The sequence below is a fragment of the Oreochromis aureus genome, linkage group 4 (genome assembly GCF_013358895.1).
Source record: "Oreochromis aureus strain Israel breed Guangdong linkage group 4, ZZ_aureus, whole genome shotgun sequence".
Lineage (NCBI taxonomy): Eukaryota > Metazoa > Chordata > Actinopteri > Cichliformes > Cichlidae > Oreochromis > Oreochromis aureus.
In genome coordinates this window covers 26627637-26768605 of record NC_052945.1, presented here as the reverse complement: position 1 = coordinate 26768605, position 140969 = coordinate 26627637, and the positions used below count along the sequence as shown (strand labels likewise).

The following is a 140969-nucleotide window of genomic DNA, read 5'->3' as shown; positions in this document are numbered from 1 at the left end:
AAATGACCCTTTTCTTCCTGCTGTCACCAAGTGCTTGGTTTTATGGAGTTATTAGGATTTTCTCTCTCTTGCTTAACAATATAAAGCACCTTGAAGCGAATTCTGTCATGATTTTACACCATATAGATAAAAACTGAATTGAATGAATGGTCTTACAATACTGTCCTTTTTGTCCAAGACATAAGGGGACAACTGACCCCTATAATATAGTGAAGGAAAGGGCGTCTCTCCCTATGATCAACCAACAAAACATCCTCCATAAGTAACCCAAGTTAAACCCATTGAATTTATTAGTTATGAAAGAAATATTGGAAATATTTTATTACACAATAATTTAGAAAAGAACACAACTCTCCTCTCTGTTAAAAGAAAAACAAAATCCAGCACACACTGACTCTCTTGTGACCTTTTTCACATTCAGCAGATCAATGACGACATCACAATAACTCCAGATTTATGACGAGCAGCCTTTCCAGACAGTCTGTTCAGTATTCAGGGTTTGGATCCTTTGTACTGCATTATGAGCTGGAAAACAATTATGCACTTCTGTGTGCAACTTCTTCAGTGAGATAAGAAAATGAACCATAGTTCAGAAAACATGATGAGAATCAAACAGGTTTTATGATGTAAAATACTTTCATGGTAGCTGGATCTAATTTTTAAGTAAAGCAGAATGTTAGCTGTTGTTTGTAGATGTTGATTTAGACTTTAGTGTCAGATTTGGCTCACTGATGGAAGAATCTAATCTGCCTTTTTTTGTAAATAATATCTTCAAAGAATTGTAACTTAATGTTTGGCTGTTTGGTTTTATGTCTTGGAGCTGAGTTGTTCTAATGCAGCCAGTATTTCATAGACAGAGTAGCGAGGGTAACAGGTTGTTGTGACTTGAAAACTAAAGCCTTATAGTGTGCTCCCACCTGTAATGCACCACGGCCCTGAGTCTCATGATATAAACAGATAGCAGTGAGTAGCACTCGGTCAGTTCTCTTTCTCTCTGCCCTATCTCTGTGCACAGGCCCGCTCTACATCAGCGATGGTCTTTGGTGCGTCAGAGGACAGAATCAGAGGTCCTCCTTCTCTCTGATCACCACGTCATCCTCAATCCGGACACCCAGGCCTCGGAAGTGCTTCGGCACTTGGTCGTTGTCTTCACAGATGTATAGCCCTGGAGCAAGACACAACGTGAGCCGTAATGGTAACAGGACAGAGCATTTACATGCACGTGCAGCCGTGTGGATTTTAAACCTGGCTCTATGGTGATGGCCATTCCTGGCTGAAGAGGTTGTGAGCGAGATAGTTCAGGAGTGTCGTGGACATCCATGCCCAGGTAATGGCCAACATGGTGGGGGCAGTACCGCCTTGCAGCCTGGAATTTAAATAAATAAATAAAGTCAAAGCTCACATAAACCTTAACAAAGCACAACCACATTAAAGAGCACTTAAAACACCAAAATAAAAGATGAATGGAAGTCCAGCATGGAGCATATTCCCTGTAATACTGAAAGGGAAATCTGACTTCATAAGAATATAACGTCACCATTCCTTTTGAAGCCTAAATTATACTCTGTTGCAGATACGGACAGTCGGAGACCCGACAACAGAGTAGTTATTCCTCTTATACTTCTTTGACGACTACTTGAAGTCCGCTGCATGTGTAAAAATTCTGAGGAAAAGTAAGATTTGTCTGGACTCCTCCTCTAGGGACCATGAGACTGTGCAGATGAGCCTCATTAAATGTAAAGTACACAAACAATCTACCAACCAATCTGAGCACCCACTGTTTTTCCAATTATTACCTTTAGCGCCTCAGCGTCGCTGGTACTGGCCTCGAGGATGCCAAGCCGCTTAAGCTGTCGTCCCAGCAGAGCCAGCATGGTGCTGTAGATGTGATCAAGACTGACGCCTGGAGAGCAGAGAGATAAACAGGAGCGCTGGACCTCCAGGACGGATTCATAGAGCTCAGTCTGTGCAGGACTGAATCTAGTGTTGTACAAAAAAAAAAAAAAAAAAAAAAACCAGTTTATTTCTGTGACTGGAACTGATCAACCTTCAAAAACACAGACTACAGTTTCTTTAATTTAAGGGACCTAAATTCTAGAAATCAGATAAAATGATGTTTATGGTTGAATACCATGTTCACCAAACCAGGATTGGAGGTGATGTGAACCACCTTTATAAACAGATGCATTCTGGAAACAAATAACTGGACCAAATAGATGACTAAATAAACCTGAGTGTAAAATGAAGTTTGACAAATTTACACTGTTCTACACTGAATCATGTGCTACGATGCACAAATGGCAACGTCACTCTATGTTACACCCTCCTTAGCGATGTCATGACAACAGATGGTAAAGAACTTCTGCAACAACACAAGGCGTAAAGGTTCAAACCTACAATCAGCGATTGTAGTTGTGTAGTTTAGTTTCCAAAAGCTAGATCACCCCCCTGCATTTATAGACAGCAAAAATGGCATTTTTCAGTGAGAGGAATGTGACAGACTTTTCATTTTACTCTTTGATAGAGTATCAAGGAAAGATCTTTGTCTATTCATAATGTAATGTAGTGCTTACACATGAGCTCATTAAGGAAACTATCACTTCTATAAACAGTTGGTGCCAAATATTTTAACTGTCCGTGTAATCAGCTTGCTTACTTTCCATTTATTGGCCACGTTCGAGTGATATCACTGACATAACCAAAGTATTCGCAACCACCATCCAGCAACACCATTTCACCATCCTGATGGAGGAGACAAAGAGGAGGGAGCAAAACATAATGAGTCATATATGCTACTTAAATACATGTAAACTAATTATTCTCAGGAATATCAGTGTCCTCTGACGTGTTCATGGAGTAATTACCTTGATTATTTGGTTGTTATTTATGTAGTGCAGAGTGTTAGCTCGATTTCCTCCAGCAATCACAGGAGGGTGCAAGAAAATTAGCACCATGGATCCGATTCTCAAAATCAAACTGGAAAAAAAGGTTATGTTAAATAGGCATATGTACTTGAGAAATGACTATAAACTCAGTTATTATACAACAGTGTGCAAAAGACTCGAGCCTTCTTCTATATTTTGCAAGAAAAAAGGGTAAATAAGTGCAGCAATGTATAAAAAAAATGTGTAAACATACACAGAGATACTGTATGTAAGGCACAAACAGTGTTTATACAATTCTAATAAGTTTGAAAATGTGATATTTCCCTCCACTTGGGACGAGACCCTGCCCCAAGTGGAGGAGTTTAAGTATCTTGGGGTCTTGTTCACAAGTGATGGGAGAAGGGAGCGGGAGATCGACAGATGGATTGGTGCAGCGGCTGCAGCGATGCGGACGCTGTACCGGTCTGTTGTGGTGAAGAGGGAGCTGAGTGTAAACGTGAAGCTCTCAATTTACAGGTCGATCTACGCCCCTACCCTCACCTATGGTCACGAGCTGTGGGTAGTGACCGAAAGAACGAGATCGCGAATACAAGCGGTGGAAATGGGCTTCCTCCGAAAGGTGGTTGGCCTCTCCCTTAGAGATAGGGTGAGAAGTTCGGCCATTCAGGAGGGGCTCAGAGTAGAGCCGCTGCTCCTCCACATCGAAAGGAGCCAGTTGAGGTGGTTCGGGCATCTGACAAGGATACCTCCTGGGCGAGGATTTCCAGGCATGTCCCACCGGGAGGAGGCCCCGGGGCAGACCCAGGACACGCTGGAGAGATTATATCTCTCGGCTGGCCTGGGAACGCCTTGGTGTTCCCCCGGATAAGCTGGAGGAGGTGGCTGGGGAGAGGGAGGTCTGGGCTTCTCTGCTTGGGCTGCTGCCCCCGTGACCCAGCCCCGGATAAGCGGAAGAAAATGGATGGATGGATGGGTGGATGGATATTTCCCCCTTTATTTTTCAACACAGTCTGATCTCTCTTAGGCAGCTTTGTTGTCATTTCTTTAAGCCGTCTTGAGGAATAGATCTCCAGGCTTCTTCCAAAGCTCTTCTTTGGATGTCGGCTGCATTTTGTTCTGTTCTCTGTCAACATGATCCCACACAGCTTCAATGATGTTGAGGTCCGGGCTATTTGGAGGCCTATCAGACTTCTTAATTTTCAAAGATTCAACCAAAAGAAATGGGATTAAATGTGTTTTGGGTCAGGCTGCTAATAGTAAATATAAAGAAATTAGGGGTGGCTCAAGACTTTTGCACAGCACAGTACGTAACAAGTAAAGTAGACACTGTAAGACTTAAACAGCATTTTCAGTTTAAGGTACAACTCTCTGAGTTCCATACCTGCTCTTTTAAAGCAGATTCATGAAATTAGGAGGTAAATTTGGAAAATTTCAATGCTGCTTCTCCAACTGTAAAAATCAATAAACTTACTGTTCTAATAATTACATCATGAGCCTAATCAATGAAAGACACAAAGATAATGACTGCTCGTACACGTAAAGGCAGTGAAGAAATAAAGGTCATCACAGAAGTCACCTTAGCAAACAGAACAGCTTCATCCACATCTCCTTGAGACAGAGCCATTGTCCTCCTAAAAGCCTGAAAGATAACAATATGAGCTGCTGCAAGTACGCTTTATAAATCTAACATTCACTTGGAGTCTTCAAGAGCTTCACAGGAACCAATTTAAACATCAACCTGTGCCGTGATTCGACCCGCTTCTTGCATGAGAGCCACTTCGGCTGAGCTTTTGAGGGCCCTGAGAGAGTGTATGAGAGGTCTGAGAGTGCGCGGTGTCGGCCCCGCCTCCAGAACGGGACACACGTGAGCCTGGTGGAGCCGAGGGTGAGCCGGCTGAGAAGTATCGTACCACAGCATAGTGCCTGGAAGAGGATCAGAGAAGACAGAAATGCTAAGAGTGAATTTGAATTCACAATCTGTGAAGTGATAAAAGAACTAAATAGAAAAAAAGAAAAATATTTTAATACCTGAATGAAAAGTTTAGGGACTGAAATAGGAAAGCATTTATTCAACAACTGTGCTACTTGTCCACTTAAGTTTTTCCACCCAAGGCTTCCAGCAGCTGGATCTTTGTTGCACTGCATTTTATTTACCTCACACTTCCTGTCTTTCTCTACTACCGTCCTGTCAATAAGAACGTCTTCACATCAGTCAATAAAAAAAACTTAAAATACTGGCGGTGCTGCCCCTCAGCCTCCCAGTAGATGCACCTGCAGTTTAAATTTGAAGAGCCTAGGTGATTTTCACAAAACTTGAGCTCTGATCTTGACCTTGAGGTCAAAGTCAAATACTCATCCCAGATTTTGAGTAGATGCACCTATGGTATCAATTTGAAAATCCTACTTTCTCACTCTTGAGTTATCATATCCATGCTGCCCACCAGGCTGCTCGGTGGGGTGATGATAATACCCCATTAGCATTTTACAGCTGAGGGATAAAAGAATCGACACAGATCCGCAGGTGCAGAAACAAAAAATGTGAACACAGAACAATTATTAACGGTCGCAGACTGCAGAACTCTAGAATCCTTATTTATTGCATCTAGTGAAGTCTTGAATACACCTGCTCTTCATTTATGAAGACGAAGAGCAACCCACCTCAGCAGCAATAACCTGAAGTAATCATTTACTGTGTGACTTTATCAGTTTCTTACATCATTGTGGAGGGATTTTGGTCCACTCTTTACAACATTGCTTCACCTCATTGAGGTTTGTGGGCATTCGTTTATGCACAGCTCTCTTAAGCTTCCACCAAAGCATTTTAGTTGTGCTACAGTCTGGACTTGAGGCGAGTCTAGGCCTGTCAGGTGAGGTCTGACTGACACCCTGAATTTTCTTTTTCATCCATTTGCTATTAAGGATCATAGTCCTAATGCATGGCTTAATTTGTGCCAAGCTTCAGCTGCTGGACAGAGGGGAAATGACATCTTAAGGGCACTGCATGCCTGCATCAGTGAGAGCACTATCTGAGCAAAGCAACATCACTAACAAATGTGATTCGTTCATTCGATGCTTCTGGGTCTTTTGCAGATTTTCTGACCTTGTGGTTAATTTGTTAAGACCGACACTCCTGGGCAAAAGTTTTGCTTCCAAAACACTGCGCGCGCATCTATCCATCCATCCATCCATCCATCCATCCATCCATCGATAGATCGATAGATCGATAGATCGATAGATCAATATGATAATAAGGTCTGTGAAAGACCCTGAAGCAGTGTCATTTTGTTTCTTTATTCAAGCAACATACGTAATTCAGACTGACCAACCAAATCCATTGGACCTCCTTTTGCTTTGTCAGAGAAAGATATCGCAGTTAGTGATCTGGAAGGAATAAACCATAACACATTGTTTTTTGCAGGATTGCAAAGAGTAATCCCCCCTGCCCACTCCCATGCACCCACCTTTCAGGCTCTTGAGTACAGCACCAAGTTCTTCTATGCTATGAACTCTCTCTATGCCGGTCAAAGCAGCTGCTCCGTCCTTCCCAGACCGCGGTCCGTCCCACAGTTCTCTCCCCGGGTCTCTGCGAGGGACGAACAAAATAGCTTGGTCTGGTCGACCCTTCCCGTGAAGAACCAAGGCACTGTCAGGTTCGAGGAAACCACTGAGGTAGAGGAAATCCTGAGGAAAATATGTTTTGAGATGAATTAGTAAAAACTTGCTAAAATTACAAGAAGTACTCAGTAGACCAAAATAAAATTTCACCCAGGAAAAGGAAGAAGAGGAAAATCCAATTTTTTCTCCTTTCTGAAGAATTCTGAACTGAATGCACCTTGGAACCAAGTGCTCACCTGGTTCTGATGGAAGGGATAAGGGATGTCATTGGTCATGTATCTAGTTGGGTGAGACAAAATGATGGCCACATGGGTGCTGGAGGAAGCAGAAGGTCCGAGTCTTTCAGCCTGAGCCTCGATAAGCGAGGCCAGTCGGTGTCTCATGGAGCTCATATTCTGTCTGGCTCAAACCTGGGGTTACCTCACCTGAGGAGAAGCATGCTTTCCTTAAAAAAATAAATGAAGAAATGACATTTTACAAGATCAGCTGTCCACTGTAAACAATACTCACCATGTTTGATGAGGTGCGGATGAGTGAAAGGACTGGGCTGGCCAAGGTAACGAGGTGGAACCGTCTTTGGCTTCAACCCACCAGGTTTCACAGAAATGTTTCTGCACAGGCACCAAATACATCCTACAGACAGAAACACACACAGACTGTAAACACATGCTGCAAACAGGTGCTGTGGTCAATTCAGTTTGACTAAATCTATTATCTCCCACCTACTTACCTTTTGCTCATGTTACTAGGTAACAACAGGACGTCATGGGACAACTGACTATTAAAATTGGTGAGTGATTTAGGCCCTGTGACATTAGCAGATTTTTTTAAGTGTAAAACTAGAGCAAATGTAATATTATGTGTCTGATTTCAGCCAATATGTAAAACTTTTTTCATACAAAACCATTTTTAAAAAAAGGGGGGGTCATTTAGCAATCTTGTCCCAGGGTAAAATGGGCCTCACTGATGTCTATCCAGATGGGATTATAGCCTCAATGCTAGTTTCAAGTCCTACTGAACATTAAATTCAATTAGTAAAATAAACCACTGAGTGGGGTTTCACAGTCTAATCCACCCATCACTCATCACATCCATCTTAAAAACACCGGGGTGTGTGTGTGAAAATGATCAGCTCCAGGCTTCGCAAACCAATAAGTTTCGTCACAGCGGCTTTATCAGCATAGAACAGCGTCTCACATCAAAAACATTTCAGTGTAGCGACTGGTAAATCACTGCCCACTGGTGGTGAAGGTTTGAAGTTATATTTTTTTAAAGAGCGAATACAAAACATACCTTTATATAAACAACTAAAAAGCACGGCGCCGCTGGACAATGTTAAATTATTATGACTATATTAGATATTTATTATCTGAGCATCAACATGTGCTGTATTTTACAGGTTGAAGCAATGGTGAAGTTAGTGTAGACTATATGTACAGTGCTGTGAAAAAAGCATTTCCCTTATGTCTTCGTTTTTTGCATATTCGGTACACATCATCAACAAACACAGTTTTTCTTAGAAAAATATAACCTGAGTAAATACAAAATTCAGTTTTAAGTGAATATTTCATTTAATAAGGAGAAAAAAACCTACCTGTCCCAATGTGAAAAAGTATTTTGTTAAATCATGAACTGTGATTAACCACATTTTTGAAAAGCTGAGTGCAATTTCAATTTAACTAGTTTTTTTTTTTTTTTTTAAATTCAATCTTCATTTAAGGACCACATTTTGTATCTTCTCAGGACATCTTTGCATATTCATTAGCTGAACCACATAAATGTGACGCATATGGAATAAATAAATAAAGAAATCAGGAAGAAGAAAAAAAAATCATGGCATTGTAACTACATGTCAGTTTAGTTCAGTGGATGTAAGCTACAGTTTTGAGCCAAACGAAGAAGCACAGGGGTGGCTGTGTCCATAAGAACTTTTTGCTGATCCACCTACTATTCACTGAAGGGTCACTAGAAACGGTCTCAGTGGAAGGCTGAGGGACGCCAAATTACACAAGAACTGGACCAAAAATCAGTGACAACTGGTCTGATGGAGTTTTGAATCCAAATGTGACATTTCTGGCTCAAACTGTCATCAGTACGTACAGGGGAAGTCAAGAGAGAGGTACAACAGTGAGTGTCTGTACCACTGTTAAGCCAGTGGTGTTGGGGATCTTGTAGGGCTGCACAATTAATCGTTAGAAAATCGCGATCTTAATTCATACTTATGTGCAATCTCATTTCCAAATGACAACGATTTAAAAAAAAAAAAAAAAAAAAAAAAGGTGACGATTGTACCGCATTTTGATCCGGGACATAATCTGCATGAAAACAAGCGCTCACTCTTCCTGCTCAACAAATGACAAGAGCCTTATACCACACCAGCTGGCAGGGAAAAAACAACGGAGAGCACGTGAGAGATGACGAAGCTGTAAAGGCCAAGAAAGTGACAGGAGAAAATCCGTCCCGGTCAACCACATCAATAACGGGAACTTTATACAGCGCTTCCCCATAACCGTCGAACTCTCGCAGGCACAAAGAAATTACGGAGGCTATCACTTATCACCTGGCTAAAGATATGGCTCCCATCAACACTGTGCAAAACGAGGGATTTAGGAAAATGATCAACACCCTAGACAAACGCTACACAGTGCCGTCCTGCAACTATTTTTCAAATGTTGCACTACCTGCTCTATACACGCAGTGTCGGAAAAACAGAATTATTACCAGTCAGAAAACTAGAGATTTTGTTAACAGGGTTTTTTTGTTTGTTTGTTTTTTAAATAATCAACTATTAGAGTGTATAGGCAGGAAACAAGACCAGCACCAGCTGCCTCTCACAGCCTGGACCTCTCCCCAGGGCCCCAGTTTGTGGTTTGGTGGGATGCCACACATGGAGTGGGGACAAGGCGAGAAGCCGCAGAGGTAAACAGTGCAGCACCTTGAAGGGTGTGAATTTGAACTGCAGTTCTATGGTTCAAGAGCAAGAACTGCAGAGACATGCAAGAAGTCACATCTACTGCAACAGTAGGCACATTAAAATCATAACCTGTTTTTAAGTATACCTTTCATATAAAAGTGACAAGAGCATTACCTACATTTTTATGGTACTTTACGAGATGTTAGCACCTCACTAAACTTGAAATTCCCATAATGACTTCTCACTTATTGGATCAAATACTTCCAAAGATTTCACTGCGCCTCGCATGAATGTCTTTGCACTAACAGATCCAACTTCACATACGAGGTGAAACACGTCCAGCTGCTCTGCCTGCGACACGCTTTGTTGTAATCATATTTGAAAAGTGAGCTGCACCAAGTGCGGCGCAGCGTCGCAGTGTAGCCAAACAATGGGGACAGAGAACCAGAATGGGCTCTGATAGTACGACCGAAAAGCTAAAAGGAAAAAGGCCTCTGAACAAAGGGCACCAAAGAAGACATTTCAAAGTCTGTGGCTTGCTTACTGTTTCGTTTAAACCCGGCAGCAGTGAGAAAATTAACAAAGCTGTAACTTCTGCGGGACAAGGACGCTCTGCCCAACTTATTCAAGTCAAACAATAGCTAGCTTGTATATGACAATAGTTTAGTAAAACCCAGTATGCTTAGCGCTAAAAACACAATAATCATACCTCAAAGGGTATTTCTCTCTCAGAGTCACTGGTTATCGACTGATACTCAGAAAGACTTGTTTCATTGAAGTTTTTGTCTTTGCTAACCAGATGCAGGGCTCAGTTGAGCCGGTCTGGTGGGTTTATCTGCCTAGCTACTAGCTAGCTGCTCGGCTACCCTCACTTTCTCTTAGAGCTGCCTCGGAAAAACCCTCTCTTTCTGTAGTTTTCATCGGGATATGTAAGAAGCCCGGTGCTTAATGTGTCGGCACTTTAATTCTTCAAATTACTCAATTCAAAACTACCTCTACAACTTGAAGCAAACTGGGCTGACTCGCCTCTTCCATTGTTTGGAGGTGGACCCTAATAGTTGCTGCTAGCTAGCCTGTTGAGGCTAACGCATCAAAACACAAGTGCTGGAAAAGTTGTTCCTGCCGCCACAACTATTACCATGTTCCCCAATTAGCGGCCAAAACCTCTCGGATTAAGACTTTAAAAAATAAACAAACAAATAAACTCCCCAAGACAACAACATGTTGCTGTTTGCAAGCAGCAACTTTGAGCATGTCAGTCAAGGCAACTAGTGCAACTCTGCAGGGACTCCGAAAACTGACCGGCTATTTACACACACCTCACAGTGAAGCTGGTTTATATTTTATTCAGCCTTAATAATGCATGCCAAATATTTACCATTTCCATCACTGGCAGACACCGAGAGAGCAGGAGAGGACAGCTTGGGCCTCTTGGCTGAAGGCGGGCCGGACTCCAGAACATTATCGGCCATATTTTTTTGGAAGAATTAAAAATAAAATGCTTTAGATCCACGGAGGGCAAATGCAATCCCCCCACCCCCTTTATTTGCGTCTCCCAGTCCTTTTAAGAAACCTTTCTGATCGTTCCCCCACCGCTCGGGGGGGACGGTAGGGGAGAGAGGCACAGCAGTGTTGAGTTCTTTCAGTCCTCCCCTCTCGTTTTATTCCTCTCTGCAGATATCAGTCCCCCTCCCCAGTCGGAGATTTTGTTTCTTCACAGATTTGAGCAGCAGCAGGAGGAGGCGGCGGCGGCGACGGAGGAGGTGGGAAGGTGGAGTCGGCAAAAAAGGCAAGCGTGCGGCCCTCTGACAACCTCATGTAGCCTCTTCTGCGACACAAAAACCGTCCCAAGATCTGTCCTCCGGGCTGTACTCAGTCCTGCCCGGCATAGTCGGCGGAGAAAATCTCCGTTTCAAATCCGAATCGCTCCAAGCCGGGTGAGGGGGGTGGAGAGCAATTTGTCAGGGCACAAAAAAGACAACTGTGATCCAGCAAACAGAAGCCAGGAGTTGTTGTTTTTTTTCCTCCTTTCTTTCCGTCTCCTGTGTTAACTCCAGGAGCCAAGCTCTCTCATGCAACAGATTTCTCTCCTCCTCTCTGATCGGACCTCTCTCAGTGCTACTGATTTCCCTCAGAAGTAAAACAAGGCAGTGGACACGGTTAAAGCTGCACTACAAACAGCCTTTACAGCTTTAAAGTAGCTGAAGAAATTAGTCAGCTGCACAGAGAGACGACACGCCAGGTTTACGGTTTCTTGGGTAAAAATAAAAGTCTATCACGGCTGTATATGTCTCACTGCATATAACCCAATGCAAGCATTCGTTGTGTTCTGCATGTACATGCCGACTTGTTTGTGCACTTAAGTGTTTGACCATGCAAAAGGCACTGTAGTCAGAAAGAACAGGACTCGTATTGCACGTAGTGGTTGTTGCAACCCGCTTGCGCGAGATGTCTTGCAGTCAGCACGGCTGCAAACAGAAGATCTTCAAAACCAAAAAAAGAAGAAAAAAAAAATCACAGTTCTTGTGCAATCTCCCCACACATGCACACTTTATCTCTCCGTACACTTCCCGAGGACGATCACGGCGCAAATTGCCAATCAGCGGGCAGTCAGATTGATCTAATCAGTTTTTTTCCTCTCTTGCAGAGGACGGTCTGTTGGGTTACTTGTGCTCCACAAGAGGTTCCTCCCCTGGTTTTTTAAAAACACTTGAGAAAAAAAAACCCTCAGATTAAATCACAAATATCGCCGCTTTTAAGGATGTCTTGGCCACGCGTGGAGGAGGAAAAAGAAAGAAAAGCTCTGAAGCAAAAGCAGAAGATCAACGGCGACTGGAGAAAAATTGATCAAAATCTGACGGCTATTTCGGAAGCGGAAAGCTTCAGATCGGCACAATAATGTTGACACCCCTCCTCCTTGAAATATTTTGGGCTGACAAAATCCTCTCATTGACTCTTTGTGATGGTGAATGCCCCCTCCGCGTTGATCCTGGCAATTTTTCCCCCCTTCTCTTTAAACCCGTCTTTCTTTCCACCTCTCTCTTCTGCCCGGCAGCAATTTATTTATATAATTGTCTATGCGGGCTCTCTCCTCCTCCGCGACGGACACATTATGATTTTTCATGTTGATGTTTTCCTCCTCTTTTTTTTTGGCAGGTTTTTCCCCTCGTTATGAGACACAGTCCTCTTCCGCCTCTCCTCCCCGTCTCCGCTCCGCAAACACCCCCTTCCTTGGATTTTTCGGAGTATTTCCTTCTCATGCATACATATACACATATATATGTCACCGACTCGGTTTTCCCTCCACTGACGTCTTATCGGTTTTCGTGATGCTTTCTCTCCCCGGATAGCACGGACAGGATTCGGGCACTCTTTCGTCCCCCGGCGGTTCCCGGAGCGGCTGTCGTGGGTCGCGGAGTCGCTCCTTCTCTCGGTTATCTCCTCCTGTTTCTGACGGTCTGTCCGCACAAACAAAATGGCGGCTTGTTGTTTCTACTCCTCTGATACGGGGGGAGGGTTTGAGGTACAGCAACATTAGGCGTGAAAGGGGGGAGGAGGGAGCGCTCGACGACGGGAAGAAGAGGCTGTCTTCGTAAATGTTCGGGAGTGTCCGGAAACCGGTTCTGGGCTCTTTTTTTCTCTCTCTTTTTTTCCTTTTTTCTGAGGATTTTCGCCGATTTCAATCTGCAGGGGACAGTGGTGCTCCACTTTTATCTCAGTCAAATACAGCGGCTTTCACTACAGCGAAAGTGGAGAGCGACTTATTTGACAGTAATATTGAAAAGTACAGTTTTTAAACAGGGGTGCGTCCAGAATTTTTTGGTGGCCATATAGGGGCCACTAAAAATATTGGGGTGGCACACCAAAAACAGAATTTCCAGTTTTATATTTTGTCACATATAGGTTACTCGAAAAACATGGCAACAAAAAGAGAAAATTAATTATATGCCTACTTAATTTCCTGCTATTAAAGTTGTTATCATTGAAAATAGGTACATATAAAAAACAGATAAGATTTAGAATTCCATAATAATCTGTTTTAAGCAGAAATAAATAATGGGGGTGGCCAGTGCATCTGGACATCATCAGAAATGGTCTCAGTAGATGGGTGGCTGTCAAGAAGCTATTCTTAAGTAAAGGAAAACAGAGAAAAAAGGTTGAGGTGTTACACAAGAACTGAACTGAAAATGAGTGACATGTGACAACTGATGAATCCAATTTTGACATTTTTTATTTAAACGTTCATCAGTATGTCTGGAAGAGATGGCTACAGCACGGTGTCGAACTCCGGGCCTCAAGGGCCGGTGTCCTGCAGGTTTTAGATGTGTCCTTGATCCAACACAGTTGATCTGATTTAAATGGTTAAATTACCTCCTCAACATGTCTTGAAGTTCTCCAGAGTACTGGTAATGAACTAATCATTTGATTCAGGTGTGTTGACCCAGGGTAATATCTAAAACCTGCAAGACACCGGCCCTCGAGGCCTGGAGTTCCCTCCCCGGTCTACAGCCATCTGTAAAACACAGTGGAGGCTCTGTCATGGTTTGGGGATGCAGTTCAGCCAGTGGTGTTGGAGATCTTGTTGAAGTTGATGGAATTAGGAACACAGAAAAGTATCATCAGATTCTGATCCATCATGCAACAGGTTTTTTGTTTTTGTTTGGACCTGACAGTGATAGCAAACCAAATCAGTCATGGATTCAACATCATGGAGGCAGTGCGCGATCATCCTAACAAGAGAACAGAACAAAAGGCAGGAACGGGATCCAAAAATACTTTGATTCTATCCCCAAAAGTTGATACTGTTCATCTTGACGTAGCGTTTTCAGTAGGAGAAACGTTTCATCACTCATTCAAGTGATTTCTTGAGTCTCAGCTGACTGCAGGTTTCCCCAGTCTTATAAACAGATAGATCAAAGATACTTTGATTCTAATAAAATGCTGAATTCTTTAAGTGTTTTCTGTTACAGGGACAATACACTGCTCCAAAAAAAAAAAAAAAAAAAAAAATCATGTGATCACACCAGAGTTATCAGTGTGTCCAGTTATCAAACAGAAACCACTGTGGATCCAGTTCACATTCCTTGGTGCAAAATGAAAGTGACAACAGAATAAAAAGGAAATGGTTTGCAGGTGATGGCCACAGACCACTGCTGGTGATGAGAGCAGGTTCAGACTGAGCACATGTGACAAATGTGTGTGTCTGGAGACACCGTGGGAAACCTGCTGCCCCAACATAACTGGATCTGCCAGTGGTGAATACCAGCTGCACAGCCCTGGTCTGTCAACACAATCCCATTAGCAGAATAATAACCCTTTAAATTTTCATGAAATCTTTAACATCACAGCTCTGCATCAATAAATATAAGCATGCTATTTTGCAGAAAAGAGCTAATATTACTTAATAAAGTTTTTAAAAATCTTATAAAATATTCAGTCATGTACAGTTTTGTTACAAATACAGTTTTTTTTCTCTCATTTGGTCGATTTGTGCTGGTTGTATTTCAATTTCTTCAACACAATTTGCATATTTTCATTGGTTTCATAGGTGTAACTGGACAGAATGACCAACTGGCACAGATGCAAACTACCTGCCTTCAATGCATCAAGACCCAGATTAGGCTGGCATTTAAACTACCAATAAACAACCTCCAGTCCTCTGCATTGTAACAACCCATTGCACTCAAAAGACCTTTAACATCAACACAAAAGATAAAGTCATCATCCATTTGGACGAATGGAATAAGATCATTCTCAAAAATTTGATTTCTGGAGGCAGGAGGTTTTTCTCACTGAGGCGACAGTCGCTTCCTTTGGCATATCTAAATCTCATCCTCAGTCATTTAACTCTGCCAGAGTGAATAACTGGGAGACAGATGAGCTGCTAGAAGATGGATCTTCAAAGTCCCCATCATTACAATGTCATGCATCTGGAGACAAGACACTCTCATCAGCATTTTTTCAAATATTATTAACATTAAAACAGAAAAAAAAAAAAAAAACAAAAGGTATATGGAAACATTTATCGCATTGATAAACACCAATCCATATCGAAAGAAAACCTTTTTTGTAACTAAGTATAACAAACAAGATGTTAAAAACTTTTCCTTATTTCTAAAGAAACCAAACATTTATCAGTTATACCAACTGGCTTTAAAAAAAAAATCCAAATCAAGTTCAAAAAAAGGTCTCCAAATATTTTCTGGCTTCCACTATATACAGTCCCAGTCAAAAGTTTAAGACCACTTGAAAAATGGCAAAAAATCATATTTTGCATGGTTGGCTCTTAACAAGGTTCCAAGTAGAGCTTCAACATGCAACAAGAAGAAAAGGGAGTGAGACAAAACATTTTTTTGAGCATGCAAACAGCGCTTAAACTGAAACAGGCTGTCTTACAGCTGCATAAAATGCAGTATTTGTAGTGTGTTATTCCGAGGCGTGAGTTCAGCATCTGTGTTACAGCACAAGCTGATTTCCAATCCTCTGCTGAGATGTCAGCTTCCAAATCTACATTCTATGGATTTAACTCATGTTGTGAACTGATAAGAATCAAATTTTACAAAAAAATAAATAAATTGTGAAACAATGTCTTTTGTTAAAAGCCAAAATAAAACGTGGTCATTTTTAATTCAGCAGGTATTATATGGATTTATAAAAAATTAAATGGAATGCAGTCATTTTTAATGTAACCAGTTTAACTCATATGTTCATTTTAAGTAGGTGTTTTATGTTAATACAAAGTAATGATATTTAAAATATACTACATATTATGCACTAAGCTCCCAGTTTCCCTTTCTCAGTGTCAAATATAATATGAACATTCATGATAGTGTACTGGACTGCATTACGTTTAAAAGGGTTTCTAATATTTTATTCTCCTGATTGACGTTCACTACCAGTTAAAGGTTTGGACACACCTTCTCATTTATTTTCACTTGTGCTACTTACTCCGAGTTTCTATGGAAGCAATAAGGGTGAACTTAGTATTCCAGAGGACTGCACAAAGCCCTGTGATGATAAGGTCTGTAACTGACCCTGAACTAATACTAATACTCTCGGTCTTCATTCAAGCAACATATATATTCAGATTAACCACCAAAAACTCTTGAATTTTCCCTGACTTTGACATTAAATATTTTGTATTAAAAATATACCAGTTAGAGAGTAAGTAGTATAAATATACCAGCCTTCACCTGAAATGCACTGAGATCTTTTAAATTTAAACCTTGAGGCTTGACAGTAGGAACAAAGCATTTCATGAATTTTATCATTCCAAAAGAGCACTTGGCTCTCACAGTGCAGGCTTATTTGAGGTTTCCAGAGTATCTAAAAGTAGAATGGGAGGCAGAGCCTTCAGCTTTCAGGCCCCTCTTCTCTGGAACCAGCTCCCAGTTTGGATTCGGGAGACAGACCCCTTCTCTACTTTTAAGATTAGGCTTAAAACTTTCATTTTTGATAAAGCATTGAATTAGGGCTGGTCTGTCCACAGTCTGGTATTGCTCAAACTTTCTTCCTGTTAAAAATGACCCTTTTCTTCCTGCTGTCACCAAGTGCTTGGTTTTATGGAGTTATTAGGATTTTCTCTCTCTTGCTTAACAATATAAAGCACCTTGAAGCGAATTCTGTCATGATTTTACACCATATAGATAAAAACTGAATTGAATGAATGGTCTTACAATACTGTCCTTTTTGTCCAAGACATAAGGGGACAACTGACCCCTATAATATAGTGAAGGAAAGGCGTCTCTCCCTATGATCAACCAACAAAACATCCTCCATAAGTAACCCAAGTTAAACCCATTGAATTTATTAGTTATGAAAGAAATATTGGAAATATTTTATTACACAATAATTTAGAAAAGAACACAACTCTCCTCTCTGTTAAAAGAAAAACAAAATCCAGCACACACTGACTCTCTTGTGACCTTTTTTCACATTCAGCAGATCAATGACGACATCACAATAACTCCAGATTTATGACGAGCAGCCTTTCCAGACAGTCTGTTCAGTATTCAGGGTTTGGATCCTTTGTACTGCATTATGAGCTGGAAAACAATTATGCACTTCTGTGTGCAACTTCTTCAGTGAGATAAGAAAATGAACCATAGTAGTTCAGAAAACATGATGAGAATCAAACAGGTTTTATGATGTAAAATACTTTCATGGTAGCTGGATCTAATTTTTAAGTAAAGCAGAATGTTAGCTGTTGTTTGTAGATGTTGATTTAGACTTTAGTGTCAGATTTGGCTCACTGATGGAAGAATCTAATCTGCCTTTTTTTTGTAAATAATATCTTCAAAGAATTGTAACTTAATGTTTGGCTGTTTGGTTTTATGTCTTGGAGCTGAGTTGTTCTAATGCAGCCAGTATTTCATAGACAGAGTAGCGAGGGTAACAGGTTGTTGTGACTTGAAAACTAAAGCCTTATAGTGTGCTCCCACCTGTAATGCACCACGGCCCTGAGTCTCATGATATAAACAGATAGCAGTGAGTAGCACTCGGTCAGTTCTCTTTCTCTCTCTGCCCTATCTCTGTGCACAGGCCCGCTCTACATCAGCGATGGTCTTTGGTGCGTCAGAGGACAGAATCAGAGGTCCTCCCTTCTCTCTGATCACCACGTCATCCTCAATCCGGACACCCAGGCCTCGGAAGTGCTTCGGCACTTGGTCGTTGTCTTCACAGATGTATAGCCCTGGAGCAAGACACAACGTGAGCCGTAATGGTAACAGGACAGAGCATTTACATGCACGTGCAGCCGTGTGGATTTTAAACCTGGCTCTATGGTGATGGCCATTCCTGGCTGAAGAGGTTGTGAGCGAGATAGTTCAGGAGTGTCGTGGACATCCATGCCCAGGTAATGGCCAACATGGTGGGGGCAGTACCGCCTTGCAGCCTGGAATTTAAATAAATAAATAAAGTCAAAGCTCACATAAACCTTAACAAAGCACAACCACATTAAAGAGCACTTAAAACACCAAAATAAAAGATGAATGGAAGTCCAGCATGGAGCATATTCCCTGTAATACTGAAAGGGAAATCTGACTTCATAAGAATATAACGTCACCATTCCTTTTGAAGCCTAAATTATACTCTGTTGCAGATACGGACAGTCGGAGACCCGACAACAGAGTAGTTATTCCTCTTATACTTCTTTGACGACTACTTGAAGTCCGCTGCATGTGTAAAAATTCTGAGGAAAAGTAAGATTTGTCTGGACTCCTCCTCTAGGGACCATGAGACTGTGCAGATGAGCCTCATTAAATGTAAAGTACACAAACAATCTACCAACCAATCTGAGCACCCACTGTTTTTCCAATTATTACCTTTAGCGCCTCAGCGTCGCTGGTACTGGCCTCGAGGATGCCAAGCCGCTTAAGCTGTCGTCCCAGCAGAGCCAGCATGGTGCTGTAGATGTGATCAAGACTGACGCCTGGAGAGCAGAGAGATAAACAGGAGCGCTGGACCTCCAGGACGGATTCATAGAGCTCAGTCTGTGCAGGACTGAATCTAGTGTTGTACAAAAAAAACAAAAAAAAAAACCCAGTTTATTTCTGTGACTGGAACTGATCAACCTTCAAAAACACAGACTACAGTTTCTTTAATTTAAGGGACCTAAATTCTAGAAATCAGATAAAATGATGTTTATGGTTGAATACCATGTTCACCAAACCAGGATTGAGGTGATGTGAACCACCTTTATAAACAGATGCATTCTGGAAACAAATAACTGGACCAAATAGATGACTAAATAAACCTGAGTGTAAAATGAAGTTTGACAAATTTACACTGTTCTACACTGAATCATGTGCTACGATGCACAAATGGCAACGTCACTCTATGTTACACCCTCCTTAGCGATGTCATGACAACAGATGGTAAAGAACTTCTGCAACAACACAAGGCGTAAAGGTTCAAACCTACAATCAGCGATTGTAGTTGTGTAGTTTAGTTTCCAAAAGCTAGATCACCCCCTGCATTTATAGACAGCAAAATGGCATTTTTCAGTGAGAGGAATGTGACAGACTTTTCATTTTACTCTTTGATAGAGTATCAAGGAAAGATCTTTGTCTATTCATAATGTAATGTAGTGCTTACACATGAGCTCATTAAGGAAACTATCACTTCTATAAACAGTTGGTGCCAAATATTTTAACTGTCCGTGTAATCAGCTTGCTTACTTTCCATTTATTGGCCACGTTCGAGTGATATCACTGACATAACCAAAGTATTCGCAACCACCATCCAGCAACACCATTTCACCATCCTGATGGAGGAGACAAAGAGGAGGGAGCAAAACATAATGAGTCATATATGCTACTTAAATACATGTAAACTAATTATTCTCAGGAATATCAGTGTCCTCTGACGTGTTCATGGAGTAATTACCTTGATTATTTGGTTGTTATTTATGTAGTGCAGAGTGTTAGCTCGATTTCCTCCAGCAATCACAGGAGGGTACGCAAGAAAATTAGCACCATGGATCCGATTCTCAAAATCAAACTGGAAAAAAAGGTTATGTTAAATAGGCATATGTACTTGAGAAATGACTATAAACTCAGTTATTATACAACAGTGTGCAAAAGACTCGAGCCTTCTTCTATATTTTGCAAGAAAAAGGGTAAATAAGTGCAGCAATGTATAAAAAAAATGTGTAAACATACACAGAGATACTGTATGTAAGGCACAAACAGTGTTTATACAATTCTAATAAGTTTGAAAATGTGATATTTCCCCTCCACTTGGGACGAGACCCTGCCCCAAGTGGAGGAGTTTAAGTATCTTGGGGTCTTGTTCACAAGTGATGGGAGAAGGGAGCGGGAGATCGACAGATGGATTGGTGCAGCGGCTGCAGCGATGCGGACGCTGTACCGGTCTGTTGTGGTGAAGAGGGAGCTGAGTGTAAACGTGAAGCTCTCAATTTACAGGTCGATCTACGCCTACCCTCACCTATGGTCACGAGCTGTGGGTAGTGACCGAAAGAACGAGATCGCGAATACAAGCGGTGGAAATGGGCTTCCTCCGAAAGGTGGTTGGCCTCTCCCTTAGAGATAGGGTGAGAAGTTCGGCCATTCAGGAGGGGCTCAGAGTAGAGCCGCTGCTCCTCCACATCGAAAGGAGCCAGTTGAGGTGGTTCGGCATCTGACAAGGATACCTCCTGGGCGAGGATTTCCAGGCATGTCCCACCGGAGGAGGCCCAGGGCAGACCCAGGACACGCTGGAGAGATTATATCTCTCGGCTGGCCTGGGAACGCCTTGGTGTTCCCGGATAAGCTGGAGGAGGTGGCTGGGGAGAGGGAGGTCTGGGCTTCTCTGCTTGGGCTGCTGCCCCGTGACCCAGCCCGGATAAGCGGAAGAAAATGGATGGATGGATGGGTGGATGGATATTTCCCCTTTATTTTTCAACACAGTCTGATCTCTCTTAGGCAGCTTTGTTGTCATTTCTTTAAGCCGTCTTGAGGAATAGATCTCCAGGCTTCTTCCAAAGCTCTTCTTTGGATGTCGGCTGCATTTTGTTCTGTTCTCTGTCAACATGATCCCACACAGCTTCAATGATGTTGAGGTCCGGGCTATTTGGAGGCCTATCAGACTTCTTAATTTTCAAAGATTCAACCAAAAGAAATGGGATTAAATGTGTTTTGGGTCAGGCTGCTAATAGTAAATATAAAGAAATTAGGGGTGGCTCAAGACTTTTGCACAGCACAGTACGTAACAAGTAAAGTAGACACTGTAAGACTTAAACAGCATTTTCAGTTTAAGGTACAACTCTCTGGAGTTCCATACCTGCTCTTTTAAAGCAGATTCATGAAATTAGGAGGTAAATTTGGAAAATTTCAATGCTGCTTCTCCAACTGTAAAAATCAATAAACTTACCGTTCTAATAATTACATCATGAGCCTAATCAATGAAAGACACAAAGATAATGACTGCTCGTACACACGTAAAGGCAGTGAAGAAATAAAGGTCATCACAGAAGTCACCTTAGCAAACAGAACAGCTTCATCCACATCTCCTTGAGACAGAGCCATTGTCCTCCTAAAAGCCTGAAAGATAACAATATGAGCTGCTGCAAGTACGCTTTATAAATCTAACATTCACTTGGAGTCTTCAAGAGCTTCACAGGAACCAATTTAAACATCAACCTGTGCCGTGATTCGACCCGCTTCTTGCATGAGAGCCACTTGGCTGAGCTTTTGAGGGCCCTGAGAGAGTGTATGAGAGGTCTGAGAGTGCGCGGTGTCGGCCCCGCCTCCAGAACGGGACACACGTGAGCCTGGTGGAGCCGAGGGTGAGCCGGCTGAGAAGTATCGTACCACAGCATAGTGCCTGGAAGAGGATCAGAGAAGACAGAAATGCTAAGAGTGAATTTGAATTCACAATCTGTGAAGTGATAAAAGAACTAAATAGAAAAAAAAAGAAAAATATTTTAATACCTGAATGAAAAGTTTAGGGACTGAAATAGGAAAGCATTTATTCAACAACTGTGCTACTTGTCCACTTAAGTTTTTCCACCCAAGGCTTCCAGCAGCTGGATCTTTGTTGCACTGCATTTTTATTTACCTCACACTTCCTGTCTTTCTCTACTACCGTCCTGTCAATAAGAACGTCTTCACATCAGTCAATAAAAAAAACTTAAAATACTGGCGGGTGCTGCCCCTCAGCCTCCCAGTAGATGCACCTGCAGTTTAAATTTGAAGAGCCTAGGTGATTTTCACAAAACTTGAGCTCTGATCTTGACCTTGAGGTCAAAGTCAAATACTCATCCCAGATTTTGAGTAGATGCACCTATGGTATCAATTTGAAAATCCTACTTTCTCACTCTTGAGTTATCATATCCATGCTGCCCACCAGGCTGCTCGGTGGGGTGATGATAATACCCCATTAGCATTTTACAGCTGAGGGATAAAAGAATCGACACAGATCCGCAGGTGCAGAAACAAAAAAATGTGAACACAGAACAATTATTAACGGGTCGCAGACTGCAGAACTCTAGAATCCTTATTTATTGCATCTAGTGAAGTCTTGAATACACCTGCTCTTCATTTATGAAGACGAAGAGCAACCCACCTCAGCAGCAATAACCTGAAGTAATCATTTACTGTGTGACTTTATCAGTTTCTTACATCATTGTGGAGGGATTTTGGTCCACTCTTTACAACATTGCTTCACCTCATTGAGGTTTGTGGGCATTCGTTTATGCACAGCTCTCTTAAGCTTCCACCAAAGCATTTTAGTTGTGCTACAGTCTGGACTTGAGGCGAGTCTAGGCCTGTCAGGTGAGGTCTGACTGACACCCTGAATTTTCTTTTTCATCCATTTGCTATTAAGGATCATAGTCCTAATGCATGGCTTAATTTGTGCCAAGCTTCAGCTGCTGGACAGAGGGAAATGACATCTTAAGGGCACTGCATGCCTGCATCAGTGAGAGCACTATCTGAGCAAAGCAACATCACTAACAAATGTGATTCGTTCATTCGATGCTTCTGGGTCTTTTGCAGATTTTCTGACCTTGTGGTTAATTTGTTAAGACCGACACTCCTGGGCAAAAGTTTTGCTTCCAAAACACTGCGCGCGCATCTATCCATCCATCCATCCATCCATCCATCGATAGATCGATAGATCGATAGATCAATATGATAATAAGGTCTGTGAAAGACCCTGAAGCAGTGTCATTTTGTTTCTTTATTCAAGCAACATACGTAATTCAGACTGACCAACCAAATCCATTGGACCTCCTTTTGCTTTGTCAGAGAAAGATATCGCAGTTAGTGATCTGGAAGGAATAAACCATAACACATTGTTTTTTGCAGGATTGCAAAGAGTAATCCCCCCTGCCCACTCCCATGCACCCACCTTTCAGGCTCTTGAGTACAGCACCAAGTTCTTCTATGCTATGAACTCTCTCTATGCCGGTCAAAGCAGCTGCTCCGTCCTTCCCAGACCGCGGTCCGTCCCACAGTTCTCTCCCGGGTCTCTGCGAGGGACGAACAAAATAGTTGGTCTGGTCGACCCTTCCCGTGAAGAACCAAGGCACTGTCAGGTTCGAGGAAACCACTGAGGTAGAGGAAATCCTGAGGAAAATATGTTTTGAGATGAATTAGTAAAAACTTGCTAAAATTACAAGAAGTACTCAGTAGACCAAAATAAAATTTCACCCAGGAAAAGGAAGAAGAGGAAAATCCAATTTTTTCTCCTTTCTGAAGAATTCTGAACTGAATGCACCTTGGAACCAAGTGCTCACCTGGTTCTGATGGAAGGGATAAGGGATGTCATTGGTCATGTATCTAGTTGGGTGAGACAAAATGATGGCCACATGGGTGCTGGAGGAAGCAGAAGGTCCGAGTCTTTCAGCCTGAGCCTCGATAAGCGAGGCCAGTCGGTGTCTGCGGAGCTCATATTCTGTCTGGCTCAAACCTGGGGTTACCTCACCTGAGGAGAAGCATGCTTTCCTTAAAAAAATAAATGAAGAAATGACATTTTACAAGATCAGCTGTCCACTGTAAACAATACTCACCATGTTTGATGAGGTGCGGATGAGTGAAAGGACTGGGCTGGCCAAGGTAACGAGGTGGAACCGTCTTTGGCTTCAACCCACCAGGTTTCACAGAAATGTTTCTGCACAGGCACCAAATACATCCTACAGACAGAAACACACACAGACTGTAAACACATGCTGCAAACAGGTGCTGTGGTCAATTCAGTTTGACTAAATCTATTATCTCCCACCTACTTACCTTTTGCTCATGTTACTAGGTAACAACAGGACGTCATGGGACAACTGACTATTAAAATTGGTGAGTGATTTAGGCCCTGTGACATTAGCAGATTTTTTTAAGTGTAAAACTAGAGCAAATGTAATATTATGTGTCTGATTTCAGCCAATATGTAAAACTTTTTTCATACAAAACCATTTTTAAAAAAAGGGGGGGTCATTTAGCAATCTTGTCCCAGGGTAAAATGGGCCTCACTGATGTCTATCCAGATGGGATTATAGCCTCAATGCTAGTTTCAAGTCCTACTGAACATTAAATTCAATTAGTAAAAATAAACCACTGAGTGGGGGTTTCACAGTCTAATCCACCCATCACTCATCACATCCATCTTAAAAACACCGGGGGGTGTGTGTGTGAAAATGATCAGCTCCAGGCTTCGCAAACCAATAAGTTTCGTCACAGCGGCTTTATCAGCATAGAACAGCGTCTCACATCAAAAAACATTTCAGTGTAGCGACTGGTAAATCACTGCCCACTGGTGGTGAAGGTTTGAAGTTCTATTTTTTTAAAGAGCGAATACAAAACATACCTTTATATAAACAACTAAAAAGCACGGCGCCGCTGGACAATGTTAAATTATTATGACTATATTAGATATTTATTATCTGAGCATCAACATGTGCTGTATTTTACAGGTTGAAGCAATGGTGAAGTTAGTGTAGACTATATGTACAGTGCTGTGAAAAAGCATTTCCCTTATGTCTTCGTTTTTTGCATATTCGGTACACATCATCAACAAACACAGTTTTTTCTTAGAAAAATATAACCTGAGTAAATACAAAATTCAGTTTTAAGTGAATATTTCATTTAATAAGGAGAAAAAAAACCTACCTGTCCCAATGTGAAAAAGTATTTTGTTAAATCATGAACTGTGATTAACCACATTTTTGGAAAGCTGAGTGCAATTTCAATTTAACTAGTTTTTTTTTTTTTTAAATTCAATCTTCATTTAAGGACCACATTTTGTATCTTCTCAGGACATCTTTGCATATTCATTAGCTGAACCACATAAATGTGACGCATATGGAATAAATAAATAAAGAAATCAGGAAGAAGAAAAAAAAATCATGGCATTGTAACTACATGTCAGTTTAGTTCAGTGGATGTAAGCTACAGTTTTGAGCCAAACGAAGAAGCACAGGGGTGGCTGTGTCCATAAGAACTTTTTGCTGATCCACCTACTATTCACTGAAGGGTCACTAGAAACGGTCTCAGTGGAAGGCTGAGGGACGCCAAATTACACAAGAACTGGACCAAAAATCAGTGACAACTGGTCTGATGGAGTTTTGAATCCAAATGTGACATTTCTGGCTCAAACTGTCATCAGTACGTACAGGGGAAGTCAAGAGAGAGGTACAACAGTGAGTGTCTGTACCACTGTTAAGCCAGTGGTGTTGGGGATCTTGTAGGGCTGCACAATTAATCGTTAGAAAATCGCGATCTTAATTCATACTTATGTGCAATCTCATTTCCAAATGACAACGATTTAAAAAAAAAAAAAAAAAAAAAAAAAAAAGGTGACGATTGTACCGCATTTTGATCCGGGACATAATCTGCATGAAAACAAGCGCTCACTCTTCCTGCTCAACAAATGACAAGAGCCTTATACCACACCAGCTGGCAGGGAAAAAACAACGGAGAGCACGTGAGAGATGACGAAGCTGTAAAGGCCAAGAAAGTGACAGGAGAAAATCCGTCCCGGTCAACCACATCAATAACGGGAACTTTATACAGCGCTTCCCCATAACCGTCGAACTCTCGCAGGCACAAAGAAATTACGGAGGCTATCACTTATCACCTGGCTAAAGATATGGCTCCCATCAACACTGTGCAAAACGAGGGATTTAGGAAAATGATCAACACCCTAGACAAACGCTACACAGTGCCGTCCTGCAACTATTTTTCAAATGTTGCACTACCTGCTCTATACACGCAGTGTCGAGCTACGGTGGAGACGGAATTACAAGCAGTACAACATTTTGCAGCAACGACAAAATGTGAGACATTTATTGTTTTTATGTTCATTTATTGTTTTTATGTTCAGTCTCAACTGTTACGAAGTTGATGTGCAGTTAATAAGTGCAATAAATATTTATACTGGAAAAGAAAATCGTGAGAGAATCGTGATCTCAATTCTAAGCAAAAAAATCGTGATTCTCATTTTATGCAAAATCGTGCAGCCCTAGGATCTTGTCAAAATTGATGGAATTATGAATGCAGAAAAGTACCATCAGACTTTGATCCACCATGCAATACGCCTTTTAAGTCTGACGTCATTCGTGTTTCAGGGTCCAAACTCCTCTTCAGTTACCAAACTCAAACAAACACTGCCGCAACACTGGGAGCTAAAAAGTGTCAAAATTCTTTAGTTTGTAATTAAGTAAAAAGTGTGGCTGCTCTACCAGGTGTAACAATAAAGTTTAAGATCCAGACATCCACGAAAAACAGGATTTATGAAGTTTAATGGAGTTAGAGGTTAGTGGGCAGTAAGTTTGCTAGTTTCTATCCAAAGATGATATACCATATTCTGACTGAGTTATCCTGAAAAACTAAAAGTACAGCTCAGCAATCAGTTTGGACATAAATGAAGACAGAAAACTAAACAGCAGTAATGTTTGTAAGGTTACTGAAGTTGGGCTAGCTGACAGAGCTATGGTTAAAATGGAAAATATAAACACATTAGCACAGTGAAGCTGGAGGATGAACGGTAACTTTTTTGCCCTCAGTGAAAGTTAATGTGAGGGACACCGATGGGCAAAGACAAATGCAATCATACGGCAGGAAAAAGATGCTGAAAACGGACCAAACTTCAGTCAGCAGAACGCCTATGATGATCCATCCCCAGCACGAGGTTAGTCACTGATATCCTGCTGCATAGTTTGGATTACTCGCTATGAAAAAAAATTCCTGACCCTCAGCTTCATGTACCCATTCAAATCTTCGTTAGCCTCAGAGTGATTCTTTTCTGACCTGTTCAAATATTTGGTGGCTCCCAAACCATAAGCTGGTGTAAAACAACTGAGCTTTACAACGCGCTGCAGACAAATGGCGGTAATAAAAACCCAGAGAGATGATCAGCCAGTGACCACTGACTATTTTAAGGGCTTGTTCAGATTAAAATGAACACAATACAAACACTTTAAAAAGACACCAGCCTTAATGAAAACAGGGTTTATACGTGATCACTTAACAACTGGATACTATGTGGAAAGTGTCTGATTGATTTTTCAGGATGATAATGATCCCAAACACACTGCCAATACAGTAAAAGCATACCTAGAAAAACACACAATAACACTATCAGCCATGGATTGGCCTCCCCAGAGCACAGACCTCAACATTATTGAAGCAGTGTGGGATCATGTTGACAGAGAACATAACAAAACCAACATCCAGAGAAGAGCTTTGAATGTCCTTCAAGAATCCTGGAGAACTAGTCCTGAAGACTAGTTAAAGAAATGAAAAGAAAGCTGCCTAAAAGACATTAGACTTCGTTAGAGAATAAAGGTGGTCGTACCAAATATTGACTTTCAAGCTGGTTAGAATTATTCAAACTCTGTTATTGCCTTATATACTGTCTCTAGACTTTTTTTAAATCCAGTTTCACCCAACGTACATAAACGAGGCATGGTTCAGGACTTTTGCACAGTAATGTCACTGTAGTGATTGTAAAGTTCCTGTCTCTAACCTCCACTCCAGGTCCGTGGCATCAGCTTGACAGCGGTCCTCACCAAGGCGCTCGCTGAGAGCAACATTGTTGCTGCAACTTGAGGACACCGACCAGTCACAGCATGTCGCTCCCCTGCGGAACAAAGTGTGACAGTCAGCGAACTACCGAGCACTCATATTCACAGAGACACTCTGAAGTAACTTATTATCACTTACCAAGGTTAACAGTCTCTCCTCCAGCAGTTATATGTACCCTGAATGACAGCTACGCCTAGCTAGCTCACTATTCTCACATCTGCTAGCCACGCTCGTTTGTAGATCAGGAGAATTACTGCCCTGAGTTTGGTTTCCCAGGTAGAAAAGCGGAACCCTCTCCCTTTACTACTTGTTAAACCGAACCTGCAATGGACTACAAGTGAGCTTTTATTTTACTTATCTGTACACTCAGTAAAATGGAGGCCATCGAGCCAAAAGGAATCAAATAACTAGTTAAACAATTAATTAAATGTAATTCATTAAAATTCTTAACAAATAAATTATTAAATGTTTTAAATGACATTATTGATATTTAAATTAATTATGTATAGATTTATTTAATGTATTATTTCATATTTTAATTAATTATCACATTTTATTATTTACTGAATGATGTATTTATTTGATTCATTGAGGCACTGTATGTCCTCCATAAAATACACCATCAGCTTGTCTGCTTGTCCTGCTGCTTTTAAAATCAAGTCACAAACATTGCTCTCTGATAAAAAATCTAAATACGTCTATAAATAAGTTTTAATAAATGGAATGAATTTTATTTTTAATGTGTTTAACAGTATTTCTGGCAGTGGGATGCATGTAGGTTTGTTTCAGAATAAACTACTAAACTAGAAACCAGCACATCACTGTCACTCTATTATTTAGTATGATTTTAACTTACAACAAGAAAAAAAAAATGCAGAATATTACAGGAGCTTCTTTCTAGCATTTCTACTACATGGTAGAAACAACAAATATATGTATATTTATTAGCAATTTAAACTATGAAATTCAGCGTATATGATTAGAAAATGAAAGTGCCTAAACCGTCAGGCGCGTTACTGCCTGGGAGGCTAGACTCCGGGAAAACTGGTCCAAACCAATGATGAGGTAACACGCTGCCTGTGCATTTTAACCCTGAACGTGACATTTCAGGGAATAACGAGACAAGGTTCAAGGTGGGATGGGATTGTATGATTTTATTGCCTATTTTTGCACTTAATTTTCGTATTTATGTTCCTCTTCTTGTATACAGCGCGTTGTGACTGTTTGCCTGTTAACGTGCTTAATAAATAAACTTTGCTTATTCATTTATTTATTATTATTGTCATGATGCTGATACATCCACGACTAGTAAAAAAAATCATAATGCACTGTTATATTAAAATGATCCAGTACAACTACAGAAAATGCTGTTCACTATGTCAGTAGAAAGAATATTAAATATTTATATATATTTATATTAAATATTATTTTAAATATTTCTATTTACAGATATTTATATAAGAAATAATTGTTAACGTGTTTACTACTTGGGTTCATTAACCCCTCTAATGAAATAATCTCGTACTTCTAGGGTTTACAAAGTTTGGGGAAGCTTAGTTGATTCGCATGCGCTGTGAAGCTGAGCCGTTCCTGTCAGGCCAAACTCAGGGCACACACCACCCTCACCCCCTCGGTCTGTCCGATAACACGCCTGAATGAAAACCCAGGAGCGACGCCACTGTCGGTGAAGGTGTATTATAGTACTAAACTCGACTGCAGGCTTGTTCTGTGTGTGTGTTTTTTCTTAACTGACAGTTAGGCATATCTTCGGCCGGGTGAGTTTGCTTTTATTCCTGAAAATAATGTTTGCATCTACGAACTATTTTGATTAATCACGGCCCGCGGTGCAGCAAGCTAACGACGTTATTATGCGTCAAACGGCCACCGCGTCACAGATGAATTCATATTTCTAGAAACTTCTGACCTACGACCCCTGAAAATACTCGTAGTCGTTGCGTAGTTGGTTCGCTTGTAAAGCTTCAGTAGCGCTTGTTGCTGGTTTTATATTGAACTGTGGAGCTGGTCACTGCGCACGCTCATTCAATCCTTGTGCGTTAGCATACCTAGCTTACGGATGCTGTCATTTGTTTACGTGCGGCTGAACACAACTCCGGACTTTGCTAAGCTGTTGATTGTTTTTCCTCTCTGGTTTCCCCCTGCACGTAGAGCTCCGTCTGGTGGACGTGAAATTGCAGCATGGACCCACGGAAAGTGGCCGAGCTGAAGGGCTTCGTGCAGTTGTGCGAGGGTAATCCCGGGATCCTGCACCTTCCAGAGATGGGCTTCTTCCGGACGTGGCTGCTAAAGTCAGTACAGTAGGAACTTGCCTGTTGCTAAAAACCGTGGGAAGCCATTGTTTAATGCTGGTCTTCCTGGTTTAAGGAGTCACAGAGAATTTTTTTCATAATGCCAAAACAAGTGCTTAGGTGAGATATCAAACATACTGTAGGTTGACCACGTGCCCTGTTCCGCCCACCTAACGGTAAAGAACACGGCCCCCCACCGTAGGGTCCAGAAAGCAAAGCCTCACAACACAATGAATTGTTAAAGTAAAACCCCAGAGGTTATTTTGCTTCCATTGTTATAAATACCTCAACTCTGCAATGCAGAAAACTGCTTTATTATTTTTCTCATCTGAACAGCTGTGGTATTATTATTTGTATATGTTTTAAATGTGCAGTCACTTATTTTTTTGAGTTTGTTTAATAGAAAAAGATATTGTGCTTATGAATATACATCGATGAGTGTGTAATTATATTGTCCAACAAATTGATGTTCTCATAAACCTATTAGTTCTTTTTTTAAAAAAAAGTTTATTGAAGCCACCATGTTGCCCTGCAAACTTGAATACAGTGACTGAGATGTACATCACTGTATGTGGGTAGAGACCGGCAGCATACGTCAGAGGCCGAAGAGAAAAGAAATCGTAAGAGTTCGCGTGCTGTGGAGGTGATATTTAATTTGTGTCTTCGCCTTCACACTCAAGATATGCAGAGTCACACCTAGGTTTTATCAGTCCCCTTCACCAAAGAAGTGAAAACGCACGATGGCATCTTAATAAAACATCATCCTCTTGCTCCTCACCTCAAGCTTCATCTTCTAAATTGAACTCGGAGAAATCTAACAAACAGAAACGTACTTATTTATTCCTGATATTGTCACATTTGGATATTGTCAGCCGATTAGACATGCGACCCTCCTGAGCAGACAATGAACAGGCTAAACAACAACAGTTGGTTATAAGCTAACATTAAGCCAGGTAGTTTTAGGCTCGTGTGTCCTAAAAATCGCACTTTCCATGTGATGAACAAACCTCAGTAACACTGTTATCTGAACAAAATGAGCCTCACTGACCTACTGATTTGTTTCAGACTCTTTCACAAAGTTTTACAGCTGCCTCCAGTGTAAATAGACCTAGAAACACACTGACAGCTGAGGTAAACAGCTGACTGACACCCTGTACTCACTACAGATGAACTGCAGTCAGTAGTTTGTCCTGCAGAAATTCGATGGGATTATGCACTTGGTTAAAAACGAGCTGAAATCACTTGACTGCAGCCTGCAAAACACTGACATCTGGTGGTGAGATTTTCAACACTGCAACTTTAACTAAGGTAGCAGACTCTTGTCTTTACTAGAGTCAGACCAATTGTGTTTTCGTGGGCTATGAATACAGCTCTTGTTTTACTACACTCTTGGGCTCACCAGATTGTTGGGAGTCTGACAGAATTGTGGTGACATGGATCCATTTACACACAACTTCCTGTGAGGATAAAAGAAAGTCTTTAAAGGTTTAGGACAGGTTGAAGAGGGTTTGGTAGGGTAAGAGGCTAGTGAGTACACCTTGCCAGCATCTGTCCTCACAAATATTATCATAGAGGCATGTGGGCCAAAATCTGAAATTAAAATTCACGAAATGAATGTTTGAAGTTGCCAATATATCGTCCGCCGTGGTCGTTTCGCTCACCCTGATGCATCATCACATAGATACAGCCATTTATACTGGCTGTTAAGCTATGAGAAGTCGCTGCAGTATTCTCCTAAACGATAGGTGTCAGGGCTCAGACAATATCACATCATATTGCCTGATAAGAAAGAGAAGAAGTCAAAACCGGAAGACAAGACTTTGTTGAGTGTCTTCTTTTTGGGGGTAAATTCTTTCCACAAACTTAGGTTTTCAAAGAGTTGCAACATCTCCCTCTGTGCATCAGTACATCTCTGAGCCTCTGTGCAGGATTATCATTAAAAACCGGCACGACCATACACTCGTGTCTTCAAACAAGCTGCGACTTCTGCGGCGCAACGAACCAAGTTACAAAACTCAAGAGGTGCATGACCGGCCAACGTACCACAAAGATTGGGTCTCACAACACAGGATGTGATCTCAAAATCATCATCAGAAACCAGCGACACGGCGATTATTAAAGCAGCCTTACTTTGTGCGCTGCTTGTTTTACTCAATTTAAGCTCACTTTTTGCAGTTTTACATGCTGTGGTTCAGTAAAGTGGTACCAAGGAGAGGGAAGTAACTTTAAATCTGATGGTGTATATGATTTGATTACACTAAAATGTTGAGAAATTAACTAAACAATATGTTCAGGTGAAGGTGAAGTAACCCTGTTACAATATCTGTTTTTTTCTCCAACACAATGTCTTGAAATTTAGTGTTTTGTGTTTATTTTATTGTTCTGTTTTGCAGCATGGGTGCAACAATCCCTCCACCACCCAAGACAAGTGACTCATGCCAGGTGATGCTAAAATATTATTTAATTCCCTTTTACTTCATACTAATGTCAGAAATTACACCTCATCGTAACAAAGCGTTCTGACTTGTAGGGTGGCTGTCCCTGTGGCCCTCCACCCACCGCAGCTTCACCTCCTGAGCCTGAGCCTGCGCCTGCTGTGCCGTCTGAGAGCGAGGAGAGTGAAATCGGTACTGTAGCGGAGCTTTGATTTACATGCTGTAAATTTAATAGATTAAATCAAATAATGCACACAATTTATGCAAGATTTTTGTTAATAGAGTACACTTTAACTGCCAGTCCTTTATTTATCAATTAATGTTTTAATTAATTATAAACAGAAAACACTTCTATTTACATCCTATTAAAGCATCTTAACATCATTATTTAGTACGGAAACAGACTCGGACCAGCAATCATCTAAATTCCTTATTCTAATTATTTAAAAACTATAACAATGAGGGAGTTAACACAAGAATCAAATAACAAGACTAAAGAGAAATTACTTGAACAGTTACCATCAGGATACAAACATTAAGTTCACCAAGGAGGATACCAGGGAAAACAGACACAGAGACATAAACATATTAAAAGATATCCAAACTGGGCCTTTATCAAGTCACCAAAAATGCGCCGAAAAGAACCTGAGGCATCAACCAGTGAGGAGCAGCGTGACGGGGAGAATAACGCTGTCATCCACGACTAACATCCACAGCACTTCAGACCCAGCCACACACTCGGACCAAAACCCTAGCTAAACAACTCAGTGCAGGGAGGAGTGTTTGTTATAGACATGAGAGAGACCATTCCACAGACACATGGCACAACACGCCTCTTCTACAGGATGAGACTGGTCTGCCTTGAAAAGGACAAAGGATGCTCTCCTGAGGATTCTAATGTTCACATTTTGGACAGAGAACAGGAGGCAGTCTACATCCAGTTTTGATTTAACCACCATTCACGTTTCCACGCTGACAATCCCGTGAGCTTTTAGAGCTGAAGAGGCTTACTGGATGAGACGTTAAACCCAAAAGAAGTCCAGTTGGCTTCAACTTGAGCCATTTCAGATCAGAATTTTTTTTTTTTTTTTTTCCATTTTTTCCATCCAGGCTGAAGAAGCTAATGCTACTGACAGATGGAGCACAGTGAAGATGTGGCTGAACGCATGTGCAGAAAAATAGCTCGCTGATGCATATAACAATTCTGATGTGGTCACAAAAAAATTGGTGTAACATCCCAACACAGAATGTTTTTACATTATATCCCTTGTTGGTAGCTGAGATGTGGTGTAGTTTTTGCTAGCTGTTTTTAAGCTACACCAATAATTTCATTGAGCTTATTTCAGTTAGTGTGGAGCTGACTAAATGTTCCCCGCCAACAATAATGGTTCAGTCCTGCAGGGATGCTGATGCGAGTAATAGTCTGACCTCCAAGTTATAGAACAAACCGCTCATGTCTTAATTATTTATGTTGTGTTTCTGTGTTTGGTTTCTCAGAAATCGACAGAGAGGGAGTGATCGAGCCAGACACTGATGACCCGCAGGAAATGGGCGAGCTTCAAGACACTGAGGTAAAGTTATGCACATACATTAAATCAAAATTTAAACCTTATCTTAGTTGGAAGCTTAGCTGCTGAATAAGATTCAGAGCCAGAGAAATTACTATATTTTAAATTTTAGAGAGACTTGAGGCATAGATATCCACACTTTCCCACAGGTCACAGAGGAAATGATGGACCAGGCCAATGAGAAGAAGATGGAGGCCATTAACGCTCTAGGAGAAGGTGGGTTGATGGTCTGCTTACAATGAACAGTGGATGCACTTCCTGTATAGATTAGGTACATGGAAGAAGAAATTAAAATGACTCTACGATCTGTAATGTCTCACTTTAAATATATTTTAGGTGATCTGCAGAAAGCTCTGGATCTTTTCACTGAAGCCATCAAGCTGAACCCCTGCCTTGGCATCCTCTATGCCAAGAGAGCAAGGTGAGCGTCCACCGTGTCCTTCAGTTGAAACCACCGCCTCTTCTTCCCTCAGATACTGTCTGTTCTGAATGCCTTTGAGTGTAACTGGTTATTCTCTTCGTTTTAGTGTCTACATCCAGATGCAGAAACCCAACGCAGCCATAAGAGACTGTGACAGAGCCATCAGCATCAATCCAGACTCTGCACAGCCTTACAAGTGGAGGGGGAAAGCTCACAGGTATGAGAGAGCTTCTGCTGAACAGGCAGCATAACCAAACTGTCATTGTAAACTTCCAAAAAAGCATCATTCAGGCCTAAATTACTCCCCTAAATGGGCTTGTTAATATTTAATCATGTGATGGGGTTTGATTGACATTTCTCTTTAAACTGAATGTATTACCCAAACCCGTTACTTTAGTCCTGGGATATATATACTAGACATCACAGACTAAATGTGCACACATTTTCCATTTTTAGTCTCCATGCTTCAGTGGGCTTAGACTGGCAGCCACTGGTTGCTAGGGAAATGTCTGTAGTCCACGACCAGTTGGCAAGTGGTTTCTGGAGGTTGCTGACAGTCACTGAAATTGGTCACAAGGAGACATGGAAGGAAGCGACTTGGCTGCACACGCTACTCGCCCAGCAGTAGTGAAACTATGAAAGATGTAATGCAGTAAAAATGGACTGTTCCCCTTCTAAGCAAAACTTGCACCTTTTTAAAACGTGTTGTTTGCAGTGATAAGACATGCTTTTATTCTGAAGGCGAATATTCTCCATTTCTGGTTCGTGTCACACTTTTTCAGCTTTCACAACCTTTCGGAGAGTAAAATTTTGAAGTTTGCAGACAAGTTGATATCTTCCATGCAAACTACATGTGACAAGGTTTTTTGGTACAGCACCCTCTTTCACCTAGCAACAGCCAGCAGCCCTCAGCAACCACCAATCACCAACCAGATGGAGGAATGTGCGTTTTTTCCTCTTGGCCTGTGTGAATGGCGCCTTAAAAATGCTCCAAATAGCACCAACAACAGACAAAAACACTTCAGTGAGTCAGATTAAGGAAGGTGATGTTAAGCAGATCTCTGTTGTTGGTGCTGTATTCAGTTAGTTCAGTTCGGTTTTATTTATTTTAAAAAACTGGTTGGGGGTGAAGGAAGAGAAAAAAGGAGTGCATAGGGAGATGACGACAAATGAAAGCAGAGAAAATTTAATGTTGCCCAGTAGTGGCTTCTTAACTAAAGGATATTTCAGAGGGTGTCTGTCTCCTGAATGCAAACTGGGGCCTCAAAGCTGAAGGCTCTGCCTCCCATTCTACTTCTAGAAACCACAAGTAAGCCTGCAGTGTGAGAGTGAAGTGCTCTATGAGAGTAACAGGATGATCTGATGAGGACTGATTGATCAGGGTTTTATATGTGAGGAAAAAGATTGTAAATTCAATTGTGGATTTAGCAGCGAGTCAGACAAGAGAAGCTAATGTGGGAGAAATATGATCTCTGTGTCTAGTCTCTGTCGGTGCTATAGGTGCAGCATTTTGGATCAACTGAAGACTTTTCAGCAGCTTTTAGAAATAGCCACATAAGTCCTAAAGTGATTAAATATGTGAGTTGTTAAAGTTCTGAAGAAGGTGGAAGTGGAAACTAGTTGTCCATTGTCAGTAAATTGATGTTTGTCCTGCTGCAGGCTGCTGGGACACTGGGAGGAGGCAGCCAGGGACCTGGCCACAGCCTGTAAACTGGACTATGATGAGGATGCCAGTGCAATGCTGAAGGAGGTCCAGCCAAAGGTAACAGTGAAGAGAAAGATTAAAAAACGCTTTGCCACAGTTTCATTTTTTGGTGGGAACAGTAATGCAGGTAGTTCAATATGTCCTGATCTGTTTACAAGATCTTAATGCAGATGAACTCTTTGTAATTTTCAGGCCAACAAAATCATAGAGCACAGACGCAAATATGAGCGCAAGAGAGAAGAGAAGGAGATCAAAGAGAAGCAAGAGCGGATAAAGAAAGCCAGAGAGGAGCATGCACGGGCTCAGAGGGTGAGTTGCTGGGAGGAATTCCACTGATTTTCCAGGAGTGAAAAACTCCAAAAACTGTATGACACTGATAAATGTGTCTCATTCATTGTTTTGCAACAGGAAGAGGAAGCACGACAGGCCGGAGGAGGATTCTTCCCAGGTAGGAGAGCAAAAGCAACTCATTTTACTGCCGGTTGCCTTATGATGGAGTCCCAGAATTCGTACTCCTGTAAACACTGATTGTTTTATTGATCATCCCGCGTCTACAACATCCAGGGTCAGAACGATGGGTGAAGCTGTGTGTTCATGTCAGGGTTCTGTTATGCATCCATTTATTAGACACATGTAAGTACAAGTATAAGTCTAATCATTGCTCGGCAGGTCCGGGTGGATTCCCAGGCGGATTCCCAGGTGGAGCCGGAGCTGGTCCCGGCATGGCTGGTCTAGGTGAACTCCTGAAGGATCCTGAGCTCCTCAATGCCATGAAGGTGACTAAGTCTGTCCTCCACATCACATCACAGCTGTCCCATGGTTAGGGTTGGTCATTTTAACATGTAACACGGTGCTGAGGAGAGTCTCATAGACAGGATGGCAAATAGAACATTTTGATGGGCACACTTAGACCGGGGAGCTTCAGGAGGGGGCTTGTTGTATTTCCACACAGTAACAAATGATTATTTTAGCCTTTAGGGCAGCATGGAGATGAATTTAGTTGTTGTTCTAATGTTTACTCACTGACAAAACTGTCTGCACAGTGTAGCCAGCGCCTCAATAAAGGCAGACACCTAGAAACTGTATTTCTGCTTGGTTTAGGAACATATCACATCGTTTTGACATTTAAAAATCATTGATGTCACCTTTAACATTGTAGAATCTTTATCAGGCAATATAAAGCACCTTGAGGGAAGTCTGTTTTTTTTTTTGTTTTTTTAAATCAAACTACTCTCTACAGTAAACTGCCAGTGTCAGCAGTTAGATCAGTAAATGTAGTCTAGTGTAGTCTGTAAATATTTATCAATGAAAGAATTGTAATGTTAGTGTCACAGCCAAAAGCTGAAGGTACAATGCACTCACCAGCCACTTTGTTAGGTACAGCTGTATGTCTAGTCAGCCGATCACATGGCAGCAGCCTTTAGGCATGTAGACATGATCGAGACGACAAACTGAAGTTCAGACTGAGCATCAGAATGGTGATTTAAGTGGGTTTCAATACAACATTGTTCTTGGTGACAGACAGGCTGGTGTGTCTGGATTTAAATCCAGATTTAAAGTTCTTGAGCGGAACAGTACATAAATCAGGGGTAGGCAACTCCAGGCCTCGAGGACCCCTGTAGGTTTTAGATGCGTCCTCGATCCAACACAGCTGATTCAAAGTGCTAAATTACCTCCTCAACATGTCTTGAAGTTCTCCAGAGGCCTGGTAATGAACTAATCATTTGATTCAGGTGTGTTGACCCAGGGTGATATCTAAAACCTGCAGGACACCGGCACTTGAGGCCTGGAGTTGCCTACTCCTGACATAAATCATTCAGCCACACATGGCTGTCATGCATTGTTGAATCAATAAGATCACAATACGACCTATGGTAAAAAACGTCCAACAGTTTTTGTTAAGCTGATTTGGAAATGCACTGGGTAAGCAAAGTTGACCCCGTTTTTGTGCAATATCCAACTCCAGGACCCTGAGGTGATGGCCGCCTTCCAGGATGTTGCCCAGAACCCGGCCAACATCGCCAAGTATCAGAACAACCCCAAAATCATGGCTCTCGTCACCAAGCTGAGCTCTAAATTTGGAGCTCCTCCACAGCCATAGACAGGACGGGACCGAAATGGGAGAGAAGAACGAGTGGATATGTGGTGAAACAATCTGGAGAGCAAAGCTTTTCAACAATTATTCACTGTGTGTAGTTCAAACAGGGGAGCAGGTGACGGGTTAACTGGCATGGTGTAGAGGAAGGTTGGCAACTTTTTTTTTTTTAATGTTCTTAATCAGCCTGTTAGCACTTAACAACATGTCAACTAAGCAGCCCGGTGGTTAGGAGTCAGGTCTGATACTTATACACCCCGTCCAGCACTTCTCAGCTGGGAATTCACTTAAGCCACAGGTTGACATTTTCTAACCTGCGTCATGAACAGCCAAACCGGGAGCCTCCTGCATTAAGACGCTAGCTTAGAAACATTTCTACAGCTGTTTAATACTCACTATGATTTAGCTACTGGTTTCTTTCTTTCTGTGGACGGAGCTGAACTCTCACACCACTGCGGGCCCTTCTTGTTATCAGACATATTATTATAAAAAGTATTGAACATGTTTGACCCTGTTGGAAAAATAATTCATAAAAACAAAAGCTCTGTTCCTGCAAATCAGGTTTGATCTGCATTTCTAGTTCTGTTTGCCTTTAAATGTCATGTGTAAAAGAGTTCACTCATTTTTATTTTGACTTCAGTTTTCCTGTGATAATTAAACTGGAAAGAATCAGAAAACTCGACTCATCTTTTCACGTGTCATAATCATTGCCTCGATTTGTTTACAAACACATCAGCTGGTTCCAGAGTTCTTTGTGTGTTTGTGGAAAAGGTTTTGTTGGTTTTTTTGCAGTTTTTTTTCCTCCCAAAACTAAAAGTGATCAATAATATAACAAAACTGAAGCCCATGTCATGATAGGCTTACAAATACAATCAGAATTTTTTTCCCCTTTTTCCTCCTGACTGACCAGCTTAGCATTAGCAGAACCCGTCAGGTGGTCACTTCTAATCGAGTGGATAACACTTTATAACAGTAACAGAAAAATAAATGTGGGTCTTTAAAGGTACTTTGATAAATCAGGCCTGGCGGGAGAGTGGGTCACCGGCTACTTTCAGCCAGAGGATTACCGCTCTAACACACAGCCGGCCGGGCTCTTATCAAAGCAGATCTGACTGAGCGCTGTCCTGTCACAGCAGACGGCTGATTTGTCTTTTGGATCTCATTCATTAACTCAGTCTTTTGCCCACAACCCCTGAAAATGTGCCGCTTGTCCTTTCCACTTTAAAATTCCGACAACACTACTGCCAACACAAGTCACACAAGCTGTATTTGTCACAAGATTCCTGTTTATTTCTGTACTTACAATATAACAAAACAAAATACATGAGCAGAAACAGTTACTATAAGCGGGTCAGAACAAGGATAAAGTGAGGGTGCTGCTTGCAGAAGCCAACAAAGGGGTGAACGATAAACCAGCTAGTGTCCATATCTGTGAAAACATGACAGAGAGGGTGTGCTGTCAGTACAGCTCTTCACTTTTAAAGAATAAACAATTTTCTCTGCGGGTCAACAAAAGATCAAATGCACTGTTAACCAAGGAACCCCTTAAACCCTTGTGATTGGACCACACAGTAAAACTGTATACAATGTAATGCGTGGTACTCACTTCTGAAACTCCCACTCCCTGTTGTCCAGAGGACACACCTGTCTGGTCTTCAGCCAGCGAGAAATACAGTGGAAGTGGAAAGCATGCTGGGAAAGAGAAACAAAAGGATGGTAAAACTACATAAAATAATTTCTCTAGTGAAAAACTGATATTTTACTTCAGGTTAACAATATTTAAGTATCATGTATTTCCATTCCCTTGTATTGTAATTTTATTTCTTTTTAGTCCTTTATTTATCCAGGTAAAAATCTCATTTCCAAGAGAGACCTGGCAATACTGGTAATACTCTAATTCTTTGTACTTCCACACGACAACAATCAAACTTTGAGGCACAACTGGAAAACAAAGAAATAGATAATGTGGGTTTAAAATAACAAAATGACCAGAGGATCAAGTTATCCCAGATTATTTAAAGCCATTTTTAAGGATTTGGGAAACTTTAAAACCTTCCGTTTAAATAGCGTTCATTGCATGTATAGTTCCTGCATATAAACCTGCATGATCAAGCTCTTATAAACACAACAGCCTTGTGCAGGAAATGCTTATTAAAGTTCATTATGATCAATGTTGGGAACATCGCTTCAGAAGTTATACTAATATTAATTTGTGTTTATTTAACATGATTCCTCTCACCTTTATGGATCAACATGCTGATCATTTTTGGTTAATATGAATCAAGAGCATCTACAAATAAAATAAATAATATACTTTATCTGATATTTGGGAAATCATTTAGTAACAACAGCTGAAATTAATAATAATGACGATAATGATATGTCACCTGGAAGATCACCTCTGCCCGATACATATGAATTCCTATATCTGCCCTTCCTGGCAGCAGAGATGATTGTTACAGGAGGTGCTTGTCCAAAAGTCTCACAGTCCTTGCCTGTCATCGTCTTTTTAAGATCACTCCTTAGAAGTCCTAATCTGATTTTGTGAATCTGCATGTTTTCAATATGAATGCAGTACGAATGCCAAAAACGGAGCCTCAACAACTGTCAGTGTTACAGACACCAGGGTCAGACTGTGAAGACTCAGTTCTACTGTGATATGCTGAGGTTTCCCAGGGAGATCATTCAGTAGAAACAACCTCAACTGTGGAGCACAGAGCACACACACTTCCTGTGACTTCCTCCTTTGTTCCCAAAAAATTAATTTCAGACACCCATTTTCATCTTCTTTGCTGTGTGTGATTGGCAACAAAAGCCAATCACACACAGCAAAGAGAGAGAGAAAGCAGAGAAAATCAAGCGGTCAGACCAGGATTTTGCTTCCACACTGCAATCCAAACAAAGAGCAATGGTTTCAAAGGGGAGCTGAGACCATTTTGATCACACTGTACATGTTGGTATAGAAACTTACGTTGCAAACACCCCAGGCTACAGTGCACTCTTCAGAGGTTGCAGAAGCTTGGTTGGCCTGGCACTCTATGCCTAATGGGTGAGGGGGGAAAAGAGAAATGTGTCAACATAAAAAGCACCATATCACCTACAATGATAAGCAAACCTCATTTACTGTCAAAATGTGCACCAAAGAAGAAATCAAAGACCAAAATGTTCAAAGTGAACTCACAGAGATCCATGATGTGGTTCCTACAGATAGCACAGTTATCCACCACAATGTCCCAGGCCCAGAGCGCCACAGCATTCCACTGAGGGGGGAAAAAATAAAATCACACAAATATATGATCTAAGATTCATAATCTGGAGATTAAGTAATTTAAAACATGTCTATATCCCTTTATTTGAACCACACGAGGGCCAGCAGTGCACAAACTGCTGTGACTTGAGGGGCACTTTTTGAGCTTAATGACAAACATGACATAAACATGTGTTTTATTTAAAAAATATATTTTAACTTTGGTTCATTATGAGTGTCAAATGTCTTTTGATTTGAAAAAGAAGAAGCAAAAGCATCTCTTGAGTGTCTGTAAGAGGGCCGTATTTACTTCCCCATCCCAGAAATACGCCTGAGATGTTACTGTAAACTCTATAGAGAGATTTAGGATCTCATTTAAGGCATGGGGCCCTAAATATATCATTTGAGTCTAGCTTATTGAGAAAGGAATAGCATCGAAAACATGTCAAAAGTGTAAACATTATTTTTAAATACAAAGCAAAAATTACGTGTGAAATGTAGCTAAGCTAATTTCGCCGGGGTACCGGTTGAACAGCTGATGTGTTTCTGCCCATTACACCTTTGTTATTAATTCAGAGATATCTGTGTGGGTGTTTATTCTTAGCCCCTTAATGGGAAGTGCAAATTCGTGGGTGTTCGATACTAACAGCAACAAGCCTACTGTCGTAACTGATGCTATGCCACAGTGACTTAGCGCTAAAGTTAGCATGCTAGAGTTAGCATACTAAAGGCAGTGTGCTAACACGGCAGCGGCACTGAACTATGATAGCGTCCATTGGTCACATTAGAAAGCTTCTTAGTAACTCCCCAGTGAGAGACTTTTTACAGCCATACCTTCTTTACTTCAAATCGTTTCTTGCTTGCGCTGTTAGTACCGCTCGGTGTATCCACGTCCATTGCTGCTGCCATCTTGAACGGAAGAGTATGACGTATGAGCCAAATCAGGCGGAAGAAGAGCGGCAGTTTCCGCCGGCGAATTTTAGAAAATTTTAAAGCGTATTATATCGATATTTGACGGCGTAAAGAAGACAGAAGATGGGCATTTTCTTATATTTATTTCAAAAGCTAACAATTTTAACTTTCATGAACACAAAGCGAAAAGCTTCTCTATGATCCAAAATTATTAGGTTCCACCGAGATTTGAACTCGGATCGCTGGATTCAGAGTCCAGAGTGCTAACCATTACACCATGGAACCCCATGACGACACTTGAGCTATAGCTCGATATAAAGGTGGGTATTACAGACACCAGGGTCTGTCATTTCCTTTTCGTTATAGTAAATTGTTAGAGCACAAATATTGCTAACACTACCAACTATTTTGAATTAGAATTGGTCTCCCATCGATGCTATCGTGATTGGATCAATACTTTGTTTCTATTCTAAGTTCAGTTTGTAGCCCACTGAATTTTGGAATTGAAAAACTATAGCTCAGACATGCCGTATGAAAATATCTGAAAGATTTTGTATTTACCGTTACGTCTAGAATATTTAATCCCTATAGCACATTTAAATAACAGATGTTGACCAAAATCGCTTAAAAGACAGGTCTAAAAAAGAGCAATTTTAAAATAATTAAAGAAGCTGAAAGATTTGTTTTGTTGTTGTGTTAACTAATTATTGTGGGAAATTTTTTTAAAATCACAGTGATTTTAGTGGTTATTAAAATGTGTTCAGAATTTGCATATTGATGATTCATTTCATAAATCATGAAACACAGCTCTCCCTTACATGAGCTGCCCTTATAGGCTAAAAATATTGGTATTGCTATAGGGAATACTGGCTTGATATCAGATCAATACCAAAATTTGCAGTACTGCACAGAACTAGCTGTGGTTTTGTTGGCTTTCAGTATGGATACACCCATAGATAAGATTTTTTTAGCCATCTGGTTCCCTTCTATTAACTACACTCAATCCCAATGTGGGATATTGCTGTGCAGTCTCACATAGGGACAATGTGGGATAACATGGCCTCGCTGATTTCACCTACAGACACAGGGCTTGGCCTCTGTAAATTAGTATGTGCACCACTAAATATACATTTCTGTAATATGCATAGCAGTTGGGCTCTTCTAAAAATGCGTTTTTATTCCCTCTCAACAAACCTTGTTAGTGTCGCATTAAAGTATCCCTGCAAGAATGGTGAGAGATTGGCTGAGTGACTGTCAGGTTTCCTCTGACTTTTTAACTTTGATTTTTCGCTTGGATAGAAAAAACTTGCATGGCTCAACATTTTAATTTAGAACCAAAAAAATGTAGCTTTCAAGAAACCCAGCTCCTTAACACTCAGGTTTATTGCAAAAAAAAGAGTAAAAGGAAAATGAGTTACATGTTCTCATTTCAGTATCTTCTTTTTCTTTGTTACTTTTGGTGGCCCAGGTTTTCTTTGAGGCTGCTTCCTGGGCAGTTTGACGACTTTAGCTGTGGTCTGTGCTTTGATTTTTCGGGACTTCAAGGAGTCTGCTTTGGATTTCTTCACTTTTGGATCTGCAGCACTTTTCTTTTCTTGTGGAAAAATGTTTTCTGGACAGGACTTGAAGACGTGGATGCCCTGGACCTTCTGACCTCTGAGCTCAGGAGGGTGACCACAAGTTGCGGTCAGCTCCAAACTAACATTCTCCATCCACCTGAGCCACAGACACAAAGCGACAGAGTCAGTAAAGCTGTCAGTTCATTCTAACTGTAATCCCAGGTAAATCTTACACCGACCTGCGCAGAGGAAGCAGAAAGCAGTCACAACGCAGTGGGTTGTCCTGCAGGTCCACGGTCTCCAGGCCGGTGAGTGAGCTCAGATCAGGAAACTCCTCCAGCTGGTTTCCTCTCACAGTCAAAGTCCGCAGCTCTGAGCCCAGCCCCAGCAGCGCATCCTTGGAGATCTGCACAGTGGTGCAATACAAAGAGTTGAAAAGAAAATTCTGTATCTTGAACAAGCCCTCAGTGCAGTGAATAATCAGCACATATTGTCACATAAACAGTACAGTCAGTACAGTCATGTCTGAACTAGATATTGGAAGCCTGGCGTGTGTTTAAATACTGACAATGCTGAGAAAACATAAACACGTTGCAAACTAACTTGTGATATTAGCTTAAAAGGGTCTCTTGTACCTTTTCCATTCCCATATGATCCATGTAAAGCCTCTTCAGACTTTTGGATAAGGGCTGGAAAGCATTTGGTCCCACCCAATGAACTGAGTTTCCAGAGAGGTTGAGCTCCTGCAGATTAGGGGTCTCAACCAGAGCGTGGGTGGGCACCTCAGTCAGCTGATTTGAATCCAGGTGAAGGGTACTAAGAGAGTCAGAGTCAAGAGCACCCTTGGCAATATAAGTTAAGTTGTTATTGCTCAGATATAACTCAGTAAGTTTAGAGCCCAGTGAGGACAGTAACCCGCTGGTCTCAAGTTTAGAGATGGCATTTTGCTCCAGGTGTAACACAATCAGACTTGGTAAGAGTGACAGAGCTAGAAGAAAGACACAGAACAGCCATGTTTTAGTTCCAGTGTTTCTTGCAGATAGTATCTACTGAGAGGCAGACTTAATGTAACTTATCCACTGACCTGATCCAGGGAACTGTGCCAGCTTGTTCCTCTCCAGGTGGAGGTAGGTGAGCTTGGGCGCTCCAGCAAAGGCCTTGGGGTCCAAGGACATGAGGTCATTATCAGAAAGATACAAATACAAAAGGTTTTTCATCCCCTGGAGGGCACCACCTTCAATTTCATGGATTTTGCAGGACTGCAGGTGAAGAGAAACAAGTTGGCTGCTTCCTGGGAAGCTGTTGGCTGGAAGGTAGTGGAAGTGGTTATCGTGGAGGTCCAGCAGCTGCGTCTTGGCGGGGAAGCCTCGTGGGATTCTAGTATGGCCCCGACCCTCACATGTGGCATGCTGGGTCTCAGTCTAGAGAAAATCAATTTTGAATATGATAGCTGCAAAACGCCTCAGTGGAAATAACAAACAGTCATTGAGGAAGTACTCTGAGGGTTTACTTAATATAATACTGACATATCACAGAGCTCTGAGACACTGATAAACATATGAGTAAAACAGCTGCCTTGTAGCATGCAGCATTAGCCTTCATTTAAAGGCCTTTGAAGCATTATTTGTGGTGTGCCAAACATCTACCACTATGTTACCCATCTACCTACAGTGGATTTTTAGAGCTTTCAACTCAATTTTATTTATATAGCATGGCCACTTGATCCAACCCCTAACTAATTGCTTTATCAACACCCTTTTAGCATAGCTCTCTAGCTTAAACTAGACTGGGTGTCTGCCTCCTGAATTCAAACTGGAAGGTGGTCCCACAGATTAGGGCCCTGAAAGCTGAAGGCTCTGCCTCCCATTCTACTTTTAAATATCCTAGGAATCACAAGTAAGCCCGCAGTCTGAGAGCCAAGTGCTCTACTGGGATTAGTGAAGTAAGTAAGTACAAGTGAGCCAAGTGAGAGTCTGGTAAAACAGCAAATCTATGAGAAACTGGAGTTTTTATTTGTTCTTCCTGCTTTCGTTGTTGAGAGATCAGCAAATGCTGGAGTTGAACTGAAATGTTCATGGAAGTGTCCCAGAAGTGTTTTCTGTCTCCAACTTACATCACATTCACAGTTAGCTGGACACTTGACCTTCTGCTTTGGCTTGGCAGTGGCTGTGACCGTGGGTGGGACTCTTTCTGTACTCTCCTCCTCCTCATCATCCTCCACCGGTGACTTCCCCCTCCTGCAGCGCAGATCCTGAGGAGACACCGCCTGCAGAGGCTCATCTGAGAGGTGAGGAGGTCCAGAGCAGGCTCCCAGCAGCTTCACACCACTAACTCTTGCCCACTGCCTCAGTGGAGACATATAGCAGTTACAGTAGATGGGGTTCCCTTTAGAAAAAGTAAGAAATGCAGGTTGGTCAGCATGTAAAAATGACACATGGTATGCTATCACCCCCCTACATCTTTCTTTCTCGGCCTCGCTATGAGACATGAGAAGTCAGATCACTTACATCTGCTGGTTTGGAAAAAATGAAAGCCTGTTATGTTAAAGTAAAAGTCTGTATCCAATAAAAAATATCAGAACACAGGCTTTACCTGTCAGGTTGAGGCTGGTGAGCTCTCTAGGGCCTGAGAGGGGCTCCAGGTACCGGAGATGGTTGTGGCTGAGGTCAAGGTGTGAGAGGAGGGGGGCTTGAGAGAAGGCCTTGTCTGAGAGGTCCTGAAGGGACATGTGGCTGAGGTACAGGTGTGTAAGCTTTGCCATGGAAACTGAATCTTCCCCGAGGTTGACCATGGGGTTGTGGTTCATGTGCAGCCGTGTGACCTCACGGAGTCTTAACAGGTGAAGGACATGGCAATTTAAAATTGTCACTTAAAAGCTCACAAATCTGACTCATGGTATGTATTGTGGTCAGTAGTTTGACATCTTTCTCAGTGCTGCTGCAGCTGAGGAGTCAATACTAAACACACATTAAAACACACACATCAATACGTCCCATAATAATCGTCCAGGTTGTCCCACCTCGTCATTGTCTGTGTGGGGAAGAACTGCAGCTCATTGTGATCCAGGTCGAGGCGGCTGAGGGTGAAGAGCCCAGCAAACGCCTCAGGTGCCAGGTTGTTCAGAGAGTTGTGGCTAAGACGAAGAAACTTAATGTTCTGCAGCCCCTTGAGGAGGAAGAGGAAGAGGAGGAGGACTGTCGTGGAATCGCATTACCAAACACATCCAAAAAGATTATGAAAGTATTTACCCATAATTTGGAGTACCTGGAAGACCATGTTAGGGATGTAAACCAGCTGGTTGTGGGTGAGGCCCAGTGTGTTGAGGAAGCCGAGCTGTGTGAAGGCTCCAGGCTGGATCTCCTCGATGCGATTGTGGTCCAGACGCAGCTCTTTCAGGGAGGAGAGACCGTCAAAGGACTCCTGCAGCAGTGAAAAGAAGATAACATCATTCTCATAATAAAGACTCGAGAGGAAAAACTGTGGGCCTCTGATCTTACTTGGTAAAGGATTTCAATTTTGTTGTGAGCCAGGTTTAGAGAGACCACTCGGCCAAGAGTCCGAAAGGCGCCCTCTTTAATCTCGATGATGTTGCAGCGCTGCAGGTTGAGATAGGTGAGGTAGGGTGTGTGCATGAATGCCCCCCTTGACAACACCTGCAAGTTGTTATTCCTCAGGTCGAGTTTCACAGTAATCTAAAGGAAACAATGAGTATTGGACACACAATTACATGCCAGGACGGAAACCAGAGTGAGGCAGGTTTATTCAGCTAATAAGTCTGGTTAATAATCACTATTTGGTTCTAAAATCACTCTCTCTTGATTTCACAGAATGTGGTCTGTACTTCATAATTATACGGTTTCACTCTTTCTTTACTGAGGACAATGAGTGATCATTCACAACACAGGCTGGAAAAAAATTACATGCAGTATTTTACAGAAGCTTCTTTAGCAGCAGCAAACTCTCTTTAGATGTTTCTGATGTTTCGCTGAGGAGAAATCTTCCTCCTATAAACCTGTTTGGGTTCATCAATATTTCTGGAATGTCTTAATTGAAAACCCAATTTTAGGTCATGCCAGAGCATCTCAGTCAGGTTAGGGGGAGAGCATTTTAAATTCTTATTGAAACACGTGCACGCTCCATCCTTCAGACTAAAGAGGAGAGGATCCATCCAGCTTGTTATCAACCCTCAGTTTAAAAAGCCTATATGTCTAAGATACTGCAAAACCACTGAATTCCTCACCTCCTCCACAGTCGGGGGGACATCTGTTAGGTTCTTGCCCACACAGGCTGTTGTGAGTGTGGTGCTGTCACAGCTGCAGGCTCTGGGACACTTTTTGGCTTCCACGGGTAAAGACAGTGTTAAAACAAGGAGGACGACTTCAGCAGAGAAGATCTGCATCTGTGCCAGTAACACATGTTAGAAATATTATTACAGAAGTGGCTAACAGCCCCGGGTTGGGAGATAGACACTAGACACACTAGTTCAAGTTATAAAGCTATTCTGCACATTACAGAAGCAAAACAACAGATTTTGGGGTCTTGAAACATGGATTCCTCCTCATTTACTTGGATAAAGGACTCTGTTTTTTCTTTCATGTCTATAAAATATTGTTGAAGGATTGTCATGTTACCTAATGTATCTTTAAGGAGGCAGAAGAGCTCTCCACAGTTAAAATCAGCATAGCTTTTTACTTTGTTTGGTATTTATTTTTGATCAAATGTTCTGATTTCCCAACGTCTCCCACAATTTGTTCCTGGTTCCCAAAACTCAACGGTTTGGCTTTAGCAACACATGGCGCACATCATTTATCTGCCATTTTTAAAATATAGATGTAGCAGGTGATGATCAAAACTGATTGACTACTCAATATATATCTTAAGACTGAATGCTACCATATGAGAAGTCTAAACTCCAAAGCAAATCAGAGTTCAAAACCCAGACTCACTGAAAACAAGCAGCTTGGCTTACCTTTAACCATATGGCTGTGCTATCAGTGTTTCCTTGGTAACAAGAATTACAGATGGATTTAATCTGCCAGTTCGGGCCTTAAGTTGTCCACTGAGGGCTTTACTTCACTCTGAGTGTGTCCAGTACTTACAGCCTGTGGGCCAACAGGCTAACAAACAAGGCTTTGGTAAATTCTTTTGTGGTGACCCCTGATCTCTGTGTCCTCTCTCTGCAAATTAACACACTGGCTTCACATTTTCTGAGGCACAAGAAGCGAGCAGCTTCTATTTGCTGACACATGAGATGAAATGACTCACTGCTGGTTTGGAAAAATCTAGGCTTTTAAATCTGAATGCCAGAGTTTCATCCATAAGCTTCCATTATAACCTTAAAAAAGCCAGCTCCAGCAGACAATAATAATTATTACTACCATTTCAACTTTTCTTTCTCTGTTTTACAGTACTGTAAAATCTGTATCTGCATTACATCTTTGGAGTTTAAGGTTTTTATTTTTATTTTTAAATAAAACTCATTCCAATAAAAGCTTGGATGCTATCTGAAATATACACAAAACTAAGTGTAATGATTTGAAACTCTCATAAATCCTATTTTTATTCACAATCATACACAGAAATGTTTGGACTGCAACATTCGAAGAAGGAAAAAAATAGTTGGGAAAGAGCCATGTTCACAACATCCTTCCTCTTTTAACTGCAGCCAGGCCATTTCAGCACTGAACCTCTTCGCTAGGTTTAGCATTGTCTTGCTGAGATATTCAAGGCCTTTTTCTGAAAAAGACATTATCTGGATGGGAGCACATGTTGCTCTAAAAGCTGACCTTACACCGTTCAACATTAATGGTGCCTTTGAAATGTGCAGATTATTCTGAAATTGCTCCACAAATTATGGACAAAGGTTTTTGCCAGATTGGTTTATATCTAATCACATTACTCACCGTCGCCAGTTAACCTGAATGTTCCTTCAGCTGTTTCTTTTTAGTAGTTTCCCTTATCAGTTTAAATATTTAACGTTTTCCATGTTTTATTGTGAATAAAATATGGGTTTACGAGACTTGCAAATCACTGCATTCTAGTTTTATTTACTTTAAACAGCATTTTGTCTTTTTTGGAATCAGGGTTGTAGAAACTACACAGTCAGTATGCAGACTTAAAAACAAAACAAAACTCAAATGAGCTTTATTTTTGCAACACAAATTCATCAACAACTGTTTAACCTAAAATTACATTTCAATTTATTTAATGCATTTTAATGTGGTATGTTACAGTCTTGTTTCTGCTTGTCAATAGATATTTTAATATCACAATTTGACAATATTTGTGAATATATAACAAATATTTGGTGTGAAACAAGAGAATAGCAAAGGTGAAAATTAAATAGAGAAGCCACAATAGCTGCGAGTGCCAAGTCCACACTGATCCTGGTTTACAGCTGTTCTGTCACCTGTGGAGCGTGAGGCCTTTTCTCATTCACCAGAATACAAAGAGGGTGAAGTTAAAGGTGTCAGTGCTGTCTGGTGGTTATTTGAGCATACACAAAGGGCTTCAACAATTTCACACCTTCAGAGCTCATTCTATTTCATAAGACGTATTCAAGTTATGTCCGAAGTCCAGGGAAAAAGGGGGTTTTCTCAAGTGCTCCTCTTTTTTACTTTTGTGTTTGTGTGTGCTGGTTTCCAAAGGCCCATGAATGATCAGTCTATGCGCACGTGTCCACAGTCCTCAGCTCTGAGACCGGACTCTCTGCAGTGTTGATTGGAGATTGTTTTTAGCATTCCCACATGGCTCCAAGGTCTTGTTATTCCTAAGAATGACACATGTTTTTTTTTTCCATTTAAAAATCTGGAGATTTTCTAGGATGCTGTGAAACACCCCAAAATCAACAATAATTATTTAATTATTAGTTTTTTCATAATTAAATTGCACCAAAATATTCCATTATATAAATAGTTTAATCAAGAATATAATGAACCCTCTCCAACACAAAAGTGAGACAAAACCAGGGCAAATCCATCACCATCGGTTTACGCACCTGGTGCAGAAGCATTTATGTTCTTTGTTACTAAGGATAGGAAATAATGGCGTTTTGTACCTGGAAGCTGCCTTTTGATTGGCTCATTCTGTCACGTCCTTACCGGGACATGAAGGCCTCCAGCACAGCCACGCTCTCTTTGGGGAAGTAGTCCTGTCGAACGACATGCTCCAAAGCTTGGAGGTGGCCGGGGACCACAATCACAGGTTTCACCTTATCCTCGCTCTGAAGGTAGAGGACCAGAAACATTAGGGGAAAAAAAAAAGCAAACCAAAGACACACTTTGCAGAGTGTTTCATACCTTAATAAGTCCAAGCAGCACTAACAAAGATGATACAAAGCTGTAGCCTTGGAAGGAAGAGGAGGTGAAAGCTTTCCTCAGGAGGCCATCTGCAAGAGGAAAAACATCTTTACAAACTGAATTTTCAACACTGGATAATAACACACCACTGACAACAAGTTTACTTTCTCCAAGCACCACAAAACACACATTTATGCAAAGCAAAATAGGATTTAAAAAAAGCACAAGTCTCAGACCATGATGCTTTTCATCCACCGATTTGTTTGTTGACGGGGAACGGGAAAATTACAATAATCTAAAAAAAAAAAAAAGTGTGACGTGTGGGGAACGTATACATATATATCATTATATCTTAAGGTTAGTGTGGCTATCTTGGATGGAAACAACTACCAGCATCTGAAGCTAATGATTTTATACTGCTTCATTAATTCATACACAGCATGCTAGAGTAAAAACAATAAAAATAAATAAATTACATAAAATAAAATAAAAAAAAACACAAAAAAAACAAAAACAAACTCTGGAACATATTGTATACACCAAGAGAAACACATGCCAGTTTTACACTTTGGCTTTTACTCTAAATAAACATTTAAGTGGTTCTATTAATAAAGGCTCCATTTAAAATTTTTCTACTCTTGGCTCTGTATGAACTCGATGAGATCTGTGAGCAAAGAAGCCCCGCCCACCTTCCACACAAACCTTTTGTTTGCAAGTGGCAGCCAAACGTGAAAGCTGGCTCCAACCGTGATGAGCCAAAACCACTTTTTTTTTTTTTTTTTTTAAATAGAGTTGACGGAGCTTTCTAATGACGTATATGAGGTAAATTGTAGGATTATTTAAATAAAATTAAATAAATTAAGAGTATTTTAAGCTTCAACAATAGCTGAAAATGAGAAAATTATGCTAATACTCAAAGTAATATATGAAAAAAAAAAAAGACAGAATCAAACAATTTCATACAAAATAACCAAAATACACAAATGTCACACAAGTCATGCATTTGCAAGATGATTCAACTCCACAAAGTATCTTACCAATACTGTCCAACACTGCATTCTTAACTTCATTATTGTCCTCCTTGTACACAGATGCAATCTTGAGGAAGGCTTCAGCTGTTTTTGTAGCGTCTGAAACATCCACCTGGGCCCAAAAGAAGAAACGTTTACACACTAAAGAACTGCTGGATCTTTGCAAGTGTGTTTTACTGTCACTGCTAAGCTGAAGTTGCACAGCAGAGGAGATTTCTTTGCTACCTGCTGCTCAATAAGCAATGCTCTCGTGGGGCCCAGTTTAAGCAGTTTGTCAGGGGAGGGAAAGCTGAGGAAGGAGGAGACTTCTGGGGGTCGAGGTGCTGACTGTGGGGTGGAAAACTGTAAGAACAAGGCGAAAGAAAAAAGTCAAACCACAAATGTGTGCATATGATCACAGCTAGTGTGGATTTTAGACTTCCTGTCACCTATTCAGTACAGAATGAGGCTTCTGTTAGACATAACAATGACATCCCTCAATACTTTAACATGTTAGTCATCATTTGGATTCAATAAGGCCCAAATCTTACATATATCCCACTTACAACTAGTGTATATTTTTTTTCCTTATAGAGATTAAATGGTTAAAATTAAAAAAATATATAATTACAGATACATTTGATGCCATTTTACTCATTTAACTTGAGCCAACTTGTGTTAAAACTATTACAATGAACAGACATGTCTTACCTTATTGCCAGTGCTTTCCTCTTCCTCCTCTTCCTCCTCTTCTTCCTCTTCCTCCTCTACTTCCTCCTCGTCCACATCCTCCTCGTCATCATCTTCTTCCTCATCGTCATCTTCGTCTTCATCGTCATCATCATCTTCTGGCTCGCCCTCATCGTCACTGAAGATGATTTTTTTTTTTTTAATAAAGCACAGCTCTGTAGTGAGGACTTTGCAAAGAGACTTCATTACCTAAAGCTGCATCCACAGTAGATGCGATTTGTATGTTTCACATCACTTGATAAGCTGACATTTGACAGGCCCCGGTTACCTAGGCAACCCTGTGACGTATTTACTACCGGGTCATATGTCATTCAATGGTATCCTGAGTTGGCAGCCATTTCAATCACTCGCCTGGGATTTGAGAAAAGTTTATCTCCGGTACTGCCCACTTCATGCTGGTTAGTATTTGAGTAGAGTATTTAAGAGAAGCCTGGCAGGAGGATCTCAGTATAAAGATTATAGACAGCAGATGTCAGAAGGGTCAAGAGCACCTCGTCAGTATGTGCCAGATAAAGGCCTATTACAATTCAAGGTTCTACACAGGCTACATTTATCAAAACGCAAACTGTCTTCCTTCCTAAAGCGATTCCTTCTGTTATTGCATCCTGTGATTGAAGCGAACAAATACCGGCTTCTCTAGCTCAAAAATCCTGAACCTGTCCAAACATCCCAGGATTTTGCACCAAGACATTTCAGGCCTTGTCAGAAGTTTTGATAAAGCAAATTGCTCGGGGCCCAAACCAGACATTATTTTGGGTGAAAGCAGCAACCCTAGAATTGTCAAATAATCAATACATGTAATGTGATTTGTGCTGTTATTGGCACGAAAACTTATTCTGTTGAACTGGAAGCAAACGAAGCCACCGACTCTTCTAACAGTAATGTAATGAACCATTTACAGCTGGAAAAGATCAAAAAGGGGACTTATTCCATGTAATTTGGCAACTCTTTCACTACTTTAACAAATCCAAGGCATGAGAGATGTGTCTGTAGTATTTTGTCTTTGAGATACTTTTTTAAGTGGCTGTAAGTTCATATGAAGAACCTCAAAAAGAGTTGTGGGGGGAAAAAAAGGGTCTGAATGTCACTTTCTGTGGTCCGTGGTTGCCACACTGCTATGAATCACAACCACTGTGAATGCAGCTCAAACAGACAGGAGTCAGACTAAGCTGTGATTTACCTGAGTGATCCAAGTAGCTCGCTCATGTTCATGGCTTCCATGGCGACTTTCAAAGCTCTGCAGCCATCCTCTCCAATGCAGTTACCTGAAAACCAGAGATCCTTTTACACAAGCCGTGAAGCCAAATGCAGCTAAAACAACATTCCTCCATAATGTCTCAAATACAAACAAACAACACAAGCATCATGACTGACACCGACTGCATTCTTTGTACCATTTAGGTCCAGTTTCTCCAGTTGGTCCTTGTCTTTTACTGCCTGTGCCACGACCAGAGCAGCATCCTCGGTAATCTCACCGTACGACAGATTAAGCTCCTGTGGAACATAAAAACTATTTATTCAGAAAGGTGTCCCACGCACATACATATGCTTTTATTTTAACTTCTGTAACATTGCTGTAGATTTCAACTATGTAAAACAAAAGGTGATGGATAGGAGCAGCTGTAAAGTAAAGTTTTCCTTCACACGCGAGCTCCTAGACAGGTTTCTACTGCAGGTCTATTCTTAGTTGCAAATGTGGGAGAAATGCTTTCATGTTGACAACTGAGCGTGAATTAAACGAGAAGCGTCGAAGCAAAAACCTTTACATTAAGGATTTTTTTTAATAACAAGTTACTCGATGAATCGTTAAAACTCTAATACCATCATTAACCCTGTGCCCTGTTGTCAGGATGATAGGGGGAAAAATTAAATATTGCCCAAGCCTGCTTCCAACAACAACTTGCAACATAGAGCTGGTAGGGTTCCCCTCACTCACCTTGAGGATCGGCAGCCCCTCTGACACGCTCGCTGCAATCGCTTTGGCTCCTTCCGGTCGTACCAAACAGTCTCCAAAGTTTATCACCTGGATGCTCCGCAAGTGTTTCAAGGCCTGTGAAGACACAGACAGTATCTGCTGCATCAGGCTGAAAATAACCAGTACAAATGATGGTGATGCATATTTTCACTATATTCAGGCTCTGAGACTGAAAACTGGTCAGAGGCAAATGATTCTGTCCTATTTTGCAGGCACTGTACAAATTTAATCTTGTGAAGACATAACTTTAAGATCTTTTCTCTGTGCCTTTTAAATCAATCAGACTCTTTTGTGCAGGTGTCAGTGAAGCAGATTTTCATGCCTTTTTCAAGCCTATCCAAGATTATTTTTCCAGGCCTGGGAAATGAACATTTTCAAATACTTTTCAGGTATTTCATGAGTGCACAAAGTCTGTTTAAAAAATAACAACTACTCACTGTCTAGATATGCAACTGCCAATCCCTTACGTATGTATACCTGAGCCATGGCGATAGCCCCCTTCTCGGTGAACGTGTTGTCATTCAGATTGAGGATTCGAAGTCCTGGATTGTGCTGCATGGCTTCAGCCAGGGCGGTCACACCTGCGTGGTTGATGCCATTCTGGGGCATGTGAACCTCCTCCATGCTGCCTATAAGCTGGAAAGACAAACTTTAATCGTACACTTTCGCTGCTTGCACATAAAAGATAAAGCTGTGAAGATCTACTTTGAATCTGTCTGACAGCATAAACCGGCTGATAATTATTTATACAAAGTGGTCCAAGAATAAAACGTGTCAATCATTAAGAGAGGTATGCGAAACAGCCGTTCTGATTCATAAAAATCAGTCTTACCTTAAAAGCCTGAGCGAGGGCAGTGGCTCCATCATTCTCCAGTCGGTTTCTTCCTGCAACAAACACCTTCAGGCTGAAAGGCGATCCTTCAGCGCTGGATTTTTTATGATTGTAGATCAATGCTGCAGCTAAAATCTGAGGAGTACAAAACAAGTACAGCCATAATGATCTATGATGCATCTGTACACTTGTCTGGTTTTCATCTTTGGATAATGATGACCTTATCCAAGAACACACATGAACACGTGTCATCTCCACACTTACCTTGCCGCCTCCGATGCCCATGCCACAGTTGTTGAGCCGTAGCTCCTGCAGTGTGTAGCAGGTGGAGCTCTTTAGCAGATTCTCAATGCCCTTTACTCCATCGGGTCCAAAAGCATTGTCGCTGAGGTCTAAAACTGTGAGCCTGGCACCCGCCAGCATCAGAGCATCACCCAGTGAATTCTACAAAACGAAAATAGGAAGGTAAGGAAGTGAATCAAAACTAACCGCTTGGGAGCCAAAATTAATGTGTTATAGATAATCATGTAGTACCAGGGCAGGTGGGATCTCAGAGCGCAGGCGACCTGTAAACATGTCACTCCAGTAGCAACGCTGAGGAGGAAGGAAGCAAGGAGACATGAGCAGTGTAAGTGGAAGCCACAAGATGACTGATTGATTGTATTCCATTACAGGGCAGTTAATCATATCAATTATTAATCTGCAGAGGGATCTGTTGCAAGTGCACATGTTATTAATCTTTCAGGGCTGCTGCTATCAATTATTTTAGTATTCCAGTATTCTGATGTCTATTCTATTAAGTAACTGGATAAGAAACACTTTTGTCTTCTGTGTGCCATATTAAAGTCAGATTTATTTTCTTTAAAGAAAAAAAATTAATGGAAAAATAAATAAATGCAGTAATCCATCAACTTTCTTCTGCTTATCCAATTCAGGGTATTAAAAAAAAAAAAACAACTTGTGAGAATATTGTATCTCCTGGATGAGGTAGATTTGGTGTGTGCTCATGTGAATGTGTTAACACAGTTTAATTAACAAGATTTATTCATCTAAATGAGCACAATGTTACTCAAGCCTTGAAATAAATACATCCTAATACACCCCATGCCCCCTTTAGATTCACCCATGCTTGTTGGAGGTATCAGTGTGGGGTACAGCAGAAGGCTGTTGTCAGCCTTCAGCAAGCTGCAGGATGCCAGCCCCCCTTTACCCAAGCCATGAATTGGATAAACGCTTGGATTTCTCATTCCAGATTTTCATACTTCAAACATTTGCTATGATAAAGAACCTTTCATCATATGCCTTTAGAATGTGAATTTTATTTTTATTAGTTCATATTTATTGTGGAGAAATATAAACCTGGTGAAATGTTACAGAGATGATGAACAGAGGTGAATGTCTCACCTTCAATGCACTCTTTGTCTCCAGGGCCTTAGCGATGGCCTGTGCCGCCTCCACACCTACAGTGTTTCCCTCCAACCTCAGAGCCTGTAAACCCTCAAAGTCCTGGATCTCCTTCACCATCTCCTCAACTGCAGAGATTCAAATGATCATATTAAAACAGGTAACACATCATAAAAAAAATCATTAAAGCCAAGCCTTAGGGTTATTTTAGTGATTAAGTGACACTCACCTGACTGAGCATCATCCAGCTTTCTTCCCTGTCCTTTGTAACTGAGCTCTCCATCCTCCACTCCAGTTTTGGCCAGAGAGTCAGCCAACTGCGCAACGTCGTCTGTCGCCATCCTGGCACCTGAGGACCAAATGCATCACTTTTTTAACTTCATGATAAACTCCGCTGTCTGACACCTCTGCCCAATACCAGATGCTAACAGAACCAAAACCAAAACACCCAAAAGAAGTCATTCAAACTCTAAATTATTCAGCTGCGTGTGAACAATCTGGTTTAAAGAGCTCGGGTTTTTTCTGGAAAACCTACCCGCCTTACTGCTACACAAAAACAGCTGAAAGCGCTTGTTACACTGAGGGAATAATGCACCTCAAAAATAGAGTTGAAGTCTGGAAAACCACCGGAGCTCCCATGTCCAGTAATCTCTACAGTCTCCTACATAACGTCTGCTCTCTGCGTGCTGGTCTAACACCCGGAGACAGCCGACAGCTTTGACGTAACGGTCACTGAGACTGAGAGTTGTTTTGGGGTGGATTTCCTCTTACAAGCAACCGGCGCCTAGCATGGGCTAACGTTGCTACCATTATGCTAATATACCTGCATGAACTGTAACAGGCTCGTGTCGTCTCGAAGCCTATACCATCGTTTCTGGAATTTGTAATCCATTTTTATGCCATAATTATATAATTTCTTATGCGAATATGAACTGAAAGATTCACGTGCTAGCAAAGGTACATTCAACGTGGTTACAGCTCGGTCAGTCATCTGTTAGCAAACCTTTCAAGTTGGCCAGCGCCGAGGTTAGCCCCAGCCCTCGGGTTGAATTAGTTATTTTACACACCCTAAATCGTGTTGTAGCTAAACACGAGTCTACTCTTCATATAAATGAATGCTGTCATTACCACAACACTGCTGTGCCGCTTGAATACAGTGCGCCGGATCGCTCCCTCGCGATTGCGCCTCTTCTTCTTCTTCGTGAGTTTTATCAGCGATTGGCAAACAGCAAAAATTATGCATTACCGCCACTAACTGGTAAGGAAGGACCTCGACAAAAATATTAGTCTGTCTTCAAAAATTGAAATGAAGCCTCATAACCTTTATATCTTGAAGTTTGTTTTTTAAATTAGTTTATTTATTTTCTTTGCCTTTAATGAATAGCTTTTGTTCCTATACTGATGTTTTAGATTACTTGTCTAAAACAAGCCAGCATCAGAACTTCAGCCAAACTACAAAAATAAAATACGAAGGTCAGCTGGGAAGTGAACCAGAAACAAAAGCAACAAATCCTGAGATGTTAATAACCCATTAATCTTCGAAAATATTCTGCCATGCCAATTTGTTATGTCTTATTTCTCATGGAAAATATAAACTAGTTGCAACATTACAGAGATCCTCTTTTATTCTTCTTCTTTTGGCTGCTTCCTTTAGGGTTCACCATAGGGGATTATCTCCCTTTATCTCACTCTATCACTAGCATCCTCCTCACATCCACCCTCTGCATGTCCTCTTTCACTACATCAATGTATCTTCTCTGTAGTCTTCCTATTATCCTCCTAACTGGCAGCTCCATCTTCAACATCCTTTGTCCCATATATTCAATATCGCTTCTTCCCTTCTTATCAGTGCCACCGTCTCCAAACTAAACATCATAACAGGTCTCACTGCCATCTGAATGGTGATTTTGCATATCTTTATGATCACCAGAGTTCAGAGTTATGAACACTTATGCCCGCATGTGATTTTGTGTGTCCTCAGTCATGAGGTCAAAGTGCATGTTTTCTCCTCTGAGGGCTGCCTTTGTAATTTCAGACACTTGTAGGTGCCATGCAGCAGTGTGATGGTGGGCCTCTTTCTGATATATTCCAGATGTGTATGTGGGTGAAGACGAGTCAACAAATGCCATAACTCAGCGGGTAGGTCTTTGGCATATTTATGCAGGCTTTGTCAAACTGCTTTTATTCTTGTGAATGTCAGAGCTGTTAGGCCCTAGCTCGTTAAGTTAAATATGTGACGCTCTAAAAGGCGGCAGTTTTATTTCAATAGAGATCAGAGGTCATCTCCTTCTATTTGTCACACTTGCAGGATATGATCATGTGATTCGTCATCTCTTGACTGTGCTGATCTGCTCTGCCAAACGCAACATTTCCTTCTGTGTGCTGTTACTGTCTAACGGACTCAGGAAATATTATGGTACCCATAGTTATGTGATTTTAGTTAAATTTGTTCACTTTTTTTTGTCTTTTAGCGCTTAAAAAGGTTTAACATTACTTACAAATATAAAGATGAACCGTTAATCATCAGTTTATCACAGTATTATATAGGCATCCTTGTTGTCCTTGCTGTTTTTAGTCTGAAGCATGCCTTCTCACCAAAACTACAACACTTTACTGGCTTCTGATTGGCTGATTCAATCATTTCTTCCCCTCCAAACTGGTGCTGTTTCATCTATCTAACACTTTTTTTCCATCATCACCTCATGCGTACAAAGTAGTTTGACAGCATAAAAGAAATTAAACCATTTATAACGATTTTGTAAAGTGAAATGTAGTAAATGCAGATTAAACTAAGAACCATTTTTTATGCTCAAGCTTGATCATCTCCTTTGCAAGCAGGTTTCACAGGTTTCCAGTGCAGCAGACAAAGTGGGATACAACAGTCTTGCTGTTGCTTGTTAAAATGTTATCATATTACCAAAATAAAACCCCTCCAAATTTTATTTTGTAAAGTAAAGAAATTATCTATCATGGTTTGTATTTTTTATTTTATGCGAATACCATGTGAGTTTGAGTAAATCAAACAATATCAGCTTTATTTATACATCAGCTTAATGCCAGTTCATATCATTATTTCTAAATATTATTGAAGTGTTTCATAAACTAAATAAAAAAATTAGGGGGAAATACAGCAAAGATTGCGATGTGACTAAAAAAGGAAAAGAGGGGTCTAGTAAACTGGGAATAAATGTGAATGTTTTGCATAATACAATAATTCAGTTTATTTCAGATTGCTTTTTTAAAGACGTTACAGTGTTTATACATTTGTATCTGTTCTCTAATTTCTAAAAATGTCAAATTTGAATTGATCACTCCATCATTTTAAGTCCAGTTCACACATACTGTGCCACTCCTCAGCCTTTTCTCCCTATTTCCCTCCCTTAAGAATGGCTTCTTGACAGCCACCCTTTCACACTGAGACCATTTCTGATGATGCTTCAGTGAACAGTAAAGAAATCAGCTGAAGGTTCAGGTATCAGGTCTTTGCTAGATTTCCCCTATTTATTAAGCATGTAACTTTCAGAATGAAACATCTATTATTTATCTAATCTTCATTTAAGCCTGCTGCTTCTTTTGTGCTCCACTTCTCCTGTCTTATCAGATGTTTTAAGGACACACTGGACATGATGCTGAGATAATCACCTTGGTAATGGATACACACAATTTTATATCTGTCAAACTGTTTTTTGTTTTTGTAGATTCAACTAAAGAAATGTGAACAAATTATGTTTTTTTTTTTGTTGTTTAAAATGTAAAAATATATTATTGGTTCTTGTCTAACTTGTCTGCTCTTGAGTCAAGTGCCTTTTTAATATTTGAATGATTCAAAGATCAGTGTTCAGTCAGTTAACAATCAACAACAACCTTCCTGTAAACATGGCCACATACAAAACTGAAACGAAAGAAAAAGCAGCCAAAGAAGACCTTTGAAAGACCCACAGAAAGCCCGGATACCTGTTGCTCAAGAGCACTCTAAAAAATAATAAGAAAGTCCGACTGCTTGTGCAAAATCAAACGAAATCAAGGGTGGCTCAAAACTTTTGCACAGCACTGTATTTATCTACCAATTAATCGAGTTAATATGTATGTAATGTACACAGTACGGCACCGCTGTCTTCCTCGCAGGCCGCACTAAACAAACACCAGCAGGTCTCCGAGGGTCACGACGACGACCTGAGCGCGCTGGTTGGCCGCGCGGTTGTGACGCATGGGCGCTTGTCGTGTCACGTGACTGCAGTCTGTAACGGGGAGGAGGTCTGCAGCTGTCTGGATGTACTCAGGCTGCAGAGAATCGAAACTTATCCGAGGAGAGGGAAGTGTCGGGCGGCCACAAACGAAACCTCCTCGGGGTTTGCTCCCGTCAAAGTCCCTCCGTCTTTGCCCTCTCCGGAAACAGCATGGCACACGTTTAAACTTTGCTTCGGCTCAATGAACTTCCTGGCTTCTTCTTCTACTGGTAGGTGTGTCCGAAGCTGGCCCAGGCTGGTCTCACAAACGGCCTCGCGTGCTGGATGTTTGCGCCAATGATAAACAGTGAAACAGGCTGAATGTAGGAGTGTTTATAGAGGCTTGCAGTTCTTTTTGACTACTTTCAAAGGAAGCGGGTGTATCAGAGAGTAGCTGCTTTTCACAGCCACTGTCACAGAAGTTGGTATTTCCTTCTTCTAATCCCTCTCCGTTTGTCTGTGTGTCTCCCCCTCCAGTGGACAAGCATGGACCCTGGCCGAGAGAAACGCAAGGAGGAGATAAACAAAGCTCTGGCTTTTATACAGTAAGATCATTTTAATTTTTAGCTGAGCGCACCCAGACTGAAAGTGAAACTGTCCCTGGGTTACTCATGCCTCACAGCCTAGCTGTGTCAATACGATTTTAACAAGTTCCTCTGCTCTAGGTCCTCCCTGGCCTATCCTGACCCTGACGGCTATCAGGTAGTAGCTGTTAATGCTGTTATGTCCTTTTGCTTTTTATGCCTTGTGCATGCTTTGGTGTGAAGCGCACTGTCTCTTTTTGCTACCCCCCTTCTTTCCATTCCTGGCTCTATGTTAAATCAAGCACTGGATAGCTTTCTTTTGACTCTTTATAATCTTCCCCCATTACTCAGTTAAGTCCATGTTTGCTCGCTATTAATGTTTATTGACCGTTGACTGTTTAAATGAAGAAACAAACCACATCCCCACTCTACACCTCCAGAACAATGCACAAAACCCACAGTGAAACCTGTAAGTTAGAGTCAGGGGTTCCTGCTTGAATACCATTATACAGTGTACCTTTGTCTCTGTTTCATCTCATGCAAGTTTCAGAAATCTAAAGGCAAAGTTGTGGAGTTTTGCAGCTGTCTTGTAGGTTGTGTTGAACTGTCTGCTGTGTAACATCCTGTTTGATAGATGTGGGTTTCAGGTGAACCCGGTCCTCTTCATATAATAATTCTTCTTCTATAAAACATGCAACAGTATGCGATGAACAGTTGGTAGTTAATCTTGGTTATGTGCAGTCCTCTGTAAAACTAAGTGCACAGCATGATTCGGTATCTTTTAGAACCAACTTTAGCAGCGATGACTTGGAGCTCTGGGTTTCTGTATGACTTTATCAGTTATGGAGGAATTTTGGCCCACTCTTCTTTACAGCGTTGCTTCAGTTTGGTGAGGTTTGTGGGCATTTATTTATGCACAGCTCTTAATGTTAGGTACAGCTTTTAAATCAGGTAGAGGTCTGGACTTTGACTGGGTCACTGCAGCACCTTGATTTGTTTCTGTTTCGGAGATTCTCTTGTAGATTTGCTGATGTGCTTCAGATCATTGTCCTGTTGCAACCCCCAGTTTTCAGCCAAGCTTTCTGTTGGACAGGTGGCTTCAGGTTTGACTGTAAAATACTTTGGCATACAGAGGAGTTCATGCTCGACTTAGTGACTGCAGGGTGCACAGGTCCTGTAACTGAACAAGTCCAAATCATCACGCCTCCAGCACCGTGCTGGCAGTCAGTATGAGGTGTTTGTGCTGATATATTATGTTTGGTTTTCTCCAAGCATGGTGCTGTCCATCTTTAGAGAGAAGAGGCTTTTTCCTTCTGATCCTTCTCAACCACCCATAGTTGTTCAATCTTTTTCTAATTGTGCTGTCATGAACTTTAACATTTAAGGTGCGAACCGAGGCCTGTAGAGTGTGCATCGCAACTCTTGGGTTTTTTGCATTTTCTCTGAGCATTGCACAATCTGACCTTGGGTTGAAGTTGTTGGGACTTCCACTCCGGAGAAGATTACTATCTGTCTTAAAGCTTTCCCGCTTGTGAATAATCTTTCTCACTGCAAAATGTTTGGAAAAGCCCTTATAACCTTTCCCAGATTGGGCAGCAACAGTTGCTTCTCCGAGGTCATTGCTGATGTCTTTCCTTCTTGGCATTCTGTTAACATATCTGAATGATGCAGACCAGCAAACTGACAAAACTTCTGTTTTTATCGATTTACTCACACTTGCTGAAAATCAGTTAATCAGCTACATTTGATTAGCAGCACCCAGATTGATTCCCGATGGGCCATTTTTGCACAGTGACTCCACAACTCTATGAAAAGTGATCCAGACTTAAGCTTTCTGAACACGATAAATCTTCCGATCCAAAGTTAAAGTCGACTATGTTCTTTGTGTTGGTACAGTAAAACGAATCCAGCAACCACATTTAATAATCAAAGGTGGAAGCAAGCCTACTGGTGTTTTAGCAGTGTGAGCTGATAATCCTCTAGTTTATTAACACGCTCACAGATGAACTTGCAGTGTGTCACCAGAGTAGGAATCTCATTGAATTTCCAGTTAGGTCCTGGACTGTGTATAGGAATGGCTGTAATTCCCAAACAATGAGTGCAGCAGCTTTCTCTAACCCCTTTGACTCTAAAATCCCCCGTGGTAGTTTAAAGAAGCAAAAGTGCAGAAATGGTGTCTTGACCTTAACCCTGCTGCCACTGTGAGGTTTTTTTTGCTGGTTTTTAATGACAGCTACCAGCAAAATGTATTTTGGAGAAATGTCTCAACGTATGAGAAAGAATGCCACTTCCAGATGATAATAAATTATATACGATTTAACATAAACCAAATGAATCGTAAACATATTCAACATTTTTTCCTGTGCAGCTTAAAATCCTGCTTAGAATAGTATAAAAATACTATTTTTAATGCAAATAGTGCATGTCAGTATTAAGGTGGACCTTACAAATATAATGTAACTTACAGGATGGTAGCGCAGGTCTGCATAGGTTTAAAAAAAAAAAAGAAGCTGCTTCTTATTCCTTTCTTTTCTTTTGCTTCTCTCAGGACTTCCTGACCCAGTTAGTGTGCAACCTGCTCGATGAGGGCAACGCCTTCTTCCGAGACGGCCAGTGCGAGCAGGCTGTCAAAGAATTCAGCGAAGGCTTGAATGTGTCATGCTACGCTGAAACGGAGGAGATTAAGATCCCTGAAGCTTTGCTCGAGAGCCTGTATGTCAACCGGGCGGCTGCCTACCACAGTTTGGTGAGATAACATTTGATCTTGTGTCTGCGCAGCGTTCTGCTTATAGGAAAGAAACTGGGGGGGGTTAACGTCCCATGCTGTGAGATCTCATGATGAAGTTCTAGTATAGCAGCATGTGTAATACATATAAGGCTTATCTACCTCACTATGGAAGGGAATGAGTTTTTTTTCTGTTTCTTTTGCATAGCTCAGACATTTTGAAACAAACGCTTGTGAGGAATGCTCCTCCACACCCAAATGTGCATGAGCCACATAAAAGTGGATCAACCTGAAATGAATGTCGATTGAACCTGAGCTTTTAATATCTACAAAAATCCCAGTGGTTAGTTGATAACAGAAATTTTTTCTACTTTAACAAAAACCAATTGTAAACATTCTTGAACATGAACTCCACTGTGCTCCAGACTCACTCACGTTCACTGCTGGTGGCTGGATTGTCTTGAATAGCTCCCCTATTCACAAGGTGTCACCACAGAAGATGGATTAGATTTTACGGCGGATGTCCTTCTCGACACAGCTTTTTTGTTGGGTTTGTGCCTCCTTCTGGTCTTTAACTGGAAGTCTTTCACACATTAGGTGAATTTGTTAACCGGTTTGGGGTCATCAAACCACATTTGTTGATATTTTTTGAGGTATCAAAATTCATCATTAAGGGCACAACAGAGGTCTCAAATGTTGTCTTTATGGGTTAAAGAGTGCAGTGACATTAAAGATCCTCCAAAGAAATACTTTAACCTCACTTTCGCTTTGTGTTTGGACCAAATTTGCAAATGATGGCATGCAAACTTGGAAAACAAACATAGTTATTTCAGACCAGCCTGATCTACAAGCAGTTCCACAGAGCTGCTTGCATGATGTAAATACCTGCTGAAGTGTTATAAAGTTTTGGAAATTTGGTTATCAGAGGGTGCATACGTGACTTGGTGTGGATGTCCATGTGTCCTCTAATTCAAAGCAGTGCACAACACTGCAAGGTCACCAGCTGTGCATGCTTTTTTTTTTTTTCTCTCAAATGGTTCAAACACATAATAAGATTCATGCCCAGGCGGTTTCAGGCTGTCCTGCCTGAATATGCTACTGTAGCAGTCCAGAGGTCTGTGACATGCACGTGTCCACGAATATCCAGCCAAGCCCAGCAGTGTTTACCAGCAGTCAGCACAGATGTTGCCAAATCTATGCTTGTGTGATAACAAAGTCTAATAATAGATGATTTAGGTGATGTCTACTTTTGTGGAAATTATCCCTGTTTTTGGGGAAAAAAATGCAAAAATCAAATGCTTGTGCAACACTGGAGCGTGGAACATCTAATTTAATCTTTAACAAAGCCTACAGCGGTATTAAGAAGAAAAGGTAGAAATCCAGTGTAGCGGCTATTCTTCCTTTAGCGCATAACTTGGATTTACCATTCTAAATAATTGAGGCTATCCTGAACCTCCCACCCCTCACACTTGATTTATGAAACCACTTATAAAAACAGATCTGTTCTGATTTACTGCCTCTAATATGTTAACATCACTAAATCATTCAGATGTGTTTGTCTGCATTCAAGGCCACAGAGCCTTTGACCTGCATACCAGAGAAGTGCTCCATAGCAGCTACACACAGTTTAAACCAAGAGACTGCGAATTCTTCACCTTGTAGAGTCTTACTTAAAGCTAGATCTTACTTTGATTTCTTTTGTCTGTTTCTCTCATGTTTTCCACAGGGGGAGTATGAACAAGGTATGCTGGACTGCAACAGCGCTCTGGAGGTGTGCAAAGACAGCCGCAGAGCGCTGTACAAGAAGGCCCTTTGTTTGAAGGGGCTTGGAAAGTATAAGGAGGCCTACGACTGCAGCGCCAGCTATCTGCTCATTAATCCTCAGGTGAAGGATGGACAGAAATGGGAGAGTTTATGCTGATAGTCTTATAAAAACCTTTCAGTAAGGTCTGAATATAAATCTGTTGGTTAAATCAGCAGCAGCACTGATTTGTAGAAGCAACGGACAGTGCAGTGTAAACATCTTGAGCCACTCCTTATTACTGTTACGCCACTGAACACTGATCTATGAGTCAGTCGAGCATAAAAAAGGCACCTAAGGTAAATCAAAGGATGAACCAGGGCTGCGTCTTTATATATCAAGAAACTTAGCAAATAATGAATTTTAAATAGTATCTTCAGACACTTTGTAACAACAGCCTGTCACAAAAACACATCCCCAATTTTTAGTGAAAATAAAATAGTACCATCAACAAGGTGATTCCCAAATTTGGCTAATTAACAATTAGCAAAGACACAGGACCTGAGAGATGTCCCCAAGTCTTAGCCCTGTGACATATTGGTGTCCAGGGTGTACCCCGCCTCGCATGACAGCTGGGATAGGCTCCAGCTTACCCACTTCCCTGTTTTGGATAAGTGGAAGAAAATCGCTGGATCTTTAAATCCCTGCTGATGTGTATGGAGGAGGTCAGGAGAGAGATTTCATCACATTCCTTTTTTCATTCATGTTTAGTAAAGTTTAATCAGTTGTCTGCATTCGTATTCATTTCATTATCTTTAAAAAAATGATGGGATCAGATTGGGGGTATGCATTTTTTTTCCATAACTGAAACGATGAATACCTTTTAACAAGATGAGATAAACTTATCTGTGGCTCAGTCTCGATGTTGTTCATCGCATATATGTTAACTGTAGCTTGGAGCATTTCAGTAAATCCATTCGTTTGCCTCTTGGCAGGACCAACAGGTGAATGAGCTCGCACAGGAACTGGCAAACCATCTGGGACTGAAGATTCGAAAACCTTACGTCAGCACAAAGGTGGGTAAATGTTTAAATCTGGTCCATCGTGGGTTGTAGGAGTTTATCGGCCTTCAGCTTAGTCATAGTCAGACAGGACACAGTCCACATATGATCAACAATTATTATCACAGCGCAAGCAACTTTATGTTCGTATGTTTATGACTTTGACACGTAAACTGAAACCTTAGCAGTGTAATTGTTTAGTTTTCTCCAAGGTTGATACTTTTCCATCATCTCATGCTGCAGACACAGAGAAGCGTTGTCCTTACCTGGGCCTCAGCTTACATCGTCCCTCATATTTAGAGCGCAATCTTTTGTGATGATGCTTTACAATGTGGCAGTGGCTGCAAATACATTTAAAAAAGACACTCAATACTATACTTGAAATGACAGAATTCCCTAAAGAAAATGATTTCATTTTATCCTTCATCTGAAAGCGATTTATGTTCTTCTCTCCAGATGTCGGGCGGTAATGTAGAAAATGGTAATGGCGTTGCACCAGGTGGGAATTTTTGACATTTATGCCTCTGCTACTCTCTGTTCTTGATCATTTTGTACACAAACACAAGAATGGTCCAAGTAAATGCACTTCTATTCCTCTTTAGTCAACTTCCCCAGCGTGCCTCAGTCCTCATTTCCTTCCACACCTACCAGCTGCAGCACACCTGCTAACTCTGCAGCACCTGAAAGGGCGGGCACTATCGAGGACTCCGAGCTGATGGGAGATGACATAGACAGTCTGCTGGACTGTGTTTCCACTGAGCCGGAAACAGCTGAGGTAAACTCTACGTGTTGTGTTTTTTCCTTTCAGACCAGCCGACTAACTTTTGTTGCTGATGATGGAAGAAGATGTTTGTGTGATATAAGTGCTGAAATGTTTCATTTGAGTGAAAATCTATAGTTTTCATGTCTACAGCAGTGAAATGAGTTTACTTCTTGTTTTGAGCAGCTCAGCCAACACAGGAAATACTGTTTACCTTTTTACCTCTTTCAAGGCAAAGTATGGTGAGTCCTTGATAAGGTCTGAGTGAAATGCAACAATACTTGGAGATTAAAGAAGACTCCACTTTAACACAAGCATATTTCTAGAGGGTTTTTTTTTTTTTTTTCAAAACGAAGATCAGGAGTCCAGTAAGGACGTTTGGACATGAAAACAGTTTTGAAAATTGATTTGGAAACATTGTCTTTATGTGTTATTTTTTCACTATTGTGCATTAGCCTAAACAAAAAAGCTAGTTTTTCACAGAGTTGCATTGAGAACTATTTTGTTATGAATAAATGTTTCACATACTGATGGAAGAAATAATTAGATCCTTTTTTTAAAGTAGCCGTAATACAGTGTAAAAATACCCTGTCACAAATAACAGGCCTACTTAAAAAAAAAAAAACCAAAACAAACAAACAAACATGGACTGTATATAAAAGATGGATGTGGCCACCATGATGTCTGCTGTTTGTTTTGGAAGATTCAGTGTTAGTGGTTTTTCTTACAGACACACAAATATCAACAGATCTCCCTAACTTTTGTTATTTGTAGTTATTTATGTCAGTACTGTTTAAAAATAATCTTGTTTTATTGTCACAACAAAAGTTAGTTTATGCTCTGCTGGTTGTTGAGTATGTGCCATTCCAAAGTTATTGCCAACACATTTGGAAAGTTGCAGAGTGCCCTCTGGTGGACAACATATTATAACATGTTTGAATCCTGTATTTTAAATTGTTGAGGGGTTTGTAGGTGCTGATGCTGATATACCAGCAAATAGCTCATTTTGTCCAATATATAATATATGTTTTGGCCAATATATCTGGTTGGCTGTAGTTAAGATATCTGCTAATGCTTGCAAGCCTCATCAATACACTGCATGGGTGCAACTCCCAGGCACACATCTCCTAACTAGCCATAAGTAACAGGTTACTAAAATAGTATAATTTCACTTGGCTAAACATCTTGGATAGTTTGTATCACACAGTAGGATATATTATTCCCCAAATAGTTCAATTTAAAATGTTTATTGATCCATTACTTCGGCCAAAATATTGATTAATGCAGTATTGTATATGGGTTATTTACCAGCTGTGTCGGCCAGCATCGATTCCAACTTTCATGTTTAATTATCCAGTTGAGGCATTGTCATGTTTTGCTTATGTTTTTTACATCCTGCCTCCTTTCTTGACAGGACGTATTCTCAGTGCCCAGCGGGACATCCACTTGCACACAAAGAGGCCCATCTGTCCTGCCCGCCCCGACACCCCAACTACCCCCGGCCTTTTTCAACTCAGCCGTTAACCAACTCAACTCCCTGGACTCCTTTTCTGGTTCTGGGCTCGGCACCTCACCTGCTACACTGGATATCCTAGACGACCTCTCGACCTCTGAAAAAAGTGGTGTTGCAGATGCTTCAAACTTACTACTGACCCCTACGAAGCTGGACGGTCTGGACAGTCTTGATTCCCTCGATTCTCTCGATGACGCCTTGGATAAGATGCCAAGGGCTGCTGCTGCTGAAGAAGTTATTGAGGCCAAAACAGAGCTGGATGTGGGAGAAAAGTCTCTTGATGAGCTGCTAGATGAACTAGATCCCTTAGAGACACTCTCTAATCCAAGCAGCCAGGGCGATCATGTCTCTAAAATTAGGAATAGACACATGGAGCGGCTTGACTCCCTTGATTCCTTGGACTCATTTTCCTCGATGGAAGGGTTTAGGGTAGCTTCGCCAGCAGTCTCAGTCGGGGGGTCTGGCCTGGACTCCCTCTCTGATTTCAACTCAGCAGGTGATTTATATCTGGCTTATTGTAAGGGATGCACTGCTTTTTTGCTCAAACATCCACCGATATACATTTGTATGATTCATGTGCCCATTTAAAGATATGAAGAAAGGCTGAAGAACTAAAAAAAAAAAACAGTTATTATTTAATAATAACTGAAGCCGTCTGACCATTCTCCCTAGGGATTAACGAAGCATTTTCTCCCAAAGAACTGCTGCTCGCTGGATGTTATCTCTTTCTCATACCACTATCTGTAAACCCTACAGATGGTTGCATAGAAAAATCCCAGCAGATCGGCTGATTCTGAAACATTCAGACCTACCCGTCTCCTCCCAACAACCATGCCACATTTAAAATCCTAAAGCTCAATTTGAACTTCAGCCTAAATGCATCGGGTTTCTGCCATGTGATTATATGATAAATATTTACATTAGTGAGCAGCTGATCAGTTGTACCTAATGAAGTGGCCAGTTCTCCTTTAGCATCTGAGGTTGATGCTTCAGCCCCTTTACCTCATGCAGTTCATAATTTATGTTCTCTCCTTGCTCCTCAGGTATCTCAGGCTCTCATAGTATTGCGGTTCCGGTAATGCGATCTCCAAAAAATCACTACAAAGTAAGACTGATTATCAGGCTTGTGTTACGTTTGCTTTCCTTGCATTTTCCTTAGCATTAACTGTCTTATTCTTACCTTGGAAACACAGGAGAAGGAAAACCAAGGGCTGGGTGCAGTGTATAACCCTCTGTCCTCCACCCATGAGTTCCTGCAGGCCTGCTCTGCTTGCTACCCTCGAGAAGGTATGGTAGGATTTCAGTGACATCAGAATGGTCCTGCTGCTTATCAGCTGGTGATGGTTTTACAGTGTGGGAAGTTTGAGCCCCTTCCTGTTCTCAGTGGAACTTTAAAAGAACTTGTTGTGTTTAATGTTTGATGAATATGTTTTGTGTATTTGTGCACTAATTCCTTCACAGGTATAGGGATATACACTTATGTTCACAAGCCAGACCTGGTCCACAACTGTAAGAGAGACATTCTGCTATGTAGACTGAAAGCCGATCCCCCCTTTGACTGGACCAGAGTGCGACCGCTGCCCATACTGAAGGCCTTTGGTGGGCGATTTGTACTTTGCAAAGGTAAGGAGCTCAAGATCAAGGTCATGAATCTCTTCTATTTTCATAGTTATTTACTTATTATTGCAGATAAATACGTTTTTAATGGTAAAGTCTGAAAATGGTGGCAATCATACATTTATAAGTTGTTGCCAGATAATCAGCAATAAGGGACTAGTTTCCCACTTTTTCATTCATCAAGTTTCTTTTATGATTAAAAAATAAAATTAAAACCTGTTTTGGGGGGGATTTTATTATACCAATTCCCTTAATCGTCTGACCAGTCTACTGGAAGAAAGATGAATATTTTAATACACATTTTATGTATTTATTTATCTTTATTTAACCAGGAAAATATGACTTTTGACTTTCAAAATTTCTGACCTGTCCTGTTCTGGCCAAGACTTGTATAAACTAGTAACATGCATACAAGTACACACAGAAACCCCCCCACATAAGCCCATACACTAACAGCTGATTTGAAAAATGTATAAAAACATCAAAAATTTATAAACTTCATTGCAAGTAAAGCCTGAAACATCAATAAAATTAATTTTCCTGTGCCTGAAACAAACAAGGGTGGTAATGTTCAGGCAGAACATTTTCAGTAACTACATCCAAGTCATTTAAATTCCTTCAGTCAGACCAGTTCCTGAAGTTGAAGAGCAGCTGACTCATCACCATGTCTTTCCAAATATACGGGAATAGCTTAGAGCTTAAAGTCACCCCAGAGCACAGTTTGTTCTTCCATTCAGAAATATTTTAAGCACGTTTTTAACCAGGTGAGCATGTTTTTGAGTTTGTCAATACTTTGGTGATAGCAATTTGAAATCAGAAGCATCGGGCATGTTTGCAAAATGTGATAAATTTGAGGAAAATTGTTCAGATTTTCTGTTAATTTGCTGCAGAGGGTTGAGAATGAGCCACACTGTATGTGTGCCTATTACTACACTTCAAATTTCTGTGCAGTGAAAGAAGGAAGGCAGTAAAACTTGCATACTTAGTGTGCTTATGTGAATGAAATGTGTGTTTTCTTATATTTCCAGAGTTGCTGAAGTCTGGAGAGCTGGGTGTGTGTAAGTATGGAGAGAAATGCACGTTTGCCTACAACCAGATGGAGATCGATGTTTGGACAGAGGAGAAGAAAGGGAGGCTGGACAGAAACCTACTGTTTGACACAAAACCTTTTAAACTGGACCCTGTGAGCAGCATCATATGCCTCCTACAGGAAAACAAAGGCATGTTCATGTTCCTCTGTCAGGTTAGTGCACGTGAGCTGTTTTCATTTGAAATCTCTGTTTTTCTCTTTGAAAATAGAGCAGGGGTATAAAAGCTCTTTAACCTGATCGAATTAATGTTAAAGATTTACATGATGCACGCTGGAGTTTCTCCATTTGTTTTGTTTATTAAATGTTTAATCTGGAAACTTCAAAAGTACCACTTTCCATTTGTTCTTTCGAACTATGAGAGTTGAGAATGTGTGGCTGCTAACCAATTTAAATTAACTATGGTAGCCATTCTTCCAAGAGGAGTGGTCAAACATCCAGCCAGAATTATGCCAGAAGCTTGTTGATTGCTATCAAACGTGTTGGCTGAGGTGCATCTTACTAAGGGACATTTAAACAGATATCAGTGGTAATAATTTATATAACCACTTATAATTTGTATCATTTTAAACCTGTGTGAATTTGAAAAGAAAAGGAGAGTTCAAAGACTCCATTAAAAGCCCCAAATCACCATGCAGTTCAATCCCACGATGAGTGGATGTCAACAGCTGACTGTATGTTATCCAGTGCACACTGTTTATAATATTTGTGTCTGGATGTAGCACGCTTCCATCACGACAAATGTTCATTTCATTTCTAAGATGATCTTCTCCATCTTTCTCCCTTTGTTTCCATCACTGGTCTCTCTTCTTGTCCTTTCCTTTCAACGTCTTCGTCTTCCTGCCGTGTCTCTCCAGGCGTGCTATGACAGTAAACCGAGAATAATCAGTAAGCGCTTCCAAGACGATCAGACCATCTGCTCTAACTTGGATGTTCGCCACAACTTTGATGCTAATAAGTGAGTGTGCTTACAACATACGGGTCATTGCAAGTCCTTGCTCTCTCACCCACTCTCATTTCTAATCCTGCACCGAGTCTTTGCTCCGTATGGCTTCTCCTCTGTCTCCATCACGCTTTCTTCTTCCTTCTGTGCCCATCAGGTGCTTGGCTTTTGTGGTGAGGACCCACAATGTGAACTACAAGAAGGTTCGCCCGCTAAGCGTCCTGTGTCACATGGATCTGTGCAACCAAGCCATCCGGTATGGCTGTGTCAGAGAGGACAACTGCCACTACGCCCACTCTGTCATCGAGCTCAAAACCTGGAAGGTGCAGAGAGAAACAGGTGCCTGACAAATACTGTGCTTTACTGTTGTCACATTACTGTTGATCGCTGAAATCAAACTTAGAACAGCAGATTGAGAGCTTGTGTGCTGAACTGATCTAAACCAAACCAGTGCTTTATAATAATGTCACACTATTATGTCTTAGTAGTAAGTGCTTAATTCATCATTTATATAGCATCACTCCTCCTTAGTATGCCATTTACAGCAGTGATGTAGTAGCAGTGATAGCTGTACATGGTGTAACAGATGGATAAACATGTCTGTATTTATAAATGACATACTAAGGCAAAGTAATTATATGTAAATTATAGAATTAAGCACTTGCTAATACTTTACTAAAGATTAGTGTGAAAATTAAGTTGCACTGAAGAATTGTACTCAATGAAAATGAGTTATACTATAAATAGAAATAATGAACAGTTTATTTCATTCATCCTTACACAAAATCCATCGCGATCTGCCAGTATTCCCACTGTGGAAAACATTCACTGCAACAATATTCATTCAAAAAGTCCATCAAACTGCACTGTTGTCCTGTAATTGTTCTCCTTGTTTATGAATTTTTATCTTCAGGTGTCAGCCCTGACGAGATTGTGAGAATATCCACAAAGTATCATGACAAGCAGGAGCAAAACTTAAGCAAACAGAAAGGAAACAGAGTAAGAAGCATTTTAATGATCACTTTTATAGAAACAGTATTTTTCTTACTAACCCGTTCCAGTCTGGCTCTTCTTTAATGTTACTGTTATTATTATAAATACGTGTTGGAGGGATGATGCTCTGTAAGGTAAATGCTTCATCTTGTTAACCATTCAGTAGATTTTGATATGAGGACGGTCATATTTTCATCAGTATGCTTGTAGTGGCCCGACAATGTGTGTGCGTTTGCGTTACTGCTGATACGAAATGCAGACTTCCATCCAGCAGCCTGTGACTTTATTTAACATTTCATCTGTGGACGAACTTCCCTTTTTTGTCATTTAATTTTAAACAGGTGCCTTTTGGAGGAGGTGGGAGCAAACCAGGAGGCGGAGGAGGAGCTGGGAAGAGTCTTAACATGCGGATGAAGTTTGCCTGCAGTCAGTGCTGGTTGGACGGCCTGATCAGTGAGCCAGACAAAGGCCTCAAGTACTGCGGTGCTAAAGCTAGACATGCGTGAGTAAAGTGAATACAGGTGCTCAGTTCCTGTACGAGTCTAGAGTTTTATTTTTAATATTTTATAATATTATGTCATATTAGGCGATCGCGTCAGTGATTAAAACTCCAGTGCACCTCAACATGCTGTCACACAGCCAATTAAACTGTATTCAGACCTCCTGAACTTAAGTGATTTTTCCCTCCGGGGTGTGTCTGGCAATGAATGAATGAATCACTAAAAGAGAAACACTTGTATGCACTGCAGCGACTCTTGTATTTCATTTTTAACAGTAGAACCACCAGGGGGGTCGCTTTGACCACGTCCTGCAACAACAGCATCAATAACAGCTAATTTTTCTCATATAAGAAAGATTTAATTTTTTTAAAGCATTTAAGGTTAAGTTTTAGGATTTTTATTCATTTTGCAATGATTTTTAATATTTCATTTTAGATCATAGACGTAAAATATATATAGTTTGCTAATAAGCAGCACACATTTTAATAAATAAAATATTTTAAAGTACAACAGTGAAAGTTTATCACACAGTCCATGTTTTCTTTTCTTTTTGTCCCACACACACCAAAATTCACTATATGAAGAAAAAAACTTTAAAAAAAGTCATAAATATGAGATGTTGGGCTTTTAATTTAACAGAGTTACATGAATTTTAAAATGCCGAGCAGTCAAAACGACCCCCTGGGCAGTTCTAGTGTTGAAGAATTGTTTCACCAACCAAACGAATGATAATCCCTCAATGTCTGTGCTGTTTAACTACAGATGCACTGCTCTTACAAAGCCTTGAACCTGAACCTAAATGGACCCTTTACAGTTTCTCTCTTGCTCACCATTGCGTTCAGATAAATCCGCCAAAGCACGGAGCGTATTTACAACGTTTTTGTCGTCACCTTCAGGTGGACTAAAGACAGACGAGTGCTGCTGGTCAAGTCCCAAGAGAGAAGTAAATGGGTTCAGGTGCGACCACTGCCACACGCCAAGGATTTCCCTGCACAGTATTATGTAAGTCTGCTCTTTAAAGCAGAAAGGCATTTAAACCAAGCGCTTACATCACAGACATCATCCCTGCACTGATATAAATGAGGACTTCCCTCATCTTTGTTACATTATTTGGTGGCGTTTGTAGCGTTCCAGTAGGGAAGTTGGATACTTTGTCTCACAAATGGCACTGTGCATTGTTGGTTGAACAGTAATGTGTTCCCCCATCACTGCTTTACTTCTTAAAATTTCACTTGTCAGCCATTATAAGTGCTGATACCGATATATCAGCGAATAGCTAATATTGTCCAGGCAGGCTCTAGTGTGATATTTCAAATGATAGGGAAGGGCATCATCTGCGATCGGTGTTTAACAGTGTGATGCTTTCTCCTGACAGATGTGTGCACAGATTTTGGAGAAGAGGAAATGTAACTACTCTGGTGTCTGCACCTTTGCTCACAGCCCAGAGGAGAAGGACATGTGGATGTATATGAAGAATAATGACTGTAAGTTACTAAAAGCACCCAACGCTGTTTGGTTTGATAGGAAGTGCTTCCTTTATTTTTCCAATCTGCATGAGGGAAGTGCAGGTTGTACGAGAAGAGGTCCACTCAGTGATCTGATGTGAGAATTGTTTGTGTGCCTGTAGTGAAAGACATGCAGCAGATGTATGACATGTGGCTGAAATTAAGCGGTCATAATCGTCAAGCAGATGGATTCACGGTCACCCAGCCCAGCCCTGAGGAAAAATACATCACTATGCCCACTGATTATGCTGAGCCAATGGTGGGTTTAACTTTTCTCTCTTTGTTTCAACGAAGCAAAAGTCTGAAAATCTTAAATAAAACTCCCATATTGTGCTTTCAGTTAGTAAGAAAAGATGAGAGTATTTCTTCCCGTCTTTATTTTAGAGTGGCTTTCACTGCCGCCTGTGTGGCAAACACAGTAACAGCGAGCGGCAGTGGCAGCAGCACATTTCCACCGAGAAGCACAAGGACAGAGTGTTCAGCTGCGAGGGAGAAGATGAAGCTCTGACGTGGGGCTACCGCTTCCCGGGTACACGCTTTGAACTGTGCTCCAAGTAAGAGATTTTCCTGGATCAGTTTGTACATGCAGACAATGAATAAAAGTGAGCTGTTATGCTTTTTTTTTTTTTAATTTAATAAATGAAGAAATGAAATCAGCATATGCACAAGTAATCAACTGGAGCCACTTTAGGCTTCAGACTGATCTGAGAGTGTCTGTTTTAGTCCATTTTCTTTCTTACTCTTTGCTCTGATGAGGTCATAGAGAGGGGAAATCCCGAGTATGGTCATCTCAGGGACACATATGTGACCACAGAGGCCCCACCCACTGTTTATGATGGACAGCCAATCGGAGAAAAGCTGGCTTAAGTTGAGAATGAAAGGAGCTAAAACTGCTTGTTTCAGACATAGAAGAAACTGGTGGGCTGTCCACTGTGAACTGCAAATCATGCAGAACTACCTCAGTACAGTTTAAGAGTAAAAATAAGTGAGAATAACAGATCCACTGTGTGAGGTGTAAATCACATGGCCACTTTGCAAAACCTGAGCTGTTGTAGCATAAACTGTGCAGCACAGGATATGAGGGCTTTGCGGACAGTACAGAGCTGTAGGTCACTTGTGTGCAGGAAGTATCCAGGTCCTAACATACAATAGGACTCTCACACTTTATCATCCAGCAAAGATTAAGTTATAAAGTCTGCTGAGTGAGTGGACTAAATTGTGTGGTAGTGTTTAGTTAAAGTAAAGCTCACAACATAGTGTTTCATTTAATAACTAACAGGTTGGATGGCAGCTGTCCTGATGGTGCATGCTGTGACTACGCCCATAGCCCGGAGGAGCTCCAGGAGTGGATAGAGAGACGAAAGTTCTTACGACAAAAGCTGGCCAAAGCTAGGGAAGATATGCTCATCATGCCTGATGAGGTCGACTTTGGAAAATACAACTTCCTGCTTCAGGACTAAGAAGAATTTGACTTTGTGAGCCATTTATGTAACTGCCAAACAGCATTTCAGTTTGTCAAGAGTTTTCAAATCAAAACCAACAGCAGCAGTTCACTTGAAGACATATATATTTACCCCCCCCCCCAAAAAAAACAAACTTGAATTTAAAAAAGTGCATATTTTAATTTTCTTGTGACTTCATGGCGCTATATTCACAGCTCGTGTCTCTCCAGCCAAAACATTAACTGCACTGTGCTGTGAGCGTAAGGCTATGTGGTGCCACACTAAGAAAGAAAAAAAGAAAGATCATCAGTGAAGGTTTCATATGCCATACCTGCAGCCTTCCTTGTGCCTTTGTTGTTTTACCTTCTGTTTGTGTTTTGCTCAATCAGGGGTTGTTACTGAAGTGTGCCTTCATTGTGCAGTTCACTAAGAAAGGAGGTTTTCAAAACTTTCATTGTGCAATAAAATGTCCCCTATATGGCAAGCTGGCTTGTACTTCTGATTTGTACTAGTGCAAAGACAGCAGAGGTCCAATTTTGTGTTCTGTTTAATAAATTTTAACTAATTGAGTGGTGGGGGAGTACTTGACCCAAATGACTGTCTCAACCACGAAAGAATATCATTCCTTTGCCTTGAGAGTCTTGGGTTGTTTTTGTAGTTTGCTTTGGATCATTGTGCATTTGCACTGTGGAGAGCTGTCTGATCAGTTTTGTAACATTTGTCTGAATCTGAGCAGAGAGTGTAACTCTTCACCATTCATTCACCATTCTGCAGCTTCTCTCAGCAGTCATGGTATCAGTGAATGCTAGTAAACCAGTTATAGTGCTATCTGTATAAACTATACTGCCAAAAGCATTCAGTCACCCATCCAAATCATTGAATTCAGGTGTTTAAATAAATTTTATGGTCACAGGTTTATAAATTTCGCCACCTATTCATGCAGACTGCTTTTACAAACATTTATGAAAGAATAGGTCATCCTCAGGGGCTCAGTGAGTTCCAGGGTGGTCCTGTGATAAGATGCTATCTGTGCAAGTCCAGTCATGAAAAATATGAATATATTAATATTAATTATTAATATAAAATATATTCCACAGTCAGCTGTTAGTGGTGTTATAACCAAGTGGAAACGACTGGAAGTGACAGCAACTCTGCCATGAAGTGGTCGGACATGTAAAATCACAGAGTGGGGTCCGTGGATGCCGAGGCTTATAGAACACAGAAGTTGCCAATTTTTGGAAGAATCAACCGCTATAGACCTCCAAACTTCATTTGACCTTTAGATTAACTCAAGAACAGTGCAGCCAGACCTTCATACAATGGGTTTTCATGACCAGGCAGCTGCGTCCAAGCTCTACATCACCAAGCACAACAAACTGTCAGATTCAGTAGTATAAAGCACACACTGGACTCTAGAGCATAGACGATTCATGCTTCTCCATATAGCAATCTGATGAATGATTCTGGATTTGGTGGATGTCAGGGGAATGGTACTTGTCTGGCTGCATTGTGCCAAGTCTAAAGTTTGGTAGAGGGGGGATTACGGAGGGAGTTTGGTGTGGAAGAAGTTGACTCTTCTGACCTCAACACAATCAAACAGCTTTGGGATGAATTACAGCAGAGACTGTGGGGCAGACCTCATGAATGTACTTCTGGAAGAATGGTCAAAATTTCCCATAAACACTACTAAACCTTTGGAAAGTCTTCCCAGAAGAGCTTAAGCTGTTATAGCTGCAAAGGTGGGCTGACATCACATTAAAACCTATTGATTAAGAATGGAATGTCACTCAAGTTCATATGTGTGTGAAGTAAACAAGCAATTTTTTTTTTTTTTTGCAATGTAGTATTTATGGTATCTTTATATGCACATGCCATAACATTCCCACCACGTTTGACAGATAATGTGGTATTCTGTATCCTCCTTGTACAAGTTCATCTTGGTTTCATCTGTTCATAGAATTTTCCAGAACTGTGAAGGCTCTTTTAGATGTTTTCTGCCAAAGTCTAATCTGTAGCAAGTAGTTTTCACCTTATGATAAACTTTGTCTTTTTCATTCCTGAAAGCCTGATTTTGATTGTAAATTTGAACAATATGTCTGCCTCATAAGTGTGCTGACTTAATTAGATGTTGTGAAGTTGTTTTTGTTAACCATCGAAATAATTCTATCCTCATGCACTTTAGCTTCTTTAACATTTTCTGTCGTCTTTCATACATTTGAGGAGGATGTGCGGAGGTACTTCAGGAGAGTGAACCCACGCAAAGCTACTGGTCCGGACGGGATTCCCGGCCGCGTCCTCAAGTCATGCGCGGCTCAGCTGGCTGGAGTGTTCACACATATCTTCAACCTTTCCCTCTCTCTGTCTGTAGTCCCAGCCTGCTTCAAAATGGCCACCATCGTCCCTGTACCCAAATCCTCCACCATCTCATCATTGAACGACTGGCGACCTGTAGCCCTGACCCCCATCGTGAGCAAATGCTTCGAGAAGCTGGTCAGGGACTTCATCTGCTCCGCACTACCCGACTCACTGGACCCTCTACAGTTCGCATACCGCCACAACAGGTCCACTGATGATGCCATAGCCCTGACACTCCATGCTGCCCTGTCACACCTGGAGAAGAGAGACACGTATGTGAGAATGCTGTTTGTAGATTACAGCTCAGCATTCAACACCATCGTTCCTCGAAGCTGGACAGGAAACTGCAGGATCTAGGACTGAGCAGCTCCCTCTGCAGCTGGATCCTTAACTTCCTGTCTGACAGACGCCAAGTGGTCAGACTGGGCAGCACCACCTCATCCCCATCACACTGAACACTGGTGCTCCACAGGGGTGTGTACTGAGCCCTCTCCTGTACTCACTCTACACCTCGACTGCACGGCCACTAACAACTCCAACATCATTGTGAAGTTTGCGGACGACACTACAGTGGTGGGTCTTATCACCAACGGTGATGAGACAGCCTACAGGGAGGAGGTCAGCGCCTGACCCACTGGTGTCAAGACAACCATCTCACCCTCAACGTCGCAAAGACAAAGGAGCTGATAGTGGACTTCCGGAGGTGCAGAGGAGTACACACCCCATCACCATCAACGGCGCCGCTGTGGAGAGAGTGAGCAGCTTCCGCTTCCTTGGTGTACATCTGGCTGAGGATCTTACGTGGTCAGTACACATAAACAAGACAGTGAAGAAGGCGCAGCAGCGCCTCTTCTTTCTCAGGAGACTGAAAAGATTTGGCATGAGCCCCGCATCCTCAGGACCTTCTATCGCTGTGCCATTGAGAGCATCCTCACTGGATGCATCACCACCTGGTATGGCAACACCACCGCTTACAACCGCAAAGCTCTCCAGAGAGTAGTGCGGTGTGCTGAACGGATAATTGGAGGTGAGCTTCCCTCCCTCCAAGACATCTACAGGAAGCGGTGCCTGAGGAAAGCGGGGAGGATCATCAAGGACTCCAGTCACCCCAGCCATAAACTCTTCAGACTACTTCCATCAGGAAGGAGGTTCTGCAGCATCCGGTCCCGTACCAGCAGACTGAGAGACAGCTTTTTCCACCAGGCCATCAGACTGCTGAACACGTCATAGACACCTCACCCTCACTACTGGAACTTCAACATTATGCACTCCATACTGTACATTAATGCCACTGTTTTGCACATACCTACCTCTGTATATTTTATATTTTATATATCTTATTTTATTGTTTACTCTATTTCATTTGTAAAACATGTATATACACACTCACACACACACACACACACACACACACACGTAGAAAAACATATTTAGTACACACATTCAGTAATGTATATACCTTTATATATGGTACATATATTTATTACTTTTTAGATTAACCATTTTTATATTTTGCTTGTTGCACGTTATTGTATTTTGCACAACTCTGTTGCTTGTGAAGCTTGCACACAAGAATTTCACTCGCATGTACTGTACCAGTGTACCTGCACATGTGATGTGACAATAAAGGTGATTTGATTTGATTTGATTTGATTTTTACTGAGCTGGTCAGTGTATTTGTTCTTTTTAACAATGCACCAGATTATTGATTTGGGGCTACTCCTGATGTTTCTGCTGTGTATGTGATAGCTTTATTTTGATTTTTCAGCCAAATGAAAACATCTTTCAGTTGAACTGCCCTTTATTTCGATCTCATATTTAGTTACCTATAAATGGAAATTCATCCCTTCATCTATATGCTTCCCAAACTTTTTGCCTAAACCCCTTGAATTAAAGGGTGAAAGTAGTGTATTTGTATGTGTGGAAGTATACACTCTAATCGGAAAAAGCGTCTGGACTGATGAGTTTCTTAAAACTCAAGAAACTCAAAGTAGTCCAGACACTTTTATTGCCCAGCTCCTTAGACTACAATGACCTGGATGACTGAGAACCTTCACAGATATACACTCTAATACTATAAAGCATTACTTTATAATACTATTATAACACTATAATGGTATTGAGTGTGGTTAACAAGTTTCAGTATAATAGTTTGACACACCTTGAATGGTTAAGTCACTGTGTAGTGCACTTTTTAATCAAGCCACTAGGTGGCACGTGGCGCTTCAGATCCCACAGAGTCACTGCACGTGCTGCCGTGCGTGGGGGAAAAGCCAGAGCCGCGCCGTTAAAGGTTGTTGTTTTGGTTGTGATTCTCCAGAGCCCGCCCCCTGCTTTCTGATAGGCGCTGCGGTATGATTGGCGTGCGCGCGCTCAATTCTCACCGCGTCAACACGCTGAGGGGGCGTGGCTCGCATTGGTAATTATAACTCTTGATTGCGTTCGGACACATGCAGCTGTCCCCGTGACGTTGAAAAGTTGATTCAGAGCGCACGTAGTCGCCTCGCCGGAGTAAATAAGAGTTGTGTTTTCGAGCAGAGCGGGCAGTTTCACAAGTTGTCTAACATGACGGCGGCTAACCAAATGTTTTTCGAGGACAGGAGCGACGTGCCGGACCTGCTCAGGTACTTGGCCGACTGTCCCTTCTCCTTCCCGGCCTTTGATGACAGCGGTAAGCATGTTTTTAAATAACTTTATAATTGTTTTTGCATCTTTTCATGAAAGCTGCTTTTGCTAGCGTGCAGTCTGTAGTTGGCAGAATTATTTAAGTAGCATATGGTGGTGTGTAGTTACAATCATGGATACATTAAGTACGTTTTTATTATATTTCATTACTTTATATGACTTTCCACATAAAGATTTGACACACAGGCCTATGAATATTAAGGATTAAACTATGACACTGGTTGTAAAATGAGTATAATTAATTAGTTACATTATTTTTAAGGTTTATGATTTAATATTGTCCTGTGACAGTTGCTATGTTGCCATTTTATTAGAGAGTCTGAGCTAAAAGTAATGCAGCAGCCCTGCAACTCTTCATGGTATCTTCATCTTATTTATCTTGCCTTCAGTGATACACATGAAGTGGTTTTATACATAAAGCTAATGAAGTGGCTTCTGTTATTTTGACTGTTAAAACTGACTGTTGTTTTTATTACATCTCAGCATTGAACTAAGTACTTAGTCCAGCTCTAGTGTAAAGTTATTTTACTAGCAGACACTTTAAACCCTTCTGTATGGGAAACTGTAGAAGTAAAACCACTCTTAAACATAATTAAATGTCTCCTGTTCAGTTCATTATTTTACTGAGTGCAGTAGTATGTGGTAATGAGAATATCACTCTAATCTCTTGAAATATCACAGGTGATGAAAGGCTGTGAGGTGTATTGTGTCAGCAGGCTGTCTGTGCTGTTTCTCCTGTAGCCTGAAACTGATGCAACAACACTGAAACAGTCCTCACTCAGAGTTTCATCATTTCATTAGCTTCTGTATGCACTCTGCTTGTGTTGTGCACACTTTCTTGCTTACTTTCTGTTAAAAATAAATACATTCTTTGGTGTACTTTTCATTAGAAGTCGCTAGTGCAGTGACATAGGAAATGTGAGAGGGAGTGACATGCAGGGCATGCAAGAAAGACCTCCAACTGAAACTGAACTAGATGTGTTGGGGTTGTGTTACTTCACCTGTGCTCTGATGTCTCCTTAAGTGTTTGACTGGCACTTATGTGGGTACGGACACTTAGTTGCTCCAGTATCACCAAGGTTGGTCACAGTGAGGTTTCGAATATACCTTGACCTGTTAAAAAATAAATAGATAAATAAATCTTAGTATGCAGTCCCTATCTTCTCATGACTAATGAGAGAGTTTGCTCATTTGCTCATCTCTATAGACAACCAGACAGCTAGTTCAAAGGTACAGTGTCAGATTTGGGTCAAACAACTTGCAGTAACGCTGTGGCTAATGATGCATAGGAAATAAAACCACTCTGGAGTTTGATTTCCTTCATAACGACCAGTCTGTATCATCCAGCCCCTGAAATTAGAGTTGTGCTGTCTTAGCAGATTTACAGCAAATGTTTAGCTGTGTGTCATAAGTGTATGTTATACATTGGCATCATGTGAAATCTATGATGACCTAGAGTTGACCTTTGGGGGACACCTTAAGAAAATGTGGTTACAACTGAAAGGAACTCGGCAGTAAAAGCAATAAAACTCAAATAAAGCAAAATGAGCCAGCTAGTAGAAGCAAATCATGTGCCAGTAAAGTCTGGGTATGTTTCTAGTCATGTAAAAATAACAAAAATCCAAAATTATTTATGTTTATGATTATATTTTTAAAATTATTTTAAAATATTTCGTAAAAAAACAAAACAAAACCAAGTTTTGCAGTAGCCTGAGAGTTAGCTTAGCAAACCTGAAATAATAATAATAACATAGATTTGTATAGCGTCTTTCAAGAAAGCCAAGGATGCTTTACAGTAGAGTAGGTAGAGGTTAAAAATAATGTAGCATTATAGAAACTTGTTTTGCTCTTATGGTCTTTCACCATGCTAACTACATAATAATAATAATAATAATAATAATAATAATAATAATAATAATAATAATAATTATTATTATTATTATTATTATTATTATTATCATTAAAATAATAATGTATACTTTCATCCGCACTTTCTATGCACATTTACCTACATGTATATATGTATCCTTGATACCCTGGCATACAATGTTTGGCTTTAGAATTACATGTTTACACATGTTTGTGACATGGAAGACATCCCACATACATGCAAAGTAATTAAAGTGTTAGAAACTCAAATATAAATATTGCCTTTTATTATCTTGTAGTAGCATTATTGACAACCAATGCTGACTCACTAGTACATAATATGCCGGCCCTGTGATATGCAGTGTCTAAGCAGGACACTTTAGTGGCAGATTATTGTGTTATTGTTATTGTGTTTACTGTGGTTGAGGCCTTAATATTTCTGTACTTCCCCCTGGAAAGCATTGTAGAAAACAGCACCATCAAGTTTTAATTTAAATATTTCTCCCTCATCTCAGTGTGCATACAAAGTTTCCTCTGTTCACATGTGTTGAACAACAGCAGACTCCTGTCTCAGCTGTTTCAAGAGTGTAAATTTAATCAGTTTAAATAGACAGCAGAGGGCACTGATAAGTGTTTATTGTGCTCTGGTTTGCTCTGTAGACGCAGCAGACTCCAGCCAGGACCGGTTCTTGTTTTGTATTTTTCCAGTGAGCTGCAGGACCTAGAATGAAAGCTTTGTGTTGTGTGAACCAAAAGCATAACAAATGATTTAACAGTTCATTAACAATATTAATATGCTTCCTACTCCCTCTTCTTCTTCTTATTGTTTCAGTTTGACCTTTATCATGCTTGTAATGCGATGCAAAATGTTGCACATGCGCTCACTAATATTCGTGGCCACAGACACCTTAATAGAAACCCTGGTCTCATGTGTCCCTGTCTAACCTTGTACGTGGACAGAGTGTTAGGACACCAGTCTTTTGGTGTGCGGTTTCAGTGTTCAGCCTGTAGAAGCTCATGGCACTTGTGCTGAACTTGGAGGGAAAAAAAGAAAAAAAATGAATTTCACTGCGGCTGAACATCGTGTTCCTGAAACAAAACAATATGCGAGACAAAGTCGTGCGCGCTCCCCGTCGCGCGGAAACACGCACGTCTCTTTTTTGTGGCAGTGAGGGTTTATTTTTTAGATTAATTATTATTATTCGGTGCAGTTAAACACGGTGAATGTGCTCATTAGAGAGGATCCGGAAGCTGGTGCGTGTAGAGTTAAAGCGTATCTAGGGAAATATGTGATAGACGTTATAGATTATACCTCGCGTGCACTGTTAAATCAATATAAAATAAAAACACTGTCGTGCGCGTGCCCGCTTCAACCAGCTCGCATTGGCTTGCACGTGCAGAGAATCTTTAAGCCACGCCCATTGACAGAGTGTGCTTTCACGTGAGTCGGGTGCGGGCGGGGCGCACGTGTTTGGCCACGAGTATCACGCTCAGAAACCAAGCGACTGCACGAGCTCACAACGTGTTTATATGGGTGTGGGTATTTGCGCTATGCGTGCGCGCGTGACACGCAGTTCTTGCCGTGAAAGTGTGAGTACCTCGTGCCTCTAACGCCTTCTATTAAAGATGTTAATATGATGACTGCACGAGGCCGAGTGTTGCATTCACGTTGCGCTTATAGGGTCTGGGTGTTTTCCTTCTATGTAAAGCCATGATTTCCTTGTGTGTTTGTGGCCAATGAGTAAACGTAGAGCTGCCACAGATTAGAGGCAAAATGAAGCTGCAGTAATATATTCATATATGAAGTACTGACAGCCAATCAGCTGCTACTATTGCGTGAAAGAGGCGTGGCACGAAACTCCTGAATATCCAACGAGCGCGCTCCGTGGGTAAGAAGAAGAGGCTCGGTGTGGTGTTGTTTTTGACTCTAAAAAGCTGCATTTTCGGCTTAAAAGGCTCAAAATCAGCGATAGTGTCGACTCCAGCGGCTAAACGCGGTTCTTGTGTTCCTGTTTTTTGGACGCAGCTCTCGGTAAAAAAGGCAGCGTCGCCTCGGTGTGCTCGGAGCTCGGTACGGAACAATGCCTGGCGAAGCCGCGATGGCAACGGAGCTCCAGCCCAGCGGTAATACCGCTACAGCGTCACCCCAGAAGTCTTTCCCTTTTGTTTTAAAGAAAATTATGGACATACCTCCTCCGAACATCCTGGAGGAAGGAGAAGACGGTAAGCATTATTAATAATTATAAATTAAATTAAAATTAAAATGCTGCCTAGTTTTACAGCTTGTGAATGAACCACGAGTATATAGGTTTTAAGGCTGGGTAGTAATCAGCGTCTGGGGTTTCGCCTAAAACGTGTGGTCGTGGTTTTGGCTCACATGCCCTATGTTGCGTGGAGCAAACGATGAAGAACAAAAAGTTCCTGCTCCTCTGCGCTGAAAATCAAGGCGCTAAACCAGGGCAGAGCGGACTCCCTGGGGTTTCATTATACAGCCAGAGCTACTTTTATTTGGTTCCTGGCTGATGGTGTTTTCTGACTTCCTTCTTTCATTTTAGCATCTACTCCCTCTCTCTGCCTCCGTCTGTCAGACTGCTTGTCGGGTTTCTTGGATGTAGCCCGCCTTTGTTTATCCACTTGTTTGTCAGATGTCACATCACCACCACCCCTTTCCACCCAGCCTCTTCTCATTCACAATTTCACCTTCCTACCGTGTCTCCTGAATAATGTTGTACCATACTGCAAATTTTGGTATCCATCCAACACCCAAGTAAATACGGGGCCAGTATCGCCAATAGCGATACTTACAAAGGCAACTTGTGTAGCAGAGAGTAGTGTGTCATTACTTATGAGGTCATCACCAATTTGCAACACATTTTAATGACTGCTACATCACTGCGATTTTTTTGTAATTAATACAAATAAACATGCATTTCAACTTTTCATGTTTTTTAAAACTGTTTTTTTAGACCTTGAATGTTTAATATATATATCATTTTGCTTTACTTTTTTGTTTCAAAAAATAATTAATTCAGTGGGTTATATACTGAACTTAGGATCGATACTTTGTTTCGATCCTCTATCTTGTTGATACTGTTGTCCTTTGGATTGATCCACCCACCTCTACTACTGAATAATATTTGGACAAAAGAACTGTTCATTTTCAGCAAGCAGCCATTAATTTCACTAATCTTTTATGCTTTATGTCTTTAATGTAGACATAGAGAAGGAGAAGCTGTGCTCATCTGAAGATGTGGATGGAGGAGGGGCTGTGGCAACCAATGCTGGTGGAGGCTCAAGAGGAGGTGGTGGTGGAAGTGGGGGCAGTGGAGGGGTATCAGCCTCCCTGACCCCAGCCATTTGGGAGAAGACCATTCCGTATGATGGGGAGACATTCCACTTGGAGTACATGGACCTGGATGAGTTCCTCCTGGAGAACGGTATCCCTGTGACCCTGGAGGAGGATGTGCTGCAGAAGACACTGACAGTTGAAGACAAAGGCAAAGCCATTCCCAAGGTTATTGCAGCAGCTACCACCACCACTCCTACTACTACTACTGAAACAGCTACTCCCGCTACTCCTGTTGCTGGAGACTCATCATCTCCCCCCTCTGCCTCCATGGCTACCCCAGATCCAGAGGAGCCTGTGACAGTCACCACGTTACAACCAGCTAAGCTAGAAGAAGAACAAGAAGAAGAACAAGAAGAAGAACAAGAAGAAGAACAAGAAGAAGAAGAGGAAGAGCAAAAAGAGGAATCTTTGCCTGAGGAGGCAACGCCAAAAGCAGAAGTGAAGAAAGCAGGTGAGCAGATTTACTGCATGTGTTAAACATTAACACCTGATGAAAACTGTTATTTCCTCGCAGTTATGCAGCTCTAGTTTTATTTAGATTGGTCTAAGAATGTCAATGCTGGCATGGCTACCTAAGTCATAATTATTAATAAATGTTACCAAATCTGGCCAAACAAGCCCTGTGACAGACTGGTGACCAGTCCCAGGTGTAGCCTGCCTCTCACCTCATGACAGCCGGGATAGGCTGGATTAAATAAGGAATATAGATTTTTCCAGTTAAATGTGGATAAACCAACTTTATAAAATGCGGTATGTCAGAGCATTTGTCAGTAGGACAGACCTTATACAGATTTTGGTGCTTGCCCAGCCATTTCTGTGAATTATTACTCTGCTAAAGTGATGTGGTGAAAGGCAGATTTTTGCATATAATTTTCATCTAGGTCTTCAATGCTAATATAGTCAAATAATTTTACTGCAGGCAGTTTAATCACATGTTAACAAACTGACACAGCAGAAGCAGTGATGGACATTTTTTTTTAAAATGTATTTTTAGGAGGTGTCCAACTTAGACACCTTTCATTTGAGCTGCACAGAAACTTTTAAAGCCTTCTTTCCAGTGTGGCATGTAGTGAATTTCTTTTGCTACTTTTTATAATTGTTTTTATGTAGGTATGGTTATTATTCCCACAAAGACTTCAGACCCTCAGTTTGTTTTGTTTTTTTTAAAAAGAATGTTTGCAATGATAAAATGTCTTTGTGGGATCAGCGGCTGAGAGCAATGAAGCCTACATAGCTCCCTAAAAGATTTCACAGTAGTGGTGTGAAGTCTGGCCACCTGGTTCATTGCCGTTTACCTGTCTTGTATCCAAGCTTACTTTTTCCCCTGCTGGACTCTGCAGAACGTAACACGCCCTCCCCGATCGACCCAGACGCCATTGAGGTGGACATTAATTTCCAGCCGGATCCCACAGACCTGGTCCTGTCCAGTGTGCCCGGGGGTGAGCTGTTCAACCCTCGCAAGCACAGGTTCTCTCAGGAGGAGCTGAAGCCGCAGCCGATGATCAAGAAGGCCAAGAAGGTTTTTGTTCCCGATGAGCAGAAGGTCAGTGGAATCAAATTTTCTTCTTCCCAAACTGCAGTTGACATCAGGTCACTCCAGTCTAAAAAAAACACTGTTGTAAAAGCTAGTATATTTCAGCCAGTTTAAGTATGACATATATTTAGAAAATTTCCACTCTTTTCATCTTGTTCAGTTGTCAGAAAAATGCATTTATCAAAATCGGGTTTGCAGAATGTTTAAGCTCCAACTCCATCAGTTAGTTTGTGTTACTATGTGATTACATTAGCCCAATAAAACATTAGAATTGAGCTGACAGTCTCCTCAATCCAATCCCTTCGTTTATGTGGGCAAGTTTAACTCTTCTTTCTGTCCCTTTTCATTCCTCTAGGATGAGAAGTACTGGTCGAGAAGAAAGAAGAACAATCTGGCAGCGAAGCGTTCCCGCGATGCACGCCGCCTTAAGGAGAACCAGATCACCGTGCGTGCATCCTTCCTGGAGCGTGAAAATGCTGCTCTGAGGCAGCAAGTGGCTGAGCTGCGGAAGGACTGCGGTCGCTGTAAGAACGTCCTGGCTCGATACGAAGCCAAGTACGGTCCACTGTAAAAAATAAATAAATAACAGAAAAAAAGAAAACTCACAATAAAACCCATGACGAGACAAAAGCAGAACTCCCTTCCCCGCAAATTTCAACACAGACATAAACACCTAAGGAATCTAAATTTGCACTGTTGTCTTTGCTGACCTCCAGTCACTGTGTTCGGCTCCAGTTTCTAACACGATGCTGGAGTTTTGGATACACACTGGCAGGCAGTGAGGCATGATGGGAGCGGTGGTCACAGGAAGGCCTGTGGAGAGCGCCTGGCTCCTACACTCGGAGAGGAAGTGGACCGTTCTGGATTCTCCCATGGTCAAACACACATGGAAAATGTGGTCGTCTCGAGAAAAGTTCAAAGAGAGTCACGCGACATGAAAAGAGCGGGTCGGTTAGAAAGAATCGCACGCTTTCAAATTCGATACAGCAGTTTCCGTCAGAGCACAGCACACCTTAGTGGACCAAAGCACGAGTAGCGTCAGTCAGAAGTTGCGTATTTAGAAAGGTGCACATGTGCACTCCTCCTGTTTTCCTTGTGTTGCACTTAATTAGGAGGCTCAGAAGAAGAATATTTACTAAAGTGTAGCAGTGTAGGAGAGGAACAGATGAAAAATGAGCCGCAGTCAGGTTCAAGGTGGTACTCCCAGTCTGGAGAGGGTAAGAGGGGGGAGACCTCAGGAAAGGTGTGGTCCAGTCAGAGTTCTTCCGTCACACAAGCACGCCTCTGCACACTGTTTAAAAACAACTGTTATGTATATATAATCATCTCTCTGCACCATTTTTATAGTGTATAATCCATTTTGCACTTTTTCATTAAAAAAATAAAATAAAACACACACGTGGTGTGTGGAGATTAAGCTGGTAGCAGCTGTCTACCTTATTAACGATGATCACAGTGGGAGCTGTTTCAATGGTAGCATACTAATGAAAATGCAAAGTAGGTCTAAAGTTTAAAGCTTCTGTGATTTTTAACATCTTTTTTCTACTAAGATCAGCTTCCAGAGCCTCAAAGATTCAGTGAAGGAGCAGATTGTTTTATATATGGGGAAAGAGTAGTAGTTTCTGTCTGTGGGTTACTGTTAAAGGCATGCTGTGCATTTGATCTCCAAGGCCTTCGATTGTAGAGGGGTATGTTCACATGTACAGTACTACGCACATGTCTTGTGCCACCCTTCATTTCCTAAAATTTTGCTGACAAAGTGGGATATAGATGCAGGATTTTATTGACCCGTGCAAACATACATGGAAATACAGTATCTAAGACAAAAACAGAGTTTTTATAATTGTAACCAGCTTGAAAGTTGATATTTGGAAGGATCACCTTATTCTTCAACACAGCCTGATCTCTCTTAGGCAGCTTTCTTCTCATTTCTTTAAGTCGTCTTCACGAGTAGTTCTCCAGGACATTTAAAGCTCTTCTTGGGATGTTTCTGCCGTTTTGGTCTGTCCTATGTTAACATGATCCTACACTGCTTCAATAATGTTGAGGTCTGAGCTCTGGGGAGGCCAATCCATGACTGATGTTTTTCTATTCAGGTATGCTTTTACTGCATTGTTTGAGATGATTGCCATTCTGAAAAATGAAGCTGTTTCCAATTACACACTTTCCACGTAGTATTGGCTCAAAATCTAACAGTACTTTTCTGCCTTCATAATTTCATCAATAGTAACAAGATCTGAAAACTGTTTAATGCCCATCAAACTGTTACTTTTGATCTTTTGCGTAGATTCAACAAAAAATTAAAACAAGTATGTTTTGTGACCGGCTGTTAGTAACGAAAATACAATTTAAAATGGGTTCTTTGCTAATTTGTCTGTCATCTGTAAACTTTTTAATACTGGCCTTTTTTAATACTTAATAAATTCCTCTGAAAATGGTCTGGTATGAGGACTGGACTGGAATAGTGAAAAAGCAGCCAGTGTCGAAAAAGAAAAAAAAAACTTTGAAAGAGCTTTTAGAAATCCTGGAGAACTATTACTCAAGACTACTTTAAACAATAACCAAATGGGCTCCTTGGAAAGCAAAATATAAAGAAATGAGGGGTGGGTTTAAGAGTTTTTCACAGTGCGTTGGGATGTTTATTTACTGCACACTGCAGTTGGTGTGCTAGAGTCACTGCCTGCCTGCTAACGGTGTAGAGAGGACTGGATTGATTGGTTGCTTTTTGTTTTTTATCTTAAGCAGGCTCAAAGTCGGCTGTTTCTGAACCTTGTAAATATGTCTCCTGGTCTTTATTTTGCTAAGACGGGGACTGTGTCTTTATTAACCCTACAATATTCCTTACATTTGCCAAATAGTTGAATGAGTGCTGTATTTATTCTTGGGTAATAATGCATTTGTTGATTGTGATGTACAAACAATGTGTCAGATAATTTTATTTCTTCTTAGGAATAATACCTATATAATGAAACCAATGACAAAGCAGGGAATTCAAAGGGTAAACTGTGCTTTTGGATGTTTGTTTTAAAAACAGGTTTATATAGTAATGTGGGCTTTATTTTTTGGGGGGGGGGGGGATGCACTCTCCTTTACCTCGTCCAACACTTGCTACTGTGAAAGGTAAAAAGTGCAGGGCTACAAAGTGTTGGTTGAAGCAAAGAACGCGTACAAAGCAGCTTAGTTCCATTTGGCAAAACCTTAAATCCGACTTTATAAACTGAGTTCTTTCCGCCAAAGCGTCTGAGTCTGAATCTTAATTAGTAAATATGTTGCAGACTGTTATGGGACTCTTTATCTCAAACTTATAATTTTTTGATTTTTATCAGCCAGCTTGTGCTCATAATCCTGGAAAGAAAATAAATGTGGCAATAATACTCTGTTATGTAATGCTAGTTTGATTTCAGTAGTGATGTTGTATGTATACTTACTATGATGTACTAAATAGAAATGCCCCAAAGTCATTCGTGCTTCCAGTTCTCAATTCTCTGTAGTCCGGGATCTTAATGCATGAAACCCAGTAAACCTGTCTGTCTCTCTCTCTGTTGTTTGCTTTTTTTAAAAATAAGTTTTATACCAAGTGTACTTATGTCTGTAAACCATTACCGAAAACTAGAGCTCTTTGGTTTTTGGGGGGATGATGTAGGCTGGTGGTGTATTGTGCAGTTAAAAAAACAAAAAGCAGAGCATCTTTGCTGTGATGTCCTTTTGTTTATGACAGCACCGCCTATCCTTGTGCAGCCAGCGCTTGACCTTGTGGTGAAAACAGCTGAAAGCAGCATCTTTTAATCACTGTGGATTATCATTATTATTATTATTATTATTATTATTATTGTTGTTATTATCATTTTTTTTTTATTTGCTATAGATTGATCTATATCTGGATACACTGGAATCAGCTCGTGCTTTTTTTGTGTTGTTTTTTTCTTTTCTTTTTTTTTTCTTGATTGCTAATGTGATTATTTGAGTTTCCTGATAGTGTATTGTAACAGCTGTTTCTTTGGGGTTTTTCTGTCACATTGACCTCCAAACTCGACATCGACTGCACTGAGCTTTAGACATCAGTCTAGCTGATGAATGCAAACTTGGACATTTAAAAAGAAAAAACTCTAAGATGGTACTGGCCAAGAGAAGTTTTTAGAAGCCAATAAAGTCAAGATCATATTTTGTATAGTGATGCATAAAGTATGTAGCAGTTTCTGTTTGATGTGAAGCTCCTTATGAAATCAATTTTCTTTTTCTTTTTAAAGAGGTTGGAGTTTTTCCTCAGTTCTCTGCATGCAGACCTGCAGACCTGACTTTTGGATGTAGGCGCGTCTTCTGCCACCTACTGACAAAAGATGGCTCCTGCACTAGTAAAACCCTTTGTGCCACTTTTGGGTAACATTTGAGGAAAACTAGAATCCTGGATTTCTGAAAGCGTAATTCAATCTGTAAAAGCTGAAGCCACCTATTACATTTAACCCACAAAGCAGGTTTTATAGTTTTACCAGTGCATCAAATAAGAATAAAAGAATAAAGGTGGTAAAAATTGAATCCATCACAGCGGATAATGTACCCCTCCCTGGGATTTGATTTGTTGTTCCTCCTGGTGTTGTGATTAGATTCACCACACAAACACACACATAAAGAAATGCACAAATAATCGACAGAGAACATCTGCTGCCTGCAGGTGGCACAAGTGTGAGTGCGCACAGGTGTTTGCTTTACCTGTAGGTGTGCTCAGAGCACCACGACTAGATCTCCAGGCTAAACCTCAGTTTTAAGGTTATGGCCTGAAACACTTGAGGCTGGTTTGAGATGCTTCGCATCGACAACACCGTGCCCTTGTTTACTTATTTTAAGTAGCTCCCGGAAAACCATTTTAAATCTCTTTCTGGAAACATTTTTAAAGACTTGTGATGTTTTTGGCTTTCTGTTCTGATTTTTATATAAATGTGGGTTTTTTCTCTTGTTTTTGTATTGTCCCTATCATGTATTGGATACATGCAACTGCAGTATCGTGTCCTAATTGTATCTTGTATTATGCATATGAAATAAATTTGGAGTTTTACCGACATGTGGGCTTGTTTTTGACCTTGCCTGATTTGCTGACCAGCTGTGGCGGCTGTGTGACAAACGTCGGGTAACAAAAGGAGCTGGTGGATAAATGGAGGCATCTTCCTCATCCTTAATCCGTGTTCACACACACAATCCGCCTGAGTGCACATTTTTTTTTTTTTTCCTTTTTATTGTCCCTTCATTACCTCTCTCCTGCTGCTCATCAGTATTCCAGCGGAGTACGAGATGTTGCGTAATGATCACATCGACAGACAGGGGAGCAGAATTGCGTAACACATAAGCAGCCTCTAAAGACCAGAGGGATGGGTGTGTAGAGGATGGAGCAAAGATGGCGAGGAAGCAGGAGGTGGGGACAAGCAGTGGAAAGGATCAGGTAGTGGTAAGGATGGAGAGTGGAGGAGGGAAGATAGCTAGATGATGAAAAGAGAATGAGGGATGCGGTGCTGAGGATGCAGAGCTATGCATGTTGTCACACCACTACATGCTCAGCACAGCCACGACATGAGCAAGTCAACCTTCCAGCTGGCTGTACAGACACCAGCACAGGGCAGGACAGGCAGACGGAGTGCTGGGTGATGAAATGCAAAGTAATATCTGCTGGGATGGGTCCAGCTGAGGTGGGCTGGTGAGCAAGCTGGCTGCTCACCATTTGAGAATTCCATCTTTGCTTTGAATTATTGATCAAACATCACTTGAATTTGTTTACCGCAATCAGAGCGATGAGCTGCTCCAGGACTCCAACACACGAACCAAGGGTCTGCTCCAACACATTCCAGCATGAACCCACACAGAGACCACAAAGGAGGAGGACTCACCCCCGCACTCTCACGCACAAATGAGGACGACACAATCAGCTTAATTTTTCCATGCTTATAATTTTTTTTGCCAATCTGTTTTTATTACAAACTTAAAAAAGAATCTCATACAATAAGAAACTGCAGTAGTAACTCCCCATTCCCGAGGGGGCAGCACAGAAAACAGGTCATTGCATCTCAGTAGTGAAATATTCATTATACATCTACAGGGTGTACAGATCAGATACAAAATAGGAAGAATAATAATAAAATACAGGCAGGAAAGAAAACACTATTTATACATCATCTGAACATTTTATTAGATCTATTTTACTCTTAAATGTCAATGTTTTTTTATTCACTTTTTTTTTTTACATAGAAAATAAATTTATTTTATGACAATGAAATATCCCAAAGTGCAAAGTAAAACGCACACATCGATATAAGCAAAACGACATCAGAATACAAAATTCTTGTCTCCATCTTCGTTCCTGCTCAACCCTGATTGTAGAACAGCCCGCATTGACGTTTATGGTGACCCCCCCCCTCCTTTATTCTTTATTCACTTCTTTCAAATATCTAAAAGCTGACTTGCCAGCTTGTGTTATTAGGAGATTTAATACCACCATCACCTCTATGCTGATTTTTTAATTTTGGTTTTAATCAGGATGTGAGGGATACAGAAAAACATTTCTGGTCATGCATAGGACTCAAAGAATCCCTCCAAACGTTTTCACCATTAGCGTCCCTAACGCCATCTAAACCAGGGTTGACAACAGTTCAGAGCCACATTCATTTCCTTCATCTTTTCCCAAACCGGTTGCCTTCCTATTGAAGAGAGATACTGGAGAGAGAGGTAGAAACCCCTTGAATCCTTCAGGGTCGTTTAAAAACTTATGGCATTTCATTGAACTGGAGAAGGGTGTGTAAGTAAAGACAGTCTGGGATTATGGCTATAGTATCAGTACCATAAGGATCTGGCTGATGGAACAAGGGCGGCTGCCTCAAGAAAAACAGATAAAGATAGAAGGAACATTTTGTTCTTTTTGAGATAATAGCAGATCTGGGATTTGAAATACAGATAAATTAAGAGTGTTGGTGAGTTTATAATATACAGAGTGTGGGCTACATGAAAATAGGACTAATTCATTTTTTTAAATTAAAAAAAAAAAAAAAAAAGAATATAAGTTTTTTTGGTTTAAATGTAATGCCTATGGGGAGGAGTGCTGTCAGACTGCCCTCGGAGCACAGAAAGAGGTGATCAGCCATCTTTTCCTACACAAACCCACTGTAAACATTTCTAACTCCAACTGCAAACTGAAGAATGGATACATTTACCCGTCTTATTAGACATATGGTGTACAAGGTACAATACACATTCAATACTTTATTCTGTACATCTTTATTTACGTCTCGATTTGCATATATTCATGTTATTTTTCTGAAAAAATAACTTCAGCATGTAAGAAACTAAACAAAGAATCTCAACATAAGAACTTTTTATACACATATTCCTGGACTCTGCATGTCTTATACAAATGTTTAAGTGATCATTTTCAAAAACTAATACAAAAAATGGTGGAAATAGATTCAAGATCAAAATAGAAAAAAGAAAGAAAAAAAAAAAAAAAGCCTTTCCCCTCACAACTGTAACATTTACAGAGGTGTACACTTCACCCACTCATTCCCTCTGAAACAAAAAGAACTAAAGCTTGCTGCATATGACACTAATGCCACATTGCAAAACCAGCGTGAGGACAAGACAAGGGTCCTTCTCATACAAAAATATCTATAGTCTGCAAAACATCAGCAAAATAACAAAAACAAAACAAAAACAACCAAGAGGGAGACTGACTGCGTCTCTTTCCCGTTTGTGATGCAAATGTAGCTCATTGCAGTTTCCAAAGCATTTCATGACATCTGAATAAAATGTGCAACAGCCAAACGGAGGGCAAAGGAACAGTTTGGCATCGGGAGCCTGGTAATAAAGTGCTGGACAGCTGGACGTGGACATGTGGAGGTTACCCTTCTCTTTCAGGGACGAACCAACAATGACATCAGGCCCGGCTGTTAAACTGCACAACATCAGATCTCTGACAAGCTATCCAGTGACGCGACAGATGCCACAGAAGAACAGTCCTCATTGCATCTCTGTTTGCATCACTGCAGCTGGGAAAAAGAAAAAAAAGAAAATAAAGAGAGCAACCTGAACTGTAGGATTCTGTTTTTTTCTTTGCAACAGCCGGAGGAGCAGAGATCGCTGGAGAATTTTAAGAGGAGGGAGAGAATAGTGAGCCTTTGGCTTCAATACCATTTAAGCCCATCAGAAACGTGCTCTGGGTGTTAAAGTGTCGCTTTCTAAGCCAGTACACCCCGAATGGCACAGGGGGCAACAGAACCCTCTAGCTGCTTCTCTCTCTTCCCGTCTCCCTCCCTCCCTCCCTCCTGTCCATGCAGAGGAAAACCTCTCCTTCATAGTCAAAGTCATGCTAAGCTATTTATCACAATCCCTAACGCTGAGCTGCTGCTGCATTCCCACCCCCACCCACCCTCACCTCCCATCCTTCCCCGCCTGTTCACCTTCATATGCTGCTGACTGGTTTATGTTTGAATACGTGTGAAACCATCACTTGCATCTTTATGTGCACAACTGGCCTAATCAGCACATTGTTATCGTCTTAAAATTCAAAAGATTCATTTGTTTTCACATTCATATAAAAGGTACCCCCCCCCCCCACCCCGAAATCCATATTGCCGACCTTCACAGCTGCAATTTCCCTTGACAGGTACAATACATTCAACTACATTACTTTTAGGGCCTCGATTCTCCCCTTATCTGCCCTCGCTTCATTGAAACTCCGGTCACGTGCCCATTCCAGCTGATGATAACCTGCTTTCAACATGCGTCCACCAACAAGACTCGAAATATGCCCGTGCGTCAGGTTGTTTCAAAGGTAACAGGGCTTCACCGTGCAAGCAACGAGTCTCTCAATCACTCTGAACCACGACAAAACAGAAGTGAACTATACGCACAGAGAGCAGAGCCCCTCCACCAACCCCACCCCGTATTTGTGGCAAGTAGGGCAGAGCAGATTGCAGAGCAAAGTGCTGAGTTTTCCACAGCCGTCGTTCCCTGCAGGACTTGGCAAAGTCCTTTTTCACAGCATGACAGTGCAGTGCAAAATGGAGCTATACTAGAGTCCATTAGACTACAAGTTCCAAAAAACAAAAGAAGAAAAAAGGGGGGAAAAAAACCCCAAAAAACCCCAAAAACAAAACACACTCACATTAGCATTCATTGCAAAATCATAAACATGAAATTGGAGAAGGCAAAAAGGTAGACAGAAAAAAAAAAGCACCCATTCAAGCCAACACAAATCATGACGAGTAACAGCAATGGAGACGGGAAGTAGGAGGAGGGTGTGGTTTGGGGCAGGTTATAGAGATACCAAACAAATCACACTAAATATTTAGTGGACATTTTAAATCTTCGTAGTAAAACTAATTCTTAACACGCATTAGTATTAGAACAATTTGTTAGAAAAACTGAAAATATCAGGAGGGTCATTGCCGTACACCCAACTGCTCCTGCAACAATTCTTATTACAAATGAAGGCTTAGTTGGCCAGCACGACAGGCTGGAAAGACTGGCTGGGATATTGCAGGTTGTAGCTTCCTAAACCCTCAACAAACGGCGGCTTCTCCATGTAAGAGATCCCTCCACTGCTGCCAATGATGCCCACACTCTGGGCAGGAGGGCTGGAGAACGGATCAAAGGGTGGGTGGGTGTTGATGGTGTGCGGGGGCTGGAAAGGGCTGGTAAGAGGCTGCATGGGCTGGGTGTCTGCATCGAAGTAAAGAGGGCCTGGGGATCCTGGGTAGACAAACTCTTTGGCGTTGGGGGAGAGCTGGCTGTGGATGGGACCCCCGAGGGAGTGCAAGGAGAGAGAGAGGGGCTTGTGCTTAAGCAGCTCTGGTGCTGAGATGGTGGTAGGAGAGCGGGAGAGTATCCTCTGGGATGGTGGTACGATGACACCAGAGCCTGCAGACCCTGACCCGGCCCCACTGCACTTCTTCATTTTGGTGGAGCCGAATTTAGTGGCGGCGAAGCTGGCAGTGGTGAAGGTGATTGGTTGTGGACGGGCAGCAGGAAGAGCAGCAGGTGGCTGCTGAGTGGAGAGGTAGGGCAGACCGCCGCTCGGAGGAGAAGGAGTAGATGTGTTGGAGGAATGGATGCTGGGATCGGTGGGTGTGCTGGAGCTGGGGTAGCTGAAGATTCCAGGGCAGGACTGGGCAGACAGGGGTGTGGGAGAACTGGAGAGTGATGGCATTAAGGAAGGAGATGCCTGACTTCCAACTGGTACAAACACTTGAGCATCTGGATTAAAGCCCAAGCTCTTGGCATCCTCCGTCTCTGCATCTCCTTTGGCCTCTCTGATGACCCCTTCGGCCGGCTCGCTGTCACAACCGAGGCCAGGGGGGTCCTCCAGATAGAGCACTTTCACTGCACCCTTCTCTCCAATTTGGTAGGACACCTCATAAGGGTCAATCCACACACTCAACTCTGCAGGAACATTTGCCCGCACCTCCTCCGTGTCCAGCCCACTTCTTTTGGCAGCCAACTCCACCACAGGGTCCCTCGGCGCACCCAGGTGAATGCAGCGGAAAGCAGAGCCCCTGAGCGGGGCCTCGGGGTACCAGTGACCCTCAAAACGAGACACTAGTATCCTCTCCAGCTCCTCGCCAAACAGGTCGGCTCGTCGACGAGGCAGCTTGTTGTACAGGTAGGACACGATGAAGTTGAGAGCGACTTTCACTTCCAGATGCATGTCTGCAGCAGGTTAGTGCCAGTGTGGGAACAAAGTGTTCAAAGAGGATGAGATGAAAGTGAGGCAATGCAGTAGCAACAAATCTTTTTGTCCCCCTCTGGCTTATTGTGCAGTGTTTGATTCTTTTAGTGTCACCATGGTAAAGGCACCTTGAAGGCAGAGGCTGCAGGTTGCAGGCTGTTTTGTGTTGGCAGATCCTCAACTATGAAGACAAGAAGAGAAGAGCAATTTAAGTTTGTGTGAAAATGAGGAATTTGTTTTTCTGCTGATCTCTCACAACAGACAGTTAATGTGGTATTTTTGGAACACAGAAAGACGGGGCTACAGGGGGATTGTAATCAGAATATTATTTTATAGTGAGCTTTGAAAAAAAAAAAAAAAAAAAAAAAGAAAAAATCATAGAAGTCTTACGTACAAGACAATCACCCACACAAAATGCATCACAACAGAAGAAATTCCTGCCAATTACTTTGGATACAAAAAAAAGAAAAAGAAAAACATGCCAAATCGTGATGGAGTCATAAGCTTTCAACATCACTGAAAAGTGCATAATACATGCGCCTGCCAACCAGTGCAAGCATCGGGATATGGATTCAAATGTCTACTGGTATTCTATTAACACAGTACTGATATGAAGTATACCTCCTGCACGATTGTCACTCAGAAGCAACAATCCTAAAACGTGCCCTTTTTTATTTCCTGTTTATCAGCCTCAGGATGTACTGATGGATGTAACAGATGCTGTGCGCTTCATAAATCCTGCATAATCTGAATGCAATTGCATGAAGTGCTTCTTGCTTTAATACACAATCGCACAAGAGTCCACTCGTCACCATGCAGATTCCAACTGAGAGCAACATTATATGCATATCATAATACAAAAGGATGCACTGGAGAAGATGTGTAAAATGGAAGGACAGTTAGCCGACTCCATAGAACACAGTTTCCCATGATGCACTGAATGTGTTCAACACCACCCCATCTCCCTCCCTTCACCTCTCCTCCCCTCCTCCTTCTTACATGCACACAAACAATTCACTCACATTCACTTCCCTGCCAGATGGGGATTCGGAAGCTAAGATTAGAAAAACGCCTCAGATTAAAGGCAATTCTAATGTTGCTACAGATAAAGCTGCACAGCCTGCACGCAGGGCTGCAGGGGTGACACAAAACCACAGGTCTTGCATTTTTCCCCTTGCATAAAAAAGGGTGACATTGAAGGATAAGATGGGGGCTGTTAGGATGAGGCTATAAGTAGGGCCCTATTTTTGCATCATCTGAGGTGCAAATTCCTCACCTTAATAACAAGTTACACTGACAAAGAAAGGACTGCACCGGTCTTTTACCTGAAACAGCCATCATCAGTGTCTCCAAAAACCATAAGTGCACAAACCTCTAAGCCACCTACTGCATTTCCCACCTCTCATTTAAAAAAAAAGGGAAGCAAGCAGCTAGATACACAAGATCCAATGTCAAACAATGACATTAGAGAAACAGCTCAGCTGTTGTCCGCAGATGTGTGGCTTTCAGAGTGAAATCTGAACAATACAAACAAGACTCCAATCTTTCCACAGCCACAAGCCCCACCACCTTGCATAACTTAAGCATTTGCATTTTCACTGGCAGACTTGATTCTAGTCTCGTTTTCCTTCTGGTCAGGTCATCAGCAGGATCTGGGGTGGCATTTTTTTGTTTACATGCAGGCATTAGCACAGCACTGACCGAGTGCTGCTAAACATCCACTACATAACCAGACAAGCAGCACAGCTACACAATTTGCTATGAAAATAACAAAAACAAAAAACTGTGTATAAGGGCAACAGAGGGAGGCCTGCATGCTTGCCTGGAATAAGGATATGAATGTTGCAGAGATTTGTACTCATGTCCCTCACTTACCACCAACAGAAATTAAACTGTCTGCTACTTTAATTTGCCTTGCGTTTGGAATTTTGTGCACATGTGCCTGCTTAAAAAGGAGACAAACATGGACAAATATCTTCAATGTTTGCAAGAAAGCATTAAGGTCTACCTGGAGGGGAAAGGATTAGTGACATTTGCGAGTCAAAAGGCAGTGGACCAGAGAGGACATTGGTTTAGCTGACGTGCAAGTGGAGAAGCCTTCCCTGGCAAATTGTCGCTGTAAATTAAATTATAAAGCTAATTAAGTGGTGAGCAGCCTATCGACCAAGTATCTGAGGAACGAAGGCGGCAGCCCTCTCTCTCTCTCTCTCGGCATAAACACCCCCGCAAGCACAGCAGAAGGAAAATAAACATGAGCTGAACACACTCCGGGAGGCTCGCTTTAGCTAATCTATAACGGGCTCGGGCAAAACAAAAGCTGTGTCTTTTCAGGGGCTCAAACCTGTGCACCTTCTCTAACGGACAGCTAAAGCTTCTAGAAGGGAAAATAGAAGAACAATAAGAGCAACATCCCGCTGTCAACAAATTGCACTCTAATGACATTCACATAAAAGCAACCAATTCCGCGCACCGGCTGACGGTTAATTACTCACCTAGCCTCACTGATGTACTAGCTTGTCTCGCACTCCTGCGTTTTGTTTTTTAAATTCCCTTACGAGGACTCCGATTTCATGTGTCGACTCACTGCTTCAGATGCTAAATAGTTTGTCTTTTTTTCACCATCATAAATATATATATGTTTTTCTCCCCCACTGCTGCCCAAATAATTGAAAGCCTCTCCAAGGTTTCCCCACTTTGTCTTCAGCTGACAGTTTGCATGGAGGGTCCAGTAAACTTTGCTGTTTGACAACCCAGCGTATTTATACAGTGTGACTCGCCCACACCCCCGTGACGGCAGGGACTACTTTCTTCCTATTATTATAATCTTTTCAACATAGCGGTTCTGACGCTCCTGACGTAGCATAATGTGCTCCTGTCGCCACAATATTATTATCTGTATTTCATAGGTTTAGTTTACCCAGATATATGGTGATAAAAAAGAAAAGACTCCTTAATTTCTGCACAAATAGCATGGTGTTGATTAATCACTTTTCTCGAATAGACGAAAAGCCAAACACCCCACTGTATAGTCGGGCAGTGCGTTTTTCCAGCTATTATAACATTATAAATGGCCCAGCGGGATCTAGTTATATGGCGGAGGGATATTTGTAGTTTCATATGGTGCTGAACAATTTACTAAAAATATAAGCAGTGACAGCAACAGAGTCCCAATTGGCGGAGATAGGGGAGGACCCGCACCTTATTGGACTACAGCGGCTAAAGCGACCAGACTTTCATCGAGGGCTTGTGGGAAATGGTGTTCATGTCACAGAATGACATGGTTATGATAGCAGTAAAAATATTGCGTGTTTGTTGTTTTTCTCTTTAGTTACGTGCATATGTCATATTTTTTCATATAAATGTAAAGCCTACAGAAAAGAAACATAAACCGAAAACAAAAAGTCAAAAGAGCAAAAATAAATAAATAAATAAATAAATAAAATCCATATACTGTACAAGAAACTGCCACAGTGGGCTTAATTTAAATCAATGTTATTAGTTAAAAGGTCTCTATTGAGCATTTTAGTTGCCCTATATATATATATATATATATATATATATATATAACCAAAAACATTTTCCTTTAGATATGCAATGTTACTGATTCAAATATATATATATATATATATATATATATATATATATATATATATATATATATATATATATATATATATATATATATATTTTTAAAGTTTTTAGCTGGATGTCAAACATATGAAAGACTCTTAAGCATATTTACATAGTAAATTTCACAATGGTATAAGCATCAGCAGTAAGTTAAAGTGTAACTTCAGTAATGATGCTGAGAGAAAGAAGTGTTGATTCATGTTTTTTAATAGATGACTTAAAACACTAAACTCTAATATCAGGGGTTTATTTTAAGTTTAAAGAATATAACAACTGGTAAGATGGTGAGTTTTACTTCTCACTGCCCATGTTATGTTGTAGTATCCATTCATCATGTATGCTAATTTGCTTTGTGGACTGTAAAACCCTAAACACAATCAGATGACAGAGAGAAATGCCTGTAGTCCTCCACTTCAGTCATTGTGAACGTTGAAGGAGATGTGTTCCATAGACACCTTATACTTGTATTTCCTTCATTTACATCCGACACTACTATGTTCTATTTAAATCCAGGTTTCTTTTATAGTTTGCAGTGAAATTTATTAAACCATTGTTCAATGGGCCAGAAGTGCAAGTCACTCTTTACTGACACATTGTAGATAAGTTTATTGCCGGACAACACGGCTAACACCCTCACACACTGTTGCATTTAGAACTGAGATTCTAAGTTGTAAGCAGAACTGCTTAGCCAGGAGCATGTATCCCCACTTTCACAACGCTAAGGTGTCAAATCCACAACCCCAACAGATGGTTTCACCCTTTTGGTTTCACCAAAAAAGTAGCACAAAAAGATAACTGACTCAACAGTGATAAGTAGAGCCACCCTAGGCCGATATTCAAGCCTCTACAGATTAAAGAAAAATATGTTTAATAATTCAACAAGACTCGCGTCTTCAACGCATGTACATTTCAATTTTGGAACAGGCTCAACATTGCCATTGTTTAATGGTTTTTAGCTGCTCTCAAAAGTCATCTTATGGCTTGAATACTTCCAGCTGATAAGGAGACTTACTGCATTTCAAATGCACACTCAAAGGCTTTAAATATTCACTTTCTCTGTAATGACAGTATCAAACTACAGAGCAGTGTTTTTACTAAAATTCAACATTTTCAGATGGATGCGTTTTATTTTTTTTTATTTCACTGTGACAACCCCCAGAATGCATTTTTTTTAGGATGCTATTCTTGCAGTTTCCATTTTTTATATTTTATGCTTTTGGAGTGAGGGTATCTAATACGCACGTTGTCACTGTGTTTTGTACTACCAACTATTAAAAGAGCACATAGAGGGCAGGGAGGGCTCTGCTTTTACTTTGAGCAGTCTGTTTTTATTTTGTCTAGTGAATGTGTATTTTTCAAAGGAGATCTGCATCAGTTTGATTTTGTTAACACAAACTTCATGTGAAGTTCACAACAGAGGTAAAGAGATTTAGAGTTCATTATGTATCTAAGACATCCCTGCAGTTTAACCAATAAAAGTGGGTATCATTTGCATGGCAGTGAAAATGTATGCTCTCATATTAGGGTCCATAAACAGTCTTGAAGTAGCAGAACAGGAAAAAAATGCAATATAAAGGATATTACTGAAAATGTCCTCTTACTGCCAGTGTAAAACATGTATACAACATTATATACACAATATATATGAAAATATCACCGGGTGCTCCTCTTGGACCACATGCAGAATAACAGAACTGTTGTGGCTGTAGCTGCATCTGCACCTCTGTAGCCATGCTAGTGCTGACCCACAATGCAATGGTTGTGCTCTTAGCTAAACTCTGGTCATGTGACCATCACAAATTCTACCTCAACCAAACTTTACAGCACTTTACACTTTATAACACTTTTAACAAACACTTATTTTGAAATCACATATTTTAGACAGGTTTTTTAAGCAGTGCTGGCCTTTTTATTATCTTGTCTAATACATCAAATATATGAACTAAATTAAACATGAATCTATCACAGAAAAATATAAAACAAACACCTTTATTTAACTGTCTCAGAAAATAGAATAACAGTGATTCTAATAACAGGAGTCACTGAGAGCAGTGTCTGACTTTCATGTGTGTGTGAGTGTGCGTGTACCATGTTTAGATATCCTTCTGGAACCAAAAGCTGGAATGTTACTGTACTTTTGGGGACCAACATTTTTTATGGAGACAAAATTCTGGTCCCCATGAGTTTGAAGGCATGTTTGAGACCAGGTTATGGTTATGTTTTTGTGGTGTGTGTGTGTGTGTGTGTGTGTGTGTGTGTGTGTGTGTGTGTGTGTGTGTGTGTGTGTGTGTGTGTGTGTGTGTGTGTGTGTGTGTGTGTGTGTGTGTGTGTGTGTGTGTGTGTGTGTGTGTGTGTGTGTGTGTGTGTGAGTGTGTGTGAGTGTGAGTGTGTGAGTGTGTGAGTGTGTGAGTGTGTGAGTGTGAGAGTGTGAGTGTGAGTGTGTGTGAGTGTGTGTGAGATCTCTGAATGTTTTACTTTTCACCTTTGGAAATTCCACCATAGGCATGAAGGAGAGATTGGAATTGCAGATTGGACTTGGATTTGGTTTTACTTCTGTTCATTGTCATCATCATCATCATCATCATCATAATGATTGCTGTGTTGGATTATAATTCTGAAAAGGATTTGGACTTCCATTACCTTCCAGGTGGACTGCAGATTCTCAAGACTTCCAAGGTTTTCTCCACTGATTATAACTTTGAGAGAAGTGGGATCAATCAAGGAATCCTGCTTTCTTGATTAATTCCATGAATTACCTCAGAGTGGGTTAATTAAATAAGTAGAATTGAGGTGATTTGATTATTCTTTATTATTATGTTTATTTATTTTATTTTGCTTGGCTCCTGCCAAGCTGTTTTAATCAAATCTTTATATCAGCAGAACTCTGCAATATCTACTGGGTAAGACTCAAAGGATCAGGGATTAGGACTTTGTTTAATGTAATCAACTTCCTGTGTAGGGCAATATAACTTTGATTATTATTTCTGTTTAATAAGCACTACGAAAAATTTTGTCTTTGTCCGGTCAGTGATGCAGTTTTTTCTAGCGCCCAGCAACAGCTGTGACGGTGTCTTCTTAAATCATGCAGGGCCTCCCTGTGACTTTCTCAACCACTTTATTTAAAATCCAGTCGCCCAATCAATGAAGCAGGAGTGCAGACACAAGGATTCATCCCAGATTCATCCTACTTTATCGATTCTGCAGCACAATCTTTACTTGTATAGTAATGCCACCATGTCAATAAATTTAAAACATGATAAAAAAAACAAAAGACACATAACTTTTTTTCTGAAACAAGTGCAGAGAAAAGGAGCACATAAGAAATACTGTTAATGTAAATGTGACCTGTGGGATGCGCTGATTAAATAGGAAATGAGTGAGTTCACAAGGTTTAATGCTAACACAAAACAGTCTTTTTATATACGTGGAAGTAGCATCAAACAAACAAAAGATCTACTTCATTAAATACATTCAAACTTTATAATTTACGATAGTACGAGGGAGACAGGATAAGCCGTTTTGGGCTGTGTGACCTACAAAGTGACGTTTAATGACCAGAAAAAAATTCACTTGTTACTTCCCGGACCTGAGAGCAAAGCTGCACATGTTGGGGAGGTTGTCATGGGAAAATTTGCTCCAGCCCCGGGAACGTCAGCTGTGCCTGTGTAACGGAGGGACGAGACTCACTTCTCTTTAGTTTCTATAAGAATCATATCAGGTTTTAAATGCATGCAGACATAAGTGATGTAAGTCTCAGGTAAAACTATTATATCTCTTAACTGCTGCATCATTTACAGAGCAAAGCTTAGCCTAACTCTCAGCATTAAGAAAACAGTGTCTGTGTCTTTTCCTCCAGAGCTCAGTCCTCATGAGAAGCCAATAAGTTACATTTAAAGATCAAAACAGGTTGCACAGATAAAATATCTTACCTTTACTTTGATGCCCCTCCCAAATATAAAACACAAGATAACTAAGTTATAACAATAAGCTAAAATACATTTAAACTTGTCAGAGACTGTTTTTGTTTGCTGCACATACTTTTCTGGTCGCTGAATGGTTTTTCTCTTTTAACTTATTGTGAAACCTCTTGAAGCTTCCACAGTGATGATGATGTACAATCAGGCAATTCAAAGTTTGTGATTTTTTTTTACGAAATTAAACGTGAGTTTTATTAATTCACAGATCTTTACATAATGGCTGCTCAGTGACTTCGTGGTTCCTCTTACATGTCAGGTTCAGTAACGTATGGAGGATCTATTGGAAATTCTATCCCCAGCCCTCTGCATGACCTCTTTCACTACATCCATGAATCTTCTCTTTCCCTCCAGCCTGGCAGCTCCATCATTCACCACATCATTGTCCAATGAGTCCACTATAACTGAGTACAATATTTCACCTCCAGGTGGCAACACTACTGCGGTGACCCTGAGAGGCCAAACGGACTGCAACTAAAGAAAACACCAGCAATAAGAAAAACGCTGCAAAAGCACACAAAACACAATGGAAAAAGGAAAACCGACAACGGAAATAGGAAAAGACAAAACAGAAATAGGAAAAACGACAACGGAAATAGGAAAAACGAAAACAGAAATAGGAAAAAACAGATTTCCAAAAGCACAAGGGAAGTGTTTCTGGGGAGACAATAACCCGACGGACCAGTTGCAGGAACCCAAAACATGCTAGGTGTGTTTGATCATGATTCATATAATACTGATCACAGATTTTTAGGCTAATAGGCTAACACACTTACCTCTCATCTTTTCTTTCCTCACAAAACCGATAGATCCTCCACTTCTTTTAAGTGTCTCCCAGCGCAATTCTTAGCATATTTTGGTTCGTGCAACTGGTCCGTCGGGTTATTGTCTCCCCAGAAACACTTCCCTTGTGCTTTTGGAAATCTGTTTTTTCCTATTTCTGTTTTCCCATTTCTGTTTTTTTTTTCCTTTTTCCGTTGTCGTTTTTCCTATTTTCGTTGCGTTTTGTGTTCTTTTGCAGCGTTTTTCTTATTGCTGGTGTTTTCTTAAATTGCAGTGCGTTTGGCCTCTCAGGCCACCGTACAACAGACTGAAGAAAAAGCTCAAACTTTATTTAAAATAACAAACATAACACACTCCAGAAAACAGTAATATGAAGATCAGTCATCAAATCATCAAAAAGTTTTCATTCTTTAATTGTCCTGTCAGTGGTCCCGATGACAAACGCGCTTCGTTTGCTTTCACAGGGACCTCCGCGGCCGCCGTACAGAGGACGTGAACAAAGATGGTGCTGGAGAAGAAAGGTTCCGGTGAGTATTGGTTTGTTTGAACTGTTCTTTTGTATGTAAAACACTGTCATGCAGTCAGACGGTGTAAAAACGCTTTAACAGAGAGACCCTCTGTTATTCTATCGTCTCTAACTCGGAGCTCACAGAGGAAACGTTGGTTTTAAACTCAACTCCGGTTTTCTGAGCGGTTCGTGTTGTTTACTGTTAATGTTATTATTACTGTTTTTATAGAGCTGCAGGGTTTTATTCTAACATATACATGTTAAATAGAAATAGTCCAGTTATTAAAAAAAATCAAACTTAAAGGAGAGGATCGACCGTAGGTAGGTGATGCTACGTTGCCGTTTATTTAACCAGGACCACCTGAAGGATTTTGGGTGTTTTACTGAAGTAAAAGATGTTTTATGGGCTCCAGCTGTGAGCCGAATTTAAGTTAAGTACATAACTGGTTCAGATCCTGTTTGATGAGCTTTCAGACAATAATACGAGAACAGAACGAGATAAAGTTAACGTTTTCACAGCGCGGTTTGGTTTGATTGGAAGGAAACACTACAACTACTATTAAAGGCCAATTCAGGGACACAACATCCAACTTTTTCCAGTCCTACATTGATAGCAGGCTTTTCTGCTGTTACTTTCTCCTTTCCCTGCTCTCAGTCTCACTGTGAGTGGACCCCCTCACACATGGAGTGGAGCAGAGAGATATTGTGAACATTATGTTGTTGTAAGTGCATCGAAAGCTTCCTCCCAGGAGTCCCACTGAGCATGAAGAGACAATGAAGCCGACAGGGAAAACATCACCATCACTGGAGCTTTTCATGGTCACACTCTGTGTTTAAAACTTTTGCAGACCTGTAAGCTGTTACTGTGACAGGTTTGAAATCCCTTAAACTGCTGATCCTTTGAGCTTTCAGCTGTTTTCTCCTGCTCAGAATGAACCTCTGTGAGGCGACTGTGTGCTGAATCACGATTAGCAGTCCTGATGATTTCCCTTTGGTTTACATGCTGGAAAAACTACACAGAACTTTATAGAAATTAGCTGAGTCCATGGGACTTTTGTCACTGATACCAACTGTTGACCGACTGATGGAAACTGTGTGTTTGTATCCGACAGCTCGGGTGGAGGCCGGTCAGCGCAGAGTTTTGGATGAAGCTACCAGACAGAGGAGGCTGACCCGTCAGCTGGAGGCTCTGGAAAAAGACAACTTCCAGGTCCGTGTCTGTGATTTAAGTTGACTGACAGCTTTTCTGGTCTCACTGAACTCTAACATCCACACAGAGCTTCACTCTGTACACTGGGTTCACTTCATCCATCTCACATTCACATAGAAACAAGCACAGGTGGAGATTTTAAGCGGGACTTCTTTAGAAATCCTCTAACGTTGAATTGTGCAGTTCAGGCGACTAATCAGAAGAAAGCTTAGAGCTCTCTCTGTGTATGTCACACATTACAGTAACCTGTAAGGCGCATGAGCTGCTAGATCACTGATGTTCTGCTTCTGTCAGGGTCAGAGGTCACGACCCTCTAACCCTCTTTCACCATCTCCAGCTGCTCCCTGTGGTCTTACAGAAACTAGAAGTGGTGAATGAATATACATAAACGTGCTGTTGGTATAATGAAATACAAAGATTTTAAATATGTCCACCTGTTAGTGATGCTGATTGGCTCATGTATGTCTAACAGGCTGTTAATAAGCAGTCTGTAATGTTGATCAGCGATGACATCTTGTTTTGTGTTTCCAGGACGACCCTCTGTCCTCCCTCCCTCCCCCAGGTCCTACTGCCCGCCTACCTGCCTTCAGTGAGTCTGAAGAACCAGGTGAGTTTTTCACCCTCTGATCTGCACATGAAACCTACACTTTTGACAAAAGGGCATCTTCCTGACCATCCCTTTCACAATAAAAGCTCTTTATATAGCTCTACTGTGTTCCTGTACTAGCAGCAAAAGTCTTACAGAGGTACACGGTAGCAGCTGAAATCTTTATTCCTTGAAACTTGAGTAGCTGTATATAGGCTGGTACTTATAAAGTACTTTTCTATTCTAATTAAGTATTCAAAGAACTTGGTTAACACAGCTCTGACATTTCTTGTATTCACAAATTGAGGCATCTGAAGCATTTCGAGTTCATCATCAACCAGATCAAATCCTGTTTAAAAACCCGCAAATATTTTTCCATTGTCACCACACCGACCAATTTAAAAACGGAAAAGTTCATGTTAGGAAACGTGTTTGTGATTAAAAATCTTCCAAAAAATCCCCTAAACATTTTCTGTCCTCCTCCTTCTCTGTCTGTGCGTCCAGAGAAGAAGAAGAGAAAGACGAGGGGCGACCACTTCAAGCAGCGTTTCAGGAAGAACTTCACCACGCTGCTGGAGGAGGAGGTGAGTCAGACGCCTTCTCTCCTCTCGCTGATTGGCTGAAAGATGGTCGTCAGCTGACCCACTGTCCCCTCTCCTTTGAATGGTAGAATCTTTCAGAGAAGCCGGAGCCTAACTACCTGTCAGCAGCGGCCCCGCCATCCTCGCTACCTGCACGCCACTTCTGCTGCGTCTGTGGGTTCCCGTCGCACTACACCTGCACCACCTGCGGGGGGCGGTACTGCAGCACCAAGTGTCTGTGCACACACAGAGAGACGAGGTAAACATACCACATGTTTTTCAGAGATCTGGTTGCTCAGGTTAGATAGATGTTCAGCACCAGTTACCATGACGATGTACCAGGTCAGAAGTTTACCTCATGTCAGCGAGCAACTTCTCCAAAAAGGGCCGCCTCTTGTGACTGGATGGACACTTTGGCGGTCTTGGTTCAGTTTTGCAGGGTCGCTGTAAGAACTTGAACCACTACAAGCAGAACGAGGACCACCATCTCTAAGAGTCGGAGGTTATCTGCAGGATCAGGCTCACTGAAAAGGGAGCTGCAGGTCTAAACAGACTTTAAACGCTCTCTGACCTCACAGCTGGAGGCGCTGTGATGTCACCATCTAAAGAAACTGGAAAATCTCCTGACCAGAGTTCATGCTTAACAACATCTTTTTTTCTCCTGTGTGTCTCTGCAGGTGTTTGAAGTGGACGCTCTAACTGCCACCACCTTGTTGCCATGGTGATGGAGGTGAGGGTTGCATATGGGATGCATGAAGCTGCATCATAAAGAGAGTTGGAACCCTTTGTGGCTCTGCTGGCTGCTGTGAGAGCAGCTGGACAGAGACTCACCTGTGCAGGTGGACAGGAGGCTGCTTGTGATGTCACAGGACTGCAGATTCACTCAGGAGATTTGGCTGCTTCAGTATTTCTGTATATTTTTCTTTACACTGTCAGTTCTTTGTTTACCGTTCATAACTTAGCTCGGGGTGCAAATGAAGAGACATGCCTGGGTTTGTTGCATCATCATCTGAGTGGACAGAATCAGATTAATTGTAAATATCTGTGTATCTGTAACTTTAATGTTTTCTTTATATTTCAATAAATCAGATCTGACTTCACACAAAGTCTCCTGATCCAGGACTGGAAATATCAGCGACTCGATCTACTGCATCCATCTGCAGTCATGTTTCTGTCTCTACGAGCCGCTCACATCACTTGAGATTTTTCTAAGTACAGGTCATTCCACATTATTTCATCAAACACCTCCCACCTGACCATCAAACATCTGACTGAAAAAATTCCAGCAGAAAGTTTTAAACATTTCTTACAAACTCAAATTGATTATACTTTGCTTCAGAGAATAAAGAGGCGGACTTAAAGTCAAAGGTTAAATTCCATCTAAGCTGTTGTTTGTGTCAGAGTTTGATGCTGGGGTTGGTCTGATGGAAGAGTTACAGTAACTCAGGGGTGGGCAACTCCAGGCCTCAAGGGCCAGTGTCCTGCAGGTTTTAGATGTGTCCTTGATCCAACACAGCTGATTTAAATGGATAAATTACCTCCTCAACATGTCCTGAAGTTCTCCAGAGGCCTGGTAATGAACTAGTCATTTGATTCAGGTGTGTTGACCCACGGAGAGGACACATCTAAAACCTGCAGGACACCAGTCCTTGAGGCCTGGAGTTGCCCAGCCCTGCAGTAACTGCTGGTTGTTTAGTGAGAGGAGCCAAAAACACACGTTTACAATCTATTTCACTTTTATAGGTCTGTAACAAAGTGAATCCATCTAAACACCACCTGTTTTTGCGTGACTGGATAACACTCCCACTATTGGGGAAACTGACAAATAACCAGAACAAAGTCTGAAACAAAAGCTGCCCAACAGCTGCAACACTGAGTCACACTTTATGTTCTGAGCTTCAGGAAAGGTTTTTTGACCTGCAATAAACATCTGCACTCTGCTGTGACACTCACACATTTTGGAGATAAAATATCTTAATTTCAGGAGCAGGCGCATGCCTCCAAACATGCCCTTTCCCGTTCTTATCTATGTATATGATCCCTCAGTTCTACAAGCTGTTCGTTCTCTTCACTGTTTTCACGCTGTCTTTAGAAAACGCTTTAAAACACACACACACAAACGTGACGATAGTATTCAGGAAAAAAAACAAACACTGCATATATTTTTTTATCATAACTCTGGATTTACGTGGCCTATCAACACAATTTAAAAACTGCTATAAAGTCCACACGTTTTCCGTCAATTGTTCCGTCTGTCCTGTTCACATCTCCAATGGTTGTACACGTTGTCATTGACGTGGCTTCTCTCCCCATCAGCCATGCCGCTTTGCTAGCTAAAACACCGGTGTCGGCAAATAAGGACGCTGTCGTAGCCTGTCAACGACGTTGATTAGCTGCGTTTATACGAATGTGAATCGCATCATTGGCTGGAGCAGCCAGTCATCGGTCACTTACTGACTCACGCTGCAAAACAGAATAAATTGGTAACGTATTTATTTTAATTTCAATTCAGGTTAGATTTTTTTTTTGTGCGCAACGCAGATTTTCTGTGCGCGGAGACCGTGCCAGCAGTGCCCGCAGCTTAGAGGGAACATTGTTTATCAACCAACCTTGAGGAAGCAGGCAGAGTTGTTGTTCGAATCTGCAAAGCTCATCTGCAGGACAGCGGCTCTCGAGGCCTGGAGTTGGCCACCCCTGTAACAGGCCATTAGAAGTATACTTCATCTTGTCTCCCTATATTCTCTTTCCATCACCCCCAACCAGTCGCAGCAGATGGCCGCCCCTTCTTGAGCCTGGTTCTGCTGGAGGTTCCTTCCTAAAGGGAGTTTTTCCTCCCCACTGTCGCCTAGTGCTTGCTCAAAGGGGATCATTGTATTGTTGGGGTTTTTCTGGCTTTTACTGTAGTATTTTCACCTTACAGTATAAAGCAACTTGAGGAGACTGTTGTTTTGCCATGATACTATATAATCTTAAATATAACTGAATTTTAAAAACATCTATTATAGCATCAAAGTAAAACAAAAAAACTAAAGTATACTTCAATGAAATTAATCAGAATTTCTAACCTAACAAAAAAAGAAAAGAAAAAAAGGATTCACCTTTAAATAAAAATACAAATCACAAACAAATTCTGATTTTTGTTGTGTTATTTTGTGTTGTAATTTCATAATTGTAGGAATCATGTAGTTTGCTTACACTGATCATGTTGCCACTCCTTTTGCGTTACACCAACGGGCATTTTTAAATTTAGTTTTTTTTATCGTGCTTCATGGCAGAAAAACACACAGCTAGGTCTGTCTACTGGCCCCGGTTTAAGTGAGAGAGCTGGATTAAGGTTTCTGTGGGCGACATGACAAAAAATACACATTTTGCATTAGAATATGATTTATTGTTGGCATCAGAGACGGAAAGTAACAAAGTACAAATACTTCATTACTGTACTTAAGTAGAATTTTCTGGTATCTGTACTTTACTGCTGTACTTTTTTGTGCCTACTTTATACTTTACCTAATACTTTATATACTTTATACTTCTACTTCTTACATTTTAGCATGAGTATCTGTACTTTGTACACGCAAGAGTCAAGATTACTTTAAACTTTTGTACTTAAAGTACAAAAGCCTGTACTTCTTACTTCCGCTTGAGTAAAAAGTTGAGTGAATACTTCTACTTTTAGTCGAGTATTTTTAAACAGAGGTATCTAAACTTTAGTAAGGAATGTGTGTACTTTTGACACCTCTGGTTGGCATTTAGTGGTCAGTTTCAAACCTATTTGTTTTTTGCTTGTTATCGAACAAATTCACTTCACTACTTTTCACTTTCAGTAACATCAATGCACATGGTTCCATTTACTGCATATTGCACTTTATTTATGTCTCTCATTCCACCTGCATCAACATTACAAAGTTCTTCACAAAGAGATTTATATATTTATAAATACTAATGTTCTCTATTCTATTCTCTACTACTTTTTTATTGCCCAGATTTTAGCTAGCCATTGTTAAATTGTCTGTTATATGTCAATAGATATGTATGTCACAAATAAAGTGTACTGTAAATTATGATTTTTTTAAAGAATTTTCTCCCCAAATCTATTACATGCTAAGTGTAACGTGTTATTTCTGCTAAAACTGTTGAGCTTTGAGTTTCCCAGTCAAACTTAGCTTTGAAGCACATGCTAAAAACACTTTTACTCTTGCACATTTCATTACATACCATAGCCAAAATATTAACTCTCCCAAAAAAAAAAATCAAAGCTACAGCTGCAGCACAAACAGCAACAAACACTGTTATTAAATTTGTCCTGGAGTTTATGCAGGTGGAGAAAGTGCCTAACAGCTTCCAGATCACTTATTTTTCTGGAAAGATGGCGAGAAGGGCATTACTGCTCTTTTCCACAATCTCCCGGATGTCTTGGAATTCAATGCCTTTGTCCTATGACAACCATTTCACAGTAGTAGGAGTCCTAAAACATACAAATGAAGAGTGACCCTGGAAGAAATGGGGCGCACACTAGTGACCTCAACAATTGCAAGACAGCGATTGTCCCCGATGCTCAGATGAAAAAATTAATAAATAGGAAGTTGAGAACATTAGGACTTTATCACCTTTTTATCTGAAAAGTTACTAGTAATATATAACCTAACTGGCATTTAAAGAGGAAAAAAAAGATAATTTTGATTTTGATGAAAAGGACTGGTGCTAATTTAAAGAGTCGAGTCAGTAAAGTAACAGACTAAGATGAGAACTAAGGGTGATAGAGCTTTTGCCACTATGGCCCCGAGACTTTAGAACTCTCTCCCCCAAACCTTAAGAACTGTGGACTCAGTAATTGTTTTTGAAAAGCAACTCAAAACTCACAATTTTAAAACTGCTTTTTGCCTGTTTTATATGATTTGCTTTACCTTTTTATTATTTGTTATCTTATGTGCAGCACTTTGTGACTCTGTATAGAAAGGTGCTATATAAATAACATTTTATTATTATTATTATTATTATTATTATTATTATTATTATTATTATTATTAACTGGTTGGTGAGACACGTCCAGAATCCATAAAAAGTAGTTTAATTAAAACACAAATGACTGATTAAATTAAAACCACGGGTAAACTATATGAACTTAAGTGAACCCAGAACTCACATGAACAAGCAAAGGTACCTCCTATAGGGCCCGTGCACGCGTACACACACGCACATGAACTCGCATGGGGGGTGGTGGTGGGGCAAAAAAAAAAATGGCTACGTATTACTACTATTGTTCTTCCCCTATTCAAGCTGTAAAGGTTGTTTTCGGTGGCTCGTTGGTCTAGGGCAGGGGTCGGCAACCTGCGGCTCCGGAGCCGCATGCGGCTCTTTAGTCATTACAGTGCGGCTCCGCGTGGTTTGGGAAAATAAATTAGAAGTATTTAGCTTAAGTGTATTTTATTTATGTTAGTTCTTTTTTAACTTGTAGTTCTAAATTGGAAGATTATTGTAATATTGAAATATAAAAATAAAATTATATTCTATTAATTTTTCATCGCTCAAAATAAGAGTCACACAAGGCTCCAAAAGCCCAAAGGCGATATAAGGGTGGCGGCTGACAACAGTTTTTGTTTGCTACATGGATCATTTTAGTTCAGCTGGGTGTCTTTCCTTTTGTTATATTTCTTTAAGAGTTCAAAATGTGTTAATTACATAAATAAAATGTAATTTTCTCTGTAGCACTTCATGGATTTCATAAGCAACACACCTTAGTTGTTCACACAAAGCACAAAGGTAAAAAACAATATATACAGTGTTATCTTCATTTTAGATGTCAAAAAGTATTTGCGACTCCCAGTGTTTTCTTTTGCGTGGAAACCGGGTCCAAATGGCTCTTTGGGTCTTAAAGGTTGCTGATCCCTGGTCTAGGGGGATGATTCTCACTTTGGGGATGAGAGGTCCCATATTCAAATCCAATATGAGCCCATGTTATGATGATATTGTTGCTTCTTGTGCAAGTGCTGAACATAAACACATCACACAGACCAACTTCTACTTGTTAAAAGCAAGACAACCGGAGTACGTAATGTATGCTTCAATGTTTTAAATACTGTAGTTCACTTGTTCTAAGGTTTAAGTAACAAACATGTCCACATAACATCTCAAGAAAAGACAGGGGTTTGCATTGCAAAGTACAGACCAGATTGTCAGTGTTATGAAGGGGGTTCACTTCTTACCTGCAGACCTAATCTTCTCTGGAGCATGTTATGTTTGAGATAAGAGATATCTCGTCTGATACATCGTCTGAGATATATTGTTTTATATACATACATACATACATACATACATACATACATACATACACACACACACACACACACACACACACACACACACACATATATATATACATATAAATATATGTTTTCCTTTATTTGGTACTCATGTTTGTGTACACTAACAGTGGGAAGAGATATTCTATGAGTCCAGTGATACATTTTTCTTACAAAGAATGTTTCTGTTAAATTGTGATTGTGAAGTAAGACAAGACAGAGCGATGGCACCGCGGACTTTTCAAAATCTACAACTTTTCTACTGCTGGTTTTACAAGGTGTACACGGCAAAAATATTATGCTGGTTAATTTGTTAAGCACTTGTGCACTTTATGAAAACAAATAAGTCTCTGAGATGGATGTCATATGTGCTATTAATATTATTAATATTATTATTAATATTATTAATATTGTTTTACTTGTTCCTAGTTTTCACGGTGCATCATGATTGTGAGAGGAATAAAAAAAAGAATTGTGGACATCAGTACGAAGCGTGGATTCTTTTGACCAGAGTAGATACACGCTGGCTACTTTCTGGTGCTAAAATAAACTATTTGCGCCCTGTAGTGAATGCTATATGATTCAGCAGATGTGGTCTTGGAGCCTCAGTTTTATTTATTCACGCCTTTTCTCTCCTTCACTTACTGGCCTAATGTAGCTGCTGATGAGTTGTTATCAGTATTGTCTCGTTTCCGTTCAGATGCGACACAGTTTTGGAATTGCATTGTGTGGCTAGGACCAGAAGATCCTGCATTATTAAAATCAAAGACAGAGGCAACCTAAGGAACATCCCCAGCTCAGAGTGGCCCAAAGCCTACCAAAAGGTGAGACTGCAGGATGATCTGAAAGTAACCACTGCTGTTATTAATGGGGATTACTAACATAAAACTGCATTTCCGATACAATATGAGGAGCACGGTGAGTTGTGTTCTAGCTTTCTTTACCTGTGTGCAGCACCGACAGGATGTGAACTGTCTGTTTGGAGTCGATGAGAGGAAGGAGGCTGTAGATTGGTTTCTGGGCTTGGCTGTCAGGTATGAATATGGAGACAATGGTAAAGAGTTTAATTTGGTTCACATTTACTTGTATAGTGCAAGAACTCCCTTTTTTAAATAATAATAATAATAAAAAAAGACTGTTGCCTTATAATATAAAGTGTCTTGAGGTGTCTATTGTTGTGATTTGGTGCTATATCAATCAAACTGAATTGAATGCAATACGTGCAGAGAGCTGTGAGGTTTAGTGAGACATCCTGAGGGTTAACCTGGATTTACAGGTTTGCAGAGGGGGTTCACATCAACACGGTTATGTGCCCCACAATTAATCTGACTCTTAGCAGGTTATGGTTAGGATAAGTAATGATGTGTACAAAACTGCCACCTACTGGCCAGTTATTTGCATGGAAAAAAGTATCACCAATTATTATTGTGTCCCTTTAAGTTGTGTGCATATAACAGGTTACATGAAGACATTTGTTGGTTTATTGGTGTCAATGGAACAAAAATTTTCTGTGTCACTTTAATCTGTGTCACTAGTTGAAATTCCAATGATGACCAGGAGATGGAGACATTACAAAAGGAATACTGTTTGCTCAGTGTCAGATCATATGTCTCCTTTTATTGCAGAATAAGAAGAACAAATTGTTACCCTTGTACTCGTTAGTGTGAGCTCCCCCGTTAATGTAGTGCAAGTCAGTCTGTTTATCAGTGGCGTGTTTTGTGTGTCTCTTCACAGTGGAGAAGTACAAAAACTGGCAGCCCCTGGCAGCTTCCAGTAACAGTGATAAAGCCGTGGACCCTCTGGTTAACCTTGACAGTAAGTAAAACTTTGACTTGAGCTTCCTCCATTCTGCCATTCTTTCTTCTTTCCTTCTTTAAATCTTCTCAGGATAAGAGTTAAAACCGCAATGTGTTTGTTTTTCCAGGTTTCTCCAGATTTCAAAGCAGGAGTTACAGCTTTGTCAAACATCCTCAAGATACAGCGGCATGACAACTACCTGGTTATGCTTAAGGTGAGAGCGCTCTTAAGGGCGCTTTAATACTGTAGCAAAGCTCAGCTTGGCACAGAGAAAGAAAAGGTTGGTCAATAATCGGTATGGTTGGTGAAGTTTGTGTTTGCTTCACAATAAAAGCCCTTAAAATGCCTTTCATGTGAGCTGGCAACACGAGTAAAGCCCTAATTTGTTCTTTGAATGCAGATTAATGGTCAGACTGATAGCAGAGATAAAAGTTGGCACTCAAAAAATGCAGAATAGAAATTTTGCACTCTCACTTGCAACTGCCAGGCCATTCGTATTCTGATCCAAGAGAGACTTTCTCCAGAAGCCATCGCTAAAGTCAGCAACAATAGAGAGGTAAACTGAAAACATCCATCCATCCATCTTCTTCCGCTTATCCAGGACCGGGTCGCAGGGGCAGCAGCCTAAGCAGAGAAGCCCAGACCTCCCTCTCCCCAGCCACCTCCACCAAGGCGTTCCCAGGCCAGCCAAGAGATATAATCTCTCCAGCATGTCCTGGGTCTGCCCCGGGGCCTCCTCCCGGTGGGACATGCCCGGAACACCTCACCCAGGAGGCGCCCAGGAGGCATCCTTATCAGATGCCCGAACCACCTCAACTGGCTCCTTTCGATGTGAAGGAGCAGCGGCTCTACTCTGAGCCCCTCCCGGATGGCTGAACTTCTCACCCTATCTCTAAGGGAGAGGACAGCCACCTTTCGGAGAACGCCCATTTCCACCGCTTGTATCCACAGTCTCATTCTTTCAGTAACTACCCACAGCTCATGACCATAGGGTGAGGGTAGGGACTTATACCGACCGGTAAATTGAGAGCTTCGCTTTCACACTCAGCTTTCTCTTCACCTCAACAGACCGGTTGTGGTGAAACTTTTATTTTCACTCACTCTTAGTGAGCATTCTTGTTTTGATTTAGCCATACCTTATATTTATTCTGTAGTTTGCAAACATTTACAATGTTTACAGGATCAGTCTCCTGCCCTTCTTCAGCCAGTTTGGCCAAGCTATCTCACAGTACGTTAAAGTAGAAAGCACAGATATTTGTTTTAAAATGTCGGGAGTGAAAGTAGAAGTTGTCAAGAACTACTCAAGTAAAGTAAAAATTCCTGAAAATTCTACTTAAGTACATTTCCCACCTCTGTAAGTTCTTCATAATCTCTCTGTCATTGGCTTTCATTTGAAAATGAAATTAAAATGACAACATTTTTATATGCTTGGAAATGAGTTTAATGGTTTTATGAAATATTTGAACAAACATTTGTGGAAATGATAATGTAGGTTAGAGGGCAGGACAGGAATATTTATGATGTCTTAAAGTGGATGAATTGCTGAAACACCTACACCTGTGACAGATCTAACATTTCTCTTCAGTGTGCATACGCTGATGAACCTTTAAATTAGCTAAATTGGCAAAGCTCTTTTCACATTCATGACAGGAGTAGGGTTTCTCCAGTGTGGGCACACTGATGAACCTTCAAATTAGCTGAATGACCCAAACTTTCTGGTAGCACCAGCTGCAAGCCCAGGGGATATGCGCCTTACTCCAGTTCCAATAAGTAAAGGGTTTATCTCTCTTATATATGACAGGCTGGTGAGCATGAAAGGTTCTTCAATGAACTGGATTAAAACGGCCTGGGAACAAGATTTAAATCAGTCATTGTCTGTAGATAAATGGGACTTAATACTCAAGTTAGTTAATTCTACATTCTTATGTGCCCGCCACTGTCTTTTACAATTTAAGGTTGTGCATAGGTTCTACATCTCGTATGTATCCAAATGTGGACCCCTGTTGTGATAAGTGTGGGAGTGCAGAGGCTTCCCTTATCTATGTGTTCTGGACATGCCCTAGCCTTGAAGGATTCTGGAGAGTACTATTTCAAACCTTCCAGCCTATCCTAACTTTTGGATACCATATGGATCCTAATCCATTAGTTGCGCTTTTTGGCACCACTGGGGGAGGCTGATGCACGGTTGACCTCGTCACAGCTTTGCACACTGTCTTTCGCCTCCCTTGTGGCTAGATGTGTGATTCTACTAAGATGGAGGGGTGCTCCTTTGCCCACCCATGCTCAATGGCTGAGGGACCTTATGTACTATCTGAGCCTGGAAAAGATCTGTTATGCGATTAGTAATACCAGTGGTAAGCTTTGCAAGGTGTGGGAGCAATTCCTGAAATACTTTTCCAGCCTTCAGGTTGCAAACCTGTTTTAATTGTGTGTTTGTTTTATTTTGTTCTGTTTTGTCCTGTTGTATTTGTGGTGGTGTTTTTTCCCCCCCTTTTTTGTTTTTGTTTTGTTTTGTTTTTCTCAACCTGGCTTGAGAGATAGGGCTACGGCATGAGTAAGGGGGTAAATTGATAAAAGCAATTAAAAGATATGTGAATGTGTCATTAATCTGTATTCTGTTATGTCAGCTCAAACAGTCACTATGAAATCTACTTGCTTGTCGTCTAATAATTCTCTGTATTTCTTTGTCTGCGTTGCTTCAATCTAATAAAAATATCTCTGAGAAACAAATTAGCTGAACAAGCGAAACTCTTTCCGCACTCATGACAGGAGTAGGGTTTTTCTCCAGTGTGCGTATGCTGATGAATCTTCAAATATGATAAACTACTGAATCTTTTCCCACACTGCTCGCAGAGGTATCGTTTGCTGTCATCTTTCCTGGGAAGATCCAGCTGTTGCTGAATAAAATCCAACCCATCCCCATTGTGAGGTCTTTTTGGGATGTTGTAGGTTTGTATCTAAAGGGAAAGAAGATATGGAGTATAAACAATCTACAACCATATTTGATTTGATAGACATATAGAGAATACGGTGTCGTGAAGAAAGTGGAAATGGGAAATGTCAGAAGAGTTGTCGTGTGGTTCTTTCATAAACTCCTCCCGACAGGTGAGAGAGGAAAAAGTGTGTAGAAGATGTTTTGATGCTCTAAAAGAGAAAGCAGACGATCTGCAAAACTGGAGCAGGACGTCTAATGTTCAAATTGTTAACATCCCAGAAAAGTCTGAGGGCAACAATGTGGTTGACTATGTGGAGAGTCTCATCCCCTGGCTTTTTGGGGTGGATCACTCCCCAGTCTCGGTCACTATAGACAGGGCACATTGCTTGGGAATAGCCACAGCCTGTAGCAGCCTCACACGGCTCCTCACTGTTTCCTCCTCATGTCCTCACAGGGCATGTCTGGACAGTGTTATATCATTAGTAATAATTGGAAAAAAATCTATATACATAAAATACACGCGCGCGCGCACACACACACACACACACACACACACACACACACACACACACACACACACACACACACACACACACACGGACATATAGTGACATTTTATACCGTCTCCAGAATACTGTATATAGCTTACTATGGCCAGTAAGTTCAGCATTACGGAGCTGATCAAGAATCCTTCCCTTATTGTTTATTCCTAGTGCTATAATAATAAAGTAATTAAAATTTAAAAATTATGTAATAAAAATAAAATAGTGTTTATGATGACTCAATTTGTTTGATTATCCACTCTGTGCAGGCAGAAAGCTTATTAAATGTTTAAACTATAGAGATCCAATAATTTTGCTGCTGTAAAATCAGCATTTTGTCCTATTTGAAATATAAATCTAATATAAATTGTTTCTTAATGTATTTTTTGTGTTTTTTTTCATAATATCATAATTATAATGATCCATAATTATGTGGATATGCATATTAGATAGTTTTTAGTGAAATATAAGCCCTAATATGTTCCCTAAAAGGGTGGACAGAGCTACAGACCCATGTGGTGGCAGATTTCTTTTCTCATGTATTGATCACATATTTTAACCATATCACTTTAGTATAGTAAGAGCACTCCTTTCACAAGTTTGCATGCATGTGGAATGTGATCATAAGTCGGGCCAAGTTTTATTGCACCGTCACAGCAGACTCATTTTCCTCTTGAGGTGCTCTCGACATTCTTGACATAAAGGAGGTGACGGTTGGTCGGAGCTTTTCTTAGACTGAAGAGTTAAGGATCTGCTAATAATTGATCTGCTGTGGAATGTTCTTTGTTTAAGAGTGTCTGTGTCTGCGTATATAAGATGTAAAGGCGGTAGCCACAATTCAGAGATCACCCTAGTGTTTGGCTCATTGGCTAGTGCAGATGCTCTAAAATCAGGGATAGCTCAGTAGGTAGAGTGATCGGAAGGTCGGGGGTTCGAATCCACTGAACGGTGACCCTGAGGTACCCCTGAGCAAGGTACCGTCCCTACACACTGCTCCCCAGGCGCCTGCTTAGTGGTTGCCCACTGCTTCACTGAATGAATGGGTCAAATGCAGAGAAAATAAAAGTAATCCACGGGGATCAATAAAGTATACATCAATCAATCAATCAATCAAAATTTATTTATATAGCACATTTAAAAACAGCAGTTATGATCAAAGTGCTTCACAAATTAAAAGATAAAATAAGACAGATAAAAATAAGATAAGAAAGATACAACGCAGGAAGAGACAACCATAAAAACCAACCAAATGATAATCAAACTATCTTACATCAGAGCCAGAGTGAAAAGATGGGTCTTTAAACGAGATTTAAAAGACTGAACAGTCTCAGAAGAGCGAATGGCAATAGGGAGGTTGTTCCACAGTCTAGGAGCTACAATGGCAAAACACGGTCACCTCTGGTTTTCAACCTAGACTTAGGTTGCATTAAGAGCATCTGGTTTGAAGATCTTAATGCTTTTATGGGATTATACAAATGAAGAAGTTCTGTTAAATAGCTAGGGGCCATGTTATTTAAGATTTTATAAGTGAGTAAAAGAATTTTAAAATCAATGCGAAATTTCACAGGGAGCCAGTGTAACTTGGCTAAAACTGGAGTCATATGATCATGCATTCTCGCACCCAATAAAAGGCGTGCAGCAGAGTTCTGTACTAATTGCAACCGGTGAAGAGAGGAGTGAGGGAGGCCTAAATAGAGGGAGTTACAATAGTCCAGTCTAGAGGTAATGAATGCATGAATAAGCTTTTCAAGGTCCTTGTGGGAGAGGAAAGGCTTAGCTTTAGCAATTTGACGTAACTGATAGAAGCTGGATTTAACCACAGTAGATACTTGTTTCTCTAATTTGAAAGAGCTATCCAGGAGTACCCCAAGGTCTCTTACAACGTTGGAGAGGTAGCTGGCAAGTGGGCCAAGGGTAACAGTTAACTGGTTCAATGGAATATGGCTGTCAAAGACAATAACTTCTGTTTTACTGTCATTCAAGGTTAGAGAGTTTTGCGATAGCCAGGTTCTCACATCATGAAGACAGTTAAACAATGTATGCAATGGATCTGTGACATTACATTATTATTAAAAGCCCCCTGACTGAAAAAGAAGCACACATTTGGAGAAGCTGTGGTGTAACTTCACATATTGTGAAGTTTTCTGTCTTTTCTTTGAGAAAAACAGAGAAACCATAAACTCCTTGCCATACTGATATTATGTAAGTAATGCACACAGACATATGTTAAAAAAGGTGAGCTCAACAGTGAAGGTACGGTCCCCCATACAGTCCATACACACTTTGTCATAGATGTAAGAGCACTGAAAAAATCTGTAATAATAAAAAAACATAAATGTTAATTGAGTCATTTTATTTTTTTCTAAATTCAAAAATTACTTTCTGTCCACCATTTGTGTGACTAACGGTCTCACTACCATGTGACTGTTGTTGTAATTTGGTGATGTATAGATAAAAGTGAATTGAGACTTCTGCTGTACAGGGGTCCTGTGATGGGCCATGTGCAATCACACAAAAGAACAACTTAAATTTCACCATAACCCTGACTGGAGAAAAGGGCAGTTTGGAATTCTAATTGACATTACAGCTGTTGCACATTACTCTAAAATCAGTGCTGTGAGAGTGACTCACAACCTGATTTTAAAAGGTATCTAATAATAATGCATTGGATTTATATAGCACTTTTCAAGGCACCCAAAGCACTTTACAATGACATTATTCATTCACGCTCACATTCACACACTGGTGGAGGCAAGCTACGGTTGTAGCCACAGCTGCCCTGGGGCAGACTGACAGAAGCAAGGCTGCCATATCGCACCATCGGCCCCTCTGGCCAACACTTTTTCCGGTAGGGTAAAGTGTCTTGCCCAAGGACACAACGACCAGGACAGAGAGGCCAGGGATCGAACCGGCGACCTTCTGGTTACAGGTGCCCTTCCCAACCCCCTGAGCCACGGTCGCCTAACATCAACATTCTTGCCCCTGGAAATAGCTCTAAGATATTAAGAGAATATGGCAAATGATATCACAGGATGGCCAAAAAATGGACTTTAAAATGAGATCTTCTTGTTTCATTGGAACAGTAAAGTACTGTAACAAAGAATAAGTGCACCTATGTAAGAACAAATATCACTGCTATGGAGTTTCCATGCTTTACATACAGACTCAGGGCTGCTAGTCTCTACAGTCATTGGTTTGAACTTTTCTTTTGAATATAAAACACTGTCATGCAGTCAGACAATGTAAAAACGCTTTAACAGAGAGCTCCTCTGTTGTTCTATCGTCTCTAACTCGGCGCTCACAGAGGAAACGTTGGTTTTAAACTCAACTCCGGTTTTCTGAGCGGTTTGTGTTGTTTACTGTTAATGTTATTATTACTGTTTTTATAGAGCTGCAGGGTTTTATTCTAACATATACATGTTAAAAAGAAATAGTCCAGTTATTAAAAAAAAATCCAACTTAAAGGAGCCGATCGACCGTAGGTAGGTGATGTTATGTTGCGGTTTATTTAACCAGGACCACCTGAAGGATTTTGGGTGTTTTACTGAAGTAAAAGATGTTTTTTGGGCTCCAGCTGTGAGCCGAATTTAAGTCAAGTACTTAACTGGTTCAGATCCTGTTTGATGAGCTTTCAGACAATAATATGTGAACAGAATGAGATAAATTTAATGTTTTCACAGCGCGGTTTGGTTTGATTGGAAGGAAACACTACAACTACTATTAAAGGCCAATTCAGGGACACACCATCCAACTTTGTCCAGTCCTAAATTGATAGCAGGCTTTTCTGCTGATACTTTCTCCTTTCCCTGCTCTCAGTCTCACTGTGAGTGGACCCCGTCACACATGGAGTGGAGCAGAGAGATGTTGTGAACATTATGTTGCTGTAAGTGCATTGAAAGCTTCCTCCCAGGAGTCCCACTGAACGTGAAGAGACAGTGAAGCCGACAGGGGAAACATCACCATCACTGGACACCAAGCACAGATTGGAAGAAAGAAAAAGAAGAAAAAGGCAGTAATTAATTAACAATATGTTTATCGGTAGTACGAAAAAGCTATTATATCAAACTGTAAATGGAAAACAATCTGATGAGCTGTATGGTGAACTGAAACAAAACGAAGCCTATCATTAGGAATACTGACTTTGTTGTAATGTCTGTTTGCTTTTTACAGCTTCAGTTCTTTTTTCACCCAGTAGGTGGCAGCAAACAACAAACAATGGTTGCATTTTACACTCGTCCGTTTTCATTAGAGGCAGAACCCAGAAGCACATCCAGGTTTAGGTCTACTGCTTGGTGCTACACAAAAACAGGCTGAACAGACTGAAACTTACATGAATTTGGATAAATCCAAGTAAGAAGACACAATGTCACTTCTGCTCTTCAGTTTTCTCAGAAATGGATTAAACCTACACCTAAACCTATGGATATGTTCACTGACTTTTTCCTCTTAGTCTGGAAATACTTAGTCAGCCCATTACTCAGTTGAATTGATTATTATGACCCTCACTAATAGCCACTTAATAAGTTAAGAGTAATGTGCAAAACTCATTTGCCAAAGTAGTATAAATATTTGAACTTTTAGCAAATCCAGCAGTTTAATTAAGTGATTTCACATCATATGTTCAAACAGCTTGTCAGTTTTTAATATATCCCATGTAAGCAATGAGGGCGAAGCAGAGAAAGTAGCTGCACAATACATTCACATAAATCAAAATGGAATTTCTTTGAGGACACAGAAACATCTGGGGAGTAAACAGCTGTTTCAATTCCTAATCACAGATTGTGCTCTCTGTTGTACACGTTTTTAGTAAGGCATAATTAACTAAAAGGCTAGAGAGATGAAAGGATGCCAAGCTGATACCAGGCCTCAGTCACATGGATTGTTTCTTAAATTCTGAAATTAAGTGGACATGCAATAAAGATCTGGCACTTCATATATTAAACTGATGAGAAGCTGTGTTGACCCCAGAAAGCTCCCAGAAATTTGGGCAAATGTCTACTGTGAAGTTTTTAGCCAAACCAAATTGCAGCTCAGTTTAAAGCGGAAAATTGTGCAAGTAGTCCAAACTCTAAACCGTTCTTGAGATGCAGAACATTTCTGCATCTCAAGAACGGTTTAATGTTTAATGTTCTCACACACGCAAAAATCAGACGATTGTGCCTCCAAACAAATTGCACTTACAAATGCTTGTAACATAAATGATGAAAACGGTAACTGCAAAGTTGAGACTGAACAGTGTTACAGTTAAAGTGATAAGCTAGCCATTCAGCTGACTCATCGGTGATTGTAATGAATGCAGGTTTCATTATAGAAGAATTTCAAGGAGAAGACAGACGGAGGGAGTCAGAAACGGGGGATGAAAATGCAAGATGTTGAGGACAACTTATGAGCCCAGGCATCAGGTGTGAACAACAACAATAACTGGGCTGCATTTAGGTGTACAGATCACATGACCATCAAAAAAGCAGTGTAGGAATGAGAGAAGATTAACAGGGGAGCAGACAAAGAGGTTAATGGACACAAACTGGGAGAGGTGGCACGCTCAGCAGATCAGTAGAACACCACACTAGACTTTCCTCCAGGAGGGTTGAGGACCCTGTTGTGGGTGCGAGGCTTGGGTCCCAGATGAGGCTCGTGGTTCTTCAGCGAAGTGTCATCAGGAAATGAGGAAGGCGTGGGCTCAGGCTCCGAGGGTGCCGAGACAGCAGCGGCAGTGGCAGCGGGTGGCTCTTCCTTGGCTGGTGTATCGGCTGGGGGTGTTGTTTGTTCTTTTGCCTCAGGCTGGCTGGCTTTGGCTTCAGGGAGCTTGAGGAACTGAAACAAACACGCTGACATGCGATATCAAATTGGACACAGCCACTGTGACCTCACCCCCTGGTTATTGCACTCTGTGTTGTGTGTAGTGTGATGGACACTACCATGTTGATTTTTTTGGATCCAGAAGTGATCATAATTAGACAAGAGCATCGAGTAACTATTTATCATCTAAAGCTAGAAAGCTTGAGTCAGTGGCGGTCCTAGCCTGTTTGGCGCCCTGGGCGAACACTCCCTCTGGCGCCCCCCCACACAAAACATAATAAGGATTGTACATTAACATAAAACTGTTGTCCACACACACATATGAAGAGAGAGAGAGAGTATGCATAGTATGCAAACGGCTACCAAACAGCCATCATAATTCGTCATACAATGAGAACAGGACAAATCAACAACTGACAATGACTAATTAATATTAAAATCTGTAACATAATGTATTGTTTGGAGTTTAGTCTGTTACTGTTACTATTTTTACCATTTCTTCTTGGGGCAACTGTAACCCACATTATTTCCTTAGGGATTAATAAAGTATTCTGATTCTGATTGTTTCAGGATGACCTGCCATTATCCAATGACACATCTGTTTACCTGTATCATTTGTTCGTTTCTTCTCCTCTTCTTTTCTCTTTTTCTAAACTGAGCACCTGATGGCTTTGAACTTTTCTAGTCCATCTTCCATTGGTTTTAATTTTGCACTCCAGTATGAACACCCATCCCTCAACCAGAGGATCACCACAACATAACCTAATAGACCTACACCTTAGTTCACAGATTAACTTTGTCTAGGGTGTATTTCTGGGATTTCACACAACCCAGGATTCAAATCATGAATACATAATGGGCTTGGATTTACAACATTATGAATGAAATGTGCTCTATTTGAAGCAGCAGGTCTCCCTCCCTTTCGACGGGTTATGTGTGAGACTTTAAATCATCAAACTGTAAATTATAAATTTTAAATTGTTATTGATCCCTTTACCCCGAGTCCTAAAGTGTATATTTATTTTCTTACTCTACTATATTTATTGTTCGTTTATTTGCACTGCTGTAACTGGAGCCTCGTCGTCTCGTCTCTCTATATACTGGACTGTATGTAGCGGAGATGACAATAAAGTTTACTTTGACTTCAGCAGCGCGCAGGCGCACCGAGGGCTCTCGCGCTCAGTTTTCGTGTATAGAATTAAATTATAAGTCTGTATCATAATGTCCGGTGTTTTCGTGTTTGTTGTTTTGTTTTTATTTTGTTTTATTTTGCGAGTTGGTTATTAGATGCTGCTCCAGCCAGCCAGAGAATCCCCCGCCGCCCCGCCCTCTCCTCCCTGTGCCGCAAGCAGCAGGCGCACCTCGCAAACGGAGGGCGCCCTTACTCCCAGCAAATGGGCGATAGAAAACCGATTGATGCCTATGACATTCCCAATATGCGCTGGCTGCCGTCGGGGCAGCATGAGTACGAGCATTTTTTTTTTTTTTTTTTTTGCCGATGCCCGTGATGCCGCCCCCCATCACGATGCCGCCCCGGGCAACCGCCCGTGTCGCCCGTATCTAAAACCGCTACTGCCCATCACGATGCCGCCCCGGGCAACCGCCCGTGTCGCCCGTATCTAAAACCGCTACTGGCTTGAGTTTATGTAAGACACCACAAGCCCTGCCATTTTCAAGTCCAGTTCACTAACTGGAGGAGGGTTAAATCACATATTTGTTACATTTGAGATCTAAGTGGAACTAATAAGCGTTTTAAAAAAAATGCAGAGATGGGGGACAATTTATAGAGACTATCTCACATTTTCATTGTTTGCATGGAGCTATATGCAGTAAAGCATTAACTGACTCATTAACTAACTTCCTAAACAACTAAATGCCATGTTGCCATATCATTTTTTGATTGGTCGACATTGTACATTTTTCCACCAATAGGAAAGGGTGGGGTTTTTTTGGTTTTGTTTTTGCTAAACAACGATAGTATTCAGGAAAAAAACAAACACTGCATATATTTTTTATCATAACTCTGGATTTACGTGGCCTATCAACACAATTTAAAAACTGCTATAAAGTCCACACGTTTTCCGTCAATTGTTCCGTCTGTCCTGCTCATTGACTGTAGAAAACATGGACGACGCGACTCCGCCTCCTCCCATTGTGCAAAAATGAAGCCAAAATATCCCGCTTGTGGAGGCTGCCATCTTGCAAATTTGGAGCCAGAGTCTGCGCAGTAGTGACTTGAGGTGGAGCGACTGTGTAACGCCTCCCGCCCACACCCCGCTGGACATGACCGCAAACACGCCCCCTACACTTTTTACGTAGCCCGGCTGCTCGAGGTTTTTTTGCTGGTTTACCGCGACTGACGACTCGCTTTATTAAAGTAAATACAACCATGTCACTGTTATAAAAAGACACACAGCTTATCATCTTATAGTTCTAAAATCACTCTGTTGTTAATTCGTTAGCTAGATTAGCCGCTAGCATACGCACTGTGTTGGAGGCTTGTTGCTAGCTAGTTAGCGATGCTACACACCTAATACTCTTAATAGTCTGTGTTATTGAAGGATTCAGCACTTCTTATGTTTGTTATCCATTATTAGACAGCGATGAGATCATCTGCACACTCTACAGAGGCCCAGAGTTACTGTTAATATCAAAAATATAATGCTGTCCTTTGAGATTTTAACATAAGACTGTGAGTGTAATGGATCTAAAACGGTTTAAATCTTCAGAGCCCTCTACAGCCTGGTAACATGGAGACTTTAAAAACATCAGCAGAACGTTTCAGTAGTGTAGTCTAATTTGTTCTTTTCATTTAATAATAGAGTCCGTATTATATCAACAGCTACATTCACCCTGGAGAGAAACTAGTGAGGGAGACCATCAGGACCAAGCTGGGTTTCCTGGGTCCAGAGGTTTGGAGAAACTTCTTCCCTTTCTTTCATCACAGCTGTCCTGTGCCAGAGGTGCTGTTGACCTACTGAAAGAGACTTCATTTAAGAAACACCAGGAAGACTGAAGCTCATCACATAGATCAAGCAGGACTTATGATCTTCACCAGCAGCTCCCTCACAGGGAAATCTAAAGCACTCCTCTGTAGGCCCGACCCAGGAGATGGATAAACCCAGCATTTCATGAACACTGTGATGGAGACCTTTGGTTTGTGTAATGTTATAAATACTCGGATACTCCCCAGAGGCTCCGGACTTTTACATAAAGATATTATATTCAGTCCTGTAGAAAGTTATATATTCAAAAATATATGATCCTCTCTGGTTACTCTGGTATGAATAACTCTGAATCACTTTATGGTAAATAACACATTATCTGCAAAAAAATGTGAAAGAATTCCAGATGACAAGTTTGTAGTTCAACATACAAGTGACGACCTTTGAACTTCATCAGGTTTTATTTAATTGTGTTAGAGAAAATCTCATATGCTCTTCATGCAGCTGAGTACATCAAGTGTTTAAAACGGAAGCTGTGCAGGTCTGAGATCAGCAGCTTTGTGAAACACCAAACTGAGGTCCTGTTAATGCTGATATATAGTGACACAGTTACAGGGGTGATTAATCCTTTTGTTTTTTGTCTTTAACTTTATCAATAAAGCTGCAGCTTCCACTACAGCACATGTGGTACTTTAACCTTTGCACTGTTTTCATCAGTTCATTTTGCAGTTAACATGTGAACATGTTGGATGATCTGTCTGCTGTCACTGGGTGGTGCTGAGGTCTGAATCTGAGGGCAGCTCCTGTAATCACAAAGAGAACAGAACCATCAAACTCAGATATAAATTTTATCCCTCAAAATTGAAATAAAGCTGATTCTTCTGTCCTCACACACTCAGGATCTGAAGTTCTTCTCTTACATTTTTTCAGTATTACAGTACACTACAGTACTTTAATCCATAGTTCCTGATTAATGAGGAGTTACTGAAGTACAAGCTTTTAAAAAAGATGTTACTGTCTTTACAGATGTGGCAAGAGACTGAAAACATGCTGTTGTTTGCACATATTTAATAATCAGTTCTGCACAGGAGCTGAAGCAGTGTGCAGCCTGTTGCTTTTACAGTATAATACTTGTAATAAAAGTACAGTAACAGTAATTAGTGACTGAGCAGCCCGGGGCGTTTCTCTTGATTTCTTTAGTAAATTCATTCACCTGCACAGATTAGCTAAACGAACCCCGACAGCCGAGTGCTCATTTTAGCTAGCTAGGTCTCGGGACATAGCTAAGGACAGTAGTTACGGATTAGCTTACAAACACGTTTAACTTACCGAAAAAGTGCAGCGGGACCTCGGGTCCTTCTGTCGGGTAGTCCAGTTTACTGAAGAACACCTCAGGCTGTCAGGTTAAAACACTCGGCCGTGTTTTCATAGCGTAAACGCTGGCCCGCCTCTCAGAGCCTACGCTCTATCTGCTATTCCCGAACAGAGATACGCAAGTTTCTCCGTGACTGCAGCTGCCAGTCAAAGCTGCTATGATGACGTTTCGCCCCAATTTAACATCACCGCGGTAGGAATTAGAATCAAACTTATGGGAAAGGAGACCCCTTGGACATCAATCAGCATGATGAGAACTATTGATAAGAAAAGAAAGAATCTTTGGAAAAAAATTATCTAAGGAGAATAAATTTATTTTAGTCTGACCCCAGTCCCATCCGCTAACATGGAGGAGGCGGGGTTTATGACCTATACTGCAGCCAGACACCAGGGGGCGATAGAGACGTTTTGGCTTCATTTTGGGGAGCTGTGGCGTCGTCCATGTTTTCTACAGTCAATGGTCCTGCTCACATCTCCAATGGTTGTACACGTTGTCATTGACGTGGCTTCTCTCCCCATCAGCCACGCAGTGTTGCCAACTTAGCGACTTTGTCGCTATATTTAGCGAGTTTTCAGACCCCCTAGCGACTTTTTTTCTTAAAAAAGTCGCTAAAAAAAGACGTGAAAGCGCGTATCGCTTTTACTCTCAACAAGCAGCGGGTGCTGTAACACAGTCAGTTCTTCTTTTACTCTTTTACTCTTATGCTGTTTTGTGGATCACAAGGTTTAAAACTACTTATAAACACACACACACAAAGTAACTCCACCAGAGTGCCTATTTCGGATCACTTTTGCCGGTCCAAGCCCGGGTAAAGGAGCAGGGTTGGAATTGTGACATTAAAAAAACCAATAATTGCTAAAAAAAATTTAATTTGTAGTTCTAAATAAACTCTAAATGCATTTAGGACGTTTTTTACTCACTTTATGTCTCTTCCACAATGTTATTTCTCTCTCCAACAACATAGGTTACAATTATATTAGCATGACCAATTATGCAAATTAGGTGATGACGTCATTTAGCGACTTCTAGCGACTTTTAGGACAGCCAATAGCGATTTTCCTTACTGAGGAGTTGGCAACACTGCAGCCACGTCGCTTTGCTAGCTAAAACACCGGTGTCGGCAAATAACGACGTTGATTAGCTGCGTTTATACGAATGTGAATCGCATCATTGGCTGGAGCAGCCAGTCATCGATCACTTACTGACTCACGCTGCAAAACAGAATAAATTGGTAACGTATTTATTTTAATTTCAATTCAGGTTAGATTTTTTTTCGTGCGCAACGCAGATTTTCTGTGCCCGCAGACCGTGTCAGCAGTGCCCGCAGCTTAGAGCAGCGGTCCCCAACCTTTTTTGCGCCACGGACCGGTTTATGCCCGACAAGGTGTCGCGGATAAATACAACAAAATAAAACTATGAGCTGCTGTAGAGTGAATCGCCAACTCAGCATGCATTCAAGTTCTATACTCTTGCTAATGACCTACTAGGTGTGTTGCAACAGGGAGACATGGAAAAGTTGCAGGACAGCGGCCCTCGAGGACTGGAGTTTGAGACCCCTGCCCTATATTCTCTTTCCATCACCCCCAACCGGTCGCAGCAGATGGCCGCCCCTTCTTGAGCCTGGTTCTGCTGGAGGTTTCTTCCTAAAGGGAGTTTTTCCTCCCCACTGTCGCCTAGTGCTTGCTCAAAGGGGATCATTGTATTGTTGGGGTTTGTCTGGCTTTTACTGTAGTATTTTCACCTTACAGTATAAAGCAGCTTGAGGAGACTGTTGTTTTGCCATGATGCTATATAATCTTAAATATAACAGAATTTTAAAAACATCTATTATAGCATCAAAGTAAAACAAAAAAAACTTAAGTATACTTCATTGAAATTAATCAGAATTTCTAACCTAACAAAAAAAGAAAAGGAAAAAAAGGATTCACCTTTAAATAAAAATACAAATCACAAACAAATTCTGATTTTTGTTGTGTTATTTTGTGTTGTAATTTCATAATTGTAGGAATCATGTAGGGACGTATATCAACCGGTAAATTGAGAGCTTCGCTTTCACACTCAGCTTTCTCTTCACCACAACAGACCGGTTGTGGTGAAACTTTTATTTTCACTGACACTTAGTGAGCATTCTTGTTTTGATTTAGCCATACCTTATATTTATTCTGTAGTTTGCAAATATTTACAATGTTTACAGGATCAGTCTCCTGCCCTTCTTCAGCCAGTTTGGCCAAGCTATCTCACAATACATTAAAGTAGAATGTCGGGAGTAAAAGTAGAAGTTCCTGAAAATTGTACTTAAGTACATTTCCCACCTCTGTAAGTTCTTCAAAATCTCTCGGTTGACCTTGTCACAGTGTTGCACACTGTCTTTCGCCTCCCTTGTGGCTAGATGTGCGATCCTACTAAGATGGAGGGGTGCTCTTTTGCCCACCCATGCTCAGTGGTTGAGGGACCTTATGTACAGGGGTGCAAATAAGTGGTCCGCAGGTGCGCATGCGCTGTCAAAATAAAAGACGCGCACCAGATAAGAAGTTGCAACGCTTGTTTGCTTACATAAGATTTTCTAGAGGAGGAGAGATTTGTTTAGAACTCTTAAAGATGTCGAAGAAGCAAGCTCCTTTAAGCAATTACTTTAAGCAATTACTTTTGTGTTCCTCCACCTCCAAAGAAATGTCAGAAGGAGTCCGAATTGCAAAAGAAGCGCATATTCTCGGAAAAGGGATTTTCATGACATATTCTGCACCACATCTCTGTGCGTTCATCATTTGTTTAAAGCCAGTTCACCTCCTGCAACCACTTTTCCGAGAATACTTACAGTTGAGTACAAAAGTATTTGTGCCATGACACAAAGGGAGATTTGCCTCTATACACCAGTTGATTTGAAATGAAGATTTAAAAAATGTGAATAAATATTCACTCACTAGCCACTTTATTAGGTATACCTCTGTGGTATCAGGTTGGACCCTCGTTTCCCTGCAGAGCTGGCTCAGATTCAAAATAGTGCTGGAAACATTCCTCAGACTTCTGGGTCCGCATTGCCTTGACAGCATTGCCATGACATACACCACAGTCTGGCCATTCTCCTCTGACATCAATGTGGCATTTTTGCACCGACAACTGACGCTCACTGGATATACTAAAAGTCATGCCACATTCAGTCACTTAAATCACTTTTCTTCCCCATTCTGATGCTCACTTTGATCTTGAGCAGAAAGTGTTGACCATGTCTACGTGCCCAAATGCACTGAGTTGCTACCATGTGATTGGCTGAGTAGACTATTTTCGTTAACAAAGAGTTAGACAAGTGCACATTACAAAGTGTCAGTGTTGAATGAAGTGTTTGATTTCAGAACTTTAACAAAATACTGTATTAACTGGGCTTTGCTTTAATGCCGAAGAATGAAAGGCTAAAACCATTTCTGTTGGATGTCAGTCAAAGAAGGCGTCTATCAAAGCTTTAGACTTGTAGTCTTGTGAGTTGAATTGCAGCAGTGCTACATCACTGTCAAATAAATGCTAACACTCTGTTTATTTTATTTTTTTCTATTTATAGGAAAGATGTGAAAAAAAGGGGAAAAGACTACCATCGTCACATCTTTCAACAGGAACCTCACTGCCAGGAACGATGCTAACCCAGCTACTAATGCTTTTGTCACTTCTCCCGAGGTAAGAAGTTACAGGGACCACACACGGTCTTTCTCTGAATGTTTGTGACCTTAAAAAACGTCACTTATACCTGTCGACCTGTTGTGTTACTTTATGTAGATAGTCACTGCCCTGGCCCTCGCTGGGACCCTCAGCTTCAACCCTGAAAATGACTACCTGACTGCTCCAATGGGGAGAAGTTCAAGCTGGAGCCCCCCACTAGCTCCCCTCCAGAGACTTTGACCCAGACCAGGACACCTACCAGCACCTCCCTGCTGAGAGCAGCTCAGTCAAGGTGATAACTCTTTTCAGATACAGAACCCAGTCTACAAAGATTTAACAAGTCCTGTTTGACTTGCTATATTTACATAGAGCCTTTATTTCTCTCCCTTATTTGATAATGTTCAGGTAGATGTAAATCCTTCCACTAACCACCTGCAGCTGCTGGAGCCATTCGACAAGTGGAATGGAAAAGACCTAGAGGACATGACAGTCCAAACCATCACAATGAAGTGATCCTTGTAAACCTGATGGAATATCTCATAAGCTCCATTTTGACTGAAAACTATTAACTGTTAACTTCATATACTGTGCCCTTCATCCATACACATTAAGGCAAACAGCTAGACACTTCAATGTACAAAGCTACAGTGTCCAGATGTTTTTATATTTAAAAACAAAATATGTGACCAGTAAGTAAGATTTGTTTGTGGTAGGAAAGGGTGAACTTGAGCCTAAGAAAGAGGGCAGAGACATTAAAAATTAGTTTAAAACACATCTGTTGTTTTAAGAATTAATAATGGAGAAAGGAATTGTTAATGGGTTTTTATAACTGTTAAATATTTTTATTGACTCGCCCTAATTTCCCCTTCATCTCTTCTTTCTCTCTTCTGCTGAAATGCTGTAGGTGAAGGGAAACTGCACCACTGACCACATCAGTGCCGACAGGCCCTAGCTGAAATTTCGTGGCCACCTGAACAACATCTCCAACAATCTGCTGATCGGTGCGGTCAATATCGAGAACGCCGCCGTCAACAAGATCAAGAACCAGCTGACTGGAGAGTATGGTGGGCTGCCAGTTGTGGCTCGCTACTACAAGGTAAATGTGATGCGAGACCGCATCAGGTTAAGCTTGATTGAATTTGCACACCTTCCTTTTGATGTTTCATCTTTTTCTAACAGACTATTTCTCCATTTTCGGCTCAGGGCTTTAAGAGCAGATGCAGTTAAAAATGTTCCTCAGATATTCCTTTTACGTTACAGGCTAACGGAGCGAGCTGGGTGGTAGTTGGTGACGAGAACTATGGAGAGGGATCCAGCAGAGAGCACGCTGCCCAAGAGCCACGACACCTGGGAGGACGCGCCATCATCATTAAGAGCTTTGCCAGAATAAACGGTCAGTGTCATGGCATGGGAAAAAAAGATTTTCTGGCATCTCTTTCTCACATATGCAAATATTTTTATGTTTTAGGATCTGATGGTTATTTAATAAAATATGGACATATGTACCACATTGTCTGGCCTAGATGCATCATCTTTCTCTCACTCTCAAGGATGATGATTTATTTTGTTTGTTTCTTTTTTCAAAACAATTCAATCATGAAAAATCTTTGTATTATACTTTTCTATCAGTCTAATAATTTTACATGTAACTTTAGCCAAAATATCACCAAGTTATTTTTTTCCAAACCCAAAAATGGTATTTGAAACAGCCCTACACTATAGTTCTGTGCAGTTCTGATTGTAAATATGCTTACACTCACAGGTCACTTCATTAGGTACACCTGTTCTACTGCTCATTAACACAGATATTTAATCAGCCAATCACAGGCAGCAACTCCACTGACCTTATGTTTCTGTTTAGCCTGTCAAAGAGCTTTTCATTGGTGACCTGATTAAAGTAAGTTGTTTTTATATTTTCTGTTGCTTCCACATAGAGACTAACCTGAAGAAGCAAGGCCTGCTGCCTCTGATGTTTGCTGACCCTCATGACTATGATAGAATTTGCCCAGATGATAAGATTTCAATCACTGGCCTGAAATCATTTGCCCCTGGCAAGGTGAGCAAAAACTCTGCACTAATGAAACATTGATGCAAAGGACGATCCAGCTCTTCTTTTTCATTTTCCTTTGCATTAACAAGACTATAATAATTGTGCATCTTCCTCCGGCCCCTAACACCCGTGATCAAACACAGTGAGGGCAGCCAGGAGTCCATCTCTCTAAACCACACCTTTAGCGACACACAGATTGAATGGTTCAAGGCTGGCTCCACCCTCAATATGGTAAAGGCGCTCCAGTAACCTTAAGGGGGGGGAGCTGTTGGGGAGGGAGGTGGCTTGTGGGCTTAAAAAAAATGTGTAGCTGGAGAGGGGTCTTTGCAAACAGGGAAAGACGATGTGAAAGAGAGAACAGTCACTCACATGGGCTCAAACACACAGACAGGATTACAGTGCGAGCCGTCCCGATTGACAGGCAGAATTGCACAAATGCTCTTAGTTGACGCTTCGCAGCGTCCTCCAAACCTGCAGTACTCCTCAGTTCAGAATCACATTTATTATTCTCAGTTATTCGTTGTAGCATTTAGTTCATACGCAGGTACTCCTCTCTTCCACTGAATGTGAGCACTGATATCATTACTGTATTCCTCTCGAATGTAGAAGCGTTATTCATTATGCACTGCATGTAAGATGCATGTATGCAGTCCCTGTCTGTGCATCATTTATTGTTTGTTTCAGCACACTCAGTCCAAACAGCTGCGTTCCTTCATCCCCAAACCTTGAAGTCAGAAGAGGTGGAGGTTCAATCTCACACGGTTGTTGGGCGATTGTCCCAGTCCCAGTTTTTCTGTTTGCCCTCGTCATCACCCGGACCTGCCGGTTAGTGTGTGATTTCCTAGCGTAGCTGTAATGGGAGATCACTGAGTGTCTTTGAGCCAAATGTTTCTCAAGGTTGGCGCGATAGACCTGCTGTGTTCTTGCACAATCTGGTGTCCAGATGCTTGTACAATAGCATTTTATAGAGACAGAAAGAAAGAAGTTTAAGTTTAAGGTTGTTTCACCATTCAGTGTTTCTCCTCTGCAGACCCTCTTGCAAACATGAGACTCTCTAAGACTAATCCGCAACTTGTAATACCACTTGTTAATACTCACTTTTAAGATGCATATGAATAAAAGAAGGAGTAATATAAAAGTGACATGCTGAATGCTGCCTGTCTAAATGAGAGCCATTAACTTGCTGCTTGATTTTTACAGTAAAAAGGGGCTCGTTTGTCTATTTTCTTAACATTTAGTCTTGTTCAAATGATCTAAAGCTCATCTAAAATAAAAGCACCCTCTCTCATTGCTCTAGCTTTTATCTGAAGTGTGAGTCCACACAAGGATGTGAAGCATTAAGCAGAACAAGGAAAGTGAGTGAATCAGCTGTGCGATGCATGCTTGGATGAGTTAGTATGCATTAGAGTCGGGCCAGCTCCTTATGTCCTCGACGCCACAGTCGCCCCTTGATGACTGCTAGGCAGCTAGACTTCTTCACCTCCGCCCAATAGTTATGTGACCTACAAATACAAGCCGAGGAGGGTCACCGCACTGTTCATACATTCGTGTTTTATTCTGATGGTTAAAAACTACCAAATGAAAACACCTGAAAATTAAGATCTATCAATATTATATAGTATGGATCAATATTATCTGTGATTTTGCTTTTTAAAACTAAATTTCTTCACTTTCACTGATGACTTGACTTTTCATAGATGTCTGTAACCAGAGTTTTATGCAGCTT

General features: G+C 41.1%; 11 protein-coding genes, 1 long non-coding RNA gene, 1 other non-coding gene and 1 pseudogene across 20 annotated transcripts in view; 6 read left to right on the top strand and 8 right to left on the bottom strand.

Annotated features, from left to right (window-relative positions):
* Window positions 1–267: 267 nt before the first annotated feature.
* On the bottom strand, window positions 268–11637 carry LOC120439979 (annotated as a pseudogene).
* A 5890-nt stretch (window positions 11638–17527) lies between these two features.
* xpnpep3 (X-prolyl aminopeptidase 3, mitochondrial) lies at window positions 17528–28293 on the bottom strand. Its single transcript, XM_039610916.1, is given in 15 exon segments — window positions 17528–18106; window positions 18187–18307; window positions 18738–18921; window positions 19593–19678; window positions 19801–19914; window positions 21393–21455; window positions 21555–21601; window positions 21604–21738; window positions 23266–23379; window positions 23382–23411; window positions 23414–23483; window positions 23654–23841; window positions 23927–24049; window positions 27874–27987; window positions 28071–28293. Coding segments are annotated over 14 exon segments (1509 nt in total). The 5' UTR covers window positions 27941–27987; window positions 28071–28293; the 3' UTR covers window positions 17528–17939.
* Window positions 28294–29550: 1257 nt separating this feature from the next.
* Window positions 29551–39144, top strand: st13 (ST13 Hsp70 interacting protein). Of its 3 annotated transcripts, none has more exons than XM_031749502.2 (13): window positions 29551–29707; window positions 30099–30238; window positions 32632–32680; window positions 32769–32865; window positions 34171–34244; window positions 34391–34457; window positions 34578–34662; window positions 34769–34879; window positions 36322–36424; window positions 36560–36676; window positions 36776–36815; window positions 37037–37143; window positions 38334–39144. In XM_031749502.2, the coding sequence occupies exons 2-13, from the start codon at window positions 30129–30131 to the stop codon at window positions 38466–38468; spliced, it is 1095 nt and encodes a 364-aa protein (XP_031605362.1). In that variant the 5' UTR covers window positions 29551–29707; window positions 30099–30128; the 3' UTR covers window positions 38469–39144. The 3 variants fall into 3 exon arrangements, with proteins under 3 accessions (XP_031605362.1, XP_031605360.1, XP_031605361.1); XM_031749500.2 differs by having other exon boundaries at window positions 37034–37143; XM_031749501.2 differs by lacking the exon at window positions 29551–29707 and adding an exon at window positions 29799–29981 and having other exon boundaries at window positions 37034–37143.
* A 582-nt stretch (window positions 39145–39726) lies between these two features.
* Window positions 39727–42685, bottom strand: rbx1 (ring-box 1, E3 ubiquitin protein ligase). The gene is made up of 5 exons (XM_031749556.2): window positions 42544–42685; window positions 41644–41722; window positions 41434–41504; window positions 40069–40154; window positions 39727–39891 (listed from the first exon to the last, which is right to left on the bottom strand). The coding sequence occupies exons 1-5, from the start codon at window positions 42616–42618 to the stop codon at window positions 39879–39881; spliced, it is 324 nt and encodes a 107-aa protein (XP_031605416.1). The 5' UTR covers window positions 42619–42685; the 3' UTR covers window positions 39727–39878.
* Window positions 42686–42834: 149 nt separating this feature from the next.
* Window positions 42835–42906, bottom strand: trnaq-cug. Its single transcript has one exon. It is a non-coding gene; the product is annotated as a tRNA-Gln (tRNA).
* A 1088-nt stretch (window positions 42907–43994) lies between these two features.
* LOC116327843 (chondroadherin-like protein) lies at window positions 43995–48719 on the bottom strand. Its single transcript, XM_031749514.2, has 10 exons — window positions 48421–48719; window positions 47678–47872; window positions 47445–47600; window positions 47200–47345; window positions 46773–47011; window positions 46294–46565; window positions 45265–45601; window positions 44816–45168; window positions 44420–44586; window positions 43995–44337 (listed from the first exon to the last, which is right to left on the bottom strand). The coding sequence occupies exons 1-10, from the start codon at window positions 48577–48579 to the stop codon at window positions 44046–44048; spliced, it is 2316 nt and encodes a 771-aa protein (XP_031605374.2). The 5' UTR covers window positions 48580–48719; the 3' UTR covers window positions 43995–44045.
* A 1576-nt stretch (window positions 48720–50295) lies between these two features.
* On the bottom strand, window positions 50296–58671 carry rangap1a (RAN GTPase activating protein 1a). 3 transcript variants are annotated; one of them, XM_031749547.2, is made up of 16 exons: window positions 58578–58671; window positions 57679–57798; window positions 57450–57577; window positions 56580–56639; window positions 56310–56489; window positions 56046–56180; window positions 55691–55849; window positions 55175–55288; window positions 54633–54732; window positions 54419–54503; window positions 53200–53356; window positions 52735–52851; window positions 52516–52621; window positions 51479–51567; window positions 51238–51402; window positions 50296–50949 (listed from the first exon to the last, which is right to left on the bottom strand). In XM_031749547.2, exons 2-15 carry the CDS (start codon window positions 57788–57790, stop codon window positions 51277–51279), a joined length of 1668 nt encoding a protein of 555 aa, XP_031605407.2. In that variant the 5' UTR covers window positions 57791–57798; window positions 58578–58671; the 3' UTR covers window positions 50296–50949; window positions 51238–51276. The 3 variants fall into 3 exon arrangements, with proteins under 3 accessions (XP_031605407.2, XP_031605404.2, XP_031605405.2); XM_031749544.2 differs by having other exon boundaries at window positions 51281–51402; XM_031749545.2 differs by having other exon boundaries at window positions 51281–51402; window positions 58453–58588.
* Window positions 58672–61494: 2823 nt separating this feature from the next.
* Window positions 61495–78656, top strand: LOC116327862 (zinc finger CCCH domain-containing protein 7B-like). Its single transcript, XM_031749536.2, has 22 exons — window positions 61495–61905; window positions 62153–62220; window positions 62341–62377; window positions 64748–64945; window positions 66651–66809; window positions 67661–67741; window positions 68183–68225; window positions 68329–68501; window positions 69901–70495; window positions 71043–71104; window positions 71193–71286; window positions 71461–71622; window positions 72645–72859; window positions 73562–73662; window positions 73805–73986; window positions 74561–74646; window positions 74982–75142; window positions 76037–76142; window positions 76516–76624; window positions 76768–76904; window positions 77030–77199; window positions 77925–78656. The coding sequence occupies exons 2-22, from the start codon at window positions 62162–62164 to the stop codon at window positions 78103–78105; spliced, it is 3111 nt and encodes a 1036-aa protein (XP_031605396.2). The 5' UTR covers window positions 61495–61905; window positions 62153–62161; the 3' UTR covers window positions 78106–78656.
* A 4232-nt stretch (window positions 78657–82888) lies between these two features.
* tefb (TEF transcription factor, PAR bZIP family member b) lies at window positions 82889–94933 on the top strand. 2 transcript variants are annotated; one of them, XM_039610904.1, is made up of 4 exons: window positions 82889–83113; window positions 88212–88796; window positions 89686–89888; window positions 90235–94933. In XM_039610904.1, the coding sequence occupies exons 1-4, from the start codon at window positions 83008–83010 to the stop codon at window positions 90448–90450; spliced, it is 1110 nt and encodes a 369-aa protein (XP_039466838.1). In that variant the 5' UTR covers window positions 82889–83007; the 3' UTR covers window positions 90451–94933. The 2 variants fall into 2 exon arrangements, with proteins under 2 accessions (XP_039466838.1, XP_031605383.2); XM_031749523.2 differs by lacking the exon at window positions 82889–83113 and adding an exon at window positions 86651–87219.
* Window positions 94934–98291: 3358 nt separating this feature from the next.
* LOC116327824 (protein Tob2) lies at window positions 98292–103329 on the bottom strand. The gene is made up of 2 exons (XM_031749490.2): window positions 103074–103329; window positions 98292–100762 (listed from the first exon to the last, which is right to left on the bottom strand). The coding sequence occupies exon 2, from the start codon at window positions 100558–100560 to the stop codon at window positions 99349–99351; it is 1212 nt and encodes a 403-aa protein (XP_031605350.2). The 5' UTR covers window positions 100561–100762; window positions 103074–103329; the 3' UTR covers window positions 98292–99348.
* Window positions 103330–108852: 5523 nt separating this feature from the next.
* znhit1 (zinc finger, HIT-type containing 1) lies at window positions 108853–113017 on the top strand. The gene is made up of 7 exons (XM_039610794.1): window positions 108853–108894; window positions 109433–109495; window positions 110589–110686; window positions 111218–111293; window positions 111777–111856; window positions 111943–112112; window positions 112531–113017. Exons 2-7 carry the CDS (start codon window positions 109471–109473, stop codon window positions 112550–112552), a joined length of 471 nt encoding a protein of 156 aa, XP_039466728.1. The 5' UTR covers window positions 108853–108894; window positions 109433–109470; the 3' UTR covers window positions 112553–113017.
* Window positions 113018–117752: 4735 nt separating this feature from the next.
* LOC116327841 (RNA transcription, translation and transport factor protein-like) lies at window positions 117753–120514 on the top strand. Its single transcript, XM_039611584.1, is given in 8 exon segments — window positions 117753–117777; window positions 118853–118886; window positions 118888–118909; window positions 118911–118976; window positions 119107–119206; window positions 119887–119971; window positions 120079–120163; window positions 120437–120514. Coding segments are annotated over 8 exon segments (495 nt in total).
* An 8253-nt stretch (window positions 120515–128767) lies between these two features.
* LOC120440030 (jupiter microtubule associated homolog 2-like) lies at window positions 128768–136770 on the bottom strand. Its single transcript, XM_039611583.1, has 3 exons — window positions 136742–136770; window positions 134466–134487; window positions 128768–129240 (listed from the first exon to the last, which is right to left on the bottom strand). The coding sequence occupies exons 1-3, from the start codon at window positions 136768–136770 to the stop codon at window positions 128977–128979; spliced, it is 315 nt and encodes a 104-aa protein (XP_039467517.1). The 3' UTR covers window positions 128768–128976.
* A 327-nt stretch (window positions 136771–137097) lies between these two features.
* LOC116327840 overlaps window positions 137098–140969 on the top strand; it is a 4228-nt gene continuing 356 nt past the window's right edge. The window contains exons 1-6 of one of the 3 annotated variants that reach the window (XR_005612888.1): window positions 137098–137211; window positions 137311–137485; window positions 137599–137711; window positions 138098–138289; window positions 138454–138586; window positions 139128–140969. The exon at window positions 139128–140969 is cut by the window's right edge and continues 356 nt beyond it. This is a non-coding gene — a long non-coding RNA (uncharacterized LOC116327840). Of the gene's footprint in view, window positions 137212–137310; window positions 137486–137598; window positions 138290–138453; window positions 138587–139127 lie in introns of all 3 variants that reach the window. The other 2 variants (XR_005612889.1, XR_005612887.1) reach the window with 2 other exon arrangements.

Coding starts and splice junctions, on each gene's coding strand:
- st13 (XM_031749500.2), top strand. CDS start 30,129: ATGGACCCACGGAAAGTGGCCGAGCTGAAGGGCTTCGTGCAGTTGTGC. Junction 36,425..36,559: donor TGAAGGAGGTCCAGCCAAAG/GTAACAGTGAAG, acceptor TGTAATTTTCAG/GCCAACAAAATCATAGAGCA. Junction 36,816..37,033: donor CGGAGGAGGATTCTTCCCAG/GTAGGAGAGCAA, acceptor ATCATTGCTCGG/CAGGTCCGGGTGGATTCCCA.
- rbx1 (XM_031749556.2), bottom strand. CDS start 42,618: ATGGCAGCAGCAATGGACGTGGATACACCGAGCGGTACTAACAGCGCA. Junction 41,723..42,543: donor AACGATTTGAAGTAAAGAAG/GTATGGCTGTAA, acceptor TTCCCCCCTCAG/TGGAATGCTGTGGCGCTCTG. Junction 41,505..41,643: donor GAACCACATCATGGATCTCT/GTGAGTTCACTT, acceptor CTCACCCATTAG/GCATAGAGTGCCAGGCCAAC.
- LOC116327843 (XM_031749514.2), bottom strand. CDS start 48,579: ATGCAGATCTTCTCTGCTGAAGTCGTCCTCCTTGTTTTAACACTGTCT. Junction 47,012..47,199: donor CCCACACAGACAATGACGAG/GTGGGACAACCT, acceptor TCACCTGTTAAG/ACTCCGTGAGGTCACACGGC. Junction 44,338..44,419: donor TTTCTGCTTCCTCTGCGCAG/GTCGGTGTAAGA, acceptor TCTGTGGCTCAG/GTGGATGGAGAATGTTAGTT.
- rangap1a (XM_031749544.2), bottom strand. CDS start 57,790: ATGGCGACAGACGACGTTGCGCAGTTGGCTGACTCTCTGGCCAAAACT. Junction 56,640..57,449: donor AGACAAAGAGTGCATTGAAG/GTGAGACATTCA, acceptor CTTCCTCCTCAG/CGTTGCTACTGGAGTGACAT. Junction 51,568..52,515: donor TGCAGTGTTGGACAGTATTG/GTAAGATACTTT, acceptor TTCCTCTTGCAG/ATGGCCTCCTGAGGAAAGCT.
- LOC116327862 (XM_031749536.2), top strand. CDS start 62,162: ATGGACCCTGGCCGAGAGAAACGCAAGGAGGAGATAAACAAAGCTCTG. Junction 64,946..66,650: donor CGGCTGCCTACCACAGTTTG/GTGAGATAACAT, acceptor TGTTTTCCACAG/GGGGAGTATGAACAAGGTAT. Junction 76,905..77,029: donor CTGATTATGCTGAGCCAATG/GTGGGTTTAACT, acceptor TCTTTATTTTAG/AGTGGCTTTCACTGCCGCCT.
- tefb (XM_031749523.2), top strand. CDS start 87,078: ATGCCTGGCGAAGCCGCGATGGCAACGGAGCTCCAGCCCAGCGGTAAT. Junction 87,220..88,211: donor CCTGGAGGAAGGAGAAGACG/GTAAGCATTATT, acceptor TCTTTAATGTAG/ACATAGAGAAGGAGAAGCTG. Junction 89,889..90,234: donor TTGTTCCCGATGAGCAGAAG/GTCAGTGGAATC, acceptor TCATTCCTCTAG/GATGAGAAGTACTGGTCGAG.
- LOC116327824 (XM_031749490.2), bottom strand. CDS start 100,560: ATGCATCTGGAAGTGAAAGTCGCTCTCAACTTCATCGTGTCCTACCTG.
- znhit1 (XM_039610794.1), top strand. CDS start 109,471: ATGGTGCTGGAGAAGAAAGGTTCCG. Junction 109,496..110,588: donor GCTGGAGAAGAAAGGTTCCG/GTGAGTATTGGT, acceptor TGTATCCGACAG/CTCGGGTGGAGGCCGGTCAG. Junction 111,857..111,942: donor CCACGCTGCTGGAGGAGGAG/GTGAGTCAGACG, acceptor TTTGAATGGTAG/AATCTTTCAGAGAAGCCGGA.
- LOC120440030 (XM_039611583.1), bottom strand. CDS start 136,770: ATGGTCAACACTTTCTGCTCAAGATCAAA. Junction 134,488..136,741: donor ACTTTCTGCTCAAGATCAAA/GTGAGCATCAGA, acceptor GGAGAGAGAAAT/AACATTGTGGAAGAGACATA. Junction 129,241..134,465: donor CATTGTGGAAGAGACATAAA/GTGAGTAAAAAA, acceptor TGTTTGTTTCAG/TTCCTCAAGCTCCCTGAAGC.